The following is a 144,179-nucleotide window of genomic DNA, read 5'->3' as shown; positions in this document are numbered from 1 at the left end:
AATTTCAGAGCTAGATGCAGAAAAAAATTATTTTTAATTTGCAACCTGATGGAGGTCAGTATAGATGGACTAATAGACCAAGTCCCACACACTGCTAGAAGCCGAAATATTTTTTCAGAGCTAGATGAAGAAAAAAATTATTTTTAATTTGCAACCTGATGGAGGTCAGTATAGATGGACTAATAGACCAAGTCCCACACACTGCTAGAAGCCCAAATATTTTTTCAGAGCTAGATGCAGAAAAAAATTATATTCAGTTTGCAACCTGATGGAGGTCAGTATAGATGGACTAATAGAATGATGCTATGCCCAAAAGATTTTACTTCACTAGGTGCAGTAAAAAAATTGGTATTCTATACACAGGTGGTATATCTTGCAACACAGATAGGCTACTCCACTGACTAACACACTCTGCAATAGGCCAAAAAGGATTAGCTTTGCTAGATTCAGCCAAATGCTGTGAAAAAAACTTGCACAGCACTGGCACAGACCTGCCTGGCAAAAACTGATAGGAACTGATGTAACCTAGTCCTGAAAAGGACTCCAATTACAATTAGTCTTTACTCCCACAATCTATCTATTTAAGAGCACAGACCTGCCTGATAAAAGTCGTAGGAAATGCTGTAACCTAGTCCTTAAAAGGACTGCAATCACAACTATTCCCTACTCCCAAGCTATCTGTATATTTGTGCGAAAATTGGCTTGAAATTAACAAGGTATAGCGCACACAGCAACAGCGGTGCCGTCTAACACGCAGCTGCAGCAGTGAGAAAATGGTGGCGACGGGGAAAATGGCTTGGTCTTATAGGGCAAGGACATGTGACATACACTGCCAATCACACATGCCCTTGCTTGTGTGAAAAAAAGCACTTCGCTCCGTGTGTGCGCTGCTGATAGGCTGACAGATTGCACCTCCCCACTGCAAATGCGGGAAAGAGAAAAAAAAATGGAGATCTTCATTGTTCCTGCAGAGATCCATCCCCTGCCCCTCCCCCCACCCCGCTGTACACTCAAACTGCGTATTAACATTAATTTTCATCATTACTGAGAAAAAATCCAGTTATGATTTTGGTGCACGAACAGTTATCGAACATAACCTCGAACAGCCGAATTTTTCTCAAATTGTTCGTGTTCGCCGACCGGCTCGAACACCGCCCAAAACAGCTCGAATTTGAGATTGGCGAACAGTTCGAGTAGAACAACGCTCATCTCTACTAACTACTTACCTACAGGCCAGGTATTTAAAACTCTGTTTTATCCATCACACGGATCACATATAAGTTAGCTCCAAACTCAGTCATTTGTAGTGAGCGTGGAAGATACTTTCCTTCATTTAAAATGGGCAGGGCATGTGGCAAGGGACGAGGAACTGGACATGATGCTAATGGTGCATGCAGAGGCCGAGGACAAGGCCGTGGGCAAGCCAAAATTGTGCCACAACAAACACCCACATCTTCTCGCCTGACCTTCCTGTCCCAATTTCTAGGGGACCGCAGCATACCACTATTGAACCCAGAGCAGTGTCCAAAGGTTGTTGGTTGTATAGTGGATAATGCTTCCAGTCACAATATTTCAGCTTTTAGCAGTGTGTGGGACTTGTTCTATTAGTCCATCTATACTAACCTCCACCAGGTTGCAAATTCAATATAATTTTTTCCTGCATCTAGCTCTGAAAACTTATTTCGGCTTGTAGCAGTGTGTGGGACTTGTTCTATTAGTCCATCTATACTAACCTCCACCAGGTTGCAAATTCAATATAATTTTTTTCTGCATCTTGCTCTGAAAAAATATTTCGGCTTGTAGCAGTGTGTGGGACTTGTTCTATTAGTCCATCTATACTAACCTCCACCAGGTTGCAAATTCAATATAATTTTTTTCTTCATCTAGCTCTGAAAAAATATTTTGGCTTGTAGAAGTGTGTGGGACTTGTTCTATTAGTCCATCTATACTAACCTCCACCAGGTTGCAAATTCAATATCATTTTTATCTGCATCTAGCTCTGAAAAAATATTTGGGCTTCGGCTTGTAGCAGTGTGTGGGACTTGTTCTATTAGTCCATCTATACTAACCTCCACCAGGTTGCAAATTCAAAATAATTTTTATCTGCATCTAGCTCTGAAAAAATATTTCGGCTTGTAGCAGTGTGTGGGACTTGTTCTATTAGTCCATCTATACTAACCTCCACCAGGTTGCAAATTCAAAATAATTTTTATCTGCATCTAACCCAGCCAATACTTTTGGGCTAATACCACAGTTTGGCCAATCAGCTATGCTCGGTTCCCATTCATTGTTTTTTGTGCAAACAACTCCAGAGTTGTGAATTAGTTAACCACCAAAATGAGTGGAAAAAGGCCTGCTGCTGGTGGAAAGGGGAATAGGCGTGTTGGGAAGGGAAAAAAAGGTTGTGTCCGTGGGGTAGGTGTTAAAGCAACAGTAACATCTGCAGAAGAAAGACCATCTTCCAGCCAAACTAAGATGTCTACTTCTTTTAGCGGACACTGTGATAAGATCCCTTTCTTACGGCCACGCCAATCGCTACAAATTACAGATGAGGCACAAAAACAGCAGGTGCTTCAACGGATATCAAGTGTTCCTTTAAGTGGGCTCTCCTCCACCTCAACTTCAACATCACAAATACTCCAGTCCTCAGAGGTGTCACCCCAATCGCACTTGCTTCCTCACAGCTCCCAAATCTCCAGCTGCCCGTCTGAGTATGGGGTAGAACAGATGGTTGAGTCTGCAGAGCTGTTTACTCATACTAAAGCCTGGGAATCAGAGGTCGGCTCCAGAGCTTCTGTGAATCCAGACGAGGAAATGATTTGCACTGATGCCCAGAATCTTTATGAGTCGGATCCAGGACCAGACGCAGAAGGTTCTGACCATAATGTCGACCCAAGTTCCCAAACTGTAACTCCTGTTGGTGGAGACAATGAGGAAGACGATGATGAGACTCAAATACCTGATTGGAGCGACAACTTTAGTTTTTTGTCAGGGCAGGAAGAGGTTGGCTCTGAGGATGACGGGTGTGATAACACACAGGGTGATGATGACGAGGTTGGAGATCCCACTTACTGTCAACCCACAGTCAGCCAGTCGATGAGGTCAGCAGAGGAGGTGGAGGAGGATGCTAGTGACGACGAGGTCAGGTTGCGCCTTCCTGGACAGAGACGTAGTACTGGAAGCACGTCAACAACTGCATCCTCAAACACAACTCTGCCTCTGACCACAAGTCGTGGTGGCTCTTCAGGTCGCATGGGTGCTAAGCCTTGCATAGCCTGGGCATTTTTTCAGATCGATAAAGATGACCCAACTCGTGTTATCTGTAACATTTGTCAGCAAAAGCTAAGTAGAGGCCAAAAAATACATAGTTTGAGTACTTCATGCATGAACCGGCACATGAATATGAAGCATAAGTTGCAGTGGGAAGCTTACTGTGCTACAATGCGGCCTAGCCAGCCGGGCCAACCACCGTCTGCCACATTTTGTGCATCCGCGGCCTATTCATCCTCTGTGACTGGGTGGACAGCAGTCACACCTGTTTTGGGATGCAGACCTGCCACATCTTTACCCGCAACAGCCAGCGTGATTGGCAGGTCATCATTTTCTTTGGAGGTGGAAACACCTGCTGGTGTTCAGCGCTGTCCAACATCGATAGCACCACCTTTGGATCAAGGCAACCTAACATGTCCGCCTGCATCTTCCTCACAGACTGGCAGTTTGCCAGGGACACCCTTCTCAACCCCGTCTAAGCACAACAGCCAGCCCTCGGTCCCTCAGATGTGGACAAGTAAAAGACCATTTCCTCCTAGCCATGAGAAAGCTAAGAGGTTGAATTTCACCATCTGCAAGCTTTTGGCTACAGAAATGCTGCCTTTCCGCCTGGTGGACACAGAGGATTTTTGAGACCTTATGTCCGTCGCAGTGCCCCAGTACCAGATGCCCAGTCGGCACTACTTCTCAAAGAAAGGTGTGCCTGCTCTCCACCAGCATGTCGCACACAACATCACCACTTCTTTGAGAAACTCTGTGTGTGACAGGGTGCATTTCACCACAGACACTTGGACAAGTAGGCATGGACAGGGGCGTTACATGTCGCTGACTGGGCACTGGGTAACTATGGTGACAGCAGGACAAGGGGCTGCTGTCCAAGTCTTGCCATCCCCACGAGTTGTGCGTCAATCCTCTTTATCTCGAAGTTCCTCCACCTGCACCCAAAGCCTGTCTGGTCATGCCACAAGCTTTCTAACTGCACAGAAGGGATCCTGCACACCTCCTTACTATGCTGGCAGCAGGGCTCAACGTCATCAGGCAGTTTTTACTTTGAAATGTCTGGGAAATGTGAGTCACACAGCTGAGGAGTTGTGGTCAGCTCTGGAGAACCAGTTTCATGAATGGTTGTCTCCACTGGACCTGAAACCAGGGAAGGCCGTGTGCGAGAATGCTGCAAACCTGGGTGCGGCCCTTCGCCGGGGCAATGTCACACACGTGCCTTGTATGGCTCACGTGTTGAACCTGGTTGTCCAGCAATTTTTAGCCCACTATCCCGGACTAGATGGCCTTCTGCAGAGGGCACGGTCGCTGTGTGCTCACTTCCGCCGTTCGCATCCCGCAGCTCAGCGACTTACATCTCTACAGAAGTCGTTGGGCCTGCCACTTCACCGGCTAAAATGCGATGTGCCTACCCAGTGGAATTCAACTCTGCACATGTTGCAGCGACTGTGGCAGCACCGACAAGCCCTCGTGCAATATGTTCTGACGTATAGCCTGGGCCAACGAGATCCAGAGGTGGGGCAAATCACGCTGGAGGAGTGGTCTCAGATCAGGGACCTATGCACCCTTCTGCACAGTTTTGAAATGGCGACGAAGATGTTTAGTGCTGACGATGCCATTATCAGTATGACTATTCCTGTGATTTACATGCTGGAGCACATCTTAAACAGAATTTGGAGTCAGGTGGTGGCACAAGAGGAGGTGGAGGAAGTAGAGGAGGAGGAGTTGTATGCGGAAGGGCTAACATCTGCAAGGTCCAGACGGTCGGCAGCACCAAGGCGGCAGGCATGTGAGGGTGGGGGAGATGGTTTTACCAGGGCGCATGGTAGCAGCCAAACTAGTGAGGAAGATGCAGGAGCCCAGGAAGAAGTGGAGGACGAACTGATGGAAGACTCATCAGATGAGGGAGACCTTGATCACATTTCTGTTGTGCGAGGTTGGGGGGAGAGGGCAGAGAAAGGAAGCATGATTGTTACCTCGCCACCAACACAACAGGGACTTGGTGCTCCTGGATGCGCAAGACACATGAGTGCCTTCTTGCTGCACTACCTGCAACATGACCCTCGAATTGTGAGTATTAGAAATAATCCTGACTACTGGGTTGCCAAACTGTTAGATCCCCGGTACAAAAGTAAATTTGCAGAAATTATTCCTGCCATAGAAAGAGATGCACGCATGCAGGAGTATCAGCAGAGACTGTTGCAGAATCTTACATGTGCTTTTCCACAAAACACTAGTGGTGCACGTAGTGAATCTCACAGTTCCAACTTGCCAACCGTGGGACCGTCGAGTGTTCAGCACTCAAAACGTAACAGAAACACAGTATCTGCTGGTAACATCAATTTTGCGGAATCATTTCACCACTTTTTTAGCCCATCCTTTGCAATGCCACAGGAGACAAGAAGTCTAGAGACGATGGTACAGGAGTATCTCCAAGTAAACATTGAAGCCATGACTGTGTCACTGGACCCTTGCTCTTTTTGGGCTTCCAATCTGGATAAATGGCTGGAGCTCGCCACTTACGCCTTAGAGATCTTGTCATGCCCCACAGCCAGCATTCTTTCTGAACGTGTGTTCAGCGCTGCTGGTGGTGTGCTGACAGATAAGCGCACGCGGCTCTCCACTGATAATGTAGACAGACTCACGTTCATAAAGATGAACAAATCATGGTTCCGAAACGACTTTTCTACCCCTGTGTCATCCTGGGGAGAGTAAAAGCTTGATGATTTGTTAAAATCACCTCACCAACCTTTTTAAGCTTTCAAATTACTAATCATGTTTATCTGTATCTTGGCTGGAAAATAATTTGGGCCTTGTAGCAGTTTTGCAGTACTGATTCTATTAGGCCATCTATACTAAGCTCCACCAGATTTCAAATTAATAATAATTTTTAGCTGCATCTAGCCCGGCAAATAATTTTGGGGCTCCTAGATGCACAAGACACATGAGTGCCTTCTTGCTGCACTACCTGCAACATGACCCTCAGATTGTCAGAATTCGAAATATTCCTGAATACTGGGTTGCCACACTCTTAGATCCCCCACACTCTTCGATCAACCTTTTCATTTTAATAAAGAACAAAAAATGGTCATTTTTGAAATTATAAGCATTAGCAGGTTATTAGAAACTGAAATCAAACAGTTTTCAACTCAAAACTTTATTCTAGGTGATGTTACATTTGCACATAGGACCCCTTGTTCGAAAGGAGCTTCTGAGCACTCTCGTCCATTGAATTTGTCAGGTTTTGGATGGTTTCTGCTTCAATTGTTTTGCATGAGGACAGAATACCCTCCCAGAGCTGTTGCTTAGATGTGAACTGCCTCCTGCCATCATAGACACTCCTTTTGATGATGCTCCAGAGGTTCTCAATGAGGTTGAGGTCAGGGGAGCATGGGGGTCACACCATAAGTTTGTCCCCTTTTATGCCCATATCAGCCAGAGATGCAGATGTGTTATGTGCAGCATGAGATGGTGCATTATCATGCATGAAAATGATCTTGCTGCAGAATACACGGTTCTTGTTCTTGAACCATGGCAGGAAGTGCTGTTTGAGAAACTCCACATACATTATGGAGTTCATCTTTACCCCTTCAGGGATCCTAAAGGGGCCGACAATCTCTCTCCCCATGATTCCAGCCCAAAATATTACTCCACCTCCTCCTTGTTGGCGCCGTAGCCGTGTTTGCATGGGATGTCCATCAACCAGCCATCCTCCACTCCATCCATCTGGACCATCGAGCATTGCACGGCACTCATCGGTGAACAAAACAGTTTTGAAGTCAGTCTTCATGTATTGTTTGGCCCACTGGAGACGTTTCTGCTTGTGTACAGTGAATAGAGGAGGTCGACAGGATGGCTTACGCACAGCTGCAAACCTCTGAAGGACCCTGCATCTTGTTGTTCGGGGGACGTTGGAGGCACCAGCAGCTTCAAAAACTTGTCTGCTGCTATGACAAGGCTTTTTTGCCATTGCTCTTTTAACCTGACGAAATTGCCTGTAGGAAAGAGTCCTCAATTTTCCCTTATCAGCACGCACACGTGTGTACTGTGAATCAGCTACATACTTCTTGATTGTGCGATGATCAGGATGAAGTGTCTTGGCAATGTTGATTCTAGTCATGCCTTGACCTAAACACTGCACAATTTGTTGCTTCTCAGCAGCCGACACATCCTTTTTCTTTCCCATTTTGGCAGAAAATGTAGGCTGCTTAATAATGTGGGACAGCCTTCTTAAGTAGTCTTGCCTTTCATTGGACACACCATCCAAACTAATTAGCACAGGTGTCTGCAATTGCTTACAGTGATATAAAGAGCCCTGACACACATCACCATCAATGAGTTTAACTGACAAACAAACAAATTCTTCCCTTATCACTCCTAAACACTTTTTGCATAATAATTTGGAACACAGTGTACATGTGCTATTCCACAAAACACCAGTGGTTCACGTAGTGAATCTTACAGTTCTAACTTGCCAACCGTGGTCTGTATGGAGTTGTTCAATAAAGGGCCCAAAATTAAGATAACATAGACGGGAGAGGTCTCTATGAATAGGAATTCCTAAGTATTTGATACCCTGTGAGGGCCAGGCAAAGGGAAAGTTGGACTGGATGGAATCCTGTATGGATTTGGGGAGGGAGACATCGAGGGCCTCAGACTTCGCTGCATTGATTTTAAAATTTGACCATGTAACAAAGTGATCTATTTCAGCCATAACAGCAGGGATGGATATATGTGATTGAGTGATATATACTAGGACATCATCAGCAAATGCAGAGCACTTGTACTCGGTGCCTCCCACCTCAATCCACCTAATATTGGGGTTATGGCGAATTGATGAGAGCAGGTGCTCCGTCACTAGGATGTATAAGAGAGGGGACAGAGGACATCCCTGCCTTGTCCCATTGGTGATTATGAAAGGTGATGAAAATATTCCATTTATCTTCAGCCTAGGTGACGTATTGCGATACAGGGCCGTGATTTTGGCTATAAAAGAGTCCCCTAGAACCCTACCCCAAGCTTTTTAAGAGAATAATATATGGCGTGCCAGGGGACTCTATGGAATGCTTTCTCAGCATCCAACTAGAGTATCTAATTACAAATTTTTAACTGCATCTAGCCTAGGAAATACTTTGTGCCTAGTAGCAGTGTCTGCTAGTCAGCGGATTATCCCAGCTGTTAAGCAAGCTACACCACCTGTAGTTTGGACACTTAATTTTTTCAAAGGAAATGGTTCGGGCCCCCGGGACACTCAGTGAAGAGCATCGGGGAGGCACCCCAAGGCACAGGGGCTGGGACTGGTGGTAGAACGCCTTGCGGAGGACCGCCAAGCTCGATCCTTATAAAAGCTTTTTAACTGCAGCAGCTTTAGTGGACGCTACTGGAGCTGGAATTACCGCAGCTGCTGGCATGAGACGTGCCCTTCAATAGATCCTTGTAAAAGGATTTAAAGTGTACTCATTCAAATTAGAGAAACAATTTAAATTAAAAAGATTAGACCTGCCTCCACCGCAGGGGGGTTCGCTCGACCCACCAGCGGACAGGCACCAGTATTGGGAGAGGGGGGCTGGCCGTCAGGGTCCACCGCAGCTCTGGCACAAACCCGGCGACACGGAGGTCGCACGGGCAGGAACAGACTGGCCATGTCGGCTTCGCACTTTTTTGGTTTTAGAAGGGCATGACATGCCTATATCTGTGTCTCCCCCTCCTTTTACTCCTCCACCTGTTTTCTTTTCGCATGACTATATGTACTTGTCACTTTTCCATGTGTTAGTTGTGTCTTCTGAGCAGTTTGTCAGCTTTTGGACACCTTTGATTGTATTTTCTATGTGTTTCTATGTGTTTTTTTTGCCTGCCATTGGTTTTAACAGTGTTCGAAGGTGTTCGACGAACAGTTCAGCGAACATACGGGTGTTCGACGAACCGAACCGAACTCGAACACTACGGGGGTGGCTCAACACTACTCATCACTAACACTGACATCTGTAGCCTGCTTAGCAGCAGGTAATGGGGCGGTGTACTGGGATATCCTGCCCATTGATTTTGGTTTCCTTCTTTCAATCAATTGGCTAACATGCCATCATACTTGTCTGGTTGTACATAAATGGAGAAATTAGTTCCCTTGATGATCTGTCAATTTATAAAATCTGCTGTATTTAATATCACCCACTAGTTAATTTATGGCATACGTAAAATGTAAGATATCTGTCTAGTAATATAATAAGCAACTTATACATTTACAGTGCATTTCAGGCCTTCTGTCCTATTTAATAATGCCCAACAGTGCCCACAGAACTCTGCGGAGTGACATAGGATATGATTCTGTTTTCTATTTTTTGGGAGCATTTGACTCTATAAATAAAAGTATTAGCTTCCATTCAAATCATGTCTTGTCATCATCCTGCTAAATCCTGGCAAGTGCTGGTGGCATAACATGTCTCTAAGGCTGCACTAACAGATCCTTTGTACACGCCTGTTTGTTGTCGCTGTTTTTAACAACAGCACACCGACCCTTAGAGCTTCATTGATCCATACACACATTCATGTTAAAAATGGAGTTGTGTGTCTGATCCATGAGACTCGGAGCATGTCCTATTCTCATCCGTTTTGGGGATAAGGCTCTGCCATAAAAGTTCTTGGGGATCTGTTAAAATGGATGAAAAATGAAAAATATACTTTGTATATTGATTGATCTATTGATCCATTGCTTAGAGTGAATGGATGAAAATGTTCAGATAATGTATTGTAAGGAGATGGACATACTGCCAACGTTCCCCCTTGAACACACGTGTATTGTTATACTGTATTTTGATGTGTAATGTGTATTGTGACATGTGTTATTGGTGACAGTGTTATGTTCTGCCTGACATTAGGGAGTTAGAGTTAATAGATGAAACTAGCTCAGAGTAAGAGGAGCTAAAGTGAAGGGTTATAAACAGTTTCCTGTCAGGAGGTCAGATAGGGCCCAAGGTGCAACAGAAGCAGACCTAAGGTCTGGCTAGTCAGCAGAGCCGCATGACGTGGGTTTCCCTGATGTGGGTGGAGACCAAGGCAGTGGATAGCGAGATCCAAAGTAGAGAAAAGTGGATGAAAAATGGATGAAAATGTGATCCAGCACTCTGTATGCACACTTATACAAAGAAAGCTGTGAGTCACTGATAGGACCGCCCACTGAACCAAAAATCCCAGAAAGAGCAGAGGATTAAATGAGGAAAAATCTGATTTTACTGAATCTTATCTCACAAAATTATACATCAGTCTACTCAGCTACTGCTGATCTGTAAAATGGTGTTTGCAGATTAGAATTAACTTTTGTGATGACAGGTTTGGTTTTAGACCAGTTGACTCTTAATGAGGGACATGTTTGAATAAGATGTCCTAAATTCATTAAGAGGCCTCTGTACGCCTTGCCAGAAATGTTACTCCAGAATGAGACTAGAGTAAAATTTCTAGTTAGAAACGCTGTCATTTTCCATTAATTTGATCAGCAGGTGTAGCTACACCCTGTCCTGCCCTGGCTTCTCTCTAGCTGTAAACACCAGCATTATGCCAGTTTTCTGGTGTAAACACTTTGATATATCAGACCCTTTACATGCGCTGGGGGTTCATTCACACTTTGCTGTCAAATTGATTTTTTTTGCCACAGTTAGAGCAAAATGCAGCAATTTTGCATAGGAGCACAATAATTTCCTAGAATTTAGCATTTTGCAAAAAAATAGCATTTCTTGGTAATCGTGCTAAAAAAAAGTTTTGTTTGACGCCATTGTGTGAATGCACCATTAGGTTTTTTGTAATTACAGCTGCAATCCACAAGAATGTATGCAATTTTTCTGCCACTCAGTTCATCAAACCTTGTGTTTTTTTTGTCAGTCTTGATTAAGGATGAACGGACCCATGGATGTTCGGGTTCGTCGGGCTAGGCCAAACTGGAGTTCAAAGTTTGGTTCGGTATCCGAACTTGACCCCGAACCCAAACCCCATAGAAGTCAATGGCCATCTGAACTGCAGTGCTTTAAAATGGCTGTAAAATGGTCATAGTAAGGGCTAGGGGGGCTACAAAAAGCAGCAACATGGGGGTAAGAGCAGGACGAGGGTCCTACAATCCAATGTGTAGAGGGAAATGACTTAACATAAAATAGAATCCAAAAAAGGACCCCCTCAGCAGAGGCCGGTCTTTGCCTGACAGAGGAGCCACTTAGGCCCCCACGTCCTTGCCCCTCTCTCAAGGGACCCTGTGTGTTGCCTTGGATGTTGTGCGTCATGAGGTCAGGCAGCCATCGTGTCCTCTGGAGGTGATTCACCTCACTCTCCCTGCCTGCTGGTTCTGGACATGCCCGCACAGCGAACCGCTCTGTCTTTCGATCCCCCCCATTGCCATAAAGGCTCCTTTCCATGGTGACCACGGGTAACAGAGAATCAGGCTTCTATTCCAGAAAGGCAGCCTGACAAATGGGTATCACATCCAAGGAAGGCAGCAGTCAAGCAAATTAACCACTCCTCAACTGAGTCAGCAGTTGATGTTGCAAGACAAAATAGTCATCCATGACAATTTAGAGACTCTGTAATTGGAATGAGTAGCTAAATCCTTTAATGAGCATCTATTGGAAGGAAAATATGGTGACAGCAGCCATGGTAATTCTAGGTCCAGTAGCGTACACTAAAGTCTCCCACCACTACCTCGACCACACAGATGGTACAGTGAAACTATGAATGTTTGTATGTTCTCACTGTGTTTGCGTGAGCTTCCTCCGGGTACTCTGGTTTCCTCCCACACTCATAAGACATAATGAAAGTGAATATAGATTGTGAGCCCTAATGGGGACAGTGCTGATAATGTCTGTAAAGCACTGTGGAATTAATGGCGTTATGTAAGTGAGTAAAATAAATTTCTCACTACAGATCACTGTATAAAACATGATTCTGTCAAAGAATGTATGGAAGAAAGCTATCCAGATATGGACTGCGAAAGAGATGTATATGACCTGAATGAACACTCATTTCCAGCAGATGATACCAATATGACACAACAAGAAAGAAAACAAGCTGTGAAAAAGCAAGAATGTTACTTGTCCTATGAAAAACTTTGGGCAAATTTTAAAAGATTGTGAAGTAGATTTGAGTGAAAACATTTTGGAAGATGAGGCCTGTACCACGACTACCGTGCACACACAGTTAAATTGTGAATGGTCATTACTAGTGATGAGCGAGCACTAAAATGCTCGGGTACTCGTTGCTCGGGTCGAGCAAATTGGAATGCTCGAGTGCTCGGCTCGAGTAACGAGCCCAATCTAAGTCTATGGGAAACTCAAGCATTTTTCCTGCGGCCCCCACCCCGGCGGTCTTCAGAGGGCCAAAAAATTGCCCAAATCAATGGGAACAGTGCTCAAATGACATGGGAACAGCATCTCTGACTCCCAGGTCACTGCTGTCAACAATGTTGTCAGAGGTATTACGCCACTTTTACGGACTCACAATAAAACTTACAAAAACGAAACCAAAATGGATTTTCCTGGGAAAAATGTTAAAGAACATCCTTTCCAGGGTAATGACTTGTATATAAGGCAAAATAAATATACAAAAACAAAAATGCTCCTCCACACCTTGGGCTATGTTCAGAAGTAGCGTTTTTGAGGCATTTTTGCACTTTTGCATTGCTTTCAACGGTGAAAAATACATTCACCGTTAAATGTCATTTTAACATTTTACTACCTTATCTTGCCATGTGGTGTGTGAGACATGATTAGACACATCCTGTTTCATTTATGGAGGAGGGACTCTGAAAGTCACAAAGACTATTTTTATAGGGCCATCAGGCGGCCCTTACTATTCTTTAATGGCCAGCAGTCGACTATGCTTTGTTGTTCCCATTATTAAAGAGTGTGTGTCCTATACTGTTATTGCATTATAAAGGAGTGGGTCTCCTATAGTGTTAATGACTAGTGTTGAGCGATACCTTCCGATATCGGGAAATATCGGATCGGATTGGATCTGACCGATACCGAAAAAGTATCGGATATCGCCGATTCCGATACCGGAAACCAATGCAAGTCAATGGGACAGAAATATCGGAATGAAAATAAACCCTTTCTTTCCTTGTAGGTTAATTCTACATGAAGGAAAACAACTAAGAATAATGTAGAATGTATTGGGGGAGGTGGGGGAGACAATAAAGGCATAGAGGTTTAGCCCAATCAAATGGAATAGCAGGAATTAATTTTTTTTTTTAAGACGTTCTGAGTTACGGAAATATTGACTATGTTAAGTATTTTTATATATTTATGTTTCACTACTTCCATGCTCTTCACCTTCTTTTTTACTTCTCCCACACTTTCTCTTTCATCATCTTCAGCATCTTTTTCATCCACTTCTTCTTCACCTTCTTCAACTTCTTCTTCTTCACCTTCTTCGCATTATTCTTTTTTTTTACATTCTTCATATTCTACTTCTTCATCTTCTTCATCTTCTTCTTCTTCATCATATTCTTATTTGTGGCAGGCATTCCTGTAGTTGTTATCTATAAAAGGTTGGACATTACACCTTTCGTTCTGCCCGTCACAAAAGATTTACAACAGGATTTGTCCGCGTTCAGTTTGGCCTGCAGCAGCAGGTCTTTTCCAGGGGCACCACGAGGAGGAACGGACTCACCCCCATACACTGCTTAGTCATCTTCTGCTTATAATTTAGATATTATCTTTTGCTCTGATTTTTAGTCTTAAGCTTAATGTTCTTCCGCTTTTTGTTCTGCAGCTTCTTGTATTTCTGCTTCTTGGCTTTCTGTCTCTTGTTCTTCTGTATCCTGGTGCTTGTCTTCTCTTCTTTGTCCTCTTGGTCAACTTCTTCAGGGTCATCTTCTTGGTCTTCTTCGGGGTGGTCTTCAGGGTCGTCGTCTTCGGGGGTCCTCGTCTTCGGGGTCCTCGTCTTCTTCGGGTTGGTCTTCTGGGTCCTCGTCTTCGGGGTCCTCGTCTTCTTCGGGGTGGTCTTCAGGGTCCTCGTCTTCTTCGGGGTGGTCTTCAGGGTCCTCGTCTTCTTCGGGGTGGTCTTCAGGGTCCTCGTCTTCTTCGGGGTGGTCTTCAGGGTCCTCGTATTCAGGGTCGTCGTCTTCGGGGTCCTCGTCTTCTTAGGGTTGGTCTTCAGGGTCCTCGTATTCAGGGTCTTCGTCTTCGGGGGTCCTCGTCTTCGGGGTCCTCGTCTTCTTCGGGTTGGTCTTCTGGGTCCTCATCTTCGGGGTCCTCGTCTTCTTCGGGGTGGTCTTCAGGGTCCTCGTCTTCTTCGGGGTGGTCTTCAGGGTCCTCGTCTTCTTCGGGGTGGTCTTCAGGGTCCTCGTCTTCTTCGGGGTGGTCTTCAGGGTCCTCGTATTCAGGGTCGTCGTCTTCGGGGTCCTCGTCTTCTTAGGGTTGGTCTTCGGGGTCCTCGTCTTCAGGGTCCTCGTCAGGGAGATCTAGAGTGATTACCAAGAACCATTTCAAAAAGCTTGAACTTGGAAATGTAGCAGAAGGTACAAGAAAGCTGAGGAACTACCGAGAACCAGCTGACGGTACTGGAACCCGGATGGGTAGCAGAAGGTACAAGAGTCAATGGAACTGCCGAAGACCAGCTGACGGTACTGGAACTCGGTTACTAAGCAGGAGGTACCTGTGCCAGAAAGCACTACCAAGGACCAGCAGACGTTGGTGGAACTTGGATACCGAGAAGGAGGCACCTAATCCAAAGGCACTGCCGAGAACCAGCTGACGGTACTGGAACCCGGATGGGTAGCAGAAGGTACCCATGTAAAAAAAAGTTCAAGGCCGCGAGCCGGCCGCAGTTACCAAAACCCACAGTCCTACAGGGGGTGCTTGTCCTATTGGCACTATGGAACCAGCCTTCATTGCCAGATCCCGCAGCCCACATAGGAGTCACCTAAACTGCAGGCACCATAGAGTCGGCTAACCCGACCGCAACACGACAGGACAACGCATTGGAGGCAAAGTGACGTTGACACTACCCGGAAACAGCTGGCGTGCTGGAACCAGGCTGGGCAGGAGGGAATACCCATGCCAAAGTCACTGCCGAGAACCAGCTGACGGTACTGGAACCCGGATGGGTAGCAGAAGGTACAAGAGCCAATGGAACTGCCAAAGACCAGCTGACGGTACTGGAACTCGGTTACTAAGCAGGAGGTACCTGTGCCAGAAAGCACTACCAAGGACCAGCAGACGTTGGTGGAACTTGGATACCGAGAAGGAGGCACCTAATCCAAAGGCACTGCCGAGAACCAGCTGACGGTACTGGAACCCGGATGGGTAGCAGAAGGTACCCATGTAAAAAAAAGTTCAAGGCCGCGAGCTGGCCGCAGTTACCAAAACCCACAGTCCTACAGGGGGTGCTTGTCCTATTGGCACTATGGAACCAGCCTTCATTGCCAGATCCCGCAGCCCACATAGGAGTCACCTAAACTGCAGGCACCATAGAGTCGGCTAACCCGACCGCAACACGACAGGACAATGCATTGGAGGCAAAGTGACGTTGACACTACCCGGAAACAGCTGGCTTGCTGGAACCAGGCTGGGCAGGAGGGAGTACCCGTGCCAAAGTCACTGCCGAGAACCAGCTGACGGTACTGGAACCCGGATGGGTAGTAGAAGGTACAAGAGCAAATGGAACTACCGAGAACCAGCTGGCGGTGCTGGAACCCAGGGTAAATACTAAAAACAGAGTGGAGCCAGAGGTGTAATTGGAGCAAGTTTTAAATCCGTAGTACAGTGGATGTGGACAAAGCAGGAGAATTTGCCGGACACACAGCTGGGGATCAGCTGACGTTACTGAACCCCAATAACACTGGAGCAAGCGTTGACTGTGCAGACAGCACTTCTGAGCAGCAACTAGCGGTATTGGAGCCCAGGGTAAATACTAAAAACGGAGGAGCCAGAGGTGTATTTGGAGGAGGTTTTAAATCCGTAGTACAGTGGATGTGGACAAAGCAGGAGAATTTGCCGGACACACAGCTGGGGATCAGCTGACGTTACTGAACCCCAATAACACTGGAGCAAGCGTTGACTGTGCAGACAGCACTTCTGAGCAGCAACTAGCGGTATTGGAGCCCAGGGTAAATACTAAAAACGGAGGAGCCAGAGGTGTATTTGGAGGAGGTTTTAAATCCGTAGTACAGTGGATGTGGACAAGGCAGGAGAATTTGCCGGACACACAGCTGGGGATCAGCTGACGTTACTGAACCCCAATAACACTGGAGCAAGCGTTGACTGTGCAGACAGCACTTCTGAGCAGCAACTAGCGGTATTGGAGCCCAGGGTAAATACTAAAAACGGAGGAGGCAGAGGTGTATTTGGAGGAGGTTTTAAATCCGTAGTACAGTGGATGTGGACAAAGCAGGAGAATTTGCCGGACACACAGCTGGGGATCAGCTGACGTTACTGAACCCCAATAACACTGGAGCAAGCGTTGACTGTGCAGACAGCACTTCTGAGCAGCAACTAGCGGTATTGGAGCCCAGGGTAAATACTAAAAACGGAGGAGCCAGAGGTGTATTTGGAGGAGGTTTTAAATCCGTAGTACAGTGGATGTGGACAAAGCAGGAGAATTTGCCGGACACACAGCTGGGGATCAGCTGACGTTACTGAGCCCCAATAACACGGCAGCAAGCGTTGACTGTGCAGACGGCACTTCCGAGCGCCAACTGGCGGTGTTGGAGCTCAGGGATAATACTGAAAACAGAGGATCCAGAGGTGTAATTGGAGAAACTTTCAAATCTGTAGTAGTGAGAATGTGGACAGAGCAGGAGAAATTGCCGTCCGCACAGCAGGGGAACAGCTGACGTTACTGAACCCCAATAACACGGCAGCAAGTGTTGACTGTGCAGACGGCACTTCCGAGCGCCAACTGGCGGTGTTGGAGCTCAGGGATAATACTGAAAACAGAGGAGCCAGAGGTGTAATTGGAGAAACTTTCAAATCTGTAGTAGTGAGAATGTGGACAGAGCAGGAGAAATTGCCGTCCACACAGCAGGGGAACAGCTGACGTTACTGAACCCCAATAACACGGCAGCAAGTGTTGACTGTGCAGACGGCACTTCCGAGCGCCAACTGGCGGTGTTGGAGCTCAGGGATAATACTGAAAACAGAGGAGCCAGAGGTGTAATTGGAGAAACTTTCAAATCTGTAGTAGTGAGAATGTGGACAGAGCAGGAGAAATTGCCGTCCGCACAGCAGGGGAACAGCTGACGTTACTGAACCCCAATAACACGGCAGCAAGTGTTGACTGTGCAGACGGCACTTCTGAGCGCCAACTGGCGGTGTTGGAGCCCAGGGATTACAGTTCAGGTGGTAGAAACATGAACAGAACAGGAGACCTGGATACTGTTGCCAACCAATTATTTATTCTGGAAGAGGACTGGCAAATTCATGAGAGATCCAGGCCTTGTTCATTTTGAGAAAAGTAAGCCGGTCAACGTTATCGGAGGATAGTCGCATGCGACGGTCTGTTAGTACACCACCTACGGCACTAAAGACGCGTTCCGATAATACACTAGCAGCAGGGCAAGCTAGCACCTCCAATGCATACTGCCTAAGCTCTGGCCATGTATCCAGCTTACAGACCAAAAACTTGAAGGGAGAAGAGCCGTCTGGGAGTACACTAAGAGGGCAAGACATGTAGTCTGTCACCATCTGACGGAAACGTTGCCTCCTGCTGACTGGAGCCGTCTGTGATGGTGTAGACATTTGTGGCGGCGGGGACACAAAACTTTGCCACATTTCGGCGCTGCTTCTGCTCCCTCTTTGTGCAGAGCTTCCTCCACTGCCTCGACGCACTGAGCTGCTTTGTAAAGCACTAGCAGCACTGCTCTCGGTTGGAATGGAGAACATGATGGAATGCACCAGTGCGTCTTGGTACTCCCGCATTTTACGCTCCCGGTTCAACGGTGTTATGAGGCTTTGTAAGTTGTCCCGGTAGCGAGGATCTAGGAGGGTGGACACCCAATAATCAGCCGTGTTGAGAATGTGGGCGATGCGGGGGTCATTTCTCAGGCACTGCAGCATGAAATCAACCATGTGCTGCAGACTGCCAACTGGCCAAGAAACGCTGTCCCCTGCTTGAGGCGTGATCTCTGCCTGCTCTGCATCACCAGACCCTCGCTCTAGATACTGACTACTAGAGCATTGTGTACCTCCCTCCTCTGGACAGATGTCTTCCTCATCCATTGACTCCTCCTCATCCTCCTCACAAAGTGTCCCCTGCCTAGGCCTTTGTGAGGAACCACGTTGCGCAGACTGTAGAGAAGCAGATGGCATTTGTGACTCCTCATCCTCCACCTCTTCCAAAACCTCGTCCCTTAGTGCTTGCAGTGTTTTTTCAAGCAGGCAGATAAGAGGGATAGTCATGCTGACTAGTGCATCATCTGCACTCGCCATCCGCATGGAATAATCGAAGGCATGCAAAACGTGGCAAATGTCCTTCATAGAGGCCCACTCAGTGGTGGTGAAGTGTGAACGGCGCCCACTGCGACTTGTTTGCGCCTGCTGCAGCTGGTACTCCATTACTGCTGCCTGCTGCTCACACAACCTCTCCAACATATGTAACGTTGAATTCCACCTGGTGGGTAGGTCACATATGATGCGATGTTCCGGAAGACGTAATCGGCGCTGCAGAGCTGCAATGCGTTATCTTGCATTGCTGGAACGCCGCAAGTGAGCGCACTCTATGCGGACCTTGTGAAGCAGTGCATCAAGATCCGGATAGTCCCTCAAAAAACTCTGCATGACCAAGTTGAGCACATGTGCCAGACATGGGATGTGAGTGAGGTTGCCTAGGCCCAGAGCTGCCACCAGATTTCGGCCATTGTCACACACTACCATGCCTGGCTGGAGATTCGCTGGCACAAACCACACGTCGCTCTGCTGCTTGATGGCATTCCAGAGCTCCTGCGCTGTGTGGCTTCGATTCCCCAAAGAAATTAATTTTAATACGGCCTGTTGACGTTTGGCCACGGCTGTGCTCATATCGGTCATCATAACAGGTAACCGTTCACGGGTCGATGTGGAGGTAGACCGTGACGGCTCCTGCAGCGCTGATTCAGAGGAACTGGAGTATGAAGAGGAGTCAATGTGTACAGACTGGATTCCTGCAATCCTTGGAGTTGGCAGAACACGTACAGCGCCACTCTCAAGATTTGTACCCGGCTCCACAACATTTACCCAATGGGCAGTGAGGGAAAGGTATCGTCCCTGTCCATGCTTACTGGTCCACGCATCGGTGGTCAGGTGGACCTTGCTACTGACGGCGTTTTGTAGCGCATGTTTAATTTTTCCCTCCACATGATGTTGCAGGGCAGGGAAGGTTTGCCTGCTGAAATAAAAGCGGCTGGGCACGTTGTATTGTGGGACTGCCAATGCCATAAAGTTACGGAATGTGTCAGTCTCCACCAGCCTGAATGATAGCATTTCAAGGGCCAGTAGTTTAGCAATGCCAGCATTCAGAGCCTGTGCTCGGGGGTGGTTTGCCGAGTATGGGCGCCTTTTCTCCCATGCCTGTGCTAACGATGGCTGTAGACTGGCCTGGGAGTGTGAGGATGACTGGGAAAGTGGTGCTGTGGGTGGAATTACACTGTGTCTCTGTACAACAGTGCCAGAGATTCTTCCATGGCGATCCTGTGAGGAAGCCGAACCAGCTGTGTGTGAGCTGGAGGAAGAGGCTACAACACGAGCTGAAGAGATGGTAGGTGGCGCTGTAGGTTGGCCTAGGTCTTCAGTGTGTTTTTGTAACTCCACCATGTGCTTGGTCCGCACATGTTTCCACATATTTGTGGTATTGAGGTTGCTGACACTTTTCCCTCTTTTCACCTTCTGATTACACAGCTTGCATTTGACAAAGCAAATGTCATCTGCAACTGTGTCAAAAAAGGACCAGGCACTGCAAGTCTTGGGAGCGCCCGCTTTGGATTTTGGAAGAGCCATGCTCCTAATGGGTGCCGAAGTGGAGGCTACAGGCAACCAAGTCTGCCCCCTCCCTCTCCCTCCTTTTTGGGCCGTTCGGGGAATCTCTTCCTCAGAGCTGCTCCCACCACCTTCCTGTCCCTCACGCCATGATGGGTCAAGGACCTCATCATCTACACCACCCTCTTCAAACAACTGCTTCTCCTGGGTAGTCTCGACAGCACAGTATGCACCAGAAAGTGGCACCTGAGTCTCATTATCAGATGCGTACTGAGGTGTGCTGCTGACCATAGGCACTGGCCCACCCGCCTCTTCAGATTCAGAGAGACAAAACGGTTGCGCATCACTGCATACTACCTCTTCTTCAAATTCTAGAATTCTGCTTGGCTGGCCCCCTCTTTCCAAGCCAAGAGATTCAGAGAACAGAAGTAGAGATGACTCCTGTCCAGGGCTCTCTGACTGCCTGGGCAATTTGGCAGGTGGTGAAGAGACAGATGGGTGCTCTTCAGTGCTCAGGACCTGAGAGGATCTGGAACTAATTGAAGTTGATGATTTAGCTGCCATCCATCCGACAACGGCTTCAATTTGGTCCTCGCGCAGCAGTGGGGTACGGCTAGCTCCTACAAAGCTGCGCATAAAGGACTGTTCCCTGGTAAAACTGGGGGATGCTGAGTCACTGGTGCCCGCAGCAGGCACAGAATCCCCACGTCCTCTCCCTGCAGGCACAGAATCCTCACGTCCTCTCCCTGCAGAAACTCCACGCCCACGACCACATGCCTTACTCCCTGCCTTCTTCATCTTGGTAGACTGATAAAGATAGGCAGAAAAGTACTAAGGGCTTAGTGTGCTTATTCCTGAACAGCTGCTAACAGGTATAAGAAACACTAATTTTATAAAGTGTGGACTAGACTTTAATATGAGCTAATGTGGCCTACACAACTGTAAAGTGGAGTGTTTGGTGAACTTTATTTAGGTTTTTTTTGTCACAAAAAGACACTGGATGTGCCTAAAGATGTAATAATGATAGTATCACAAACTTTTTGTAGCTATTACAATGTAGGAAGGTAACCTACAATGCAATAGATGAGGCTGCAAAAAATAGGCTAATACTAATCTGGCTGGGGCTGCAGGGCCCAATGCTGCAGAAAGGCTCCTCTAACTACTCCTATATAGTGTGTTTGGAACCAATTTAGCTGAATACGGATGGAACCACCACACTAATAGGAGATATCAGGAAAAATTATGAATTGGCAATAAAGGACAATGTATGAGGCAGTGACACACACTGAGTGCACTACAACCAGACGGGGTTGAAGCACACACTACAGGGTGAGCTGCACTCACACACCAGACCTTGCAGACAGCGGTGAACAGTACAGATGCAGAGCACTGTGCACTAGCGCTGCAAGACCAAAAAAATTTCTCTATCTACTCCTATATAGTGTGTTTGGAACCAATTTAGTTGAATACGGATGGAACCACCACACTAATAGGAGATATCAGGAAAAATTATGAATTGGCAATAAAGGACAATGTATGAGGCAGTGACACACACTGAGTGCACTACAACCAGACGGGGTTGAAGCACACACTACAGGGTGAGCTGCACTCACACACCAGACCTTGCAGACAGCGGTGAACAGTACAGATGCAGAGCACTGTGCACTAGCGCTGCAAGACCCAAAAATTTTTTCTATCTACTCCTATATAGTGTGTTTGGAACCAATTTAGCTGAATACGGATGGAACCACCACACTAATAGGAGATATCAGGAAAAATTATGAATTGCCAAAAAAGGACAATGTATGAGGCAGTGACACACACTGAGTGCACTACAACCAGACGTGGTTGAAGCACACACTACAGGGTGAGCTGCACTCACACACAGAGACCTTGCAGAAAGCGGTGAACAGCACAGAGAACTGTGCACTAGCACTGCAAGGCACAGCGATTTATAAAGTAGCTTGGGTAAAGCAGAATAGACCAAATAGGTAGCTAAAACTGTCCCTCAGAACAACAGCGTCCTATCCCTAACTGAATTCACAGCAGAGTGAGCTCAAAATGGCGGCGGCGGCATTTATAGTGCATCATGACATCATTTCAGCAGCCAATCACAGCCATGCCATTAGTTAAGATGCCTACATGCCTAACAGGATGTGCCCACACTTCTTAGGATCCTCATTGGCTGAATAAAATGAAAATGGCTCATTGCATTATGGGAACTTCCGATTCCGGTATACGATATTGCAAAAGTATCGGAATTAAGTATCGGAATTCCGATACTGCGAATATCGGCCGATACCCGATATTTCAGTATCGGAATGCTCAACACTAGTAATGACCATTCAGTGACTGCAAGGGCTGCCAAAATTTGGTAAAAATCCTGATAACAATTTAAAGACACATAGAGGTGGGCCTCAGTAACGACATGTTCCCATTAGAAAGGAGCGGGTCTGCTATACAGTTATAGGGTATGCAGTGAGTCCAACGGCTGCCAAAATTTAGAAAAAATCCCAACAACAATTTAAAGACACATAGTGCTGGACCACAGTAACAACATGTTCCCATTAGAAAGGAGTGGGTCTCCTATACTGTTCTTGCGTATGCAGTGAACAGTATCGCTGCAAAAATTTTTGAGGAACTCCAATATCCCTTGCAAGAGACATAGAGGTTGGAGAGCCTCCTGAAAACAATGTTCATATTATTAGGAAGTGGGTCTCCCATACTGTTTGCCTATGCAGTGAATGCAACGGCTGCCAAAAATTTGGAGGAACACCAATGCCTCTTGCAAGAGGCGTAGAGGTCGGGGGGCCTCCTGAAAACAATGTTCCCATTATTATGAAGTGGGACTCCCATATTGTTTGCCTATGCAGTGAATGCAACAGCTGCCCAAAATTTGGAGGAACTCCAATGCCCCTTGCAAGAGACATAGATGTGGTGATATGGTAGATATGGTGGTGATATAGTGGTGGAGGATGAGGATGAGGAGAAGGAGGAGGACAGGAGCAAACAGACAAAATCAGGAAGCGTATACCCATGTCTGGGTGTGAAGACAGAGGTGCATGCGAATAGAGTTAGATCTCTAAAAAAAAAGACACTGTATTTGAGTTTATGTTATGCTGCTATCATTCGGTGGTGTTGAGAAGTCTGGCCCAATCCAGCCCTTGTTCATTTTTATAATAGTCAGCCTGTCAGCATTTGCAGTTGACAGGTGAATGCGCCTGTCGGTTATAATTCTACCAGCGGCACTAAAAACCCGCTCTGACAAAATGCTAGCAGCAGGGCAGGCCAGGACCTCCAGGCATAGAGAGCCAGTCAATGCCACATGTCCAGCATGGATACCCAATAATTATAAGGCACAGAGGAATCACAAAGGATTTTGGTACGGTTGGCAAGGTACTCCCTCAGCATCTTTCGAAATGTTTCCTCCTTGTGAGAGTACCCCGTGCCTCAGGGCCTGTGCGATGGGAGGGGCTGAGAAAACTATCCCAGAACTTTGACAGTGTTCCCCCGCCTCTGCTGGATTGCATTTGTGTCCCTCACCTGTACTCCTGTGACCTCTGCCTCCAGCGATTTCAGATGGAATTTTTTTTATTAATTCCGCAACAAGGGCCTTCTCGTACTGCCCCATTTTATTAGGCCTGTCCGGCACGGTAATAAGAGACAGAAAGTTCTCCTTGTAGCGTGGGTCTAGAAGTGTCACCAACCAATAATGATTGTCACCCAAAATTTGGACAACGCAAGGGTCACGGGAAAGGCAGCATAACATAAACTCAGCCATGTGTGCCAGACTGCTAACAGGCAAGACTTCTGTGTCCTCAACAAGAGGATGACTGACCATGCTCTCCTCCTCAGCCTCATCCTCCTCCCTGCCCTAAGCCATCCACTCTGAACAGACAGTATGACAGTTGTGCAGGTACTACCATCTATAGCGCAGGACACTAGCTTCTGTTCTTCCTCCTCCTCCTCTTCTTCATTTTCACCCAATCCACGTTGGGATGAGATGAGCCTGGGCTGTGTGTAATCACCTTGTCTGGTTCCTTGCTCCATCTCATCGTGCTCTGCTTGCAATGCATCCTCCTTAATTGTGAGCAGAGAGCATTTCAGAAGACAGAGAAGCGGGATGGTGATGCTAATTATGGCGTCATCGCCACTCTTGGTGGAGTCCTTGGTGGAGTCCTCAAAGTTTTGGAGGATGGTACAGATGTCTGACACCCATGTCCACTCCTGAGGTCTTATGTGTGGAGTATGACCTGAATACCGATGGCCTTGCTGATGCTGGTAGTCGACAACTGCCATCTTCTGCTCACAATCCTTCCCAACATCTGCAGTGTAGAGTTCCTGTCACGGGTGTGTTGCCACGAAGATCGTCACGAGTACACTGCCCGATGACCGAGGCCGCAGCCGAAAGTACAATTTGCATGCCTCCCGGAAAACAAAAAACTTGTCCCGCCCCCCAGTGAACCTGTCAGGGAGAGCTACTTTAGGTTCTGGTCCGGCTTGCTCCAGAGGATGCAAAACCTTGGACCTAACGTCCGCCAGCCCCATGGACAAACTCTGCAACTGCTGAGCTAGACCGGCTACTGGATCCATGGTAGCTGGAGAAAAAGTTATGACAATTCTTTGTGGATCCATTTGAGACGTTTCTTATCTGAGAGTTGAGACCATTGCTTTGCCAGGGCGTCCTTTACATCCTTGGTACTGGCATCAGGCTTTATTTTAAGGTAGACCTTCCTCTCGTGATTGTACCACAGCTGTTGAGGGGTCTTGGGTTTTTCAGGGACGTCAGATTTCTTGTTTGTCTGCATGAGGTCTGGATGCTCCTCTCTGAATTTTGCCAGGTTCCTCTCAAATTCTAGCTTCTCTCTTTGGAAATCCTGAACATACTTCATCTTCTTTTTCTCTGGTAATTCTTTATACTTTTTGGACAAAATTTTGGTTAGGTCTAGGTTGCTCATCTCTGGATGTAGCTTGGCATATTTGGCCCTCTTCTCCATGAAGAAGCGGAAATAGGGTGTGAGTGGCTTCTTGGGGAATTCGGGATGTTTCTTCAGCTTCTTTCCTTTGTATGGGTGCTTCACATGTTCCTCTGCATCTTGAATGACTTGTTGGTGCTTTGTGTTTTCTCGGCAGTGAAGGAGTTAATTCTCTCTCTCTCTGGGCTAGCTGAGGTCCAGCCTCGCCCAGCTGCAATCAATGCTTCGTTAGTGAGACTCCTTTATATTCCTGCAGGTCTGTTTGTGAGGTGTCGGTGAAAGCTTTTCATTCAGACTTACAGAGCGGATCGTGGTGTTTGGAGTTGCTGAGATAAGTGTATTTGAAAGTGTTATTTCCCTTTCCTCGCTTTATCATTTATCTCCTTTCCCGTTGGTGTTCCCTCTGTTGTAGTTTTGTTGAAGTTGTATGCAAGGTGGTTTTGGTTTTTCCCTTGTACTGTCTCGTTCGTTTAAATACTGTGTGTGGGCATATTATCGCTGGTTCCCAATTGTTGTGATCGGGGTCCTTCTCAGGACTAGATTACTGTGGTGCAGGGATCCTCAGGAGGTAGGGGTTACGCTGGCGGCCTGGACCTCTGTACCTTTAACAGTACCTCCAGGATGAGGGATTAGTCAGGGCCCCAGCTTAGGGTCAGCTTAGGCCCCCTACCTCCAGTATTCTGTGACAGTGTGACAGTTCCAATGCGTGGGGACATTACACACCAGTCGGTGAGCTGGAAGCTGCAAACGCTGCTCAAGCACAGCAAGGGTGGCAGAAGCTGTAGCTGACTTTCTAAAATGGCTACACACATGGCGTACTTTGACAAGCAGATCCAGCAGATCCGGGTAGGTTTTGAGAAACCGCTGAACCATGAGGTTAAGCTCGCCTCACCTCAGAGCCGCCACCAGGTTCTGGCAATTGTCACCCATGACCATGTCTGGCTGTAGGGTCAGCCGTGTCAGTCACAGATCCGCCTGCTCTTTCAGAGCTGTCCACAATTCTTTAGCGTTGTGCGGTTTGTCACCTAAGCATATTAGCTTCAGCACAGCCTGTTGGCGCTTGACCAAGGCAGTGCTGCAGTGCTTCCAGCTTCTGACTGATGTGATCATTTCAGAGATGGAGGCTGAAGAGAAGGAGGAGGAGGTTCAGGAGCTGTAGAATGTGGGGGTAACCCTGATTGACCCAGGGCCCGCAATCCTCGACGTCAGGAGGGCAACTTCTGTCCCAAAGTCCGACTGGGCCCTGGCTTCCATTATATTAACCCAGTGTGGCGTCAGCGAGATGCACCATTCCTGCCCACAAGCACTTGTCCACATGTCTGTGTTTAGGTGGACTTTCCCAGTAACTGCGTTGTTGAGGGCATGGCTAATGCTCTGGGACACGTGTTCGTGTAATGCGGGGACGGCACACCTGGAGAAATAGTGGCGGCTGAGGACAGAGTACCGAGGGACGGCCGCCGCCATCAGGTTGTGGAAAGTTTCTGTCTCAACGAATCTAAAAGGCAACATTTCGAGCGTAAGGATTCGCGAAATGTGTAAATTTAGTAGTGTGGCATGTGGGGCATTGGCTACGTATTTGCGCTTGTGTTCCAGAGACTGGGGTATGGACAACTGAACGCTGCACTGGAGCAAGGATGTAGATGTGCTTGCTGATGGTGCTAGTTTAGAGTGTGTAACAAAAGGTGCAGGGAGGGAGGCATCTTGGCATGCGCCATGGACAGGGGATTGGCGTGCACGCACAACAGCAAAAGAAGCAGTGGTGTCACCCGCAGACACTGTTTCTGGACCCTGTGGTTCAGCCCACTTAGTCGGGTGCTTTGCTGCCATGTGTCTGATCATGCTGGTGGTGGTCAGGCTGCTAGTTTTGCTACCCCTGCTGATGCTGGCCTGGCAGGTGGTGCAAATGGACTTTTTGGGGTTATCTGCAGAGTCTTTAAAAAACAACCAGACTCGGGAAGACCTAACAGTTGTACTGGCAACTTCCGTCATGCTGGCGTTACGTGAAATGCTTTCCCGCCTTGTGTCTGCGGCCATCACACTGCTTCTTCCTGCCTGTTGTGGTGCTACGCCTCCCTTCCCCTGTGTGCTGCTGTCCTCGCTCTGCATATCCACCTGACAGGTCGGATCAGTTACTATATCATCCACCACCTCGTCTTCAATTTCCGCACCCTGGTCCTCCTCCTGACTTTCTGGCAATTGTGTATCATCATCATCATCCACCTCTTGCGACAGTAATTGCACTTTCCCACTGTTGCCTTTGTGTGACCGTGGCTGCTTTAATATTTAGGCAACACTACACCCGTTCTCCTCTTGACTCGCTTGAAGCTGGCCTGGCGAGAGGCCCAAATCTATAAATGGAAAAGTGAACAGCTGTTCTGAGTGTCCAAGTGTGGGATTAGTTATCTCCAGGCACTTGGCATGGTGGGAGCAAGGAGGATCAGGGTGAGGAATATGTGGTCCAGACTCACGGCTGCTGGCACTTGACCATGTGGAAGACAGGCTGGTGGTGGTGGTGGCAAAGTGACTGGAAGCATTTTCTGCTATCCAACCAACAACCTTTTGACACTGCTCTGGGTTCAATAGTGGTGTTGTAAGGTCCCTTAGTAATTGGGACAGGAAGGTCGAGCTACAAGCTTTGGGTGTTTGCTGTGGCACAATTTCAGCTTGCCCACGGCCTCGGCCTCTGCATGCATTATCACCATCATGTGCACTTCCCTGTCCCTTGCCACGCACCTTGCCCATTTTAAATGGAGTACAATATTTTCCACGTTCACGAGAAATGGCTGATTTTGGAACGCAGTTATATGTGATACGTCTGATAGAGAACCATGTTTTTAAATAGCAGGCCTGTAGTTAACTAATACTATTCTTCACAGAGACCAAGTGTGAATAGCTTGACCGACACACTGCAACGAAATGAAAATAGAAGCCAGAAATGGCTGATTTTGGAATGCAGTTATACGTAATACGTCGACAGAGAACCACGATTTTAAATAGCAGGCCTGTGGTTTACTAATACTATTCTTCATAGATACCTTGTCTGAATAGTGAATAGCTTGACCGACACACTGCAACAAAATGGAAATGGAGGCCAATATTTTCCATGTTCAGTTCAAATTTCTGGATTTTTATTGCTGTAATATGAAAAAGTTATGGCTGTATTCTGCAGTGCTAACAAGCAAATGGAGCAGGAAAATGGTGTACTCTGGATTGCTTTTTAAGCAAATAATCAGGATTAAGATAAAAAAAGATATTTAGCCCTGGCCCCTGATATCTGGGGCTATGTCTACAAATATTTGTCATATCAGGATCAGTCAGAAGATGAACATGCAATGGACCCTCTTGTGCTGTATCATGCACTGCAGCCTGTCACATACCCTGACTGCATAACTCCTGCTATTACGTTCACCACTGAAAATATGCAGCTGGATTAGTACTCAGAAGGACTGTTAGTTCAGATGGATATATATATCATAGAATCATAGAATCATAGAATGGTAGAGTTGGAAGGGACCTCCTGGGTCATCTGGTCCAACCCCCTGCTCAAAGCAGGATTCACTAGATCATCTCAGACAGATGTCTGTCCAGCCTCTGTTTGAAGACGTCCATTGAAGGGGAACTCACCACCTCTCGTGGCAGCCTGTTCCACTCATTAATCACCCTAACTGTCAAAAAGTTTTTTCTAATATCTAATCTGTGTCTCCTCCCATTTAGTTTCATCCCATTGCTTCTAGTCTTTCCTTGTGCAAATGAGAATAAAGATGATCCTTCTACAATGTGACAGCCCTTGACATATTTGTAGACAGCTATTAAGTCTCCTCTCAGTCTTCTTTTTTGCAAGCTAAACATTCCCAAATCCTGCAACCGTTCCTCATAGGACATGGTTTGCAGACCAGTCACCATTCTGGTCGCTCTTCTCTGAACTTGCTCCAGTTTGTCTATGTCTTTTTTAAAATGTGGTGCCCAAAACTGTACACAGTATTCCAGATGAGGTCTGACCAAAGAGGAGTAAAGACCGATAATGACTTCACGTGATCTAGACTGTATGCTTCTGTTAATACATCCCAGAATTGTATTTGCCTTTTTTGCTGCTGCATCACACTGTTGACTCATGTTCAGTCTATGATCTATTAGTATACCTAAGTCTTTTTCACATGTACTGTTGCTTAGCTCTATTCCTCCCATTCTGTATATGCTTTTTTCATTTTTATTGCCCAGATGTAGTACTTTGCATTTTTCCCAGTTAAAAACCATTCTGTTGGTTGCTGCCCACTGCTCCAGTTTATTTAGGTCTTTTTTAATCCTCTCTCTCTCTTCTCTAGTATTAGCTATCCCTCCTAGCTTTGTGTCATCAGCAAATTTAATCAGTTTACCCTCAATTCCTTCATCTAAATCATTGATAAAGATGTTGAACAATACAGGTCCCAGGACGGAGCCCTGTGGTACCCCACTTGAGACATTCATCCAGCTGGATGTGAAGCCATTTACAACCACCCTTTGAGTCCGATCACTAAGCCAGTTATGAATCCACCTAACAGTTGCCTGGTCCATTGCATACTTGGACATTTTTTCAATAAGGATGATGTGAGATACTTTGTCAAATGCTTTGCTGAAGTCAAGATATACTATATCTACAGCATTTCCCTGATCCACCCAGTCAGTGATTCTGTCATAGAAGGAAATTAAGTTAGTCTGACATGACTTGTTAGTTACAAACCCATGCTGACTCTGGTTAATCACTTCATTCTTATCCATGTACTTACATACATGTTGTTTAATAATTTGTTCAAAGATCTTTCCTGGTATAGAAGTCAGACTCACCGGCCTATAGTTCCCTGGGTCCACCTTCTTCCCCTTTTTGAAGATAGGAACAACATTTGCTCTTCTCCAGTCTTCTGGGACTTCTCCTGTTCTCCAAGAATTTTCAAAGATTATGGAGAGTGGTTCTAAAATTTCTTCTACAATCTCCTTCAGTACTCTGGGGTGTAATTCATCTGGACCTGGAGACTTGAACTCATTTATGTTAGCTAAATATTCCCTCACAATCTCTCTGTTTACTGATAACTTGGATTCCTCTATTCCTTTAAAAGGACAGTGAAGATCAGTTGATGTTACATTTTCTTTCTGAGAGAAAACAGATGCAAAATAGGAATTAAAAAGTTCGGCCTTCTCAACATCCTCTCTTACCATTTCTCCATTTTCATCCTGTAAAAATCCTATAGCATCTTTGACTTTTCTTTTACTTTTGACATACCCCCAAAATCCTTTTTTATTGCTTATGACATCTCTTGCAAGCCTTAATTCATTGTCAGCTTTAGCTAACCTGATACGTGCCCTACAGGATCTGCAGACTGCATTATAATCTTCTTTAGATATGCCTCCCTCTTTCCATTTAATAAACATTTCTTTCTTTCTTTTTAGCATGTGTTTAAGTTCTGTGTTCATCCATCCTGGTTTCCTTAAATGCTTCCCATTTTTCCTACTTTTCGGGATTGTTAACGATATGCTGTGGAATACCTATACTAACTATAAACAAGTAAATATCTCCCTGACTCATTAACAGCTCTCCCTACTCTCCCTGTTTCCAGGGTAGACTGTGACGAGCATAGCGGCGCCAGGTCTTATATAGACCTGATGATGCTGTGTAGCCAGCCAATCACTGTAATGCCCACAACCAACATGGCTACGGCATTACAGTGATTGACAAGCAATCCCCTGCATGTTCATTGGATCTCTAAAGAGCGGCAAACATGCAGAGCGGGGACCCGAGTTCTCACCCAAGCAACCCAGAAATACTCGCCGAGCTTGTCGAGCACCGTGAGTTAATTTTGCCTGCTTTGATTAATGTCTCACTAAAGATCACTGTAAAAAACGAGAATGTGTCAAAAAATGTATGGAAGAAAGCTATCCAGATATGGATTGTGGAAGAGATCTAAGTGACCAGAATAAACACTCATTTTCTGCAGATGATACCGATATGAGACAAAAGAAACACAACAAGATCGCAAAAACAAGTGACCAGAATGAACACTCATTTCCTGCAGATGATACCAATATGAGGCAACAAGAAACACAACAAGATGGCAAAAACAAGACCTTGACTACCACGTCCATGTCCCTTATCTGATGCTCTCTTGATTTTTTTAAGTGATTTTTAGGCAAAGTACTTCCACAAACACTCTTGCAGATTATAAAAATGTGTCACTATCACAGACATGGATGCATAGGAGTAGAACAATTTGTTTTGACGCACATGACTCCCACAGACACGGTTGCAGATCAGAACATTTTTTGGATACACACAGTACAATCACAGTCACAGGTGCAGAGTACACATAAAGAGTCTTTTTGGAAAATTGTGCACACACAAAACCTAATACTGTCCCTCACTACCGCTGTATCCTGTCCCTACGCTAAGCAGAGCAGAAATAAAAAATAATAATCTTGAACCAGGAGGAAGAGGTCCAAGTGGAGGAGGAGGTGGAGTAGGTTGAAGAGGTGGGTGAGAAAATGGTGACAAAAGCAAATTTTTTTTTTTTTACAAATTTCTACATTTTTTTTCAGCGATTAAATACAATTATACATGTTTGGTATATGCATGCTCATATTGACTTGGAAAATTATATTGCCAGGTCAGTTTTACCATATAGTGAACATGGTAAATAAAAAACCCAAAAAACAATTGTGAAATTGCACATTTTTTCAATTTCAATGCACTTGGAAGTTTTTCCCCGTTTTCCATTGCACTATGTGGTAAAATAAATGGTGTCATTAAAAATTACAATTCATCCCAAAAAAAACAAGCCATCATACGGCTATAATGACAGAAAAATACAAAAGTTATGGCTCTTGAAAGAAGGAGAGAAAAAAAAATGAAAAAAAAAAAAAACGGAAAATCGCCATCTCGTGAAGGAGTTAAATATGGCCACAGCAAATGCTTCAGCCATGTAGAGATAAACCGTCCTTTTTCATCAATAAATTCACTAATAAAACATACAATATTCACAGATATATTAACTGTAATGATAGTAATGTGTTATATAAACTGACATGTACATTTTGCAAGTTGGAATATGAGGGCTGCAAGACATGTACAACATTTATCAGATACAGCGAATAAACAAGCAGTTAATAGGTCTGCAGTGTCTGGACATTTTAGCGAAATACATGAAAGGAATACCATTTATTTTTCAGTTCCTGTAATTGAAAGGGTGTTGAGCGAGCATGCTCACTACTGCTCGAGATGCTCGGCGCTCGCCGAGTATTTCCGGGGTTGCTCGGCGGGAGCACGGGTCCCCTCCCTGCCTATTTGGCGCTCGTTAGAGCGCCAATCAACATGCAGGGATTGCCTGCCACTCACTGTAATGCCGTAGCCATGTTGGTTGTGGCATTACAGTGATTAGCTGGCCGCACAACTTCATCAGGTCTATATAAGACCTGCCGCCGCTGTGCCCATCACAGTCACTCCAGAATCAGGCAGAGTAGGGAGAGGTGCTGCTGTGTCAGGGAGAGATTTGCTTTCGTATTATGTAGTGTAGGGAGAAAAAACGTACATTACCCATATCCATCTTAACAAACAGTCATTTTGAGGACTAACTAATCCATCTGCAGAGATATCAGGCAGGCAGTGTATATAGGCAGGCAGGCAGGGTATATAGCAGACTGCAGTGCACATAGGACAAGAGGCTCCATTCCAATTCTGTCTTCTGCTGCTGTTAGATATTTCTATATGAAAGCCCAGGTCTCAGGGGCCAGGAATACTTTTTTTTGGATCTTAATCCTCATTATTTGCTTAAAAAGCAATCCAGAGAACACCGTTTTTCTGCGCCATTTGCTTGTTGGCACTGCAGAATACATATTACAGCGGATCACATATAAGTTCACTCCAAACTCAGTCATTTGTAGTGAGCATGGAAGATACTGTCCTCCATTTAAAATTGGCAAGGCACGTGGCAAGGGACGGGGAACTAAACGTGATGGTGATGGTGCCTGCAGAGGTCGAGGACAAGGCCATGTGCAAGCTGAAATTGTGCCACAACAAACACCCACATCTTCTCTCCTGACCTTCCTGTCCCAATTCCTAGGGAACCGCAACACACTACTATTGAACCCAAAGCAGTGTCAAAAGGTTGTTGGTTGTATAGCGGATAATGCTTCCAGTCACTTAGCCACCACCACCACCACCACCACCCTGTCTTCCACACAGTCAAGTGTCTGTAGCCGTGAGTCTGGACCGCATATTCCTCACCCTGATCCTACTTCCTCCCACCATGCCGAGTGCCCGGAGACAACTGATCCCACACTTGGACACTCCGAAGAGCTGTTCACTTTTCCATTTATAGATTTGGGCCACTCGCCCGGTTCACTTGAAGCGGGGTGAGAGAAGATCGCGTGTAGCGATGCCCAAATATTTGAGCAGCCACGGTCACATGAAGGTGATGGTAGGAAAGTGTCACAAGAGGTGGACAATGATGAGACACAATTGACAGAAAGTCAGGAGGAGGACCAGGGTGCGCAAGTGGAAGACGAGGTGGTGGATGATATAGTAACTGACCCAACCTGGCAGGAGGACATGCAGAGCGAGGACATCAGCACACAGGGGGGGGAGGCAGAGCACCCCCAACAGGCAAGAAGAAGCAGTGTAGTTGCCGCAGACAGAAGGCAGGCAACCGTTCCCCGTAACACCAACACGAAGGAAGTTGCCAGTACAACAATTAGGTCTTCCCGAGTCTGGTTGTTTTTTAAAGACTCTGCCGATAACCCCAAAAAGGCCATTTGCACCACCTGCCAGGCCAGCATCAGCAGGGGTGGCAAAACGACCAGCCTGTCCACCACCAGCATGATCAGGCACATGGCAGCAAAGCACCCGACTTTGTGAGCCAAACCCCAGGGTCCTGGAACAGTGTCTGCAGGTGGCACCATTGCTTCTTCCGCTGTTGTGCATGCAAGCCAATCCCCTGTCTATGGTGCATATGAAGATGCCTCCTGCCCTGCACCTGTCGTTGTGCACTCTCAAGTAGCAGCATCAGGAAGCACGTGCATGTCTTTGTCCCAGCGCAGCATTCAGTTGTCCATACCCCAGTCCTTGGAACGCAAGAGCAAATATGCAGCCAACACCCCACAGGCCACACTACTAAATTCTCACATTTAACGATTGCTTGCCCTCGAAATGTTGCCTTTTAGGCTTGTGGAGACGGAAACATTCCGCAACCTGATGGCGGCGGTCGTCCCTCGGTACTCGGTCCCCAGCCGCCGCTATTTCTCTCGGTGTGCCGTCCCCGCATTACACAAGCACGTGTCCCAAAACATTAGCCGTGCCCTCAACAACGCAGCTACCGAGAAAGTCCACCTAACCATGGACACGTGGACAAGTGCTTGTGGGCAGGGACGGTACATATGGGTTAACATAGTGGAAGCTGGGACCCAGTCGGACCTTGGGACGGAACATGTCCTCCCGCCGCCAAGGATTGCGGGCCCTAGGTCAATCAGGGTTCCCCCCACGGTCTACAGCTCCTGCACCTCCTCCTCCTCAGCCTTCTCCTCTTCAGCCTCCATCTTCGAAATGACCACATCAGTCACAAGCTGGAAGCACTGCAGCACTGCCTCTGCCAAGCGGCAACAGGGTGTGCTGAAGCTAATATGCTTAGGTGACAAACCGCACAATGCTGAAGAGTTGTGGACAGCTCTGAAAGAGCAGGCAGATCTCCGCTGAACCTACAGCCAGGCATGGTCGTGTGTGACAATGGCCGGAACCTGGTGGCAGCTCTGAGGCGAGTCGTGCTCACACACGTACCATGCCTGGCCCATGTGCTTAACCTCGTGGTTCAGCGGTTACTCAAATCCTACCCAGAGCTGCCGGATCTGCTTGTTAAAGTACACCGCCTGTGTGTCCATTTTAGAAAATCAGCTACAGCTTCCGCCGTGCTTCAGCAGCGTTTGCAGCTTCCGGCTCACAGACTGGTGTGTGATGTCCCCACGCATTGGAACTCTACTCTGCAGATGTTGGGAAGGATTTGTGAGCAGAAGAGGGCAGTTGTTGAGTACCAGCATCAACAAGGCCGTCGGTATTCAGTTCAAACTCCACACATAAGACATCAGGAATGGACATGGATGTCAGGCATATGTACCATCCTCCAAAACTTTGAGGACTCCACCAAGATGGTGAGCAGCGATAGCGCCATATTTAGCATCACCATCCCGCTTCTCTGTCTTCTGAAACGCTCTCTGCTCACAATCAAAGAGGATGCATTGCAGGCGGAGCACGATGAGATCGAGCAAGGAACCATACAGGGTGATTACACACAGCCAAGCCTTATCTCATCCCAACGTGGATTGGGTGACAATGAGGAAGAGGAGGAGGAGGAAGGACAGGAGCTAGTTTCATGCACTATAGACGGTACTACCTGCACAGCTGTCATACCATCTGTTCAGCGGGGATGGCCAGAGGACAGAGAGGAGGAGGAGAGCATGGTCAGTCATCCTCTTGGTGAGGACACAGAAGTCTTGCCTGTTAGCAGTATGGCACGTGTGACACCCCAGGGGTCTGGTTGCCACAGTGATAGAGATGTTATGTCTGAGAGCAGGTGGGAGGTCCTTTGGTCAGGGATCCTGTGCATGCCACACCTCCTGCCCAGTCTTGGGAGGGGAAGAACTTCCCCTATATAAACCCGGGGCTGAAGCAGGGTTAGCAGTCAAGGAGAGTAGAGACAAGAAACAGCAGAAGCAATACTACTACGAGTCAGGGGCTGGCAGCTGCAGAGCTCGCCCTGACTGAGAAGCTTTCTTACCGGACCCGGCGTCCGAGGCTGTGGGGACTAACTCTTACCCAGCAGCAGAAGCCGACCGGCAGGGGATTTCAGGTCCTCAGGCCCAGAAACCCGAAGGCACGGTCACACGCGTGGGACCAGCACCGCCATCGTGGAGCGGAAGCCATTAGAAGGCCCCGAGTCACCGGCCATACGGGTGAGCACCACACGGTACACTCAGGGACGTGGGCTACTTATATCCGCTTCTAGCAAGGTAGCCAGAAGAGTACAGTCAGTTTGGGAGGCCTACAACTCCGCCTGGCCAGGGGAGATCCCATCTGCTCAAGGACTGACCAGGCCCCGTTCACTAGCAAGTACTCCGGGAGGGTCTATCGTTGTTACCAGTAAAGACCCTGAATTACACCGCACCGTCTCTGAGTGGTTCCTGCTACCCCCATCATCCACATCTGCTGCCCTGAGGCCATACCCCTCGGGTTGGGGGTTATACCATCTACGCTGCACCATCCATCCACCGGCCTCAGCGGACTGTCCTGCAGCGGCAGCTCCATAGCTGCATTCAACGGGTGGCGTAGTCGTCCTGCATCTACCGCTGTTACATCGCCGCTCAGTTTGACTCCCTGGGCACGGACCGGGTCACCGCCACGAGACTACAACCCTCAAGAGATCCGGCTCCGGGTAAGCTCCCGCGTGCGCAACGCAGCGCGACACAGGCCCAGGGGCGCGTCAACTTTGGCGTAGTCGGCAGGATTTCGTGCCCGCAACCACCGGGTACTGCGTGCCTGAAAAAGAGACTTTTCAAACTTACCTGTGGTGAAGATTCCCGCCATCCGGCGCCATCTTCTGCCTTCTTCCCGCCATCCGTGGAGTTTTCCCGCCATTGGACGCCATCTTGAGGACGCCGCGCGGGAAGAAGAGGGGCGTGGACTCCGAAAGCGCGCGAGAACTGAAGCCCCGCCTCACGTCCGGACGTTGCGTAAGGTCCTGGAAGGAGCCCAGCAGACGCCGACGTCACAGGAGCGCGACGGAAGGTCCTCAACCCTGACGATCCACTGCGGAGCCGCGGCCTACGGAAGAGGATCATCGCAAGGTAGGCCACGGTCCACTAGGGGGGAGGAAGATGTCGGATACGGAGGAGAGCTTCACTGCCTCAACCCCCGCCAGCGCTACCGCTGCTGCAGTTATGCCCTTCACCATGCCCTATATCCAGGGAGCAGCTTGGCTACCCCAGTACTCAGGGGAGTCACATACCCTGCATGACTTTAGAGAAAAGCTGGATAGCCTCTTCCAGGTGTACCCCCTCACAGAAGAGCAAAAAGTGAGCATGCTGGTGGCCCAACTAACCGGGGCAGCCAAAAGGGAAGTAAAATCCTGGCCACCTGGGAGGAAGACTGTCGCAGGGATACTAACCCGGCTGAAGGACACCTTTGATACCCGCACCTCAGCCGAGATTAAGCTTAGATTCTACGGGTGCAAGCAGCGAGCGCATGAGAGTATAAGGGACTATGCACTAAACCTACAAGAGGCCCTGAGGGCCATTAAGCAGACCGACCCTGATGGAGTGGGAAACGAGGACAGGCTGTTGACCGAACAGTTTATAGAGGGACTGTATTGTAATACCCACCGAACCCAGTTGCGGGCAATGGCCTTACAGGATCCCCATCTGGGCTTTGCACAGTTCAAGGACAGAGCCATCCGGGTGCTCCGAGAACCGGCACCGGGTGGCGTTGTGACCCACAAGCGCCCTGCTATCACTTACCACCAGGAGGCGGCGCCCTTGTCGGCAGGGCCTGTGGGAGCTGATGCGCAGGCTTTGGACAATGACCCGGCTCCAGACCTACACCATCAGGTCCAAGAGCTAGCTAAGAGCGTTGCTGCGCTAACCCGAACTGTGCAGTCTTTACAGGCTTCCACCCCAGGGAAGATCCATCTGGCATCCGGACCGGAGGACATCCCGTGGCGTCGACCAAGGAGGACCCCACCGGCCAGAGGGAGACCCAGTGACCGATACAGCGAGGACGGACGACCCATCTGCCGCCGCTGCAATCAACCTGGACATATGGCAAGGTACTGTTCTTTAAACGGGCACAACCTGGGGTAGAGGGCCAACCCCCAGGAAAAAGATCACCAGGCCCATCGAACTGGCGCGACAGATATGTGGGAGGACGTCCAGTCTTGCCTGTGGTACTGGATGGCATTCCCATGAGTGCCCTACTGGACACCAGGTCACAGGTCACCACCATCCCGTACGTGCTCTTTAAGCAGTACTGGAATGACTCGGATATTACCCGCTACCCTGACGACGACTTGAGTATCATCGCCAGCAATGGCCAGCCCGTGCCACAGATCGGATTTAAAGAGGTGACCATCAAAATCGGTAGAGTCGAACTGGCAGCACAGGGACTGATCATTGTAGATATTGACAAACATGAGAGTCACCCAAAAATAACTCTAGGAACTAATGTAATTGAAAATTGTCTTGCAGAGGTGATTTTCCTTTTACAGCAGGTTGCCAAGAACGCCAGCTCCGGCGAGCAGCGGGTGCTCCAGAAAGAGATCCGGGCACTGATGCGACGGCAACAGGTGGAACTCTCCGGCGGTGAGATTGGTAGCGTAAGAATGTGTGACCCTTTTCCTATTGCCATGCCCCCAAAAAGTGAAATGATGATTTGGTGCCGGGCAGCTATTGGTCTGAGAGGTAGAGATTACCAGGCAATGGTAGAACCAGTTTACTCGGACAGTAGGCCCACCATTTTGACAGCATGGGGGGTGGTTGATGTACGCCATGGGAGGGTGCCCGTTCGCATAATAAATATCGGGGAGAGGGAAGTGTACCTGCCCCGGTATGCCACGCTAGCCAAATTATATACCATTAACCAAAATTCTATACAATCTGTGGAACCCTTGCCTCCATCTCACCCGGAGGAAGGTAACGGCTCTAAGAAAAACATGGAGGACTGGTGTCAGCAACTACATCTGGGTACTGACTCCACTCCCGCCCACCAGAAACAAGGAGTCTATCGGGTGGTTCAGGAGTACGAGAGAGTGTTCAGTAAACACCCGTTAGACTTCGGGCGAGTCAAGGGGGTAGAACACCACATCCCCACGGGAGACCATCCTCCTATAAAAGAGAGGTATCGACCCGTACCCCCTGCCCACTACCAACACGCCAAGGGGATGCTTAGAGACATGAAGGAGGCTGGGGTGATCAGGGATAGCTGTAGCCCCTGGGCAGCTCCACTAGTCTTAGTCCGAAAGAAAGACAACACCATGAGGATGTATGTAGATTACCGGAAAATCAATCGTATCACACACAAGGATGCGTACCCCTTACCAAGGATAGAGGAGTCATTGGCTGCTTTAAGATCTGCTAACTTCTTCTCTACCTTGGATCTCACTAGCGGGTACTGGCAGGTTCCTGTAGCAGAGGCGGACCGGGAGAAGACCGCATTCACCACCCCGATGGGACTTAGCGAGTTCACCTGCATGCCGTTCGGACTCTGCAACGCACCGGGAACCTTCCAACGACTAATGGAGTGTTGTCTGGGCCACAGAAACTTCGAGACGGTCCTGTTGTACCTGGACGATGTCATCGTATATTCCAAGACGTATGAGGACCACCTGAAACACCTGGCGGAAGTGTTCGAAGCTCTGGCAAGTTACGGCCTAAAGGTGAAACCCTCCAAGTGTCACCTCCTGAAACCAAAGGTGCAGTACCTGGGACACGTGGTGAGCGCTGACGGAGTGGCTCCCGACCCTGATAAGATCACCGCAATTAAGGAATGGCCAAGCCCCTCCAGCGTAAAAGAAGTGCGGCAGTTCCTCGGGTTGGTAGGCTACTACCGAAGGTTTATTCCCGGTTTCACCAAAAAGGCAGCACCTATGCAGGACCTCCTGATAGGCCAGTCCCGGAAGGCCAAGAACCAGAAGCTGCCCTTCAAATGGGAGGAGCTGAAAGAAGAGTCCTTCCGCCAGCTGAAGATGGCCCTCACGGGGGACGAAATCCTGGCGTACCCGGATTATAGCCAGCCCTTTATCCTCTACACCGACGCCAGTAACATCGGGCTAGGAGCCGTACTGTCCCAGATCCAGCAGGGGAAGGAACGAGTAATCGCCTACGCCAGCCGAAAACTGCGACCCACCGAAAAGAACCCGAGAATTACAGCTCATTTAAGCTAGAGTTCCTGGCCGTAGTATGGGCAGTCACCGAGCGCTTTAAGCATTACCTCGCTTCTTCCCGGTTCACCGTGTACACGGATAACAACCCGTTGACACACCTGGACACGGCAAGACTCGGTGCCCTGGAGCAGAGGTGGATGGCCCGTCTGTCCAACTACGAGTTCACAATCAAATACCGGGCAGGACGCTCCAATACCAACGCGGACGCCCTGTCCAGGATGCCCAACCTGCCGGACGGAGGAGAAGATCCGGAGGGACTGGAAGAAGTTGAACTCCCTGCGTTCCACCGTCATGGGACTATCCAGTATTCCCACCGGGTAAGGAGTAAGCAGGCTGCTACGTTGAACCCCTTACCCCACTACAACTGGGCGGAAACGCAAGACAGCGACCCTGCCGTCCGACTGGTGAAGGAGATGCTGACTCGGCGGGAGGCTCGCCTTGAACCAGACGCTCCGGAGGAAGCCAAACAACTATGGGCAGAGAAGAGTCGACTGTTTCTTTACAAAGGGAAGTTGTGCCGCAGAATGGTTAACTCCCGGACGCATGAATTACTCTGGCAAGTAGTGGTGCCACGAAGAGACGCAGCCATGGTGATGGAGGCATACCACGACGGAGCTGGACACTTCGGGTGGAAGAAGCTGGAGTTCCTGCTGCGCGAGCGGTTCCACTGGGTAGGCATGAGGGGAACCATCGAGAAGTGGTGCAGAGACTGTGGCCCGTGCAACCTGAGAAGGAAGGACCGTGCCAGCCAGAAGACTCCCCTGCAGTCCATCGTCACCCGGCAACCGTTGGAACTGGTAGCCTTGGATCATGTAAAACTGACCCCAAGCAGAAGTGGCTACGTCTACGCGTTAACCATCGTGGATCATTACTCCCGGTTTCTGGTTGTCATCCCTGTCAAGGACTTAACGGCTCAAACAGCAGCTAGAGCCTTTCAGCAGCACTTTTGCCGTCCACACGGGTACCCGGACCAAGTGCTGACGGACCAGGGACCTGCCTTTGAAGCGGAGGTCTTCCAGGAATTCTGCAATCTGTATGGCTGCCGGAAGATAAGGACGACACCCTACCATCCGCAAACTAATGGACTTTGTGAGAAAATGAACCAGGTGGTAATGGATCTTCTAAAAACGTTGCCCCTGGAAGAACGCAGTCTGTGGCCTGAGAAGTTGCCCGATCTGGTGGACCTATACAACCACATCCCGGTAGGTTCCACCAACTGTACCCCGGCTTACCTAATGAGGGCAAGACCTGGTAAGTTACCTGTTGACCTGGAAATGGGAGTCCTGACACCCGAGGACACTTCACCAGAAACAGACTGGGACACAGAGAGGCAGCAGCAGTACCGGAGAGTACAGGAGAGCGTGGAGCGAAGTCTCTGTCAGGCTAGGGAAAGACAAGAGAAAACTTACAACCAGTATGCTCCCGCTGTTCCCCTGGTACACGGAGAGCAGGTCTTGAAGAGGAAGAGACGGCTCCACAAGTTGGACGACCAGTGGGAGAAGGACCCGTACACCGTACTGCCCTCAAGCCACGAGAACCCGAAGGTTTGTACCATCAGTAAAGACGGAGGGGAAACCACAGCCATTGTATCCCGGGACCACCTGAAGAAGTGTCCCGAACAACTGAGGAACCCTGAAGAGGAACAAGAAGACCATCGACCCGTAGAGGAAAGGGAAGATATGGTTAGTACTGTGCTCGGGGACTTCCCTCGGTCTTGGACTCAAGTCAATGGTGCAGTTGTGGTACCCGTACTCACCTTCCTCCAACCAGCATCCCAAGCACCTACGGAGCAACAGGTAGAGCTGGAAGAACAGCCGGTCCAGGAGGCAGAAGACTCCACACAAGCAGAACAGGAGGATTAACCCTCTGCTTATAGTGAGCCTGCCGTACCCCTAGTGAGACAAAGAGCCGGTAGACAGCTGCCCAGTTTACCCTTGACAGCTCCTACACCCTGTAGTTCAGGGCCAGACAGTCAGCTCCGTAGGTCCACTAGGGCCACTAGAGGCCAGTTACCCGCACGCTGGAGGATTTGAAGTGTATAAATTGTTTTATTTATGTTTATCTGTGTATTGTTGCTTGTGTATAATTTTGTGTTTCCAGTTATTTTTAGGAATCCTTGGTGGATTTACCGGGAATCCTTGTACATAGTTGGAGCGTAACCCAGGACGGACTAAAGACTGTTAAGGACTCGGGGTAGGACAAACCCCTACCTGGTTACGTCTCCCTGTTTTGGTGAAATGGACACCTTGCTTTTCTTCAAAGACTGCACCCGGTTACGGACATGCCGTAACCAACTTTATATGTTTTTCTTATTGTATTATTATTGTTTTTATCTTGTTATGTTTTTCTAAAATATGTTTAGTCCCGGAGTACTAAATTTCACTAGGGGGGAATGTGACACCCCAGGGGTCTGGTTGCCACAGTGATAGAGATGTTATGTCTGAGAGCAGGTGGGAGGTCCTTTGGTCAGGGATCCTGTGCATGCCACACCTCCTGCCCAGTCTTGGGAGGGGAAGAACTTCCCCTATATAAACCCGGGGCTGAAGCAGGGTTAGCAGTCAAGGAGAGTAGAGACAAGAAACAGCAGAAGCAATACTACTACGAGTCAGGGGCTGGCAGCTGCAGAGCTCGCCCTGACTGAGAAGCTTTCTTACCGGACCCGGCGTCCGAGGCTGTGGGGACTAACTCTTACCCAGCAGCAGAAGCCGACCGGCAGGGGATTTCAGGTCCTCAGGCCCAGAAACCCGAAGGCACGGTCACACGCGTGGGACCAGCACCGCCATCGTGGAGCGGAAGCCATTAGAAGGCCCCGAGTCACCGGCCATACGGGTGAGTACCACACGGTACACTCAGGGACGTGGGCTACTTATATCCGCTTCTAGCAAGGTAGCCAGAAGAGTACAGTCAGTTTGGGAGGCCTACAACTCCGCCTGGCCAGGGCAGATCCCATCTGCTCAAGGACTGACCAGGCCCCGTTCACTAGCAAGTACTCCGGGAGGGTCTATCGTTGTTACCAGTAAAGACCCTGAATTACACCGCACCGTCTCTGAGTGGTTCCTGCTACCCCCATCATCCACATCTGCTGCCCTGAGGCCATACCCCTCCCGTTGGGGGTTATACCATCTACGCTGCACCATCCATCCACCGGCCTCAGCGGACTGTCCTGCAGCGGCAGCTCCATAGCTGCATTCAACGGGTGGCGTAGTCGTCCTGCATCTACCGCTGTTACATCGCCGCTCAGTTTGACTCCCTGGGCACGGACCGGGTCACCGCCATGAGACTACAACCCTCAAGAGATCCGGCTCCGGGTAAGCTCCCGCGTGCGCAACGCAGCGCGACACAGGCTGAGTTTATGTTATGCTGCCTTGCTCATGACCCTCGCGTTCTCAAAATTTTGGGTGACAGTTGGTTGGTGACACTTCTAGACCCACGCTACAAGGAGAACTTTATATCTCTTATTCCTGAAGCGGACAGGTCTACAAAAATGGGGCTGTACCAGAAGGCCTTTTTTGCGGAACTATTAAAAAAATTCCCATCTGAAAATGCTGGCGGCAGAGGGCACACTTCGTTGGATAACCAATTAGTACAGGCGAGAGAGACACAACTTCAATCCAGCAGAGGCAGGTGAACACTGTCAAAGTTCTGGGAGAGTTTTCTCAGCCCCTCCCATCGCACAGGCCCTGAGTCGCGGGGTACTCTCACAAGGAGTGCAAAGTTTTGGAAGATGCTGACGGAGTACCTTGCCGACCGCACCAACGTCCTCCGTGATTCCTCTGTGCCTTATAATTATTGGGTATCCAAGCTGGATACGTGGAATGAACTAGCTCTCTATGCCTTGGAGGTCCTGGCCTGCCTTGCCGCCAGCGTTTTATCAGAGCAGGTTTTTAGTGCCGCTGGTGGAATTATAACTGATAAGCGCATCCGCCTGTCAACAGAAAATGCTGACAGGCTGACTCTTATAAAAATGAACAAGGGCTGGATTGGGCCAGACTTCTCAACACCACCGAATGATAGCAGCGTAACATAAACTCAAATCCAGTGTCTTTTCTTGGGAGGTGTATTCCCATGCACCTTTTCACACCCACACATGGGTATACGCTTCCTGATTTGGCTATTTGCTCAGGTCCTCCTCCTTCTCCTCATCCTCCACCACCATATCACCAGGGTGACCGTGGTCCATGATGCAACACCCACATAATTTTTTTAAAGGGTGTTTATGATGCCCGTAAAAAAAAAATTTTATACAGTATGTTCATGTATATCCCCCAGGGCTAAATGTTTGTCAGCCCATACTCTTGTGCATGGGCATTACAAGTATAGGAGGCCCGCTCCTTTCTAATGGGAACATTTTTTTATGAGGCCCTCCTCCACGTCTCTTCCAAGGGGCATTGAAGTGCCTCCAAATTTTTGGCAGCCCTTGCATTCACAGCATAAGCCAACAGTAAGGGAGACTCTCTCCTTTCTAATGGGAATTTGTCATTACTGTGGCCCTGCTGTATGCCTCTTTAAAATGTTAGTGGGGTTTTTCCTAAATTTGGTCAGCCGTTGGACTCACTGCATACCCTATAACTGTATAGCAGACTCTCCCCTTTCTAATGGGAACATGTCGTAGCTTGTTACTATGGCCCTGCTCTATGTGTCTTTAAATTCTTAGTGGGGTTTTTCCTAAAATTGGTCAGCCGTTGGACTCACTGCATACCCTATAACTGTATAGCAGACTCTCTACTTTATAATCGGAATTTGATGTACCTTGTTACTGTGGCCCTGCTCTATGTGTCTTTAAATTCTTAGTGGGGTTTTTCCTATAATTGGTCAGCCTTTAGACTCACTGCATACCCTATAACTGTATAGCAGACTCTCTCCTTTCTAATGGGAATTTGTTGTTACTGTGGCCCTGCTTTATGTGTCTTTAAATTGTTACTGGGGCTTTTCCTAAAATTGTTTAGCTGTTGGACTCACTGCATACCCTATAACTGTATAGCAGACTCTCTCCTTTCTTATGGGAATTTGTCGTTACTGTGGCCCTGCTCTATGTGTCTTTAAATTCTTAGTGGGGCTTTTCCTAAAATTGTTCAGCCATTGGACTCACTGCATACCCTATAACTGTATAGCAGACCCTCTCCTTTCTAATGGGAACATGTCGTACTTGTTACTGTGGCCCTGCTCTATGTGTCTTTAAATTCTTAGTGCAGTTTTTCCTAAAATTGGTCAGCCATTGCACTCACTGCATACCCTATAACTGTATAGCAGACCCTCTCCTTTCTAATGGTAACATGTCGTACTTGTTACTGTGGCCCTGCTCTATGTGTCTTTAAATTCTTAGTGGGGTTTTTCCTAAAATTGGTCAGCCCTTGGACTCACTACATACCCTATAACTGTATAGCAGACCCTCTCCTTTCTAATGGTAACATATCGTACTTGTTACTGTGGCCCTGCTCTATGAGTCTTTAAATTCTTAGTGGGGTTTTCACTAAAATTGGTCAGCCCTTGGACTCACTGCATACCCTATAACTGTATAGCAGACTCTGTCCTTTCTAATGGGAATTTGTCGCTACTGTTGCCCTGCTACATGTGTCTTTAAATTCTTAGTAGGGTTTTTCCTAAAATTGGTCAGCCGTTGGACTCACTGCATACCCTATAACTGTATAGCAGACCCTCTCCTTTCTAATGGAAGCAAGTCGTACTTGTTACTGTGGCCCTGCTCTATGTGTCTTTAAATTCTTAGTGGGGTTTTTCCTAAAATTGGTCAGCCGTTGGACTCACTGCATACCCTATAACTGTATAGCAGACTCTCTCCTTTCTAATAGGAATTTGTTGTTACTGTGGCCCTGCTCTATGTGTCTTTAAATTCCTAGTGGGGTTTTTCCCAAATTTTGGCAGCCCTTGCAGTCACAGCATGGGCATTACCACTATAGGAGACCCGCTCCTTTATAATGGGAACATTTTTTTTACTGAGACCCTTCTCTATGTCTCTTCAAAGGGTATTGGGTTGTGTCCAAATTTTTGGCAGCCCTTGCAGTCACTGGAGACCCACTTATTAATAATGGGAACAACAAAGCATAGGCGGCTGATGGCTCTCTAACAATAGCGAGGGCCAACTGCTGGCCTTTTAACAATAGTAAGGGCCGTCTGATGGCCCTATAAAAATAGGCTTTATGACTTTCAGAGTCCCTCCATCATAAATAAAACAAGATGTGTCTGATGATGTGTCACGCACCACATTGCCAGATAACTTTGTAAAATGTTAAAATGACATTTCCCGGTGAATGCATTTGTCTTAAAAAATAACGTAAAAAAAGCAAAACAATAGGATCTTTCTTTAGTATAAAAAACAGCGTCACCAATTTAACCTCAATGAAGTCACATTGTTCAGCTCCTGCACCTCCACCTCCATCTCCGAAATGACCACATCAGTCACAAGCTGACAGCACTGCAGCACTGCCTTGGCCAAGCGGCAACAGGCTGTGCTGAAGATAACATGCTTAATGCTTAATTGACAAACCGCCCAGAAGCTGCAGAGTTGTTGAAAGCTGTAACACAGCAGCCTGATCTGTGGCTCTCACCGCTGAACATGCAGCCTGGCATGGTCGTGTGTGACAATGGGCGGAACCTGGTGACGGAGAAATGACACCCAAAGTAGATACGGTTTCCCTCTATGCCTTTCCTTTCACTGAGCTAAATTCAACTCTCAGCAAAAAAAGCTGTGGACTGGCTCCGTACCTTCCCTGGCCACATTCACCTGTCCACGTGTTTGTGGTTAGGCGGTCCTTCCCAGTAAGTGCTCTGGGGAGGGCATGGGTAATGTTGTGGGACCCGTGCTTGTGGAAGGCGGAGACGACACCAGGAGAAACAGTGGCGGCTGGGGACCGAGTATGGACACCCGGCCGCCGCCGGCATGAGGTTATAAAAAGCTTCCGCCTCCACGAGCCTAAAAGGCCACATTTCAAGTGCAAGCAGCTGTCAAAAATTTGGCAGTATAGTATTGCAGCCTGTGGGTGGGTGGCTGGCTGGCTGCATACTTGCGCTTGCATTCCAAGGAATGGAGTAGGGACAACTGAACGCTGCACTAGGATAAGGACGTGGACGGTGATTGTTGCAAGTCTGCAACGACAGGTGCATGGCGGGAGGCATCTTCGCATGCGCCAAGGATCACTTATGATGGGCACACTTTTATGCAGTGACCTGGGAGTCAGAAATGCTTCCAGAGGTCTTCCCCATGCTGTTCCCATGTATTTTCAGCACTGTATGCATGTGTCTGATGATGTGTCACTCACCACATGGCCAGATAAGGTGGTTAAATGTTAAAATGACATGTCCCAGTGAATGCATTTGTCTTTGTTGAAAGCAATGCAAAAGTGCAAAAACGCATCAAAAACACTACGTGTGAACATAGCCCAAGGTGTGGAGGGGTATTTTTGGTTTTGGTTATTTATTTTGCCTTATATACAAATCATTACCCTGGAAAGGATGTTCCTTAAAATATTTTCCAGGAAAATCCATTTTGGTTTTGTTTTTGTATGTTTTATTGTGAGTCCGTAAAAGTGGAGTAATACTCTGACAACGCTGTTGACAGCAGTGACCTGGGAGTCAGAAATGCTTCCAGGGGTCTTCCCCATGCTGTTCCCATGTCATTTGAGCACTGTTTCCATCGATTTGGGCAATTTTTAGGCCCTCTGCGGACCGCCGGGGGAAAGCCGCCTGTAAAAATGCTCTAGTTTCCCATAGACTTACATTGGGCTCGTTGCTCGGGTCGAGCTCCCGAGTATTCCAATTTGCTTGACCCGAGCAACGAGTACCCAAGCATTTTAGTGCTCACTCATCACTAGAAATTACTAAATACAGGCTCGGTGCATCTATATGCTAAAAACACGTTCTCCGTTGGGATTCAAGATCAGGCAATATCTAATTTACCATTGTGAATAGTGACTGTATTTTCTTATAGCTTATAGAAGAAATACAGTTAATCCTAACCTACTGGTAATTAATTAAAATTCAGGTTGTGAGGGTTGTAACTAAGAACAAGTGAGCCCGGGAAAGGAAATTTAGAAATTTAAGCCTGCATTTTCACTCGACTTTGTGCCATGATTAATGAGGTTTCTATGAAACATGTTTGCTAGTTTTAATGTTTTTCTGTATGGTTTGCATTATGGTCGTTTTAGTGGTGTACAACAAATAAATCAGATTATATATCTATCGAAATTCAAATGCTGAATTTTTTCATAAATAGGCTGTTTTTCTTCGCCATAAATCTCCCATTTATGAAGGGCCCACAAGTTCTCAATAAGGTTTAGGTCAGGTGAGGAAGGGGGTCACTTCATTATTCTTTCATCTTTAAGGCCTTTACTGATGGAGCATTGTCCTGCAGAAATATCATAGTTTTATTGAAAGCTGCAAAATTTTTCCTGTACCACTTGTTGAAGAAAGTGTCTTCTTAAAAGTGGCAGTAGGTTTGGGAGTTGATTTTGAGTCCATCTTCAACTTAAAAAAAGGTCCAACTAGCTTATCTTTAATAATACCAGTCCATAGCAGTCCTCCAGCAACACGTTGCTGGCGTCTGAGTTGAAGTGGAGGTCTGTGCCTATTGCTGATCCCTCTGGTCCATCAAGAGTCATTCTCATCTTATCAGTCCATAAAACCTTTGAAAAATCTGTCATCAGATATTTCTTGTGTATAGAGAACCCTGCAAAAAAACTATTCTGCTCAATAAAGACTTTTTTTTTGCTATGAGAGATAGACCAGGTCCAGATGAACATATGCAAAGTTATCAATTTTTCATCCCGAAAAAGCAAATGATCTTTTGGTATATCCATTTTTTACATAAATATGCCATCTGTCTGTCCATTTTGTACATCCTTATGACAGACCGTTTTCAAATGAACGATTTCCTATTATTTCCTATGTTAACAATTGTAATGGATCCAAGAAAAATGCACGACACACGAATGGTATCCCCAACGTGAGATCCATTTTTTCCGCACCCATTGATATAATGGACATGTCTTATCTGAAAAACGCTGCAATTTTTACAAGCAGATCAATAGTCCATGGGTAAAAACGTTCATGTGAACAATGTTTTCCCAGTCTGCAAAGTTGTAATCAGACGCGAGATAAAAGTAGCCGGTTTACCATGTTGCCTGCATTACCTTTGCACACTTTTAAAGTCATCTACAATAAAAAAAGATGGCTTTTACTGCTGCGCACGTGCCTGCAGTCACTTTTCATTTAGACATTTATTGCATGAAACTACCAAAGTGACATGCATTGATCCTTGTGCTATCTGTACGCTTCCCATTTTGCATATGAACAGCTCACAGATGTTTAGTATGCTTGTCTGAATTAGCTCTTATGTCACATTCACACATTGAGTATTTTGTCAGTATTTTGCATCAGTATTGTAAGCCAAAACCAGTAGAGGAACAATCAGAGGAAAAGTATAATAGAAACACGTCTCCACTTCTGCAATTGTCACCCACTCCTGGTTTTGGCTTACAAATACTGATGTAAACTAACCAAATAATCAACGTGTGCACGTGGCCTTAGAGCGCAACATATGCAACTATGTAGTTTATGATTATATATGTCAGAGTGATATGTTCATTATATATACTGGTGCATTTCACTAAATTTAGAATATCATCAAAAAGTTAATTTATTTCAGTTCTTTAATACAAAAAGTGAAACTCATATTATATAGAATCATTACAAACAGAGTGATCTATTTCAGGTGTTTATTTCTGTTAATGTTGATGATTATGGCTTACAGCCAATGAAAACACAAAAGTCATTATCTCGGTAAATTAAAATAATTAACAAAAAACACCTGCAAAGGCTTCCTAAGCATTTAAAAAAGGTCTCTTAGTCTGTTTCAGTGGGCTCCACAATCATCGGGAAGACTGCTGACTTGAGAGATGTCCAGAAGGCAGTCATTGACACACTCCGCAAGGTCCCAGAGTTCCAATTTTCATTTGGAAATCAAGGTCCCAGAGTGTGGAGGAAGAGTGGAGACGCCACAATCCAAGCTGCTTGAGGTCTAGTGTGAAGTTTCCACAATCAGTGATGGTTTGGGGAGCCATGTCACCAGCTGGTGTAGGTCCACTGTGTTTTATCAAGATCAAAGTCTGCGCAGCCATCTACCAGGAAATTTTAGAGCACTTTATGCTTCCCTCCGCCGACAAGCTTTTTGGAGATGGAAATTTCATTCTCCAGCAGGACTTGCCACCTGTCCACACTTCCAAAAGTACCAATACCTGGTTTAAAAACAACAGTATCACTGTGCTTGTTTGGCCAGCAAACTCACCTGACCTTAACTCCATAGAGAATCTAAGGGGTATTGTTCACTTTTTGTATTGAAGAACTGAAATGAATTAAGTTTTTGAACTTTTTGATGATATTCTAATTTAGTGAGATGCACCTGTATATAGTGAGATATTTCCAGCGTATACCAAAAGATGAAAAGAGGCTTTTGTGTATTCAGTGTATTTATGTATTAAAATGTTGTGTGTGTTGAAATGCTATACTCTTGATCGGTGCCTAAACAACACGTAAAGCATCACGTACTTTATATTTGTATTCTGTCTACATTTCCATTGCTCATCCCCCAGTTTTCAGGATAAAAACGATGAGTATATTTCTCACTTCACATCATGCCAACAAGTGTGGAATAGATTGTGTGGGACTGAATTTTAAATTAAGGTGCTCTCTGGAATTAATGCCACTTGCTATAAATATGATCTTTTCTTTGACTCTTGATATTTTAGTCTATTTTACACACAAATAATTACTATTGCAAGTTATAAAGTTATATGTATTCAACTATTAAAGCATTTGAAATGTCACTCGTAGTACACTAAATTCATGGCTTACTTGAATGCTGAAATCCAGAAATTCTTTTCTACATTGATTATATCACTGATACATATTTTATATAGATTGCAAAAAGAACTTCGGCACTCCATACATGAAAATATAAGAAATATTGTATCTAGACTAATGTCACTTTGAAAAATGAAGGTTTTTTGCGCATAATTTGGCCAATTTATGTGTGCCCATCAACCACGACAAGGTCACCTTCGTATGATGGGAAACTACGCTACGCTACCACTGGATATGCCACTCTTGGGCTGTAAGCCTGTATGGACAATATGTCTTTGCTTGGGCTTTTAACCTACAATGTATGGGCTTGTAGAGCTAGTTAAAACCACCTGTGACTGAATGGGAGGGACACATGGTCAGAAAAAAGGCTGTCAAACTTCTAATAGTGTGAACACGTACCTGCTGCAATGCTCCAGGAGCGGGATCCCAAAAATGATTAATAGAAAAAAGAGAGGGGTCGCTCACTGGTCTATTCGGGTGCTCTGAAGAAAAGAGTAATCTCAATTGCAAAAAGAACTTCGGCACTCCATACATGAAAATATAAGAAATATTGTATCTAGACTAATGTCACTTTGAAAAATGAAGGTTTTTTGCGCATAATTTGGCCAATTTATGTGTGCCCATCAACCACGACAAGGTCACCTTCGTATGATGGGAAACTACGCTACCACTGGATATGCCACTCTTGGGCTGTAAGCCTGTATGGACAATATGTCTTTGCTTGGGCTTTTAACCTACAATGTATGGGCTGGTAGAGCTAGTTAAAACCACCTGTGACTGAATGGGAGGGACACATGGTCAGAAAAAAGGCTGTCAAACTTCTAATAGTGTGAACACGTACCTGCTGCAATGCTCCAGGAGCGGGATCCCAAAAATGATTAATAGAAAAAAAAGAGGGGTCGCTCACTGGTCTATTCGGGTGCTCTGAAGAAAAGAGTAATCTCAATTGCAAAAAGAACTTCGGCACTCCATACATGAAAATATAAGAAATATTGTATCTAGACTAATGTCACTTTGAAAAATGAAGGTTTTTTGCGCATAATTTGGCCAATTTATGTGTGCCCATCAACCACGACAAGGTCACCTTCGTATGATGGGAAACTACGCTACGCTACCACTGGATATGCCATTCTTGGGCTGTAAGCCTGTAAGCCTGTATAAATTGGCCAAATTATGCGCAAAAAACCTTCATTTTTCAAAGTGACATTAGTCTAGATACAATATTTCTTATATTTTCATGTATGGAGTGCCAAAGTTCTTTTTGCAATTGAGATTACTCTTTTCTTCAGAGCACCCGAATAGACCAGTGAGCGACCCCTCTCTTTTTTCTATTAATCATTTTTGGGATCCCGCTCCTGGAGCATTGCAGCAGGTACGTGTTCACACTATTAGAAGTTTGACAGCCTTTTTTCTGACCATGTGTCCCTCCCATTCAGTCACAGGTGGTTTTAACTAGCTCTACCAGCCCATACATTGTAGGTTAAAAGCCCAAGCAAAGACATATTGTCCATACAGGCTTACAGCCCAAGAGTGGCATATCCAGTGGTAGCGTAGCGTAGTTTCCCATCATACGAAGGTGACCTTGTCGTGGTTGATGGGCACACATAAATTGGCCAAATTATGCGCAAAAAACCTTCATTTTTCAAAGTGACATTAGTCTAGATACAATATTTCTTATATTTTCATGTATGGAGTGCCGAAGTTCTTTTTGCAATTGAGATTACTCTTTTCTTCAGAGCACCCGAATAGACCAGTGAGCGACCCCTCTCTTTTTTCTATTAATCATTTTTGGGATCCCGCTCCTGGAGCATTGCAGCAGGTACGTGTTCACACTATTAGAAGTTTGACAGCCTTTTTTCTGACCATGTGTCCCTCCCATTCAGTCACAGGTGGTTTTAACTAGCTCTACCAGCCCATACATTGTAGGTTAAAAGCCCAAGCAAAGACATATTGTCCATACAGGCTTACAGCCCAAGAGTGGCATATCCAGTGGTAGCGTAGCGTAGTTTCCCATCATACGAAGGTGACCTTGTCGTGGTTGATGGGCACACATAAATTGGCCAAATTATGCGCAAAAAACCTTCATTTTTCAAAGTGACATTAGTCTAGATACAATATTTCTTATATTTTCATGTATGGAGTGCCGAAGTTCTTTTTGCAATTGAGATTACTCTTTTCTTCAGAGCACCCGAATAGACCAGTGAGCGACCCCTCTCTTTTTTCTATTAAACATATTTTATATATTCATTATTACGGCCAGTGTCTGGGTTCAGGAAAAACTTAGACATTTGTCTTGGTGCATTTTCCCAAAGGAGGTAATTTCTGCTAAAACAATACATGGATTGTGAGCAAATTTAAAATTGACACGTTAGGAAAATGCACAAACTAATAGAGTTCAATGTCATATTAAGTGTCAATCCAGAGAAAGGCAGACTCATTGGTCTCAAGTGAAAGCGGTTCTGAAAAAAAGTGTGCCACAAAATCTAGATAGAACTTATTGTATTAATAACATCAATTTTCATTACAAACCCAATCTAACTAGAAGACGTTCTAGGGCACTGAAGACTATACTGGCTCAAGTCATCTAAAATGGTCTTCAAATATAGTTACTTTCCTATTTATTTTTTCTAAAATTATACGCTGCTTCAAGTGCAACAATAAATTGTGCAAGTGCTGCCAAAGTATTACCCAAAATAAAAAAAGACTTCATATCTCAATCCACTAAGCCAGAGGTCCCCGACCTTTCTGACCTTGAGAGCCACATACAGTTATGAAAGAGGGTCACGAGCCACATCCAGCTCCTGCTCCACTCACAGTAGTGACACCTAGAGCCCCCATCACCGGTATAATGAGAGCCAAAGCTTTTCCACTGAAATCACACCAAGGCAGCATGTCAAGCTCCAGGGTTTCCTATCTTACCCCCATTTAGATCTGCTCTTCTATCAGGGCAAGCCACAAAAGTCTCCAACTAGAGATCTACTCTCAATAGCTGTCTGCTACACCTGGTGCTAATGCACGAAGCTGGCAGACAGCATCGAGCCACAAATCACGCAACGCTGATATCAGAAATCAACAAATATCACACTGCTATGAAGATTATCATCTGTATGTATTGCACACTCTAAAACTATATTAAAAAGGAGATTATATTATTACTACTTTTTTTATTTACTTTTCAAAAATGTCTGTGTTAAAAGCTTTTTATATACTGCTACTTAACTCTTTAAAAACATATGGCATACCAGTATGTCATATCTTGTGGTTCCTTACTACAAATGGAAGTACAGTTACAGGATGGCGAATATGCAGGCACAGTTCGCACATATGATCGCATCGGGAGTTTTACTTAAGTGATAGCTGAGATTCAGCTGTAACAGCCAAGGCAAGAGCCCGCACTGCCTCTGGTTGTTAAACCCTCTAAATGCCATTATCAATAGCGATCACAACATTTAGAAAGCTAGGAGAGGGCAACCTCGAGACATAATTGAGGGCTGCTGATGGTACTCATGGCAACCAGTGGTGAAATAATGATATCACCTATATCACCTTTGGTGGCCTGTTAGACCATACCATGATCATGGTCTAAAAGGCATTCTGTTAGTGTCACACTGACAGCTCTAATGCATTGCAGTACATGTGTATTGCAATGCATTAGAACAATGATCAAAGAAATAAAAGTTGAAGTCCCATAGAGGAACTAAGTAAAAAAATTAAAAAAGTAAACAAAAACCTGTAAAATATATTTATAATTATATATATAATTTATACATATATATAAAAAACAAAAACAAAACAAAGAACAAAAAATATCTAAATAAAATCTTACGCCAATAAATACACATATTTATGTGAAAACAAAAATAAACAAAAAAGGAACACATATTTGGTATCGCTGCATCTGGAATGACCTGATCTACAAAATTGTCACATTATTTATTCTCTACAGTGAACACCTTTAAAAAATAAATAAAATATGTAGAAAAAACTATGTTCTTTCATCATATAGCTTATAAAAAAGTGAAATAAAATGCGATTAAAAAGTTGCATGTAAATAGAAATGGTATACCTGAAAACGTCATCTTGTCTCACAAAAAAAAAACATGCCCCCCATACAACTCAGTCAGCGGAGAAATAAAAAAACTATAACTCTCAGAATAAGGTCATGCAAAACATAAAAAATATAAATGTGGTATCACTTTTAAGACACAGTGTCAAGGAACCAGCCAGGAAATCACGCAGATATCCCCCCTTGGCAAAGAAGAAGTTGCGTTCCAGCTCCAGAAAAAAAATGGCGTTTTTTTGTATAAAAAGTTAGTTTGACAAATGCTAAAAACAGCATGGCACTGGGCATAATTCAATGAGAAAAAGTGACACGTTTCTAAATAAATGGAAAGAAATCATGTTCCATTATGGCTAAATACACAGACCTTGTATTTTTGTGCAATACATGTATTTATTGTTAATTATTGCATAAATTATTGTTTTGAGGCAGATTTCAATAGGTGTTACTGTTTAGTTTTCTTTTGTCAGGACATTTGTATTTTTAAACATGTTATTGTGATTAGCTTTTCCATTGGTCTAACTGGATGATGGTAGCTACCAGGACCTATAATGAATCTCACATCATGTGATTGTCATTCTTTGTTTTCATTGGTGTGTTAATGTATATAATCTATGTATGTTTGTTTGGAGATTAGCTCAGATTAACACCGCAGTGTGGGGTTGAAACGTGTCGCTTTTTTTCTCCTTGAATTATGCCTAGTGCCATGCTGTTTTTAGCATTTGTCAAATAAACTAACTTTTTATACGAATAACTGCCAATTTTTTTCTGGAGCTGGAATGCAACTTCTTCCTTGCCATTTGATGCGCTTGATCAGGACGGAGTTCCGTGCTACCAACTGATTCTGACTGGTGAGCTGACTTTTTCTCATATTTTGCAATCCCCCCACTGTTACCAAGTTGTCACGAACAGTACTCCTCCGCCTGCAATCATCAGGACAATTACACAATTGACTGATTGACTGACCATGGATGGATGAGGCCATGGCTGCTTTTGCTACTTGGCCAGTTATTGGGGAACTCCCAGTGAGTGTACAGTATATACACATCCGATTCCAACTCATGGAATATATATACATACTCCGGCACCGTCATTGCCAAGCTTCGCAATAACCAACTGTCACCTGTATAATGATTTATACAGGCCAGTTGGACATTACAGGTAGAGTATGGCTTCCGGGATGCAGTTTATAGAGCAAGAGGAAAAAAGCTATTATATTTTGTATATTTAATTTGAAAAGTAGGCAGTATTTATAAAAATATACAAATGATATTACAAAAAGGGACAAAAGAATACAGTATATACAATTACATAAAATAAAAAGGGATAACTAAAGAAAAGTACTAAACCTGTATCACAGAAATGATGCAGATCTTAGCAGAGGGAAGCTCTCCTTTTAGGAAAATGGTACAGAACTACAGTGAACTGTGTCTTCCAGGACTGACAATGATTATAATTCAAAATCTGTATCAGATAAAAGTCATGCCCACACACCTCCACTGGGTGACCTCAAATTGGGGCTGGTCAATGAGATCTGGCTAGGTCTCAAAAAAATATGGGATCCTTGATAATTATGGGAACCCCGATTTCCATTTTACCATTACATCTATGACACACAGTGAACAGCAGAAAGAAAATAAATTCCAGTATTGTTGTTTTTTGTTCTTCTGCCTCACAAAAAGTGGAGCAGAAAGCGATGAAAAAATATTGTTATGTGCCCAAAAATACAGAATAAAACGAATAAAAACTCCCAACTCATCCTGCTAAAAATAAGCCCTCACATGACTAGTGTCAGCAGAAAAATAAAGAAAACTATAGCCTTCAAAATAAGAAGATGCAAAAAAACCTTTATTTTGGAAAAAAGCATTTTTAGTGAATGATAGTAGCAAGACCTAATAAAACTATATAAATATGGTAATGCTGTAATCTGATCTTGGACTACTGTTAATTTGTTCATTCTGCCTCCGAAAGACGCAATAAGACTCACTTCACATTTATCTTGTGCTCTTCGCTGAGCTCTTACATCAGTGTTTATATGTAAATCTCTGAAAAACATGATTTAGACAAAACAACAAACAGAAAATTCACTGTAATGAGGCAGATGGAGTCACTTTGAACTCTCATCTGGCCTGTGATCCAGCGGTGTCCACCTTTTATGTGTCCTTTTACGCATGCACAAAAGCCCAGTCAACCACAGTTTTCTGCTTCTTTGAAAAGACAGAACAGAGGCCAAATAGAATCCAGAGTAATGCTGCTGCCTCATTATAGTGAATGCATCTTTTGGGGGATACATCTGAATCATGTATTTCGGAGATTTAGATGGAAATTCTGATGTAAGTGCTCAGCATAGAGCACAGGATAATTGTGAACTGATCCAAAATGTTTTGTACCCCAAAATGGTACCAATAAGAACTTCAACTCAACCGACAAAAAGACTAGGAGGCTTCCACATTACTGGTAGCACAAAGGCTCAGGAAAAGCGCCATGGTTCAATGGAAAAGAAATCCAGTGAGAACTGCACTCCCAAATCCAAATGTCCCCTCCATTCTGAGCCACACAGTTTGCCTAAATCACAGATAGCGTCCACATGTTTGGCATTACTGTGGAGAGCCCATTTAATTTACGGGCTCTATGTCTTGGGCACTACAATGGTATATTTTACATTTTCATTCTGCAACATTTACTGAATTTGATTCCATGGGTGTTTTCCAGAAACAAAATCATCACTACACTTGTAGTTGAATTCCTAGAGGGGTGTAATTTCTAAAATGGTCTTTTGAGCGTGTTTATGCTGTTCTGGCACTTAAGGGCTCTGCAAATGGAGTGAGTCCACGCACTACTCTAGGAAAATCTATGCTCCAAAAGTCAAATAGCGCTCCGTTCCTCCCAAGCCCTGCCGTGTGGCCAAACAGTACTGTACAGTCACATGTGGGGTATTGTCACTTTCAGGAGAAATTGTAAAACAAGTTATGGGGCCATTTTTACCTATTTTCCCTTGTGAAAATTGGAAATATGGGGCTAAAACAACATTTTAGTTGCAAAAATGTTATTATTTTTTCTTCACCACCCAATAATATAACATTTTGTGACACACCTATAGTGTCAATATGCTAACTGCACCCCAAGATAAATTCATTAAAGGGTGCAATTGGCAAACTTGTGGAGGATTTTTGCCGTTCTGTCACTTCAGGGGCACTGTGACATGGCACTAACAAACAATTCCAGCAAAATCTTAACTCCAATTTGGTGCTCTTTCCCTTCTAAGCTTTGCACTATGCCTCAAAAGTAGTTTTTGACTACATATGGGGCATTGTCGTGACAGGAGAAATTGTGTAACAAATTGTACTGTCCATTTTCTTCATATTAAAAACCCAATGTTACACAATTCCGTTAATGGTCTGTGGGTTAAAAATACTCACTACAACCTTAGATCAATTGCTAAAGAGGTGTAGGTTTAAAAATGGGGTCACGTATGGGGGTTTTCTACTGTTTTGGCATATCAGGGGCTCTTCAAATGTGTGCTTCTGCAATTTATTCCAGCCCAGATGGGTTTCCAAAATTCATGTAGCACTTCTTCCCTTCCAAGCTCTGCCATGTGCCCAAACATTAGTTTCTGACCACATATGGGGTATCATTGTACTCAGAAGAAATTGCATAAGAAATTATGTGGTTTCTGTGAAAATAAAATATTTTTGGCTAAAGCAACATTTTTATGGAAAAAAGAATAATTTTTCATTTTCAAATCCCAATATTATAAAATTCTGTGAAGCACTTGTGGGTCAAAGATGGTGACCACACTTTCTTGAATTCCTTAAGGGGTGTAGTTATCAAAATGGTGTCAGTTGTGGGAGGTTTCTCCTGTTTTGGTACCTTGAGGGCACGGCAGATGCGACACGGCATAAAATTGGAGCATGTGGTTTATGCATTTTTTGTAAAGTAAAAAATGGTCTTTATTTTTGGCTTCAGAGATTTTTGTGAAGTTTTAGAACCTTTACACATTTCATAAAATGGTGCCGAGCTGGTACTAAAATATCCAGCATACATAAAATCATGGACTTGAGTATGTTTCCAACAAATTTTTCAACTTTTTCAAAAATATAAAAATGAGTCAGGTAAAAACAGATGAAAACATAGGAAATAGAATTCAGAAAAGGCACAAATGGAAAAATGAATATGGTCTAAACAAAAAGAAGGAGCAAAACACCATAAACTCGACAAAAAGACAGGCGAAAATGGAATAATGAATTAAGCCCATGTTGAATTGCCAAGTTTGTTATATTCACTTGTATAACTGATTTATTCACGTTATTATAAAGGTTCCAGAAAATCATCCCTAGTTTTTAGTTTGCAGGCCTGTGTGCTATATGACAGCAAAAAAAAAATCAATCTAAACATTAAAAAAATAATATGGAGAACACGGAGTTTAAGGATATCGTTTAAAAAATATTGCTTTACTTGATAATATTAAAACATTGCATATACAATCGCATACATATAGAAATAACTATGCAGTCAAACAATATTGAAACCCAGTGTGTGGGCTAGTACAGGTGCACCAGGCATCAGTTGAAATATAACCATTACCCATTCTACAACCCCTGGCAAAAATTATGGAATCACCAGGCTCGGAGGATGTTCATTCAGTTGTTTAATGTTGTTGAAAAAAAGCAGATCACAAACATGGCACAAAACTATTTCAAATGGCAAAACTGATTTCAAATGGCAACTTTAGGGCTTTAAGAAACACTAAAAGAAATCAAGATTAAAAATGTGGTACTCAGTAAGGCTAATTTTTTTCAGACCAAGCAGAGGGAAAAAATTATGAAATCACTCAATTCTGAGGAAAAAATTATAGAATCATGAAAAACTAACACACAAAAGAACACTCCAATACATCACTAGTATTTTGTTGCACCACCTCTGGCTTTAATAACAGCTTGCAGTCTCTGAGGCATGGACTTAATGAGTGACAAACAGTACTCTTCATCAATCTGGCTCCAACTTTCTCTGATTGCTGTTGCCAGATCAGCTTTTCAGGTTGGAGCCTTGTCATGGACCATTTTCTTCAACTTCCACCAAAGATTTTCAATTGGATTGAGATCCGGACTATTTGCAGGCCATGACATTGACCTTATGTGTCTTCTTTCAAGGAATGTTTTCACAGTTTTTGCTCTATGGCAGGATGCATTATCATCTTGAAAAATTATGTCATCATCCCCAAACATCCTTTCAATTGTTGGGATAAGAATAGGGTTGAGCGAGCATGCTCGACACTGCTCGGTACTCGCCCGAGCATCACGCTACTCGGGATGTACAGCGAGCACCGAGCATTTCCGGGTTACTCGGGCGGGAGCTCGGGTCTTCGCCCTGCATGTTTGGCGCTCTTTACAGAGCCAATGAACATGCAGGGATTGCCAGCCAGTCACTGTAATGCCGCAGCCAAGTTGGTTGTGGGCATTACATTGATTGGCTGGCCACACAGCGTCACCTCAAGTATTTAAAACCGGGTGCCGCCATCTTGGACACAGACATCTAGGATCAGACAGTGTAGGGACAGCGCTGCTGATTTAGGGAGAGATATATACTGTGAAATAGTTAGTGTAGGGTCTGTAAAGGCTGCCAGATTAAACAAACAGTCCTTCTCAGGACTAATATCCATCCCAGATATCAGGCAGGCAGGCAGGTTGTATAGGAGACACAGTGGTTATACCAGCAAACCCTGCATTACAGTCCTGTGTGCTCCTGTTGCTGAAATTTCCGGACTTAGCTCCAGGTCTCGGGGGCCAGGAAAAATCCTTTTTTTTTTCATCTAAATTCTCTTTTTTTTTTCCTTCTTCACACTGTACAAATACCCGTCTTATTAACCTTTCGGTGTCCCTCCCCCCCCCCTAAAAAAAAAAAGTGTGTCTCTGATTTTTCAGACACAAATATATCTGTTGAAAATAGTCTGGTGTAGGCTAGAGAAGCAGAAATGTGGTTTTGCAGTTCCACGGTTCAAACCTCTGTATTATCCTGCTTTTGGGCCATTTGTATCTAAAAAAAACAGTTTGAGTGTGTCGCTCACTGTTCAGCCGCAAATATATATATTTAAAAAAGTCTGGTATACACCAATAAATTATAACTGTAGTTTTGCTGTTCCACGGTAAAAAATCTCTAATATCCTGCTTTTAGCATTTTTTGTCGTAAAAAAAAACCTAATAGTGTCTCCCGGATTTTTCAGACACAAATATATCTGTTGAAAATAGTCTGGTGTAGGCCAGAGAAACAGAAGTGTGGTTTTGCAGTTCCACGGTTCAAACCTCTGTATTATCCACTTTTGGGCCATTTGTATCTGAAAAAAAACAGTTTCAGTGTGTCGCTCACTGTTCAGCCGCAAATATATATATTGAAAAAAGTCTGGTATACACCAGTAAATTATAACTGTGGTTTTGCTGTTCCACTGTAAAAAATCTCTATTATCCTGCTTTTGGCATTTTTTACCGTTAAAAAAAAAAAAGTAACAGTGTCTCCCTGATTTTTCAGGCACAAATATATCTGTTGAAAATAGTCTGTTGTACGCCCGAGAAATAGAAGTGTGGCTTTGCAGTTCCACGGGTCAAATCTCTGTATTATCCTGCTTTTGGCATTTTTTTGCCGTAAAGAAAAACAGTAATAGTGTCTCCTGATTGTTCAGACACAAATATATCTGTTGAAAATAGTCTGGTGTAGGCCCGAGAAATAGAAGCGTGATTTTGCAGTTCCATGGGTCAAATCTCTGTATTATCCTGCTTTTACCATTTTTTGCCGTAAAAAAAAACTAATAGTGTCTCCCTGATTTTTCAGACACAAATATATCTGTTGAAAATAGTCTGGTGTAGGCCCGAGAAATAAAAGTGTGGTTTTGCAGTTCCACGGGTCAAATCTCTGTATTATACTGCTTTTGGCATTTTTTGCCGTAAAGAAAAAATAATAGTGTCTCCCTGATTTTTCAGACTCAAATATATCTGTTGAAAATAGTCTGGTGTAGGCCCGAGAAATAGAAGTGTGGTTTTGCAGTTCCACGGGTCAAATCTCTGTATTATCCTGCTTTTGGCATTTTTTGCCGTAAAGAAAAACTAATATTGTCTCCCTGATTTTTCAGACACAAATATATCTGTTGAAAATAGTCTGGTGTAGGCCCGAGAAATAGAAGTGTGGTTTTGCAGTTCCACGGGTCAAATCTCTGTATTATCCTGCTTTTGGCATTTTTTGCCGTAAAGAAAAACTAATAGTGTCTCCCTGATTTTTCAGAAACAAATGTATCTCTTGAAAATAGTCTGGTGTAGGCCCGAGAAATAGAAGTGTGGTTTTGCAGTTCCACAGGTCAAATCTCTGTATTATCCTGCTTTTGGCATTTTTTGCCGTAAAGAAAAACTAATAGTGTCTCCCTGATTTTTCAGACACAAATATATCTGTTGAAAATAGTCTGGTGTAGGCCCGAGAAATAAAAGTGTGGTTTTGCAGTTCCATGGGTCAAACCTCTGTATTATCCACTTTTGGGCCATTTGTATCTAAAAAAAAACAGTTTGAGTGTGTCACTCACTGTTCAGCCGCAAATATATCTATTTAAAATTGTCTGGTATACCCAGTAAACAATAACTGTGGTTTTGCCATTCCACAGTAAAAAATCTCTGTTATTCAGCTTTTGGTATTTTTTCCGTAAAGAAAAACAGTAATAGATTCTCCCTGATTGTTCAGATTGTTTAAAAGAGTCAGGTGTAGGCCAGAGAAATAGAACTGTGGTTTTCCTCTTCCACGGTTCTAATCTACTTTTTATTAGCCCTTTTCCATTGATAGTGCGAGTGTAAGCTATTTAACTTCCTTTACAATGGGCAAGGCGCATGGCAAGGGATGTGGAACTGGACATTCTGGTGATGGTGCATGCAGAGAACGGGGCAATTTGTCACAAGAGGTGGACGATGACGAGACACAATTGCCAGGAAGTGAGGAGGAGGATCGTGGTGCGCAAGTGGAAGAGGAGGAGGTGATGGATGATCTAGTAACTGACCCAACGTGGCAGGAGGACATGCAGAGTGAGGGAGGCAGAGTACCCCAACATGCAGGAAGAAGCAGTGTGGTGGCCGCACACAGAAGGCAGGCAACAGTTCCCCGCAACACCAACACGAGGGACGTTGCCAGTACAACCTGTAGGTCTTCCAGAGTCTGGAGTTTTTTTAAAGACTCTGCTGATAACCCCAAAAAGGCCATTTGTACCACCTGCCATGCCAGCATCAGCAGGGGTGACAAAACTACCAGCCTGACCACCACCAGCATGATCAGGCACATGGCAACAAAGCACGCGACTTTGTGGGGTGAACCCCAGGGTCCACGACCAGTATCAGCGGGTATCACCACTGCTTCTTCCGCTGCTGTGCGTGCAATAGAACCCCCTGTTGTGTGTGCAAGGAAATCCCCTGTCCATACTGCATGCAAAGATGCCCCCTCCTCTCAGTCTTCACTTGTTCTGGCAGTTTCTCAAGAAACAGCATCAATGTCCACGTCCCACCGCAGCGTTCAATTGTCCATATCCCAGACCTTTGAACGAAAGCGGAAATTCGCAGCCAACGCCCCACAGGCCACAGTCCTAAATTCGCACATTTCATGACTGCTTGCGTTGGAAATGCTGACTTTTAGGCTGGTGGAGACGGAATCCTTCCGCAACCTTATGGCGGTGGTCATCCCTCGGTACTCGGTCCCCAGCCGACACTATTTTGCCCGGTGTGCCATCCCCGCACTACACAAGCACGTGTCCCAAAACATCTGCCGTGCCCTCAACAACGCAGTTACTGGGAGAGTCCACCTGACAACGGACATGTGGACAAGTGCTTGTGGCCAAGGATGGTACATCTCCCTGTCGGCACACTGGGTAAACATAGTGGAAGCCGGGACCCAGTCGGACCTTGGGACGGAACACATCCTCCCCACACCGAGGATTGCGGGCCCTATGTCAGTCAGAGTTGCCCCCACAGTGTACAGCTCCTGCGCATCATCCTCCTCCTCCTCCTCATGTTCAGCCTCCATCTCAGATATCACCACATCAGTTACAAGCTGGAAGCACTGCAATACTGCCTCCGCCAAGCAGCAACAGGCTGTGCTGAAACTCATAAGCTTAGGTGAGAAACCTCACACTGCTTGTGAGTTGTGGACAGCTGTGAAAGAGCAGGCAGATCAGTGGCTGAGACCGCTGAACCTACATCCAGGCATGGTGGTTTGTGACAATGGCCGTAACCTGGTGGCGGCTCTGAGGCGAGGCGAGATCACACACGTACCATGTCTGGCTCATGTGCTTAACCTCGTGGTTCAGCGGTTTCTTAAATCGTACCCTGAGTTGCCAGATCTGCTCGTCAAAGTACGCCGCCTGTCAGCTCATTTTCACAAGTCGGCTACAGCTTCCGCCACCCTTGCTGTGTTGCAGCAGCGTTTGCAGCCGACTGGTGTGTGATGTCCCCACACGTTGGAACTCTACCCTCCACATGTTGCAAAGGATTTGTGAGCAGAAGAGAGCAGTTGTGGAGTACCAGCTGCAACAAGGCCGTCGATATTCAGGTCAGACTCCACACATAAGACCTCAGGAGTGGACCTGGATGTCTGACATATGTACCATCTTGCCAAACTTTGAGGAGTACACCAAAATGGTGAGTGGCGATGACGCCATCATTAGCGTCAGCATTCCACTTGTCTGTCTTTTGCAACGCTCTCTGCAGAGAATTAAAGAGGAGACATTGCAGTGGTCGATTACACACAGCCCAGCCTCATCTCATCCCAACGTGCATTGGGGGACAATGAGGGAAAGGAGGAGGAGGAGGAGGAGGAGGAAGAACAGGAGCTTGTATCATGCGCTGTAGATGGTAGTACCTGTACAACTGTCATTCCGTCGGTTCAGCGTGGGTGGCCTGAGGACAGGGGGAGGAGGAGGAGGAGGAGAGCATGGTCAGTCTTCATCTTGGTGAGGACACGGAAGTCTTGCCCGTTACCAATCTGGCACGCATGGCTGACTTTATGTTACGCTGCCTTAACCGTGACCCTGGCGTTGTCAAAATGTTGGGTGACAGGCATTACTGGTAAGTGACAATTTTAGACCCCCGCTACAAGGAGAACTATCACTCTCTTATTCCTGAGGTGGAGAGGTCTACAAAAATGGGGCAGTACCAGAAGGCCCTTCCTGCAGAACTGTTAAAAAAATTCACATCTAAAGACTCTAGCGGCAGAGGTCACAGTTCGTTGCCCAACCAAGGCGTACATGCGAGAGAGACGCAACTCCAATCCAGCAGAGGCAGGGGAACACTGAACACTGTCAATGTTCTGGGACAGTTTTCTCAGACCCTCCCTTCGGACAGACCCTGAGGCGCGGGGTACTCTCACAAGGAGTGGAAAGTTTCAAAAGATGGTGAGGGAGTACCTTGCCAACCGTACCAGCGTCCTCCGTGAATCCTCTGTGCCTTTAAATTATTGGGTATCCAAGCTGGACACTTGGAATGAACTCGCTCTGTACGCCTTGGAGGTCCTGGCCTGCCCTGCCGCTAGCGTGTTATCGGAGCGTGTTTTTAGTGCCGCTGGGGGAATTATAACTGATAAGCGCACTCGCCTGTCAACTGATAATGCTGACAAGCTGACCCTTATCAAAATGAACAAGGGCTGGATTGGGCCAGACTTCTCATCAAATGACAGCAGAGTAACATAAAGTCAAATCCACTGTGTTATTTCGGGAGGTGTATTCACATGCACCACTTCACACCCACACATGGGTATACGCTACCTCATTTCGGCTGTTTTATGTTCTTCTCCTTATCCTCAGCCTCCACCACCACTATACCACCAGGGTGACCGTGGTCCGTGTTGCCATTATTGAAAGTTTCTCCGTCCTTATTTTTGTCAGCCTTTGCTTGGAAGGCATAAGCAAAGACAGCGGGAGACCCACTCCCCAATAATGGGAATAATATTTTTAAGATGCTGTACTGTATGGCTCTTGTAAGGGGCATTCAAACTGTCTTGTTAAGCTACTGGGACCTCCACGTCTCTTCCAAGGGGGATTCAAACCGTCTTGTTACGCTACTGGGACCTCCACGTCTCTTCCAATGGACATTCAAACCGTCTTGTTAAGCTACTGGGACCTCCACGTCTCTTCCAATGGACATTCAAACCGTCTTGTTAAGCTACTGGGACCTCCACGTCTCTTCTGAGGGGCATTAAAACCATCTTGTTAAGCTACTGTGACCTCCACCACTTTTCCAAGGGGCATTAAAACAGTCTTGTTAAGCTACTGGGACCTCCACGTCTCTTCCGAGGGGCATTAAAATCGTCTTGTTAAGCTACTGTGACCACCACTTTTCCAAGGGACATTAAAACCGTCTTGTTAAGCTACTGGGACCTCCACGTCTCTTCTGAGGGGCATTAAAACCATCTTGTTAAGCTACTGTGACCTCCACCACTTTTCCAAGGGGCATTAAAACCAACTTGTTAAGCTACTGGGACCTCCACTTCTCTTCTGAGGGGCTTTAAAAGCATCTTGTTAAGCTACTGCGACCTACACCACTTTTCCGAGGGGCATTAAAACCGTCTTGTTAAGCTACTGTGACCTCCAACACTTTTCCAAGGGGCATTAAAACTAACTTGTTAAGCTACTGGGACCTCCACGTCTCTTCTGAGGGGCATTAAAAGCGTCTTGTTAAGCTACTGCGACCTCCACCACTCTTCCGAGGGGCATTAAAACCATCTTGTTAAGCTACTGTGACCGCCACCACTTTTCCAAGGGGCATTAAAACAGTCTTCTTAAGCTACTGGGACCTCCACCACTTTTCCAAGGGGCATTAAAACTGTTTTGTTAAGCTACTGGGACCTCCACGTTTCTTCTGAGGGGCATTAAATGCATCTTGTTAAGCTACTGGACCGCCACGTCTTTTCTGAGGGGCATTAAAAGCGTCTTGTTAAGCTACTGCGACCTCCACCACTTTTCCGAAGGGCATTAAAACCGTCTTGTTAAGCTACTGTGACCTCCACCACTTTTACAAGGGGCATTAAAACCATCTTGCTAAGCTACTGGGACCTCCACGTCTCTTCTGAGGGGCATTAAAAGCGCCTTGTTAAGCTACTGGGACCTCCACGTCTCTTCTGAGGGGCATTAAAACTGTCTTGCTAAGCTACTGCGACCTCAATCACTTTTCCGAGGGGCATTAAAACCGTCTTGTTAAGCTACTGTGACCTCCACCACTTTTCCAAGGGGCATTAAAACCGTCTTGTTAAGCTACTGGGACCTCCACGTCTCTTCTGAGGGGCATTAAAAGCGTCTTGTGAAGCTACTGCGACCTCCACCACTTTTCCGAGGGGCATTAAAACCGTCTTGTTAAGCTACTCGGACCTCTACGTCTCTTCCAAGGGGCATTCAAACCGTCTTGTTAAGCTACTGCGACCTCCACCACTTTTCCAAGGGGCATTCAAACCGCCTTGTTAAGCTACTGTGACCTCCACCACTATTCCAAGGGGCATTAAAACCATCTTGTTAAGCTACTGGGACCTCCACTTCTCTTCCGAGGGGCATTAAAACCGTCTTGTTAAGCTACTGTGACCTCCATGTCTCTTCAAAGGGGCATTAAAAGCGTCTTCTTAAGCCACTCTGAACTCCACAGCTCTTCCTAGGGGCATTGAAATGTTGTTTTTAATTACCTCTAACCTCCACGACTCTTCCAACGGGCATTGCATTTCCTCCTAATTTTAGTCAGCTTTTGCTTTTCAATGCAAAGGCGAAAACTAAGGGAGACCCACTCCCCAATAATGGGTAGAAGGTTTTTAGTACGCTGTAATCCACGTCTGTTTCAAGGGGCATTGCAGTTCCTCATAATTTTTGGAAAGCCTTCCATTCACTGCTTAGGCCAACAGTGTACAGGAAACCCAGTTTCTATAAATGGAAAAAATGGTTTAGTTAAGGCCCTCTGACCTCCATGTCATTTCCAAGGGGCATTGGAGTGCCTCGAAATTTTTGGTAGGCATTGCACTCACTGTATGCCCTATAACTGTGTAGCCGAATCGCTCCTTGTGTTACAGAAACATATCCTACAAGACATATGTGGTTGACTGGCCTGATATTGATATGAATGGTCAATGTTCCTCCTGCTCTTTCTCCTTTGCCACCACCTCATCCATCATTTATCACCTGAAGCTTTGTTTTAACGGGAGTCATAGAACTGGGATAGTAGCAGGAAAACATCCAGCAATCCTCGGAGGAGGTAGGATATGCGCCAAATCGCTGACCACCTGAGGCCTAGCCGCTACTACATACATGCGCTTGTGACTCGCCCCCTGGGCCGTGGGGCACCCGGAACCGGGCTTCTGTGCGATGCTGGGGGTAGTAGTGGCAACCCGATCCCGTGGCTCAGGGTGGTCAGACCAAATGCTGTGGCAGTCTATTTATAGATTCGGGAATGTCCGACAATGCAGACCGCTGAGGCTGGTGTTGGTGTGCAGCACAGGGATAGGATAACTCCCCACAGGAAGAGTGTAGCCTCAGGGCAATGTAGGTGGATGCTGGGGGTGATGGTGTAGGCGCAGCATAAATCACACAGAGTCCAATGGTGCAGTTCAGGCCTTTTACTCACAGTTGATGTCCAAGTCACTTCTGTCAGCAATGACTGCCCAAGCCGTGCTGCGTCCACCAGGTGAGGGGCTCGGTCAACCCCCTGGCAACTCAGGAGTGTGGCACAGGACCCCCTTCTATCCTTTCTCTGGCCTCTCGTGCCCCACCAGTGACCACGCTTCCGTCCGGCTGCCTCAGGCCTTCTCTGGTAAAACTTGGCGCCAGTTTCCCAGCCCTATGTGGTGCCTTCCAAGCGAGTGTAGCAAGGGGTCGCACCAATAAATGATCACGACCTCCGGTTTTAGCTGAGGGATGATTTTCCTCCACCAACTTGGGAATCCGGTACCCTTCCACGGCCTGACCCTTCACCCGATATAACGCGGGCTTGCAACGGTTGCTGTCCGTTCTGCTCTCTTAGGGTCCCTTCTGCCTTCTTGTTTCTGGAGCCTTTCTACTCCTCTGTCTCTTCTCTTTCCTTCCTTCTCCTTCTCCTCTTCTCCTCTCTGGCCCCGGCCTTCTCTCCAGGCCTGCCTCGTGGAGCCGAGCTCAGGCTGAGCCACTGCTCTCTGTCAGCTCTCTCTCCTTTCTCCACTCAACTGAACTCTCCCACTCTCCTCTCTTCTGACTTAAGTTGGCTCCCACCTTTTATCTACCTCTCTGTGTCTGAGCTCAGGTGACCTGCACCCAATGAGCTCCTTCCTATGGTCCAGAAACCGTCCCCTACTGCTCTTACATCACTGGGTTCTCTCCCCCCTCCCCACTCCAGCCAGGGACATGGTCAGTTGTGCCTGCATAAATGGGAGCACCGTCGAGCTGTCCGAGGACATAGTCAGTCATCCCTGCATAAATGGGAGCACCGTCGAGCTGTCCCCCGGAAATGGGGTGAGTGTGTGTATGCAGCTAACTGAGCCCTGGTCCACACTCCATCCTTACCTGGGAGTGGAATATCACACCTCTGGTTGAGTTGCAATACCCCTGTGGCAACCGAACCCTCGCGGCGCCACACTTGCATTCCAAGAAAACAAAGCAGATGCTAACTTCTATCATCATCATCATGCTCCTCACCTTGGCACTCTCAACTCCCCTGATGGAGAAGTCAGGGCCCACCGGAGGAGTCTGGTTCTCTGGTGGGCTCGTCCAATGCTGCCCTAAAGCAGGCCGGGCTAAGAAAAGTGTGTGGGGGGAAGTTGACAGGAGAAATAGGGGCGGCTGGGGACCGTTTACGGACACCTGGCTGCCCCCAGGGCGGCTGGGGATCGTGTGTGGACACCCGGCCGCGGGGCGGCTGGGGACCGAGTATGGAAACCCGGCCGCGGGGCGGCTGGGGACCGAGTATGGACTCCCGGCTGGGGACCGAGCGTGGACACCCGGCCGCCGGGCGGCTGGGGACTGAGTGTGGATACCAGGCCGCCAACGCAGCCATGACGTGGTGGCCAGATTCCGCCTCCACATGCCTAAAAGGCCCAATTTCAAGTGCAAGCAAGCAGTATGGTATTGCAGCCTGGGGGTTGGTGGGTGGCAGGCTGCATACTTGCGCTTGCATTGCAAGGAATGGGAGAGGTACAATTGAACACTGCCCTGGGACAAGGACTTGCAAGGGGATAGTTGCAAGTCTGCAATGACAGGTGCAGGGTGGGAGGCATCTTCGCATATACCATGAACAGGGGTTTGGCATGCACACACTACAGCGGAATAGGCTGTCCTTCTCACTAAATGCACTGGGGAGGGCACAGGTAATGTTTTGGTACACACGCTTAATCTTATGTATAAGGCACACCGGGACAAATAGGGGCTGCTGGGGTCTGAGTATGGATACCTCGCTGCCGAAGCAGCCATGAGGTAGTGGCCAGCTTCGGCCTCCTCCAAACTAAAAGGCCCCATTTCAAGGGCAAGCTAGCAGTATGGTATTGCAGCCTGGGGGTGGGTGTCAGGCTGCACACTTACGGTTGCATTCCAAGAAAACAAAGCAGATGCTAACTTCTATCATCATCATCATGCTCCTCACCTTGACACTCTCAACTCCCCTGATGGAGAAGCCAGGGCCTACCGGAGGAGTCTGGTTCTCTGGTGGGCTCGTCCAATGCTGCCCTAAAGCAGGCCGGGCTAAGAAAAGTGTGTGGGGGGAAGTTGACAGGAGAAATAGGGGCGGCTGGGGACCGTTTATGGACACCCAGCTGCCCCCAGGCGGCTGGGGACCGTGTGTGAACACCCAGCCGCGGGGCGGCTGTTGACCGAGTATGGGCACCCAGTCACCCCCTGGCAGCTGGGTACCGAGTGTGGACACCCGGCCGCCGGGCGGCTGGGGACTGAGTATGGATACCAGGCCGCCAACGCAGCCATGACGTGGTGGCCAGATTCCGCCTCTACATGCCTAAAAGGCCCAATTTCAAGTGCAAGCCACAGTATGGTATTGCAGCCTGGGGGTGGGTGGGTGGCAGGCTGCATACTTGCGCTTGCATTGCAAGGAATGGGAGAGGTACAATTGAACACTGCCCTGGGACAAGGACTTGAACGGGGATAGTTGCAAGTCTGCAATGACAGGTGCAGTGTGGGAGGCATCTTCGCATGTACCATGAACAGGGGTTTGGCATGCACACGCTACAGCGGAATAGGCTGTCCTTCCCACTAAATGCACTGGGGAGGGCACAGGTAATGTTTTGGTATGCGTGCTTAATCTTATGTATAAGGCACACCGGGACAAATAGGGGCAGCTGGGGACTGAGTATGGATACCTCGCTGCCGAAGCAGCCATGAGATAGTGGCCAGCTTTGGCCTCCTCCAAACTAAAAGGCCCCATTTCAAGTGCAAGCTAGCAGTATGGTATTGCAGCCTGGGGATGGGTGGGTGGCAGGCTGCACACTTACGCTTGCATTCCAAGAAAACAAAGCAGATGCTAACTTCTATCATCATCATCATGCTCCTCACCTTGTTACTTTCAAAACCCCTGATGGAGAAGCCGGGGCCTACCGGAGGAGTCTGGTTCTCTGGTGGACTCGTCCAATGTTGCCCTAAAGCAGGCCAGGCTAAGAAAAGTGTGTGGGAAGGTGACAGGAGAAATAGGGGTGGCTGGGGACCGTTTATTGACACCCAGCTGCCCCCAGGCGGCTGGGGACCGTGTGTGGGAAGGTGACAGGAGAAATAGGGGCGGCTGGAGACCGTTTATGGACACCCGGACGCCCCCAGGCGGCTGGGAACCGTGTGTGGACACCCGGCCGCGGGGTGGCTGGGGACCGAGTATGAACACCCGGCCGCCCCCTGGCGGCTGGGGACCGAGTGTGGACACCCGGCCGCCGGGCGGCTGGGGACTGAGTATGGATACCAGGCCGCCAACGCAGCCATGATGTGGTGGCCAGATTCCGCCTCCACATGCCTAAAAGGCCCAATTTCAAGTGCAAGCAAGCAATATGGTATTGCAGCCTGGGGGTGGGTGGGTGGCAGGCTGCATACTTGCACTTGCATTGCAAGGAATGGGGGAGGTACAATTGAACACTGCTCTGGGAGAAGGACTTGCACGGGAATAGTTGCAAGTCTGCATCTTCTGATGCGGCAAGGATGACTTCTGATGGGCACACTTTTAGGCAGTGACCTGGGTGTCAGAGATGCTTCCAGGGGTCTTCCCCATGCTGTTCCCATGTCTTTTCAGCACTATATGCATGTGTCACACAGCACATGGCCGGATAAGGTTGTAAAATGTTAAAATGACATTTCCCAGTGAATGCATTTGTCAAGGTTGAAAGCAATACAAAAGTGCAAAAACGCATAAAAAGTGCTACTAGTGAACATAGCCCAAGGTGTGGAGGAGTATTTTTTTGGGGTTATTTATTTTACCTTATACACAAATCTTTACCATGGAAAGGAACTTCCTTAACATATTTCACAGGAAAGCAGTTTCAGTTTCGTTTTTGAACCTTTTATTGTGAGCCCTTAAAAGTGGTTTAATACCTCTGACCACGTTGTTGACAGCAGTGACCTGGGGGTCAGAAATGCTTCCTGGGGCAATCCCCATGCTGTCCCCATGTCATTTGAGCACTGTCCCTATCGTTTTGGGCACTTGTTAGGCTTTTAAAAGACTGTCGGGGGTGCTGCCGCAAAAATGCTCGGGTCTCCCATAGACTAACATTGGGCTCGTTGCTCGGGTCGAGCACCCGAGTATCACGGCGAGCTCGGCCCGAGCTTCGAGCACCCGAGCAATTTAGTGCTCGCTCAATACTAGATAAGAAAACTGTCCAAAATATCAATGTAAACTTGGGCATTTATTGAAGATGTAATGACAGCTATCTCCCCAGTGCCTTTACCTGACATGCAGCCCCATATCACCAATGACTGTGGAAATTTGCATGTTCTCTTCATGCAGTCATCTTTATAAATCTCATTGGAATGGCACCAAACAAAAGTTCCAGCATCATCACCTTGCCCAATGCAGATTAGTGTTTCATCACTGAATATGACTTTCATCTAGTCATCCACAGTCCGCGATTGCTTTTCCTTAGCCCATTGTAACCTTGTTTTTTCTGTTTAGGTGTTATGTTTAGCTTTTCTGTATGTAAATCCCATTTCCTTTAGGCGGTTTCTTACAGTTCGGTCACAGACATTGACTCCTGTTTCATCCTATTCTTTCCTCATTTGTTTTGTTGTGCATTTCCTGTTTTGGAGACATATTGCTTTAAGTTTCCGGTCTTGACGCTTTGATGTCTTCCTTGGTCTACCAGTATGTTTGCCTTTAACAACCTTCCCATGTTGTTTGTATTTGGTCCAGATTTTAGACACAGCTGACTGTGAACAACCAACATCTTTTGCAACATTGCATGATGATTTACCTTCTTTTAAGAGTTTGATAATCCTCTCCATTGTTTCAATTGACATCTCTCATGTTGGAGCCATGATTCATGTCAGTCCACTTGGTGCAACAGCTCTCCAAGGTGTGATCACTCCTTTTTAGATGCAGACTAATGAGCAGATCTAATTTGATGCAGGTTTTAGTTTTGGAAATGAAAATTTACAGGGTGATTCCATAATTTTTTCTTCAGAATTGAGTGATTCCATAATTTTTTCCCTGTGCTTGGTCTGAAAAAAATTTGCCTTACTGAGTACCACATTTTTAATCTTGATTTCTTTTAGTGTTTCGTAAAGCCCTAAAGTTGCCATTTGAAATGAGTTAAGTTTTGTGCCATGTCTGTGATCTGTTTTTTTTCAGCAACATTATGTAACATCCCTGGCGGTGTGCTTGCATGGCTTACCACCTCCCACCATGCAAGACCGCAATCTTATCTATCAGGCCAGGCTGCACACTTTGCTCCAGTACCTGCTGTTTGTATGTCTCTTGTCTGCTGGCTTAGGGTGGCGGCACTGTTACTTTCTGATTCTTAAAGCTACAGTGTGCGCAGTCCTAATGTGTCCCCAGCCTATTGCTGTGAGTCACTGGATACTTAAACCCCCTCCACCCAGTAGTAGGTGTCTGAGCAACACTTTCCATCTGTTTGTTCCTTGCAACTGAGTTGCCAGGTCCTGTCCTGTATCTAGTCTGTTTCTGCCACCCTGAGGGCTGTATACCCAGACCTGTTACCTGTACCTGTGACTTCTAGTCAGTTTCCGCCACCCTGGGGGCTGAGTTCCCAGGCTCATTCCAGTATCTTGTTCCTGGTTCAGATCCTGTCTGAACAGTGTCCTAGTCCATTACCTGTTTGTCTCTATGTCTGTACCTTCCCCTTTTCCTGCAGTATCTGAACCTGCACCTAACACCATCTCGTTGTCTCTGTACTACTGTTTGTGAGTTTTGTGTCCACTCGCTACTTCATTGCAAGTACCTTGTGTGTATCTGGTTCTGCTCTTTCTGTTTCCCTGCCTCCGTATCTTACTCCTGTGTTCCAGCTATCTTCTTGTGTTTTCCAGTCTGTTCCATGTGAACAGAGCCCTGTTCTGTCTACCGCATCTGCCGGTTTTGCTCTGCTCTGCTTGTCTACCGCATCTGCAGGTTTTGCTCTGCTCTGCTTGTCTACCGCACCTGCGGGTTTTGCTATGCTCTGCTTGTCTACCGCACCTGCGGCTCCTGTGTCCCAGTCTGTACTGGTCCCTATCCTGCCTGCGTTCCTACCTGGCAGTACCCGCCTGTCTGCATGCCAGCCGTGCCTGCCAGTGCCCACCTGTCTGCATGCCAGCCGTGCCTGCCAGCGCCCACCTGTCTACATACCAGCCGTGCGTGCCAATACCCACCTGTCTGCATACCAGCCGTGCCTGCCAGTATCCACCTATCTGTATGCCAGCCTAACCTGCCTGTTCCTGCATTCCACGGTGTGGGTCAACAGCTGTGACCGGGGTCTGACCTGGAGTAGCACCTGGTCCCTCTGCTCGGTTCCTCCCTGGTTCACGGAGTCGACTGAGCCACCGTGTGACCTTGGTTGGACCGAGTTGATACTTAGTTACGCCCCTCCAGGCACTCCTCGGTTCATAGTCCAGTGGGATCACTAATCATGCTCACGCCAGTCAGTCCGGGCGTGTGCGTAACACATTAAACCACTGAATGAACATCCTCTGAGCCCGGTGATTCCATAATTTTTGCCAGGGGTTGTATAGTACAGAGAAACAAGTTGAAAGTAGAGCCAAATTATATAGTGGGGACTCTCATGTGCTACCTATGTGGCTATCTATGTCAGCAATGCAGGGTTAAGTGCACCCATTGTTAGGAGCTTGTGGTGTACCCTCTGCCCAGACCCTGAACGCGCGCTTTCGCTCCTGTGCTTCCTCAGGGGGTGTTATTCACGTTATGTTGAAACAACAGTGACCATATATACCATGAAAGATATTACTACATAGTCTTAGACATTTGTAGATATAAGAACTTCCAAGACTTTTGATAAAAATGTATGCTGTCTGTTGGAATGATATCTTTTTACAATTTTGTACTGACAGAATCAATAGGGAAGGAGGACAAGAACATCAAAGGCTGGAAGAAAGATGCCTTGAGTATAGCCTATTCCTGTCACCACACCTTGCAAATCGATAGCCATGACGCTGGATAATGGATAGGTAAGATAGTACAAGAAGTACTGTACATACAGTACAGACCAAAAGTTTGGACACACCTTCTCATTTAAAGATTTTTCTGTATTTTCATGACTATGAAAATTGTACATTCACACTGAAGGCATCAAAACTATGAATTAACACATGTGGAATTATATACTTAACAAAAAAGTGTGAAACAACTGAAAATATGTCTTATATTCTAGGTTCTTCAAAGTAGCCACCTTTTGCTTTGATGACTGCTTTGCACACCCTTGGCATTCTCTTGATGAGCTTGCAAGAGGTAGTCACCGGAAATGGTCTTCCAACAATCTTGAAGGAGTTCCCAGAGATGCTTAGCACTTGTTGGCCCTTTTGCCTTCACTCTGCGGTCCTGCTCACCCCAAACCATCTCGATTGGGTTCAGGTCTGGTGACTGTGAAGGCCAGGTCATCTGGTATAGCACCGCATCACTCTCATTCTTGGTCAAATAGCCCTTACACAGCCTGGAGGTGTGTTTGGGGTCATTGTCTTGTTGAAAAATAAATGATGGTCCAACTAAACGCAAACTGGATGGAATAGCATGCCGCTGCAAGATGCTGTGGTAGCCATGCTGGTTCAGTATGCCTTCAATTTTTAATAAATCCCCAACAATGTCACCAGCAAAGCACCCCCACACCATCACACCTCCTCCTCCATGCTTCACGGTGGGAACCAGGCATGTAGAGTCCATCCATTCACCTTTTCTGCGTCGCACAAAGACACGGTGGTTGGAACCAAAGATCGCAAATTTGGACTCATCAGACCAAAGCACAGATTTCCACTGGTCTAATGTCCATTCCTTGTGTTCTTTAGCCCAAACAAGTCTCTTCTTCTTGTTGCCTGTCCTTAGTAGAGATGAGCGGTGTTCGACTCGAACTGTTCGCCAATCTCAAATTCGAGCTGTTTTGGGCGGTGTTCGAGCCGTTCGGCGAACACGAACAATTTGAAAAAAAATCGGCTGTTCGAGGTTATGTTCAATAACTATTCGTGCACCAAAATCATAACTGGATTTTTTCTCAGTAATGCTGAAAATTAATGTTAATACGCAGTTTGAGTGTACAGCGGGGGGAGGGGCAGGGGATGGATCTCTGCAGAAACAATGAAGATCTCCATTTTTTTTTCTCTTTCCCGCATTTACAGTGGGGAGGTGCAATTTGTCAGCCTATCAGCAGCGCACACACGGAGCGAACTGCTTATTTTCACACAAGCAAGGGCATGTGTCATTGGCAGTGTATGTCACATGTCCTTGCCCTATAAGACCCAGCCATTTTCCCCGTCGCCACCATTTTCTCACTGCTAAAGCTGCATGTTAGACGGCACCGCTGTTGCTGTGTGCGCTATACTTTGTTAATTTCAAGCCAATTTTTGCACAAATCTACAGATAGCTTGGGAGTAGGGAATAGTTGTGATTGCAGTCCTTTTAAGGACTAGGTTACATCATTTCCTACAACTTTTATCAGGCAGGTCTGTACTCTTAAATAGATAGGTTAGGAGTAAAGACTAATTGTAATTGCAGTCCTTTTCAGGGCTAGGTTACATCAGTTCCTATCACTTTTATCAGGCAGGTCTGTGCTCTTAAATAGATAGGTTGGGAGTAAAGACTAATTGTAATTGCAGTCCTTTTGAGGGCTAGGTTACATCGGATCCTATCACCTTTTGCCATTCAGGTCTGTTTTAGTGCTGTGCAAGTTTTTTTCACAGCATTTGGCTAAATCTAGCAAAGCAAATCCTTTTTGGCCTCTTGCAGTGTGTGTTAGTCAGTGGAGTAGCCTATCTGTGTTGCAAGCTACACCACCTGTGTATAGAATACAAATTTTTTTACTGCACCTAGTGAAGTAAAACCTTTTGGGCATAGCATCATTCTATTAGTCCATCTAAACTAACCTCCACCAGGTTGCAAATTCAAAATAATTTTTAACTGCATCTAGCTCTGAAAAAATATTTTGTCTTGTAGCAGTGTGTGGGACTTGTTCTATTAGTCCATCTATACTAACCTCCACCAGGTTGCAAATTCAATATAATTTTTTCTGCATCTAGCTCGGAAAAAAAAATTTTGTCTTGTAGCAGTGTGTGGGACTTGTTCTATTAGTCCATCTATACTAACCTCCACCAGGTTGCAAATTCAAAATAATGTTTATCTGCATCTAGCTCTGAAAAAATATTTTGGCTTCGGCTTGTAGCAGTGTGTGAGACTTGTTCTATTAGTCCATCTATACTAACCTCCACCAGGTTGCAAATTCAAAATAATTTTTATCTGCATCTAGCTCTGAAAAAATATTTCGGCTTGTAGCAGTGTGTGGGACTTGTTCTATTAGTCCATCTATACTAACCTCCACCAGGTTGCAAATTCAATATAATTTTTTTCTGCATCTAGCTCTGAAAAAATATTTTGGCTTGTAGCAGTGTGTGGGACTTGTTCCATTAGTCCATCTATACTAACCTCCACCAGGTTGCAAATTCAATATAATTTTCAGCAGCAGAAGGGAAGGAAGGGAGACACAGATCCATATAGGATTCCATCCAGTCCAACTTTCCCTTTGCCTGGCCCTCACAGGGTATCAAATACTTAGGAATTCCTATTCATAGAGACCTCTCCCATCTATGTTATCTTAATTTTGGGCCCTTTATTGAACAACTCCATACAGACCACGGTTGGCAAGTTAGAACTGTAAGATTCACTACGTGAACCACTGGTGTTTTGTGGAAAAGCACATGTACACTGTGTTCCAAATTATTATGCAAAAAGTGTTTAGGAGTGATAAGGGAAGAATTTGTTTGTTTGTCAGTTAAACTCATTGATGGTGATGTGTGTCAGGGCTCTTTATATCACTGTAAGCAATTGCAGACACCTGTGCTAATTAGTTTGGCAGGTGTGTCCAATGAAAGGCAAGACTACTTAAGAAGGCTGTCTCACATTATTAAGCAGCCTACATTTTCTGCCAAAATGGGAAAGAAAAAGGATGTGTCGGCTGCTGAGAAGCAACAAATTGTGGAGTGTTTAGGTCAAGGCATGACTACAATCAACATTGTGCGATGATCAGGATGAAGTGTCTTGGCAATCAAGAAGTATGTAGCTGATTCACAGTACACACGTGTGCGTGCTGATAAGGGCAAATTGAGGACTCTTTCCTACAGGCAATTACGTCAGGTTGAAAGAGCAGCGGCAAAAAAGCCTTGTCATAGCAGCAGACAAGTTTTTGAAGCTGCTTGTGCCTCCAACGTCCCCCGAACAACAAGATGCAGGGTCCTTCAGAGGTTTGCAGCTGTGCATACGCCATCCTGTCGACCTCCTCTATCCACTTCACACAAGCAGAAACGGCTCCAGTGGGCCAAACATTACATGAAGACTGATTTCAAAACTGTTTTGTTCACGGATGAGTGCCGTGCAGCGCTCGATGGTCCAGATGGATGGAGTGGAGGATGGCTGGTTGATGGACACCCCACGCAAACACGGCTACAGCGCCAACAAGGAGGAGGTGGAGTAATGTTTTGGGCTGGAATCATGGGGAGAGAGATTGTCGGCCCCTTTAGGATCCCTGAAGGCGCTAAAGATGAACTCCATAATGTATGTGGATTTTCTCAAACAGCACTTCCTGCCATGGTTCAAGAAGAAGAACCGTGTATTTCACAACAAGATCATTTTTCTGCATGATAATGCACCATCTCATGCTGCACATAAAACATCTGCATCTCTGGCTGATATGGGCATAAAAGGGGACAAACTTATGGTGTGACCCCCATGCTCCCCTGACCTCTACCCCATTCAGAACCTTTGGAGCATCATTAAAAGGAGTGTCTATGATGGCGGGAGGCAGTTCACATCTAAGCAACAGCTCTGGGAGGGTATTCTGTCCTCATGCAAAACAATTGAAGCAGAAACCATCCAAAACCTGACAAATTCAATGGACGAGAGAGTTCAGAAGCTCCTTTCGAACAAGGGGTCCTATGTGAAAATGTAACATCACCTAGAATAAAGTTTTGAGTTGAAAACTGTTTGATTTCAGTTTCTAACAACCTGCTAATGCTTATAATTTCAAAAATGACCATTTTTTTGGTCTTTATTAAAATTAAAAGGTTGATCGAAAAGTTTGGGGGATCTAAGAGTGTGGCAACAAAGTAGTCATGATTACTTCGAATTCTGACAATATGAGGGTCATGCTGCAGGTAGTGCAGCAAGAAGGCACTTATGTGTCTTGCGCATCTCGGAGCCCCAAAATTATTTTCCGGGCTAGATGCAGCTAAAAATTATTATTAATTTTAAATCCGGTGAAGCTTTAGTATAGATGGCCTAATAGGATCAGTGCTGCACACTGCTACAAAGCCCAAATTATTTTCCAGTCAAGATACAGATAAACATGATTAGTAATTTTAAATCTGGTGGAGCTTATTATAGATGGCCTAATAGAATCAGTGCTGCACACTGCTACAAAGCCCAAATTATTTTCCAGCCAAGATACAGATAAACATGATTAGTAATTTGAAAGCTTAAAACGGTTGGTAGGGTGATTTTAACCAATCATCAAGCTTTTACTCTCCCCAGGATGACACAGGGGTAGAAAAGTCGTTTCGGATCCATGATTTGTTAATCTTTATAAACGTGAGTCTGTCTACATTATCAGTGGAGAGCCGCGTGCGCTTATCTGTCAGCACACCACCAGCAGCGCTGAACACACGTTCAGACAGAACGCTGGCTGCGGGGCATGACAAGATCTCCAAGGCGTAAGTGGCTAGCTCCGGCCATTTATCCAGATTGGAAGCCCAAAAAGAGCAAGGGTCCAGTGACACAGTCGTGGCTTCAATGTTTACTTGGAAATACTCCTGTACCATCGTCTCTAGGCGTTGACTATGTGTCAGACTTCTTGTCTCCTGTGGCCTTGCAAAGGATGGGCTAAAAAAGTGGTGAAATGATTCCGCAAAATTGATGTTACCAGCAGATACTGTGGTTCTGTTACGGTTTGAGTGCTGAACACTTGACGGTCCCACGGTGGGCAAGTTGGAACTGTGAGATTCACTACGTGCACCACTGGTATTTTGTGGAAAAGCACATGTAAGATTCTGCAACAGTCTCTGCTGATACTCCTGCATGCGTGCATCCCTTTCTATGGCAGGAATAATTTCTGCAAATTTACTTTTGTACCGGGGATCTAACAGTGTGGCAACCCAGTAGTCAGAATTATTTCTAATTCTCACAATTCGAGGGTCATGTTGCAGGTAATGCAGCAAGAAGGCACTCATGTGTGTTGCGCATCCAGGAGCACCAAGTCCCTGTTGTGTTGGTGGCGAGGTAACAATCATGCTTCCTTCCTCTGTCCTCTCCCCCCAACCTCGCACAACAGAAATGTGATCAAGGTCTCCCTCATCTGATGAGTCTTCCATCAGTTCGTCCTCCACTTCTTCCTGGGCTCCTGCACCTTCCTCACTAGTTTGGCTGCTACCATGCGCCCTGGTAAAACCATCTCCCCCACCCTCACATGCCTGCCGCCTTGGTGCTGCCGACCGTCTGGACCTTGCAGATGTTAGCCCTTCCGCATACAACTCCTCCTCCTCTACTTCCTCCACCTCCTCTTGTGCCACCACCTGACTCCGAATTCTGTTTAACATGTGCTCCAGCATGTAAATCACCGGAATAGTCATGCTGATAATGGCATCGTCAGCACTAAACATCTTCGTCGCCATTTCAAAACTGTGCAGAAGGGTGCATAGGTCCCTGATCTGAGACCACTCCTCCAGCGTGATTTGCCCCACCTCTGGATCTCGTTGGCCCAGGCTATACGTCAGAACGTATTGCACCAGGGCTTGTCGGTGCTGCCACAGTCGCTGCAACATGTGCAGAGTTGAATTCCACCGGGTAGGCACATCGCATTTTAACCGGTGAAGTGGCAGGCCCAACGACTTCTGTAGAGATGTAAGTCGCTGAGCTGCGGGATGCGAACGGCGAAAGTGAGCACACAGCGACCGTGCCCTCTGCAGAAGGCCATCTAGTCTGGGATAGTGGGCTAAAAATTGCTGGACAACCAGGTTCAACACGTGAGCCATACAAGGCACGTGTGTGACATTGCCCCGGCGAAGGGCCGCACCCAGGTTTGCAGCATTGTCGCACACGGCCTTCCCTGGTTTCATGTCCAGTGGAGACAACCATTCATGAAATTGGTTCTCCAGAGCTGACCACAACTCCTCAGCTGTGTGACTCACATTTCCCAGATATTTCAAAGTAAACACTGATGCCGTTGAGCCCTGCTGCCAGCATAGTAAGGAGGTGTGCAGGATCCCTTCTGCGCAGTTAGAAAGCTTGTGGCATGACCAGACAGGCTTTGGGTGCAGGTGGAAGACCGTGAGGAGGTTGAGGAGGCAGAAGCAGTGGAGGAACTTTGACATAAAGAGGATTGACGCACAACTCGTGGGGACGACAAGACTTGGACAGCAGCCCCTTGTCCTGCTGTCACCATAGTTACCCAGTGCCCAGTCAGCGACATGTAACGCCCCTGTCCATGCCTACTCGTCCAAGTGTCTGTGGTGAAATGCACCCTGTCACACACAGAGCTTCTCAAAGAAGCGGTGATGTTGTGTGCGACATGCTGGTGGAGCGCAGGCACACCTTTCTTTGAGAAGTAGTGCCGACTGGGCATCTGGTACTGGGGCACTGCGACGGACATAAGGTCTCGAAAATCCTCTGTGTCCACCAGGCGGAAAGGCAGCATTTCTGTAGCCAAGAACTTGCAGATGGTGAAATTCAACCTCTTAGCTTTCTCATGGCTAGGAGGAAATGGTCTTTTACTTGTCCACATCTGAGGGACCGAGGGCTGGCTATTGTGCTTAGACGGGGTTGATAAGGGTGTCCCCGGCAAACTGCCGGTCTGTGAGGAAGATGCAGGCGGACATGTTAGGTTGCCTTGATCCAAAGGTGGTGCTATCGATGTCGGACAGCGCTCAACACCAGCTGGTGTTACCACCTCCAAAGAAAATGATGACCTGCCAATCACGCTGGCTGTTGCGGGTAAAGAGGTGGCAGGTCTGCGCCCCAAAACAGGTGTGACTGCTGTCCCCCCAGTCACAGAGGATGAAGAGGCCGCGGATGCACAAGATATGGCAGACGGTGGTTGGCCCGGCCGGCTAGGCCGCATTGTAGCACACTGAGCTTCCCACTGCAACTTATGCTTCATGTCCATGTGCCGGTTCATGCATGAAGTACTCAAACTATGTATTTTTTTGCCTCTACTTAGCTTTTGCTGACAAATGTTACAGATAACACGAGTTGGGTCATCTTTATCGATCTGAAAAAATGCCCAGGCTATGCAAGGCTTAGCAACCATGCGACCTGAAGAGCCACCACGACTTGTGGTGAGAGGCAGAGTTGTGTTTGAGGATGCAGTTGTTGACGTGCTTCCAGTACTACGTCTCTGTCCAGGAAGGCGCAACCTGACCTCGTCGTCACTAGCATCTTCCTCCACCTCCTCTGCTGACCTCATCTCTTGGCTGACTGTGGGTTGACAGTAAGTGGGATCTCCAACCTCATCATCATCACACTGTGCGTTATCACACCCGTCGTCCTCAGAGCCAACCTGTTCCTGCCCTGACAAAAAACTAAAGTTGTCGCTCCAATCAGGTATTTGAGTCTTATCATCGTCTTCCTCATTGTCTCCACCAACAGGAGTTACAGTTTGGGAATGAGGGTCTACATTATGGTCAGAACCTTCTGCGTCTGGTCCTGGATCCGACTCATAAAGATTCTGGGCATCAGTGCAGATCATTTCCTCGTCTGGATTCACAGAAGCGCTGGAGTCGACCTCTGATTCCCAGGCTATAGTATGAGTAAACAGCTCTGCAGACTCAACCATCTGTTCTACCTCATACTCAGACGGGCAGCTGGAGATTTGGGAGCTGTGAGGAAGCAAGTGCGATTGGGGTGACACCTTTGAGGACTGGAGTATTTGTGATGTTGAAGTTGATGTGGAGGAGAGCCCACTTAAAGGAGCACTTGATATCCGTTGAAGCACCTGCTGTTTTTGTGCCTCATCTGGAATTTGTAGCGATTGGCGTGGCCGTAAGAAAGGGATCTTATCACATTGTCCGCTAAAAGAAGTAGACATTTTAGTTTGGCTGGAAGATGGTCTTTCTTCTGCAGATGTTACTGTTGCTTTAACACCTACCCCACGGACACAACCTTTTTTCCCCTTCCCAACACGCCTATTCCCCTTTCCACCAGCAGCAGGCCTTTTTCCACTCATTTTGGTGGTTAACTAATTAACAACTCTGGAGTTGTTTGCACAAAAAAACAATGGATGGGAACCGAGCAGAGCTGAGTGGCCAAACTGTGGTATTAGGCCAAAACTATTGGCTGGGTTAGATGCAGAAAAAAATTATATTCAATTTGCAACCTGATGGAGGTCAGTATAGATGGACTAATAGAGAAAGTCCCACACACTGCTAGAAGGCCAAATATTTTTTCAGAGCTAGATGCAGAAAAAAATATATTCAGTTTGCAACCTGATGGAGGTCTGTATAGATGGATTAATAGAACAAGTCCCACACACAGCTAGAAGCCCAATATTTTTTCAGAGGTAGATGCAGAAAAAAATATATTCAGTTTGCAACCTGATGGAGGTCAGTATAGATGGACTAATACAACAAGTACCACACACAGCTAGAAGCCCAATATTTTTTCAGAGGTAGATGCAGAAAAAATATATTCAGTTTGCAACCTGATGGAGGTCTGTATAGATGGATTAATAGAACAAGTCCCACACACAGCTAGAAGCCCAATATTTTTTCAGAGGTAGATGCAGAAAAAAATATATTCAGTTTGCAACCTGATGGAGGTCAGTATAGATGGACTAATACAACAAGTCCCACACACAGCTAGAAGCCCAATATTTTTTCAGAGGTAGATGCAGAAAAAAATATATGCAGTTTGCAACCTGATGGAGGTCAGTATAGATGGACTAATACAACAAGTCCCACACACAGCTAGAAGCCCAATATTTTTTCAGAGGTAGATGCAGAAAAAAATATATTCAGTTTGCAACCTGATGGAGGTCAGTATAGATGGACTAATACAATAAGTCCCACACACAGCTAGAAGCCCAATATTTTTTCAGAGGTAGATGCAGAAAAAAATATATTCAGTTTGCAACCTGATGGAGGTCTGTATAGATGGATTAATAGAACAAGTCCCACACACAGCTAGAAGCCCAATATTTTTTCAGAGGTAGATGAAGAAAAAAATATATGCAGTTTGCAACCTGATGGAGGTCAGTATAGATGGACTAGTACAACAAGTCCCACACACAGCTAGAAGCCCAATATTTTTTCAGAGCTAGATGCAGAAAAAAATTATATTCAATTTGCAACCTGATGGAGGTCAGTATAGATGGACTAATAGAATGATGCTATGCCCAAAAGATTTTACTTCACTAGGTGCAGTAAAAAAATTGGTATTCTATACACAGGTGGTATATTTTGCAACGCAGATAGGCTACTCCACTGACTAACACACTCTGCAATAGGCCAAAAAGGATTAGCTTTGCTAGATTCAGCCAAATGCTGTGAAAAAAACTTGCACAGCACTGGCACAGACCTGCCTGGCAAAAACTGATAGGAACTGATGTAACCTCGTCCTGAAAAGGACTCCAATTACAATTCGTCTTTACTCCCACAATCTATCTATTTAAGAGCACAGACCTGCCTGATAAAAGTCGTAGGAAATGCTGTAACCTAGTCCTTAAAAGGACTGCAATCACAACTATTCCCTACTCCCAAGCTATCTGTAGATTTGTGCGAAAATTGGCTTGAAATTAACAAGGTATAGCGCACACAGCAACAGAGGTGCCGTCTAACACGCAGCTGCAGCAGTGAGAAAATGGTGGCAACGGGGAAAATGGCTTGGTCTTATAGGGCAAGGACATGTGACATACACTGCCAATGACACATGCCCTTGCTTGTGTGAAAAAAAGCACTTCGCTCCGTGTGTGCGCTGCTGATAGGCTGACAGATTGCACCTCCCCACTGTAAATGCGGGAAAGAGAAAAAAAAAATGGAGATCTTCATTGTTCCTGCAGAGATCCATCCCCTGCCCCTCCCTCCACCCCGCTGTACACTCAAACTGCATATTAACATTAATTTTCATCATTACTGAGAAAAAATCCAGTTATGATTTTGGTGCACGAACAGTTATCGAACATAACCTCGAACAGCCGAATTTTTCTCAAATTGTTTGTGTTCGCCGAACGGCTCGAACACCGCCCAAAACAGCTCGAATTTGAGATTGGCGAACAGTTCGAGTAGAACAGCGCTCATCTCTACTGGTGAGGCTTCTCTGCGGTGGTTGGATCAGCTGCGGATGGCGTGGCAAGATGGGACTCCGCTGTCTCAGGTGGAAAGGCTTTTCCAGCTGTTGGAAGAGGTGGCAGGATATGGCAGGGACACAGTGCTGGATACTACTTCGGTTCTGTCTAGGGCTCAATCCTCGGCCGTTACAGTCAGGAGAGCACTGTGGCTTAAACAGTGGACTGGAGACGCGGTATCCAAACAAGGTTTGCTGAGTCTCCAGCGCTTCTTGCGTTTCGCCATAGGTCAGGCCCATTAGCAGTTTGTGGCCCTACCATTCAGGTTGGCCTCGGCGCCCAGGGTTTTTACAAAAATTCTGGCGCCGCTCATGGCGCTCCTTCGAAGGCAAGGAGTTACGATTCTCCCCTACCTGGACGACCTGTTAATTGTGTCGCCCACAGCGGAGGAGGCGGTGACAGCTCGCGATCTCTCCCTTCAGCACCTGGAGGACTTCGGGTGGCTGGTCAATTGGAAGAAGTCGTCATTGGAGCCGTCGCAGTCAATCCTGTTCTTGGGGATGCATTTCAACATGGTACGAGCAGTGGTGTCCCTGCCTCCGGACAAACAAGCGAACCTTCGTCACCATGTCCAGGATATGAGGTCGGCGATGGCGATGTCCCTTCGGAAGTGTATGCGCCTTCTGGGTCTGATGGTGGCAGCAATGGAAGCGGTACCGTTTGCACAATTTAATTCTCGGGGGTCTCCAAAATCTTATTCTGACCCGTTGGGACCCATCGCCGGCTTCGTTAGATCGCTGTGTCGGTATCTCCCGCAGGGTGCGAGAGTCTCTTGGATGGTGGTTACGTCCGGAGGCTTTATCCCTGGGGAAATCCTTCCTCCTCCCACGGTGGTCGGTCATTACCACCGATGCCAGCCTGACTGGCTGGGGGGGGGGTTTGGAACGATCTCTGGGTTCAGGGGGTCTGGTCGTCAGAGGAGTCGTCTCTGCCGATCAACATCCTGGAGTTGAGAGCGATATTTCTCTGCCTCCGACATTGGACGGTCCCCTTGAGCGGTCTGCCGGTCCGGATTCAGACGGACAATGCGACAGCGGTTGCGTATATCAACCATCAGGGCGGGACGAGGAGTTCCAGACTCATGATGGAGGTCTCTCGGATCCTGGTATGGGCCGAGTCCAGGGTTCACATCCCAGGAGTGCTGAATATCACGGCGGACTTCCTCAGTTGCGAGCAGGTGGATCCCGGAGAATGGAGTCTTCATCCGGAGCTGTGCTCCCATTGGGGGACTCCCCAGGTGGACTTGATGGCATCCAGGCAGAACGCCAGGATTCCGACGTTCATGTCCAGGTACAGGAACCCGGAGGCTGTGGCGGTAGATGCTCTAGTGGCCCCGTGGGACCAGTTCGAGCTGATCTACGTGTTTCCGCCGGTATCTTTACTTCCTCTGGTGATCCGGCGGATCAAACTCGAATGAATTCCGGCGATTTTGGTGGCGCCGGATTGGCCGCGGAGGGCGTGGTATTCAACGTTGGTATCTCTTCTGGCGGCGCCTCCGTTTCCACTGCCTCTTCGCACGGATCTGTTAACCCAAGGGCCCATTCACCATCCGGACCTGAAGTCGCTTCGTTTGACGGCGTGGCACTTGAGACCGAGATCTTGACCCGTCATGGGTTTTCGGCCGAGGTCATTGCCACCTTGCGGGCGGCCAGAGGTCCAGCTACGACTAGGATTAATCACAGAACTTGGGAGGCCTTCTATTCATGGTGTTCTGGATCGTCAAGGAACCCGAGGGTTTTTTCCATTCCCAACTTCTTGGCTTTTCTGCAATGTGGTTTGGCTAAGGGTCTGGCGGTTGGTACCTTGCGGGGTCAAGTATCTGCACTATCCGTGCTTTTTCGGAAGGCTATTGCCTCGCGCAGGGATGTGCGTTCGTTTTTTCGTGGGGTTGCACGTCAGTTTCCGCCTCAGAGAGCGTTTGTGGCTCCTTGGCGGCTCAATCTAGTCTTGGAGGCTCTTCAGCATGGGCCGTTTGAACCTATGGATTCAGCTACGCTCTACTTGCTTTCTTGGAGGGTGGCTTTCTTGGTGGCGGTCACCTCTTTGAGAAGGGTTTCTGAGTGGCGATTTTCTGCCTAAAGTGGTGTCGCGTTTCCACGTCAATCAGGACATCATGTTGCCCTCTCTCTGTCCGAATCTGAAGAATCCAAAGGAGTGAGCCTTGCACTCGTTGGATTTGGTGCGGGCATTGAAGTTCTATCTTACTATCACACAAGGGTTTCGGAAGTCGGACTCTCTTTTTGTGATTCCTGCTGGTCGTCGGCGTGGTCAGCAGGCTTCCAAGGATACTATAGCTCGGTGGATACGTTCGGCTATCCTGGAGGCGTACCGGCTCAAGGGTGAACCTTGTCCGGTTAAGGTTCGAGCTCATTCCACGAGAGCTGTTGGTTCGTCGTGGGCTCTTCGTCAGGGGGCCTCGGCAGTGCAGCTCTGCCGGGCGGCTACCTGGCGCTCTGTTCACACTTTTACTAAATTTTATAAAGTGGACGTGAGTGCTTCCGCCGATGCGGCCTTGGGACTCAGGGTCCTGCAGGCGGCGGTGGTTTAGGTTATCTCTTTATCTAGTTTTGGCGCTTGTTGCGCGCTTGCCTAAGTTGTTGGGGTGTTGGCGATTCTGCCACTGTTTCCCACCCTTGAGTTCTGGACTGCTTTGGGACGTCCCACTAGTAATGGATCTGTGTCTCCCTTCCTTCCCTTCTGCTGCTGAAAGACGGATTTTGGTAAGACCTTACCTGTAAAATCCTTTTCAGCGAAGGAAGGAAGGGAGACACAGCACCCTCCCATGGCAGAAGTGTATTATTGCCTTTCCAGATGCTGCGCGACTCCTCTCTGATGGCGGTCATCTGGGCGGGGGTCGGCGCACTAGGGTTCTGTTCCAGCATTTGCCAGCTCATCGCAGTTGTCAGGTCCAGTGAGTAAGTGCCTGGGACTGTGTGTTTTTTCTGTTATATGCATAACCTGTTCTCTCGCATTTCTGAATTTTCGGAAGGGGTTGTGTTGTTCCGCTGGTGTTGTCTGCTCCTCCTTAGCTTGTGTACGGACTGAAGGACATGGGACTAGGAGGAGCCTAAGCTGGAGGGGCCGGTCATCACTCTTTCTAATCTGAGGTGAACTATCCTGTGGGGCTCCGCCTACACACTAGTAATGGATCTGTGTCTCCCTTCCTTCCTTCGCTGGAAAGGATTTTACAGGTAAGGTCTTACCAAAATCCGTCTTTTATCTGCATCTAGCTCTGAAAAAATATTTTGGCTTCGGCTTGTAGCAGTGTGTGGGACTTGTTCTATTAGTCCATCTATACTAACCTCCACCAGGTTGCAAATTCAAAATAATTTTTATCTGCATCTAGCTCTGAAAGAATATTTCGGCTTGTAGCAGTGTGTGGGACTTGTTCTATTAGTCCATCTATACTAAGCTCCACCAGGTTGCAAATTCAATATAATTTTTATCTGCATCTAGCTCTGAAAAAATATTTCGGCTTCGGCTTTTAGCAGTGTGTGGGACTTGTTCTATTAGTCCATCTATACTAACCTCCACCAGGTTGCAAATTCAATATCATTTTTTTCTGCATCTAGCTCTGAAAAAATATTTTGGCTTGTAGCAGTGTGTGGGACTTGTTCTATTAGTCCATCTATACTAACCTCCACCAGGTTGCAAATTCAAAATAATTTTTATCTGCATCTAGCTCTGAAAAAATATTTTGGCTTCGGCTTATAGCAGTGTGTGGGACTTGTTATATTAGTCCATCTATACTAACCTCCACCAGGTTGCAAATTCAAAATAATTTTTATCTGCATCTAGCTCTGAAAAAATATTTCGGCTTGTAGCAGTGTGTGGGACTTGTTCTATTAGTCCATCTATACTAACCTCCACCAGGTTGCAAATTCAATATAATTTTTATCTGCATCTAGCTCTGAAAAAATATTTCGGCTTGTAGCAGTGTGTGGGACTTGTTCTATTAGTCCATCTATACTAACCTCCACCAGGTTGCAAATTCAATATAATTTTTATCTGCATCTAGCTCTGAAAAAATATTTCGGCTTCGGCTTGTAGCACTGTGTGGGACTTGTTCTATTAGTCCATCTATACTAACCTCCACCAGGTTGCAAATTCAAAATAATTTTTATCTGCATCTAACCCAGCCAATACTTTTGGGCTAATACCACAGTTTGGCCACTCAGCTCTGCTCGGTTCCCATCCATTGTTTTTTGTGCAAACAACTCCAGAGTTGTCAATTAGTTAACCACCAAAATGAGTGGAAAAAGGCCTGCAGCTGGTGGAAGGGGAATAGGCGTGTTGGGAAGGGAAAAAAAGGTTGTGTCCGAGGTGTAGGTGATAAAGCAACAGTAACATCTGCAGAAGAAAGACCATCTTCCAGCCAAACTAAGATGTCTACTTCTTTTAGCGGACAATGTGATAAGATCCCTTTCTTACGGCCACGCCAATCGCTACAAATTCCAGATGAGGCACAAAAACAGCAGGTGCTTCAACGGATATCAAGTGCTCCTTTAAGTGGGCTCTCCTCCACCTCAACTTCAACATCACAAATACTCCAGTCCTCAGAGGTGTCACCCCAATCGCACTTGCTTCCTCACAGCTCCCAAGTCTCAAGCTGCCCGTCTGAGTATGGGGTAGAACAGATGGTTGAGTCTGCAGAGCTGTTTACTCATACTATAGCCTGGAAATCAGAGGTCGGCTTCAGAGCTTCTGTGAATCCAGACGAGGAAATGATCTGCACTGATGCCCAGAATCTTTATGAGTCGGATCCAGGACCAGACGCAGAAGGTTCTGACCATAATGTAGACCCTCGTTCCCAAACTGTAACTCCTGTTGGTGGAGACAATGAGGAAGATGATGATTAGACTCAAATACCTGATTGGAGCGACAACTTTAGTTTTTTGTCAGGGCAGGAAGAGGTTGGCTCTGAGGACGACGGGTGTGATAACACACAGGGTGATGATGATGAGGTTGGAGATCCCACTTACTGTCAACTAGTGTTGAGCCACCCCCGTAGTGTTCGAGTTCGGTTCGGTTCGTCGAACACCCGTGTGTTCGCCGAACTGTTCGTCGAACTGTTCGGCGAACACCTTCGAACACCGTTAAAACCAATGGCAGGCAAACAAAAACACATAGAAACACATAGAAAACACCTTCAAAGGTGTCCAAAAGCTGACAAACTGCTCAGAAGACACAACTAACACATGGAAAAGTGACAAGTACATATAGTCATGCGAAAAGAAAAGAGGTGGAGGAGTAAAAGGAGGGGGAGACACAGATATAGGCATGTCATGCCCTTCTAAAATCCAAAAAGTGAGAAGCCGACACGGCCAGTCCGTTCCTGCCCGTGCCACCTCTGTGTCGCCGGGTTTGTGCCAGAGCCGCGGTGGACCCTGACGGCCAGCCCCCCTATCCCAATACTGGTGCCTGTCCGCCGGTGGGTCGAGGCCCCCCACGGTGGGGGGGGAGTAACATCTGCAGAAGAAAGACCATCTTCCAGCCAAACTAAGATGTCGACTTCTTTTCGTGGACAATGTGATACGATCCCATTCTTACGGACACGCCCATCGCTACAAATTCTAAATGAGGCACAAAAACAGCAGGTGCTTCAACGGATATCAAGTGCTCCTTCAAGTGGGCTCTCCATCACCTCAATTTCAACATCATAAATACTCCAGTCCTCAGAGGTGTCACCCCAATCGCACTTGCTTCCTCACAGCTCCCAAATCTCCAGCTGCCCGTCTGAGTATGAGGTAGAACAGATGGTTGAGTCTGCAGAGCTGTTTACTCATACTATAGCCTGGGAATCAGAGGTCGACTCCAGCGCTTCTGTGAATCCAGACGAGGAAATGATCTGATCTGATGCCCAGAATCTTTATTAGTCGGATCCAGGACCAGATGAAGAAGGTTCTGAGCATAATGTAGACCCTTGTTCCCAAACTGTAACTCCTGTTGGTGGAGACAATGATGAAGACGATGATGAGACTCAAATACCTGATTGGAGCGACAACTTGACTTTTCGGTCAGGGCAGGAAGAGGTTGGCTCTGAGGACGACGGGTGTGATAACACACAGGGTGATGATGACGAGGTTGGAGATCCCACTTACTGTCAACCCACAGTCAGCCAGTCGATGAGGTCAGCAGAGGAGGTGGAGGAGGATGTGACTAGCCCTGGGGATGGGGATGACTCGGTACCCGGGCATTTGCATGGCCTTGGGGATGTTGCGGTGGTCGGCTCCCTGGCCCGTACCCTGGGGTCTCTCTTTAAAAGGGTGGATAATTGTTAATTTTATAAGAGTTCATGACGCCACCTGTGGTATCTGGTGACAAGCACCAGCGCTGCAGCAGTCCACTGAGGCCGGTGATAAGGCAGCTCGATGGTATAGCTCCCCACAGGTGGACCTAGGTCTAAGGGCAGCGTATGCAGGGGGAATGCAGGACAGGCGAGACCCAGCTGGGTCAGAGCAAGAACGGGAACGGACACGGTAGTCACTTCAGTACCTTTTACTGATGGAAATTCAGGCACATCCCGGAGCACTGTAGGGTGAAGGGTGCATATCAGGATCCTCCCCAATGAGCGGGTGTAGGGCCTCCTGTTTCTTGCCTCTGCGTAGTAAGTTTCTGACCTGCCTGGAGCTAGGCCTAACTTTGTCTCTGTCCTGCGCTGGCTGACCTTGTGGTAGGGCCTTCTCTTGGAGTTCACGCTCCCAGTATGCGGGGCCTAAGCGTCTCCTGGCTCTGTTACATATCAGCACCTTAGCGATCCTGGGACTTGTAGTTCTCCAGGGATTCCGGTTATGCCTTAGTAGGTCATAGAGATACCGGTAAGCTCGGATCCTGTGTCCGATAAATGCTTCGGGGTGAGCTGGTTAAGCTCCTCTGCCCCTTATGTACTAACTTGCCACTCGCCTTCGGCCTACTCGGGCCCTCACTAGGCTATACACACTAACGGCAGCTTGCCGCGCTTCACTGATCTTACGGCACCGGCACACCTTAAGCTCTATCTGGGCTCCCTGAATCTAGCAAGCAGGAGCCTCGTGCTCCACTGCTGAACTATTAACTGCGTTCTCTAGACTAGACTGAGCTCCACTGCAGACTGACCTCTCTTAGGCTTCTCTACTGCAGGAACTCTTCAGAGGAACTGAACTGCCTAGCTCCACCTTCCCTATTTATATCCCTAACGGGCTCCCTCTGCTGGTCTGAGGTGGAAGGTGGAGATGTGTGAATGTTTATGGGGGCCTCTTGTGGAGGATTCCATCAATGCACTCTTCTAGGATCTGTGATACCAAGCGCAGCGGGGCATCACAGATGCTATTGACGACGAGGTTAGGTTGCGCCTTCCTGAACAGAGACGGAGTACTGGAAGCACGTCAACAACTGCATCCTCAACCACAACTCTGCCTTTGACCACAAGTCGTAGTGGCTCTTCAGGTCACATGGGCTCTAAGCCTTGCATAGCCTGGGCATTTATTCAGATCGATAAGGATGACTGTAACATACCTGGCGGCGTCCTTGCATAGTGGTCCATCTCCCACTGTGCAAGAGCGCGCACTTGATCTCCTGTCCAGAATGTCTCTCTGGCTTTCCTCCTTGCTGTCTGTTTGTCTGTTTTGGCTGCATAGGGCGACGCCCGCTGAACTTCCTGTTTCTTGTACCTGCTGCGGACACGCCCCTGTTGCACCTTCAGCCTATTGCTGTCCATCTTTGGGTATTTATACCACCTTCTTCCTCAAGATGGCGCCTGAGCATAGTGTTTCTTTCAGTGTGTGCTTGCACTCTGAAGGTGCCAGGTCCCGTTCTGTGTTCTCTTGTCTGCCTATCCTGGAGGCTGTATTTCCAGGCCTGTCTGAACACGCTCCTAGCCTGTTCCTCCTGCCTTCTAGGGGCCGATTACCTAGACCTGTTCCTGTATCTTGTCTGACCTGTCTGAACACGCTCCTAGCCTGTTCCTCTCGCCTTCTAGGGGCTGATTACCTAGACCCGCTCCTGTATCTTGTCTGTCCTGTCTGAACACGCTCCTTGCCTGTTCGTCCTGCCTCTCTGGGGGCCTTATTCCCAGACCCGCTCCTGTATCCCGCTGCAGTGTCGGTCTCCTCCGTACACTCAGTTCCAGTCTGAACTCTCTCCTATCCTTTACCTGTTTTGCCTCTATGTCCGTTCCCTTCCTTTTTCTGCAGAGTCTGAACTCGTACCTAACTCCTGCTTGTTGTCTCTGTACTCCCGTTTGTGAGTTTGTGGTCCACTCGCTACTTCACTGCAAGTACCCTGTGGGTGTCTGGCTCTGCCTTTCCCTTCCTGTCTGTTCCGTGTGAACAGAGGCCTGTCCCCCCTACTCAGCCTAGCCTGCTCTGACTCCTTTGCTCACCGCTCTGGCGGTTCTAGCCTGCTCTGACTCCTTTGCTCACCGCTCCGGCGGTTCTAGTCTGCTCTGACTCCTTTGCTTACCGCTCCGGCGGTTCTAGCCTGCTCTGACTCCTTGCTCACTGCTCCGGCAGTCCTGTCCTGCCCTGCTTCTGCCCGCTGCTCCGGCAGTCCTGTCCTGCCCTGCTTCTGCCCGCTGCTCCGGCAGTCCTGTCCTGCCCTGCTTCTGCCCGCTGCTCCGGCAGTCCTGTCCTGCCCTGCTTCTGCCCGCTGCTCCGGCAGTCCTGTCCTGCCCTGCTTCTGCCCGCTGCTCCGGCAGTCCTGTCCTGCCCTGCTTCTGCCCGCTGCTCCGGCAGTCCTGTCCTGCCCTGCTTCTGCCCGCTGCTCCGGCAGTCCTGTCCTGCCCTGCTTCTGCCCGCTGCTCCGGCAGTCCTGTCCTGCCCTGCTTCTGCCCGCTGCTCCGGCAGTCCTGTCCTGCCCTGCTTGTGCTCGCTGCTCCTGCAGCCCTGTCCTGCTCTGTTCTTGCCCACCGCTTCGGGCGTTCCCTCTCTGCTGTGGTTGTCTACCGCATCTGCGGTTCAGTGACCCAGTCTGTACTGGGTCTTAACCTTTCTGTGCTCCAGCCCGTCCTTTCGGCCAGTACCTCCCTGCCTGCATACTCGCCTGTATCCACCCATCTGCATACCTGCCGTGTTTGCTTATATCCACCAGTCTGTGCCTGCCTAACCTGCCTGTTCCTGAGTCCCAGTGTGTACTGGGTCCTATCCCGCCTGTGTTCCTACCTGCTAGTGCCTCCCTGTCTGCACTCTAGCTGCGCTTGCCTTTACCCGCCTGCCTGCATACCAGTCGTGCCTGCCTATACCCTCCAGTCTGTGCGCCAGCCTAACCAGCCTGATCCAGTAATCCCTGTGTGGGTCAACCCCCGTGTCCGGAGTTTGACCTGGAGTAGCACCTGGTCCCTCTGCCCGGTTTCTCCCTGGTGCACTGGCGTCGTATGCCGTCGTGCCATCTTGGTCGGATCGGCCAGATACTTAGTCACGCCCCTCCAGGCACTCTCCGGTTCATGGTCCAGTGGAATCACTACAATCACACGCACACGCCGCTCAGCCCGGGCGTGTGCATAACAGCATGCTCAGGCCATGGTTCCCGTTGAGCCCCACGGCCTTCGCTCTCTGAGAAGTTTTCCAGCGACTACATGCATTAAAATAAATAAATAAAATTTTTTTTTTCCTTTAGCTGAGTTCCAGGCGAATTACACACCCGTCCAGATGGATCTATCTGCTCTCGTTCCTGCGGATCCGCTACGTTATTATGGGGATCCAAGACAAAGTCGTGCATTTGTGGAGCAATGCATGCTACACTTCAAGTTCTACCCTCTATGTTTTCCCACCGATCGGGTTAAGGTGGCATTCATTATGTCTTACCTGGCGGGTGATGCCTTGGAATGGATCAACCCCCTATATGAAACACAGGATCCGATCCTCCTGGACCTAATGGCCTTCCTGGTGGCCTTTCTAATGGTCTTCGATGATCCTAACCCGGAGGCTCCTGCTGAAGCTTCACTTCCCAATATCCCGGAGCAGCCCCAATGGGTAATGTGTGTGGGTAGCGCAATAGTCCTCCAGCCCAATGAGACTACTGCCCACCCAGAATCCTCACAGGGTGACTACGCTTTCCGGAATACTTCTCCCAACCTCAAGAGGCAGTCCAGACGTGCTAGACGTAGAGGCAAGCCGTCACGCCAGGGTCTGTCCTCCCTGAGACCTCCTGACCCCAACCTTGAAGTCCCTACTGAAGCTTCATCTCCCTGTATCCCGGAGAAGCCCCAACGGGTAATGTGCGTGGGTAGTGCACCAGTTCTCCTGCCCGAAGAGACTTCTGCCCATCCAGACTCCACACAGGAGAACTTCCTGCACCCGGCATCAGATGCTTCACCCACTTTAACCGGTGTGCATGTCCAAGGATGCTCCAAAGCTGTGGTTACCTCAGAGTCTGTGCACCTCTACTACCTGGCGGAGGACCCCCTGTTGCCTCCTGAATCCTCCGGGATACCACTCGATGACAAATGGAGAGAGACTTCTCTACACCCAGTACTCGATACTTTGTCCGCTTCGTCCTGTGAGCCTGACAATGGGTACCCCAAAGTGGTAGTTACCCCCGAGTCTCTACACCCCTCCGACCAGGCGGAGGACCTCCAGTTGTCTCCAGAACCCTTCGGGGTGCCACCTGGTGGTGAATGGACAGAGACTTTCCTATATCCTGGATCTGATACCTCGCTTGCTTCGTCCAGTGAGTCCGACCTAGTGTACTCTGAAGCAGAGGTTACTCGTGAGTCTCTACACCCCTCTGACCAGGTGGAGGACCTCCAGTTGTCTCCAGAACCCTTCGGGGTGCCACCTGGTGGTGAATGGACAGAGACTTTCCTATACTCGGTACCCGATACCTCGCCTGCTTCGTCCAGTGAGTCCGACCTAGTGTACTCTGAAGCAGATGTTTTCTCTGAGCCTCGGCACTCTTCTGACCCGGCGGAGGACCTCCAGTTGTTTCCTGAATCCTCCGGGGTACCACCAGATAACAAAGAGACAGTGACTTTTCCTCATTATGTACCTGATAACCCGTCTATTTCTTCCTGTGAGCTTGACAAGATGTACCTCGAAGCAGAGATTACCCCCAAGTCTCTGTCCCCCTCCAACCCGGTGGAGGACTTCCAGTTGTCTCCTGTACCCTCTGGGGTGCCACCTGAAAATATGTGGAGAGAGACTTCCTTGTGTGCTGTTCCTGGTACTCCACCCGTTTCGTCTGTTGCTAAGGGTGGCTGGATGGGAGGTAGCATCCTAGCTAACCAGAGGAGACCAGTTTTTCCGGTGGACAGTGGAAGTGACCTCTTCGAAGTGAAGAATTGGCCCTCGAATTCCCTGCGGAAGATTCTGGCAGGCCTGAAGAAGAGGGGGCGTAAGGGGGGGGGTACTGTAACATACCTGGCGGCGTCCTTGCATAGTGGTCCATCTCCCACTGTGCAAGAGCGCGCACTTGATCTCCTGTCCAGAATGTCTCTCTGGCTTTCCTCCTTGCTGTCTGTTTGTCTGTTTTGGCTGCATAGGGCGACGCCCGCTGAACTTCCTGTTTCTTGTACCTGCTGCGGACACGCCCCTGTTGCACCTTCAGCCTATTGCTGTCCATCTTTGGGTATTTATACCACCTTCTTCCTCAAGATGGCGCCTGAGCATAGTGTTTCTTTCAGTGTGTGCTTGCACTCTGAAGGTGCCAGGTCCCGTTCTGTGTTCTCTTGTCTGCCTATCCTGGAGGCTGTATTTCCAGGCCTGTCTGAACACGCTCCTAGCCTGTTCCTCCTGCCTTCTAGGGGCCGATTACCTAGACCTGTTCCTGTATCTTGTCTGACCTGTCTGAACACGCTCCTAGCCTGTTCCTCTCGCCTTCTAGGGGCTGATTACCTAGACCCGCTCCTGTATCTTGTCTGTCCTGTCTGAACACGCTCCTTGCCTGTTCGTCCTGCCTCTCTGGGGGCCTTATTCCCAGACCCGCTCCTGTATCCCGCTGCAGTGTCGGTCTCCTCCGTACACTCAGTTCCAGTCTGAACTCTCTCCTATCCTTTACCTGTTTTGCCTCTATGTCCGTTCCCTTCCTTTTTCTGCAGAGTCTGAACTCGTACCTAACTCCTGCTTGTTGTCTCTGTACTCCCGTTTGTGAGTTTGTGGTCCACTCGCTACTTCACTGCAAGTACCCTGTGGGTGTCTGGCTCTGCCTTTCCCTTCCTGTCTGTTCCGTGTGAACAGAGGCCTGTCCCCCCTACTCAGCCTAGCCTGCTCTGACTCCTTTGCTCACCGCTCTGGCGGTTCTAGCCTGCTCTGACTCCTTTGCTCACCGCTCCGGCGGTTCTAGTCTGCTCTGACTCCTTTGCTTACCGCTCCGGCGGTTCTAGCCTGCTCTGACTCCTTGCTCACTGCTCCGGCAGTCCTGTCCTGCCCTGCTTCTGCCCGCTGCTCCGGCAGTCCTGTCCTGCCCTGCTTCTGCCCGCTGCTCCGGCAGTCCTGTCCTGCCCTGCTTCTGCCCGCTGCTCCGGCAGTCCTGTCCTGCCCTGCTTCTGCCCGCTGCTCCGGCAGTCCTGTCCTGCCCTGCTTCTGCCCGCTGCTCCGGCAGTCCTGTCCTGCCCTGCTTCTGCCCGCTGCTCCGGCAGTCCTGTCCTGCCCTGCTTCTGCCCGCTGCTCCGGCAGTCCTGTCCTGCCCTGCTTCTGCCCGCTGCTCCGGCAGTCCTGTCCTGCCCTGCTTCTGCCCGCTGCTCCGGCAGTCCTGTCCTGCCCTGCTTCTGCCCGCTGCTCCGGCAGTCCTGTCCTGCCCTGCTTGTGCTCGCTGCTCCTGCAGCCCTGTCCTGCTCTGTTCTTGCCCACCGCTTCGGGCGTTCCCTCTCTGCTGTGGTTGTCTACCGCATCTGCGGTTCAGTGACCCAGTCTGTACTGGGTCTTAACCTTTCTGTGCTCCAGCCCGTCCTTTCGGCCAGTACCTCCCTGCCTGCATACTCGCCTGTATCCACCCATCTGCATACCTGCCGTGTTTGCTTATATCCACCAGTCTGTGCCTGCCTAACCTGCCTGTTCCTGAGTCCCAGTGTGTACTGGGTCCTATCCCGCCTGTGTTCCTACCTGCTAGTGCCTCCCTGTCTGCACTCTAGCTGCGCTTGCCTTTACCCGCCTGCCTGCATACCAGTCGTGCCTGCCTATACCCTCCAGTCTGTGCGCCAGCCTAACCAGCCTGATCCAGTAATCCCTGTGTGGGTCAACCCCCGTGTCCGGAGTTTGACCTGGAGTAGCACCTGGTCCCTCTGCCCGGTTTCTCCCTGGTGCACTGGCGTCGTATGCCGTCGTGCCATCTTGGTCGGATCGGCCAGATACTTAGTCACGCCCCTACAGGCACTCTCCGGTTCATGGTCCAGTGGAATCACTACAATCACACGCACACGCCGCTCAGCCCGGGCGTGTGCATAACAATGACCCAACTCGTGTTATCTGTAATATTTGTCAGCAAAAGCTAAGTAGAGGCCAAAAAATCCATAGTTTGAGTACTTCATGCATGTACCGTCACATGGATATGAAGCATAAGTTGCAGTGGGAAGCTCACTGTGCTACAATGCGGCCTAGCCGGCCAGGCCAACCACCGTCTGCCCCATCTTGTGCATCCGCAGCCTCTTCATCCTCTGTGACTGGGGGGACAGCAGTCACACATGTTTTTGGACGCAGACCTGCCACCTCTTTACCCGCAACAGCCAGTGTGATTGGCAGGTCGTCAGTTCATTGGGAAGTGGAAACACCTTCTAGTGTTGAGCGCTCTCCGACATCGAGAGCACCACCTTTGGATCAAGGCAACCTAACATGTCCGCCTGCATCTTCCTCACAGACCGGCAGTTTGCCGGGGACACCCTACTCAACACCGTCTAAGCACAACAGCCAGCCCTCGGTCCCTCAGATGTGGAAAAGTAAAAGACCATTTCCTCCTAGCCATGAGAAAGCTAAGAGGTTGAATTTCACCATCTGCAAGCTGTTGGCTACAGAAATGCTGCCTTTCCACCTGGAGGACACAGAGGATTTTCAAGACCTTATGTCCGTCACAGTGCCCCAGTACCAGATGCCCAGTCGGCACTACTTCTCAAAGAAAGGTGTGCCTGCGCTCCACTAGCATGTCGCACACAACATCACCGCTTCTTTGAGAAACTCTGTGTGTGACAGGGTGCACTTCACCACAGACACTTGGACGAGAAGGCATGGACAGGGGCGTTACATGTCACTGACTGGGCACTGGGTAACTATGGTGACAGCAGGACAAGGGGCTGCTGTCCAAGTCTTACTGTCCCCACGAGTTGTGCGTCAATCCTCTTTATCTCGAAGTTCCTCCACTGCTTCTGCCTCCTCAACCTCCTCTCGGTCCTCCACCTGCACCCAAAGCCTGTCTGGTAATGCCACCTGCTTTCTAACTGCGCAGAAGGAATCCTGCACACCTCCTTACTATGCTGGCAGCAGGGCTCAACGGCATCAGTGTTTACTTTGAAATGTCTGGGAAATGTGAGTCACACAGCTGAGGAGTTGTGGTCAGCTCTGGAGACCCAGTTTCATGAAAGGTTGTCTCCACTGGACCTGCAACCAGGGAAGGCCATGTGCGACAATGCTGCAAACCTGGGTGCGGCACTTCGCCGGGGCAATGTCACACACGTGCCTTGTATGGCTCACGTGTTGAACCTGGTTGTCCAGCAATTTTTAGCCCACTATCCCGGACTAGATGGCCTTCTGCAGAGGGCACGGTCGCTGTGTGCTCACTTCCGCCGTTCGCATCCCGCAGTTCAACGACTTACATCTCTACAGAAGTCGTTGGGCCTGCCAGTTCACCGGCTGAAATGCGATGTGCCGACACGGTGGAATTCAACTCTGCACATGTTGCAGCGACTGTGGCAGCACCGACAAGCCCTGGTGCAATACGTTCTGACGTATAGCCTGGGCCAACGAGATCCAGAGTTGGGGCAAATCACGCTGCAGGAGTGGTCTCAGATCAGGGACCTATGAAGTTGACGCGCCCCCTGGGCCATGGGGTACCCTGAGCCGGGCCGGTAGACGCTGGGGGTTGTAGTCACTGTGGCGGTGACCCAGTCCGTGACCCAGGGCGGTCAATCCAAGGGTAATTTGTATATATGGATTTTATAATGTCTGACTACGCCACCTGTGGAGTGCGGCCAAAGGGGCCGTCGCTGCGGAACAGTCCTCTGAAGCTGGTGGTTTTGCAGCAACGGTATTATTACTCACCACAGGAAGAGTGTAGCTTCAGGGCAGTGTGGGTGGATGATGGTGGTTGTAGTGCAGGGAGTCAGTAATGAACACAGAGTCCGTGTGATGCCGTCTCAAGATATTACTCACAGTTGTTGTAGTCCAGATTACAGGTACCAGAGCAATCTCCCCCTTCGTGCTGTGCATACTCAGTGAGGGGCTCAGTCCACCCCCAGATAGCTCCGGAGTACTTAGCAGGACCCCCTTCTGTGTGTCCTTTCTCTGGCCTTCTCCCTGCACCTCACACCCAGTGACACTTCTATCCGGTATCCTCGGGCCTTGGCGGGTGACGTGTGTTCCGTCCCCTGGGTCCTATGTCGCTACCTTCTTAGTGAGACTGGTGTGGACTTTGGCCTGCAGTACATGAAATGCAGCAGCCTCCGGTTTCTAGTTGAGCCTTGCTGTTTCTCCGCTAGTTGAGGGACCGGTTCCCCTTATCTGGCCTGACCCCTCTACCTCCTGGTAGCAGCGGGAGTACGGGTGGCCTTCTGCACGGCCCGTAGCCGTAGGGTCCCTTCGGTTCCTGGAGCCTTCCAGCTCCCACTCCTCTCTTCTCTCCTTCAGTCCTGGGCCTCCCAGGCTAGGCCCGCCTCCGGAGCAGAGCTCATGCCTAGTCTCTGCTCCTGTCACTTCTCCTCCTCTGTCTGGCTTGCTCTTTCTAAGATGGCTTCCTATTTATACTCTCCTTGTCATGTGCTCCCCTAAGCTGCTCCCCTAAGCACCCACTACATAGGACCCTCAAACCAGCTAGGGACCTGGGACTGTGCTCTCCCTTAGGAGCAATCTCGCCCTACCCCCACTGCGGGTATGTGTTGGATGCAGGAGTCAGGGTCCCGAGCCATACGCCTTCCTTACCTGAGGGTGAGATACCACACCTCTGGGTGAGATGCAGTAACTCTGTGGCGACTGAACCCTCAGGGGCGCCACACACCCTTCTGCACAGTTTTGAAATGGCGACGAAGATGTTTAGTGCTGACGACGATGCCATTATCAGCATGACTATTCCGGTGATTTACATGCTGGAGCACACATTAAACAGAATTCAGAGTCAGGTGGTGGGACAAGAGGAGGTGGAGGAAGTAGAGGAGGAGTCGTATGCGGAAGGGATAACATCTCCAAGGTCCAGACGGTTGGCAGCACCAAGGCGGCAGGCATGGGAGGGTGGGGGAGAGGGATTAACCAGGGCGCATGGTAGCAGCCAAACTGTTGAGGAAGGTGCAGGAGCCGAGGAAGAAGTGGAGGACGAACTGGCGATGGGCATGGAAGACTCATCAGATGAGGGAGACCTTGATCACATTTCTGTTGTGCGAGGTTGGAGGCAGAGGGCAGAGGAAGGAAGCATGATTCTTACCTCGCTACCAACACAACAAGGACTTGGTACTTCTGGATGCGCAAGACACATGAGTGCCTTCTTGCTGCACTAGCTGCAACATGACCCCCGGATTGTCAGAATTCGAAGTAATCCTGACTACTGGGTTGCCACACTCTTAGATCCCCGGTACAAAAGTATATTTGCCGAAATAATTCCTGCCATAAAAAGGTATTGACGAATGCAGGAGTATCTGCAGACGCTGTTGCAGAATCTTACATGTGCTTTTCCACAAAACACCAGTGGTGCACGTAGTGAATCTCACAGTTCTAACTTGCCAACGGTGGGACTGTCGAGTCTTCATCACTCAAACAGTAACAGTAACACAGTATCTGCTGGTAACAGCAATTTTGTGGAATCGTTTCACCACTTTTTTAGACCATCCTTTGCAAGGCCACAGGAGACAAGAAGTCTGACACATAGTCAATGCCTAGAGAGGATGGTACAGGAGTATCTCCAAGTGAACATCGAAGCCATGACTGTGTCACTGGACCCTTGCTCATTTTGGTATTCCAATCTGGAATAATCGCCGGAGCTCGCCACTCACGCCTTGGAGATCTTGTCATGCCATGCAGCCAGCGTTCTCTCTGAATGTGTGTTCAGCGCTGCTGGTGGTGTGCTGACAGATAAGTGCACGCGGCTGTCCACTGAGAATGTAGACAGACTCACGTTCATAAAGATGAACAAATCATGGATTCGCAAGGACATTTCTACCCGTGTGTCATCCTTGGGAGACTAAAAGCTTGGGGATTTGGTAAAATCACCTCACCAACCGTTTTAAGCAACAGTGGGGCAATTGATGCCACTTAACCCTAGAATGCATGACCATAAAAATCTACACTTTCACATACCTGGGGCCCTTTAGGCCCGTGTGCAAATAACATGGAATAACTCAAACTCAAATGACAAACAACTATATACATGAAGAATACCTAGAGTTTCAAAATTCTAACTAAAGTAATCTTGCAGAAAATAGAAAACAATTAACTGGGCGGGCCTGCAAGGCCACAGGTATGCGTTCTAGGGTTAAGTGGTGTCTGTGCCACAATTTTGGGAGTCCCCTTGCTGTGTCTTACGTGACGTTGGCATCGTCAATTCCAGGTGGGTTGGGTCGCACCCCCCCCCTTTTAACTGTAAGAAACTACATACACTATGGCTTGGGGTAACACAGATGGTTGAGTCTGAAGAGCTGTTTACTCAGAGGTCTGCTCCAAATCTTCAGTGTCTGCTAGTCAGCGTAGAATTTTTAACTGCATCTAGCCTAGGCAATACTTTGGGCGTAGTAGCCCAGCTGCGAAGCAAGCTGCACCGACTGTGTATCTAATAAGAATTTTTAAATGAATCTAGCCTAGGCAGACTGTGGGGACCCCCAACCAAACCCAGACGCTCAGCCCCCCTACCGCCCCCCTTTCATGGACAATACAATAATGTAATTCTTACAACTGGATGGGTGAGGATCAGTCACAGCTTTATTAACTCTTTATACTCATTCCATTAGAAAGGCATTTTATTTCTAAAATAATTCAGCTTGTTGCAGCATGCCCTGGGTCCCCACTCCGGCAAGTTGGCCAACAAGTGTAACTCTCCAACATGTCCTTTCTATTTCCAGGCCACGGATGATCCAGCGTACTCGTATGCAGGACTCTGACCCCCACCCATCACTCTTAACGCTTGTTCCACTCTGTCCTGGAGTCCTGACAGGAATATGTCCAGTCCAATATCTATTAAGTGAACACCGTCGGGCCGTATGAGGCCTGCTTTATCTCCTTCCAGTTGTCGGTGTCGTATCACTACACCGCCTCTGTCTCTTCTAAATTTTGCCATCCGAATATTTATTACCCGCCTTGTCCATTCGATGGCCGTGATGTCTCGCGCACCTTGCCATACCGCTATCGGCACAATCTCTGACCATACTATAGCTAATTTTGTGAAAAATTCTCTGAAGCGCTCAGTGTCTAGTTTCATTATTGCCATTAGTTATGCGCTCTTGTGATGACCTAGGTTGTTTCCCCCGGCCTGTATAACTAAGATGACCGGACCTCTTGCCTCTCTCCCTACCTTGATTACCTCCATTAGTACCTGTGGCCATAGCAGGCCTCTAATACCTCTCCAGTTGAAATATGTGTTATGAAACTCTAATTTCCTCCCGCCTGGGCGGACTTTCGCCCTTTTTTGTGCCCAATATATATACAAGTGGCCTATCACTCACACTGTTGGCTTAGCGTCACCTGTAAAAGAAACAAACCACGTTAGGATAACAAGTCCGGTCTTATGTATCTCGCCAAACACATGGATCGCCATCTCCCTATCCTCTGAACTTCCGTTTCTGACAGTCCTGCTCTTGCTGCTTCCATGGCCGCACCTATGCGGAATGAGTGTGTCCCGTAATCTATGGGGTGGTTCCCTGCCGATGTTATGCATTTATTAAATATAGCTTGGAACAGGTATCTTGATAATGGCGTTCCATCAATGTGTGATAGGAAGAAATTACTTTGTGATCTGATGGTTAGATATGTTTTTACTATTCTTACCCGACTCAGTGTACTGTTTGTGGGTTGTAGAAGTACCCAAGTACCCCTGCCCGCTGGAACCGTTTTCGATTGGTGTATGCGTAGACGTATTGCATTATTGGCTATGACTACGTCCTGGTGTAATAAGCCTCCACTGGTGGTAATTTTGGATTGAGGGACTAATTCGCTTATACATAGCGCCCCGAAGAAGGCGATCACAAATGCAGTAGACATTAGTGTTGCTTCAAATTGTGAGTGTCATGTTAATGGTGTTAGGGATATGATGTGAGAAATCAGTTTTAGTGACACGGAACGGGACGTCTACATTCCTGACTTGGCTGACCCCTTTTCCACCCTTTTATGGATTGTCGGATGATGAATCTTTGTCACATCTCCCCAATTCAGTAGTTGGAAGTGAAATGCTACTCCGGTCAGACACCGCTGCGCTGACGCTCCTGATATGCCCCTCATCATTAGCTGGTGGAGAAATTCTATGGTGACTTGTGATCTGGCTTGTTCACATTGGTCAACCCGTCTGCCTGCTACTAGTCGTGTCCACTCTTCCCATGCCTTACCGTATGCTTGCCACGTTGACGGGGCAACTGACGCTCTGATTAATGGCATCAACTATTCGCCACTAGATCCCATAGGGAGGGTGGGCAACTGTTGCCCGATGGGTGGGCGTTGTGGAAGAGCTCTGTGAAAATCTGCCAATTGAATTGTTATAAAGCGTTAGCAGCAGCTTTATACCCCTCAGCATAGTGGCTAGCGCGGACCCATACATTGTGTTTTAGGCACAGGAATGCTAGCCTGCGTAGTAGGCCTAGCACTGGGAGAGACGATGATGCCATCTTATTAATGCAGTGCGCTAGGCTGGTGTTTTGTGTTATGAAGCGTATATTTTTGTTAGCCAGGCGCGCGCCCCATATTTCTATTGCTACCACTATTGGGAAAAATTATTTTCAGGGCTAGATGCAGCTAAAAATTATTATTAATTTCAAAGCTGGTGGAGCTTGGTATAGATGGCCTAATACAATGAGTCCCACACACTGCTAGAAGCCCAAATATTTTTTCAGAGTTAGATGCAGATAAAAATTATTTTTAATTTGCAACCTGATGGAGGTCAGTATAGATAAACTAATAGACCCAGTCCCACACACTGCTAGAAGCCCAAATATTTTTTCAGAGCTAGATGCAGAAAAAAATTATATTCAAATTGCTGCCTGATGGAGGTCAGTATAGATGGACTAATAGAACAAGTCCCACTCACTGCTAGAAGCCCAAATATTTTTTCAGAGCTAGATGCAGAAAAAAATGATATTCAATTTGCAACCTGATGGAGGTCAGTATAGATGGACTAATAGACCAAGTCCCACACACTGCTAGAAGCCCAAATACTTTTTCAGAGCTAGATGCAGATAAAAATTATTTTTAATTTGCAACCTGATGGAGATCAGTATAGATGGACTAATAGACCAAGTCCCACACACTGCTAGCAGCCCAAATATTTTTTCAGAGCTAAATGCAGATAAAAATTATTTTTAATTTGCAACCTGATGGAGGTCAGTGTAGATGGACTAATAGACCAAGTCCCACACACTGCTAGAAGCCCAAATATTTTTTCAGAAGTAGATGCAGAAAAAAATTATATTCAATTTGCAACCTGATGGAGGTCAGTATAGATGGACTAATAGAACAAGTCCCACACACTGCTAGAAGCCCAAATTTTTTTTCTGAGGTAGATGCAGAAAAAAATGATATTCAGTTTGCAACCTGATGGAGGTCAGTATAGATGGACTAATAGAACAAGTCCCACACACAGCTAGAAGCCCAAATATTTTTTCAGAGCTAGATGCAGATAAAAATTATTTTTACTTTGCAACCTGATGGAGATCAGTATAGATGGACTAATAGACCAAGTCCCACACACTGCTAGAAGCCCAAACATTTTTTCAGAAGTAGATGCAGAAAAAAATGATATTCAATTTGCAACCTGATGGAGGTCAGTATATATGGACTAATAGAACAAGTCCCACACACTGCTAGAAGCCCAAATATTTTTTCAGAGCTAGATGCAGAATAAAATTATATTGAATTTGCAACCTGGTGTAGGTTAGTATAGATGGACTAATAGAACAAGTCCCACACACTGCTAGAAGCCCAAATATTTTTTCAGAGCTAGATGCAGAAAAAAATGATATTCAATTTGCAACCTGATGAAGGTCAGTATAGATGGACTAATAGACCAAGTCCCACACACTGCTAGAAGCCCAAATACTTTTTCAGAGCTAGATGCAGATAAAAATTATTTTTAATTTGCAACCTGATGGAGGTCAGTATAGATGGACTAATAGACCAAGTCCCACACACTGCTAGAAGCCCAAATATTTTTTCAGAGCTAGATGCAGATAAAAATTATTTTTAATTTGCAACCTGATGGAGGTCAGTGTAGATGGACTAAAAGACCAAGTCCCACACACTGCTAGAAGCCCAAATATTTTTTCAGAAGTAGATGCAGAAAAAAATTATATTCAATTTGCAACCTGATGGAGGTCAGTATAGCTGGACTAATAGAACAAGTCCCACACACTGCTAGAAGCCCAAATTTTTTTTCTGAGGTAGATGCAGAAAAAAATGATATTCAGTTTGGAACCTGATGGAGGTCAGTATAGATGGACTAATAGAACAAGTCCCACACACAGCTAGAAGCCCAAATATTTTTTCAGAGCTAGATGCAGAAAAAAATGATATTAAATTTGCAACCTGATGGAGGTCAGTATAGATGGATTAATAGACCAAGTCCCACACACTGCTAGAAGCCCAAATACTTTTTCAGAGCTAGATGCAGATAAAAATTATTTTTAATTTGCAACCTGATGGAGATCAGTATAGATCGACTAATAGACCAAGTCCCACACACTGCTAGAAGCCCAAATATTTTTTCAGAGCTAGATGCAGATAAAAATTATTTTTAATTTGCAACCTGATGGAGGTCAGTGTAGATGGACTAATAGACCAAGTCCCACACACTGCTAGAAGCCCAAATATTTTTTCAGAAGTAGATGCAGAAAAAAATTATATTCAATTTGCAACCTGATGGAGGTCAGTATAGATGGACTAATAGAACAAGTCCCACACACTGCTAGAAGCCCAAATTTTTTTTCTGAGGTAGATGCAGAAAAAAATGATATTCAGTTTGCAAAATGATGGAGGTCAGTATAGATGGGCTAATAGAACAAGTCCCACACACAGCTAGAAGCCCAAATATTTTTTCAGAGCTAGATGCAGATAAAAATTATTTTTAATTTGCAACCTGATGGAGGTCAGTATAGATGGACTAATAGAACAAGTACCACACACAGCTAGAAGCCCAAATATTTTTTCAGAGCAAGATGCAGATAAAAATTATTTTTAATTTGCAACCTGATGGAGGTCAGTGTAGATGGACTAATAGACCAAGTCCCACACACTGCTAGAAGCCCAAATATTTTTTCAGAAGTAGATGCAGAAAAAAATTATATTCAATTTGCAACCTGATGGAGGTTAGTATAGATGGACTAATAGAACAAGTCCCACACACTGCTAGAAGCCCAAATTTTTTTTCTGAGGTAGATGCAGAAAAAAATGATATTCAGTTTGCAACCTGATGGAGGTCAGTATAGATGGACTAATAGAACAAGTCCCACACACAGCTAGAAGCCCAAATATTTTTTCAGAGCTAGATGCAGATAAAAATTATTTTTAATTTGCAACCTGATGGAGATCAGTATAGATGGACTAATAGACCAAGTCCCACACACTGCTAGAAGCCCAAACATTTTTTCAGAAGTAGATGCAGAAAAAAATGATATTCAATTTGCAACCTGATGGAGGTCAGTATAGATGGACTTATAGAACAAGTCCCACACACTGCTAGAAGGCCAAATATTTTTTCAGAGCTAGATGCAGATAAAAATTATTTTTAATTTGCAACCTGATGGAGATCTGTATAGATGGACTAATAGACCAAGTCCCACACACTGCTAGAAGCCCAAACATTTTTTCAGAAGTAGATGCAGAAAAAAATGATATTCAATTTGCAACCTGATGGAGGTCAGTATAGATGGACTAATAGAACAAGTCCCACACACTGCTAGAAGGCCAAATATTTTTTCAGAGGTAGATGCAGATAAAAATTATTTTTAATTTGCAGCCTGATGGAGGTCAGTATAGATGGACTAATAGAGAAAGTCCCACACACTGCTAGAAGGCCAAATACTTTTTCAGAGCTAGATGCAGACAAAAAATTATTTTTAATTTGCAACCTGATGGAGGTCAGTATAGATGGACTAATAGAGAAAGTCCCACACACTGCTAGAAGGCCAAATATTTTTTCAGAGCTAGATGCAGATATAAATTATTTTTAATTTGCAACCTGATGGAGGTCAGTATAGATGGACTAATAGAGAAAGTCCCACACACTGCTAGAAGGCCAAATATTTTTTCAGAGCTAGATGCAGAAAAAAATTATATTCAGTTTGCAACCTGATGGAGGTCAGTATAGATGGACTAATAGAAGAAGTCCCACACACAGCTAGAAGCCCAAATATTTTTTCAGAGCTAGATGCAGATAAAAATTATTTTTAATTTGCAACCTGATGGAGATCAGTATAAATGGACTAATAGACCAAGTCCCACACACTGCTAGAAGCCCAAACATTTTTTCAGAAGTAGATGCAGAAAAAAATGATATTCAATTTGCAACCTGATGGAGGTCAGTATAGATGGACTAATAGAACAAGTCCCACACACTGCTAGAAGGCCAAATATTTTTTCAGAGGTAGATGCAGATAAAAATTATTTTTAAATTGCAGCCTGATGGAGGTCAGTATAGATGGACTAATAGAGAAAGTCCCACACACTGCTAGAAGGCCAAATATTTTTTCAGAGCTAGATGCAGACAAAAAATTATTTTTAATTTGCAACCTGATGGAGGTCAGTATAGATGGACTAATAGAGAAAGTCCCATACACTGCTAGAAGGCCAAATATTTTTTCAGAGGTAGATGCAGATAAAAATTATTTTTAATTTGCAGCCTGATGGAGGTCAGTATAGATGGACTAATAGAACAAGTCCCACACACTGCTAGAAGCCCAAATATTTTTTCAGAGCTAGATGCAGAAAAAAATTATATTCAATTTGCAACCTGATGGAGGTCAGTATAGATGGACTAATAGAATGATGCTATGCCCAAAAGATTTTACTTCACTAGGTGCAGTAAAAAAATTGGTATTCTATACACAGGTGGTATGTCTTGCAACACAGATAGGCTACTCCACTGACTAACACACTCTGCAATAGGCCAAAAAGGATTAGCTTTGCTAGATTCAGCCAAATGCTGTGAAAAAAACTTGCACAGCACTGGCACAGACCTGCCTGGCAAAAACTGATAGGAACTGATGTAACCTAGTCCTGAAAAGGACTGCAATTACAATTAGTCTTTACTCCCACAATCTATCTATTTAAGAGCACAGACCTGCCTGATAAAAGTCGTAGGAAATGCTGTAACCTAGTCCTTAAAAGGACTGCAATCACAACTATTCCCTACTCCCAAGCTATCTGTAGATTTGTGCGAAAATTGGCTTGAAATTAACAAGGTATAGCGCACACAGCAACAGCGGTGCCGTCTAACACGCAGCTGCAGCAGTGAGAAAATGGTGGCGACAGGGAAAATGGCTGGGTCTTATAGGGCAAGGACATGTGACATACACTGCCAATGACACATGCCCTTGCTTGTGTGAAAAAAAGCACTTCGCTCCGTGTGTGCGCTGCTGATAGGCTGACAGATTGCACCTCCCCACTGTAAATGCGGGAAAGAGAAAAAAAAATGGAGTTCTTCATTATTTCTGCAGAGATCCATCCCCTGCCCCTCCCCCCACCCCGCTGTAAACTCAAACTGCGTATTAACATTAATTTTCATCATTACTGAGAAAAAATCCAGTTATGATTTTGGTGCACGAACAGTTATCGAACATAACCTCGAACAGCCGAATTTTTCTCAAATCGTTCGTGTTCGCCGAACGGCTCGAACACCGCCCAAAACAGCTCGAATTTGAGATTGGCGAACAGTTCGAGTAGAACAACGCTCATCTCTACTGTCAACCCACAGTCAGCCAGTCCATGAGGTCAGCAGAGGAGGTGGAGGAGGATGCTAGTGACGACGAGGTCAGGTTGCGCCTTCCTGGACAGAGACATAGTACTGGAAGCACGTCAACAACTGCATCTTCAAACACAACTCTGCCTCTGACCACAAGTCGTGGTGGCTCTTCAGGTCGCATGGGTGCTAAGCCTTGCATAGCCTGGGCATTTTTTCACATCGATAAAGATGACCCAACTCGTGTTATCTGTAACATTTGTCAGCAAAAGCTAAGTAGAGGCCAAAAAATACATAGTTTGAGTACTTCATGCATGAACCGGCACATGGATATGAAGCATAAGTTGCAGTGGGAAGCTCACTGTGCTATAATGCGGCCTAGCCGGCCAGGCCAACCACCGTCTGCCACATCTTGTGCATCCGCGGCCTCTTCATCCTCTGTGACTGGGGGGACAGCAGTCACACCTGTTTTGGGACGCAGACCTGCCACCTCTTTACCCGCAACAGCCAGCGTGATTGGCAGGTCATCATTTTCTTTGGAGTTGGAAACACCAGCTGGTGTTCAGCGCTGTCCGACATCGATAGCACCACCTTTTGATCAAGGCAACCTAACATGTCTGCCTGCATCTTCATCACAAACTGGCAGTTTGCCGGGGACACCCTTCTCAACTCCGTCTAAGCACAACAGCCAGCCCTCGGTCCCTCAGATGTGGACAAGTAAAAGACTATTTCCTCCTAGCCATGAGAAAGCTAAGAGGTTGAATTTCACCATCTGCAAGCTCTTGGCTACAGAAATGCTGCCTTTCCGCCTGGTGGACACAGAGGATTTTCAAGACCTTATGTCCGTCGCAGTGCCCCAGTACCAGATGCCCAGTCGGCACTACTTCTCAAAGAAAGGTGTGCCTGCGCTCCACCAGCATGTCGCACACAACATCACCGCTTCTTTGAGAAACTCTTTGTGTGACAGGGTGCATTTCACCACAGACACTTGGACAAGTAGGCATGGACAGGGGCGTTACATGTCGCTGACTGGGCACTGGGTAACTATGGTGACAGCAGGACAAGGGGCTGCTGTCCAAGTCTTGCCGTCCCCACGAGTTGTGTGTCAATCCTCTTTATCTCGAAGTTCCTCCACTGCTTCTGCCTCCTCAACCTCCTCTCAGTCCTCCACCTGCACCCAAAGCCTGTCTGGTCATGCCACAAGCTTTCTAACTGCGCAGAAGGGATGCTGCACACCTCCTTACTATGCTGGCAGCAGGGCTCAACGTCATCAGGCAGTTTTTTCTTTGAAATGTCTGGGAAATGTGAGTCACACAGCTGAGGAGTTGTGGTTAGCTCTGGAGAACCAGTTTCATGAATGGTTGTCTCCACTGGACCTGAAACCAGGGAAGGCCGTGTGCGACGATGCTGCAAACCTGGGTGCGTCCCTTTGCCAGGGCAATGTCACACACGTGCCTTGTATGGCTCACGTGTTGAACCTGGTTGTCCAGCAATTTTTAGCCCACTATCCCGGACTAGATGGCCTCTGCAGAGGGCACGGTCGCTGTGTGCTCACTTCCGCCATTCGCATCCCGCAGCTCAGCGACTTACATCTCTACAGAAGTCATTGGGCCTGCCACTTCACTGGCTAAAATGCAATGTGCCTACCCGGTGGAATTCAACTCTGCACATGTTGCAGCGACTGTGGCAGCACCGACAAGCACTGGTGCAATACGTTGTGACGTATAGCCTGGGCCCCAGAGGTGGGGCAAATCACGCTGGAGGAGTGGTCTCAGATCAGGGACCTATGCACCCTTCTGCACAGTTTTGAAATGGCGACGAAGATGTTTAGTGCTGACAATGCCATTATCAGCATGACTATTCCGGTGATTTACATGCTGGAGCACATGTTAAACAGAATTCGGAGTCAGGTGGTGGCACAAGAGGAGGTGCAGGAAGTAGAGGAGGAGGAGTTGTATGCGGAAGGGCTAACATCTGCAAGGTCCAGACGGTCGGCAGCACCAAGGCGGCAGGCATGTGAGGGTGGGGGAGATGGTTTTACCAGGGCGCATGATAGCAGCCAAACTAGTGAGGAAGGTGCAGGAGCCCAGGAAGAAGTGGAGGACGAACTGATGGAAGACTCATCAGATGAGGGAGACCTTGATCACATTTCTGTTGTGCGAGGTTGGGGGGAGAGGGCAGAGGAAGGAAGCATGATTGTTACCTCGCCACCAACACAACAGGGACTTGGTGCTCCTGGATGCACAAGACACATGAGTGCCTTCTTGCTGCACTACCTGCAACATGACCCTCGAATTGTGAGAATTAGAAATAATCCTGACTACTGGGTTGCCACACTGTTAGATCCCCGGTACAAAAGTAAATTTGCCGAAATTATTCCTGCCATAGAAAGAGATGCACGCATGCAGGAGTATCAGCAGAGACTGTTGCAGAATCTTACATGTGCTTTTCCACAAAACACTAGTGGTGCACGTAGTGAATCTCACAGTTCCAACTTGCCCACCATGGGACCGTCGAGTGTTCAGCACTCAAAACGTAACAGAAACACAGTATCTGCTGGTAACATCAATTTTGCGGAATCATTTCACCACTTTTTTAGCCCATCCTTTGCAAGGCCACAGGAGACAAGAAGTCTGACACATAGTCAACGCCTAGAGACGATGGTACAGGAGTATCTCCAAGTAAACATTGAAGCCATGACTGTGTCACTGGACCCTTGCTCTTTTTGGGCTTCCAATCTGGATAAATGGCCGGAGCTCGCCACTGACGCCTTGGAGATCTTGTCATGCCCCGCAGCCAGCGTTCTGTCTGAACGTGTGTTCAGCGCTGCTGGTGGTGTGCTGACAGATAAGCGCACGTGGCTCTCCACTGATAATGTAGACAGACTCACGTTCATAAAGATGTACAAATCATGGTTCCAAAATGACTTTTTTACCCCTGTGTCATCCTGGGGAGAGTAAAAGATTGATGATTTGTTAAAATTACCTCACCAACCTTTTTAAGCTTTCAAATTACTAATCATGTTTATCTGTATCTTGGCTGGAAAATAATTTGGGCCTTGTAGCAGTGTGCAGTACTGATTCTATTAGGCCATCTATGCTAAACTCCACCAGATATAAAATTACTAATCATGTTTATCTGTATCTTGGCTGGAAAATAATTTGGGCCTTGTAGCAGTGTGCAGTACTGATTCTATTAGGCCACCTATACTAAACTCCACCAGATTTAAAATTACTAATCATGTTTTTCTGTATCTTGGCTGGAAAATAATTTGGGCCTTGTAGCAGTTTGCAGTACTGATTCTATTAGGCCATCTATACTAAACTCCACCAGATTTAAAATTACTAATCATGTTTATCTTTATCTTGGCTGGAAAATAATTTGGGCCTTGTAGCAGTTTGCAGTACTGATTCTATTAGGCCATCTATACTAAGCTCCACCAGCTTTCAAATTAATAATAATTTTTAGCTGCATCTAGCCCGGAAAATAATTTTGGGTTTCCTAGATGCACAAGACACATGAGTGCCTTCTTGCTGCACTACCTGCAACATGACCCTCAGATTGTCAGAATTCTAAATAATCCTGACTACTGGGTTGCCACACTCTTAGATCCCCCACACTCTTCGATCAACCTTTTCATTTTAATAAAGAACAAAAAAATGGTCATTTTTGAAATTATAAGCATTAGCAGGTTATTAGAAACTGAAATCAAACAGTTTTCAACTCAAAACTTTATTCTAGGTGATGTTACATTTGCACATAGGACCCCTTGTTCGAAAGGAGCTTCTGAACTCTCTCGTCCATTGAATTTGTCAGGTTTTGGATGGTTTCTGCTTCAATTGTTTTGCATGAGGACAGAATAACCTCCCAGAGCTGTTGCTTAGATGTGAACTGCCTCCCGCCATCATAGACACTCCTTTTGATGATGCTCCAGAGGTTCTCAATGGGGTTGAGGTCAGGGGAGCATGGGGGTCACACCATAAGTTTGTCCCCTTTTATGTCCATATCAGCCAGAGATGCAGATGTGTTATGTGCAGCATGAGACGGTGCAATATCATGCATGAAAATGATCTTGCTGCGGAATACACGGTTCTTCTTCTTGAACCATTGCAGGAAGTGCTGTTTGCGAAACTCCACATACATTATGGAGTTCATCTTTACCCCTTCAGGGATCCTAAAGGGGCCGACAATCTCTCTCCCCATGATTCCAGCCCAAAACATTACTCCACCTCCTCCTTGTTGGCGCCGTAGCCGTGTTTGCATGGGGTGTCCATCAACCAGCCATCCTCCACTCCATCCATCTGGACCATCGAGCGTTGCACGGCACTCATCGGTGAGCAAAACAGTTTTGAAGTCAGTCTTCATGTATTGTTTGGCCCACTGGAACCGTTTATGCTTGTGTACAGTGGATAGAGGAGGTCGACAGGATGGCTTATGCACAGCTGCAAACCTCTGAAGGACCCTGCATCTTGTTGTTCGGGGGACGTTGGAGGCACCTGCAGCTTCAAAAACGTGTCTGCTGCTATGACAAGGCTTTTTTGCCGCTGCTCTTTTAACCTGACGTAATTGCCTGTAGGAAAGAGTCCTCAATTTTCCCTTATCAGCACGCACACATGTGTACTGTGAATCAGCTACATACTTCTTGATTGTGCGATGATCAGGATGAAGTGTCTTGGCAATGTTGATTATAGTCATGCCTTGACCTAAACACTCCACAATTTGTTGCTTCTCAGCAGCCGACACATCCTTTTTCTTTCCCATTTTGGCAGAAAGTGTAGGCTGCTTAATAATGTGGGACACCCTTCTTAAGTAGTCTTGCCTTTCATTGGACACACCTGCCAAACTAGTTAGCACAGGTGACTGCAATTGCTTACAGTGATATAAAGAGCCCTGACACACATCACCATCAATGAGTTTAACTGACAAACAAAAAAATTCTTACCTTATCACTCCTAAACACTTTTTGCATAATAATTAGGACCACAGTGTACATGTGCTTTTCCACAAAACACCTGTGGTTCACGTAGTGAATCTTACAGTTCTAACTTGCCAACCGTGGTCTGTATGGAGTTGTTCAATAAAGGGCCCAAAATTAAGATAACATAGACGGGAGAGGTCTCTATGAATAGGAATTCCTAAGTATTTGATACCCTGTGAGGGCCAGGCAAAGGGAAAGTTGGACTGGATGGAATCCTGTATGGATTTGGGGAGGGAAACATCGAGGGCCTCAGACTTCGCTGCATTGATTTTAAAATTTGACCATGTAACAAAGTGATCTATTTCAGCCATAACAGCAGGGATGGATATATGTGATTGAGTGATATATACTAGGACATCATCAGCAAATGCAGAGCACTTGTACTCGGTGCCTCCCTCCTCAATCCACCTAATATTGGGGTTATGGCGAATTGATGAGAGCAGGTGCTCCGTCACTAGGATGTATAAGAGAGGGGACAGAGGACATCCCTGCCTTGTCCCATTGGTGATTATGAAAGGTGATGAAAATGTTCTGACGCGCCCCCTGGGCCTTGGGACTCCCAGAGCCGGACCCTTTTTGGTGGATGCTGGGGGTTGTAGTCTCCGTGGCGGCGACCCGGTTCCGTGGCTCAGGGCGGTCAAACCAGTGGCGGAACTATTTATGTGGTTTTGATGTTTAAATGTCCGACTACGCCACCCGTGGATTGCGGTCAGAGTGAACCGCCGCTGCAGGGCAGACCGCTGAGGCTGGTGTTGTGGGTGCAGCCGAGCGTAGTATAACTCCCCACGGGAGGAGTATAGCCTCAGGGCAGTGTATGCGGAGGATGGGGGTGATGGTGCAGGGCAGCAGCAGTAACGACACGGAGTCAGTGATGCAGTCCAGGGCCTTTACTCACAGTTCTTATTATCCAGACCACTTCTGCAGGTAACGGCTGCCCATGTCGTACTGTGCTCACCAGATGAGGGGCTCGGCCAACTCCCAGATAACTTTGGAGCGCTTCACAGGACCCCCTTTGTGTGTCCTTTCTCTGGCCTTTCTTACCCCACCAGTGACCACGCTTCTGTCCGGCTGCCTCGGGCCTCCTCTTGGTAAACTTGGCGCCAGTTTCCCTGACCCTATGTGGTGCCTTCCAAGCGGGTGTAGCGAGGGGCTGCGCCACATAAAATGTCACAGCCTCTGGTTTCTAGCTGAGGGTCGTTTCCCGCCTCCACTAGTTTTGGGGACCGGTCTCCCCCTTTGGCCTGACCCCTCCACGCAGGTGGATTCGGGCGTGCGGTGGCGACTCGCCCGTCCGCACCCCTGGGATCCCTTCGTTCCTCATTCCTGGAGCATTCTCCGCTCCTCTTCCTTCCTTCTCCCTCTTCCAGGCCTGGGCCTCTGTTACTAGGCCCGCCTCCGGAGCAGAGCTCATGCAGAGCCCCTGCTCCCTGTCACTTCTGCTCAGACTTCTCTGCACTGAACTAAGATGGTACCTTCTCAATGCACCCAGGAACTGCTTCCTCCCTGCTCCTGCACTACAGGGTTCCCCTTCCTCGGTGTTCCCTCCCCCCACTCCAGCCGGGGACAGGGACTGTCGTGCCCATCTCAGGGGCATATTGGTCGTCCTGCCCCACGGCAATGTTGTGTAATGCATGCAGGAGTCGGGGTCCTGATCCACACTCCATCCTTACCTGAGAGTGAGATATCACACCTCTGGGTGAGGTGCAATACCTCTGTAGCAACCGAGCCCTCGGGGTGCTACAGTTCCATTTATCTTCAGCCTAGGTGACGTATTGCGATACAGGCCCGTGATTTTGGCTATAAAAGGGTCCCCTAGACCCCTACCCCAAGCTTTTTAAGAGAATAATATATGGCGTGCCAGGAGACTCTATGGAATGCTTTCTCAGCATCCAGCGAGAGTATCTAATTACAAATTTTTAACTGCATCTAGCCCAGGAAATACTTTGTGCCTAGTAGCAGTGTCTGCTAGTCAGCGGATTATCCCAGCTGTTAAGCAAGCTACACCACCTGTAGTTTGGACACTTAATTTTTTCAAAGCAAATGCTTCGGGCCCCCGGGATACTCAGTGAAGAGCATCGGGAGGCACCCCAAGGCACAGGGGCTGGGACTGGCGGTAGGACGCCTTGCGGTGGACCGCCAAGCTCGATCCTTATAAAAGCTTTTTAACTGCTGCAGCTTTAGTGGACGCTACTGGAGCTGGAATTCCCGCAGCTGCTGGCATCAGACTTGCCCTCCAATAGATCCTTGTAAAAGGATTTATAGTGTACTCATTCAAATTAGAGAGACAATTTAAATGAAAAAGCTTAGACCTGCCTCCACTGCAGGGGGGCTCGTTCGACCCACCAGCGGACAGGCACCAGTATTGGGAGAGGGGGGCTGGCCGTCAGGGTCCACTGCAATTCTGGCACAAACCCGGCGACACGGAGGTCGCACGGGCGGGAACGGACTGGCCGTGTCGGCTTCGCACTTTTTTGGTTTTAGAAGGGCATGACATGCCTATATCTGTATCTCCCCCTCCTTTTACTCCTCCACCTCTTTTCTTTTCGCATGACTATATATACTTGTCACTTTTCCATGTGTTAGTTGTGTCTTCTGAGCAGTTTGTCAGCTTTTGGACACCTTTGAAGTGTTTTCTATGTGTTTTCTATGTGTTGCTATGTGTTTTTGCTTGCCTGCCATTGGTTTTAACGGTGTTCGAAGGTGTTCGACGAACAGTTTGAAGAACAGTTCGTCGAACATACGGGTGTTCGACGAACCGAACCGAAGTCGAACACTACGGGGGTGGCTCAACACTAGTCCTTAGCAGTGGTTTCCTAGCAGCTATTTTATCATGAAGGCCTGCTGCACAAAGTCTCCTCTTAACAGTTGTAGAGATGTGTCTGCTGCTAGAACTCTGTGTGGCATTGACCTGGTCTCTAATCTGAGCTGCTGTTAACCTGCGATTTCTGAGGCTGGTGACTCGGATAAACTTATCCTCAGAAGCTGAGGTGACTCTTGGTCTTCCTTTCCTGGGGTGATCCTCATGTGAGCCAGTATCTTTGTAGCACTTGATAGTTTTTGCAACTGCACTTGGGGACACTTTCAAAGTTTGCCCAATTTTTCGCACTGACTGACCTTCATTTCTTAAAGTAATGATAGCCACTCGTTTTTCTTTACTTATCTGCTTTTTTCTTGCCATAATACAAATTCTAACAGTCTATTCAGTAGGACTATCAGCTGTGTATCCACCAGACTTCTGCACAACACAACTGATGGTCCCAACGACATTTATAAGGCAAGAAATCCCACTTATTAAACCTGACAGGGCACACCTGTGAAGTGAAAACCATTTCCGGTGACTAGCTCTTGAAGCTCATCAAGAGAATGCCAAGAGTGTGCAAAGCCGTCATCAAAGCAAAAGGTAGTTACTTTGAAGAACCTAGAATATAAGACATATTTTCAGTTGTTTCACACTTTTTTGTTAAGTATATAATTCCACATGTGTTAATTCATAGTTTTGATGCTTTCAGTATGAATGTACAATTTTCATAGTCATGAAAATACAGAAAAATCTTTAAATGAGAAGGTGTGTCCAAACTTTTGGTCTGTACTGTATGTCCTTGATTTATTGTGTTATTCATGCCTTCTTCTTAGATAATTCTTTGTATTTTCAGGAGTTGCTCAGCTTCTTTAAGAATGAAAGCCAGGAGTTTCCAGAATACAAATAATAGCAGGGCAGCATCTGTGATTGCCAGAGCATTAATTACAGTCAATGGTGTCAGAAAGAAGAGATTGCTAATTAAGGACATAATGTTTCACACCAAGTTTTCTGCCTACTGACATTGCCCTCAGTATAGGAAATATTCACCCTCAGGTACAGTACATTTGCAAAGACGTGCCAAACTTCCAGCTAATCATATAAATATCCCTATCATTCATGGCCTTGTAAGAAATATAAAAACAGTATCAAATATAAGTTATGATGATAACGTCAACGCAATAATGTGCTGTTACCAAAGTGGAAACCTTTGAATATACTATATTTGATCTCTTTTATTACATGGCATTCCTCCCTTTAATTTTTTAGATATTTATCTGGAGCGAGTACCAATACATGACAGATGTGAGCATATATATAATCTATGTGATAAAGAAAAAGAAAATGAGAAAATAAAGAACAATAGAAAATAGTCGTAGGCTATTATGTAGTTTTATTTGTTCTGCGATAATTTATATTATTCTTTCTGATGCAGAATTTTATAATATGTGGTTATTTGGATGTCATAATAGTATTTGTGAATCAAGCATTTAGGTGAGATAAAACACTAACTAGAAAGCAGCACCCCCTGTGAATGTTACGCTCACTCTGCTCCTGCCTCATCCTCCCTCCGCCATAAAACTTCTATAGCAATATAGCTAAAAAAAGTATTAAAAAAAATGTTAAAAAGAGTTCTGGTGAAATAAAGAATAATTTTTCGACTTTTCACCACTTTTCGATCACCAAAATCAACATCATACCAATGTCTATCTCAGATTGATCAGCGCTTGTAACCAGAAGATTATCCTTTCAAAAAAAAGAAAAAACTATTGGGATTTCAACTAAAACCGCTATTGTCATATTATCCATAGAGATGAACAAATATATTGGAGTGGAATTGAATTCTACTTCGTATTTGTTAAAAAGGGGACTTTTTGTAATTCGCTTCTGTGTGGATTCAGCAAAATGGTAGCTGCTGGCTGCCATTTTTGTCAACCGTAGAGAGACATCAAATTTTTTTTTAAAAAAAGGGGCCGGAGAAGTGAGCAGTAAGGTAAATAATAAAAAAATTCTTACATTCACATTTTATGTTTATTATGCTCTGGTGTCAGGAGATACCCAAAGAATAATAAGGGGCATTAAATTAACATTAATTAAGGACATTAAATGGCCCTAATGCAGAGCTGCTGTCAGTCAGTGCCGGGGGCTGCAGTTACAGCCTCTGCTCTCTATACACAAAACAGTGACTGAAACCATGTCAGCACCACCCCTGTGACTGGAAACCAAATGCTGTCAAGGGGGGATAAAGTTAATTTCCTCTGTCCTGATAGCAATGCTCTCAGTGCCAGCGTTGCATGATGTCAGAGTGCTATTAACCTTCAAATTAAAGATTAATAAATACAAAAACTATTGTGACATTATCACAAGACAAGCAGTATTGTCATCACAATGAAGGAAAGCCTGGTAATACAGACAAATACTACGGAGTCATTGAAGGTAGGGGTCATGGCCAACATGCTGTTGAACAGAACTGAGTTCTCATTGTCCTGAAACTTCTCTTCTAAACAGGAATGAGAGTGGAGTGTGCTGTGTCGTGGAGTTTGTTCTTTACTCACTTTCGAGAGTCCTTGCTACCTCCCCGTCCTTGGGACCGGTTCCAGCTACAAACAAGACAGGAGACCTTGGGTCCAGGTTAACAGGTTCGGCTTTAATATGCAATTTATTTACACATGGCTGTGTGGCACCTCAGGGGTCCGGTTGCCACAGTGGCATTGCCTTCCTCAAAAGAGGTAATGCCATGCCTGGAAGCAAGCAGGGATCCCCTAGTCAGGTATACTAAACATGCAACACTTTCCTGGCTCCAGACCAGCAAGGGGAGCCACTCCCCTTGGCAACTGAGATCTGGGGGCAGTGTTAGTGAGTCTTAGTGCGAGGAGTTGAAGCGAGGACGTTGAGGAGAGAGGAGCTGGAGACTGGAGCTGCGCGGCAGCTCACCCTAGAAGAACCAGCACAGAAGAACCGGACACCGGAGTCCGAGGCTGTGGGGCACTGAAGGCCCAGCCGCAGAAACCGGAGGGCAGGGGACTGCAGGTCTCCTGGCCCCATCAGACGCCCGGAGGCTCAGCAGCACCGCAGGGTCCAGCACCGCCACGAGGGAGCGATGCGCCAGCAAGGCCCGAGCTACCTGCCATACGGGTGAGCACAGAAACGCCGCACTCAGGGACGATGGTCACCGCACCACTACAAGCAGCAGGGCCAAAGAGTTTAGTGGAAAGGGAAGGCCTCCAACTTCACCTGGCAAGGAGGATTCTTTACTTGCTTCCAGGCTGCCCGGACATCTACTTCTAGCCAGTACTCTAGTCCCAGCTTGTTTAATCAGCACCAGTAAAGACCCTGGGACTGCACTTCCTTGTCTCTGTGTTTCTTGCTGCGCCATCAACCCCTGCACTACAACGCCCAGCACAACCTGCAATATCTACACTGCCCTGGAGCTAGCTCTTCCTGTGGAGAGCCACACCATCCCAGCTGCAGTAACATCAGCTCCAGAGGACTGCTCCGCAGCGGCGGCTCCCTTTAGCCGCATTCCACACGTGGCGTCACGAACTCTATAAAAACACTATAAATCCCCTATCCATAACCCCTTTTATTGACCGCCCTGGGTCACGGACCAGGTCACCGCCACTGTGACATTCCCCCGCATCTACCGACCCAGCGACCCGGGCCGGTACCCCACAGCCCAGGGGGCGCGTCTGCTGCAGCATACAGATTAAGACAGAGTCTCTTTTTAGTGATGGTTCATTGGTTCTGTGTCCTAACACTTCTTGTCCCCATCCTGTCCTGAGACCCATCATCATCTTCTCTCCCTGCAACCCGGCCGACATCTTGCTCATCAGGTAGACAGAGGTCTGCTTCTCAGTACCGCTTCCGGACCATAGGCCCAAGACTGTCCCGGCGTCCAGATGGAACTTTAGATGTGTTCTCATTCTATTAGGAAACTTGCACTGCCAGAACACTTTTCTCTCTGCTGCATCTACAAACACCTACAAGAAGCAAAATGAAAATAAACCCTGCTGTAAATAAATAAAAAGCAAGTGCATTTAAATAAAATAGGGTTCTTAGTAACACTGTTTTTGATCAAAAATAGTATGAAAGCTATCCCACCAGCAACAAGGTGAACCCATTCGGGATAGAACCTACTCTGTCTAATATTAAAAACCTTACCATGTGTCAAAGTTGACCTCTGTGTGAATAAGGGCAGACTGAGGCTCCGGTCCGAAAGTGGGAACACCAGCCAAGGGAAGCTTTTAAATGTGGTATCCAGCTCTAGGAAGGGAGGCCACACCCAGGTTTGCACAGAATGCAAAATATACAAAGAAAAAAACACAAAATTTGAGCTTGGTTTAAGATGGTATACATGCAGCACATAAGTGCATGTTTCACAATGGCCATGAATCAGAAAAACCTACAAGAAGCAAAATGAAAATAAACCCTGCTGTAAATAAATAAAAAGCAAGTGCATTTAAATAAAATAGGGTTCTTTCTAGAACCTATTTCCCTGTCTTGTCTAGCCTTCCTTCTCTCCACTCTCCTTCACTGACTAGACTCCAACTTGAACTTGAACTTGAACTGACCGAGTCACTGACTCTTCACTCCCTCCAGCCAATCTGGAAAACCTTTTTCTATAAATAAAAACTACACTATCCCCTCCCAAACTATGGGCAAATCCCAACTGTTTAGCTATCTATTCCCTGAGTAATGAAACTGTACCCTATCTGCTCTATGGTTCCTCTAGTGGACAGACCTCCAGCATTCCAAGGGACAGCCTTGAGCCAAAGCTTAGAGGAGAACCAAAATACAACAACAGCCATAGGGATAAAATATAACATTCTTTTTTATCACACTAATTAATAAAACATAACATAGTATCACACCATATATATATATATATATATATATATATATATATATATACAGTACAGACCAAAAGTTTGGACACACCTTCTCATTTAAAGAAGGCATCAAAACTATGAATTAACACATGTGGAATTATATACTTAACAAAAAAGTGCGAAACAACTGAAAATATGTCTTATATTCTAGGTTCTTCAAAGTAGCCACCTTTTGCTTTGATGACTGCTTTGCACACTCTTGGCATTCTCTTGATGAGCTTCAAGAGGTAGTCACCAGAAATGATTTTCACTTCATAGGTGTGCCCTGTCAGGTTTAATAAGTGGGATTTCTTGCCTTATAAATGGGTCTGGGACAATCAGTTGTGTTGTGCAGAAGTCTGGTGGATACACAGCTGATAGTCCTACAGAACAGACTGTTAGAATTTGTATTATGGTAAGAAAAAAGCAGCTAAGTAAAGTAAAATGAGTGGCCATCATTACTTTAAGAAATTAAGGTCAGTCAGTGTGAAAAATTGGGAAAACTTTGAAAGTGTCCCTAAGTGCACTTGCAAAAACCATCAAGCGCTACAAAGAAACAGGCTCACATAAGGACCGCGCCAGGAAAGGAAGACCAAGGGTCACCTCTGCTTCTGAGGATAAGTTTATCCGAGTCACCAGCCTCAGAAATCGCAGGTTAACAGCAGCTCAGATTAGAGACCAGGTCAATGCCACACAGAGTTATAGCAGCAGACACATCTCTTCAACAACTGTTAAGAGGAGACTTTGTGCAGCAGGCCTTCATGGTAAAATAGCTGCTAGGAAACCACTGTTAAGGACAGGCAACAAGCAGAAGAGACTAGTTTGGGCTAAAGAACACAAGGAATGGACATTAGACCAGTGGAAATCTGTGCTTTGGTCTGATGAGTCCAAATTTGAAATCTTTGGTTCCAACCACCGTGTCTTTGTGCGCCGCAGAAAAGGTGAACGGATGGACTCTACATGCCTGGTTCCCACCGTGAAGCATGGAGGAGGAGGTGTGATGGTGTGGGGGTGCTTTGCTGGTGACACTGTTGGGGATTTATTCAAAATTGAAGGCATACTGAACCAGCATGGCTACCACAGCATCTTGCAGCGGCATGCTATTCCATCCGGTTTGTGTTTAGTTGGACCATCATCAACAGGACAATGACCCAAAACACACCTCCAGGCTGTGTAAGGGCTGTTTGACCAAGAAGGAGAGTGATGGTGTGCTACGCCAGATGACCTGGCCTCCACAGTTACCAGACCTGTACCCAATCGAGATGGTTTGGGGTGAGCTGGACCCCAGAGTGAAGGCAAAAGGGCCAAAAAGTGCTAAGCATCTCTGGGAACTCCTTCAAGATTGTTGGAAGACCATTTCAGGTGACTACCTCTTGAAGCTCATCAAGAGAATGCCAAGAGTGTGCAAAGCAGTCGTAAAAGCAAAAGGTGGCTACTTTGAAGAACCTAGAATATAAGACATATTTTCAGTTGTTTCACACTTTTTTGTTAAGTATATAATTCCACATGTGTTAATTCATAGTTTTGATGCCTTCAGTGTGAATGTACAATTTTCATAGTCATGAAAATACAGAAATTTTTTTTAAATGAGAAGGTGTGTCCAAACTTTTGGTCTGTACTGTATATATATATATATATATATATATATATAACCCTTCTGTTGCCACGGCGACTTCACATCTTGTCTTCTCTATCACCCCCCCTTACATCATCATCATGATACAACTGTGACACTGAGTCACTACTCATGGGCAAGCCATGAGGCAAAGTAGTCAGGAGGTCAAAGGTCAGATACCAGGAGGACTCGAAGTACAGAGGGGAGAGTCAAAGGCGTGGTCAGGAAACAATCCAGGGTCAAACAATCCGAGGGTACGTCCAAACCAGGGAATACAATAAATGGATAGTCAGGGGACAAAACCGGGGTCAGATGCCAGGAGGGTACACCAAAAGCAGAAGGGGAAATCCACAAGAGTAGTCACGACAAATCCTAGGTTGAACAACACGGTCAGAGGACAGAGACATAGAGCTAAGCAACCACATCCAGCTAAGCAGAGTTACAACTAACACAGACTCCTATAAACTAGCTAGTTAGCTTCCAAATGATTAAAGGATGGGAAACACCCACAGACTTAACCAGATAGGACAGCAGGGCTATCAATCAAAATGCTGACAGCCCAGCACCTTCCAGATTCCATAGGGCAGCTGAGCTGTCACTCACAGCGTCCCTAGGCCACAGTCAGTAAGGAAACAGTGACAGCACCCCCTCTTCTAGGGGGGGTACTGAACCCCCAGGCTTCCCAGGAAACATAGCATGAAAGGCCCTGACCAGTCAATCGGCCAACTCGGATCGGCTCGAATCCAGGATCTTTCCTGTGGTCCGTATCCCTTCCAATGTATGAGGTTCTGAAGGGAATTTTGGACCTTCCTGGAATCCACAACCCTTTGTACCTCATACTCTAGACTGTCATCGACAACAACTGGAGGAGGTGGGGACGAGGGTGACACCACTGAGGGAACAAATTCCTTTAACAGGGATTTATGGAAGACATTAGGGATGCGAAGAGATGGAGGAAGCTTCAACCTAAATGCCACCGGATTGACCACTTCCAGGATCTCATAGGGACCGATAAATTTTGGACCTAACTTTGCCGATGGTCCCTTCATTTAATGTTTTTGGATGATAGCTAGACGCTATCACCCACCTTAAAAACAGGAACCTCCGAACATGTTCTATCAGTTTCCCGTTTTTGGCGAACTTGAGCAACCCCAGTATTCCTTTCAACCTCATTCCAAACATCCCCAAGCTTCTGTATAGCGACCTACACCCCAGGACACTCAGAACTTATCCAGGAAAACTCACCAAAATGGGGAAAAAAAACGTAATTACAGAAAAATGGCAATGTCCCTGTGGATTGATTGACCCGACTATTAACCACTTCGCGCCAGAGCCTGTTTTTGCCTTCGTGACCGGGCCAAATTTTTCAATTCTGACCACTGTCATTTTATGAAGTAATTACTCTGGAACGCTTCAACGGATCCCGCTGATTTTGAGAATGTTTTTTCGTGACATATTGTACTTCATGATAGTGGTAAAATTTCTTCGATATCACTTGCGTTTATTTGTGAAAAAATCAGAAATTTGGCGAAAATTTTGAAAATTTAGCAATTTTCAAACTTTGAATTTTCATGCCCTTAAATCAGAGAGATATTTCACACAAAATAGTTAACAAATAACATTTCCCACATGTCTACTTTACATCAGCACAATTTTGGAACCAAAATTTTTTTTTGTTAGGGAGCTATAAGGGTTAAAAGTTGACCAGCGATTTCTCATTTTTACAACAAAATTTACAAAAACATTTTTTTAGGGACCACATCATATTTTAAGTCACTTTGAGGGGTTTTTATGACAGAAAATACCCAAAAGTGACACCATTCTAAAAACTGCACCCCTCAAGGTGCTCAAAACCACATTCAAGAACTTTATTAACCCTTCAGGTGCTTCACAGGAATTTTTGGAATGTAGAAGAAAAAAAATTAACATTTAACTTTTTTCACAAAAATGTTACTTTAGACCCAATTTTTTTTATTTTCGCAGGGGTAACAGGAAAAAATGGACCCCAAAATTTTTTGTGCAATTTCTCTTGAGCGTGCTGATACCCCATATATGAGGGAAGACCACTGTTTGGGCGCACTGCAGGGTTCGGAAGGGAAGGAGCGCCATTAGACTTTTTGAATGTAAAATTTGTTTGAATAATTAGCAGACGCCATGTTGGAGAGCCCCTGATGTGTCTAAACAGTGGAAACCCCCCACAAGTGACACCATTTTGGAAACTAGACCCCTTAGGGAACTTACCTAGATGTGTGGTGAGCACCTTGAACCCCCAGGTGCTTCACAGAAGCTTACAATATTGAGCTGTAAAAATAAAATTTTCACATTTTTTCCACAAAAATGTTTTTCATCCCCTAATTTTGCATTATCATAAGGGTAACAGGAGAAATTGCAACATGAAATTTGTTGTGCAATTTCTCCTGAACACGCCGATACCCCATATGTGGAGGCAAACCACTGTTTGGGCGCACAGCAGGGTTTGGAAGGGAAGGAGCTCCATTTGACTTTTTGAATGTAAAATTTGCTTGAATAATTATCGGACGCCATGTTGCATTTGGGGAGCCCCTGATGTGCCTAAACAGTGGAAACCCCCCACAAGTGCCACCATTTTGTAAACTAGACCCCTTACGGAACTTATCTAGATGTGTGGTGAGCACATTGGGAGACATAATAAACAAATCAGTAGCAGGTGAAGAATTGGTTTTATTTATTTTTTACGCCGTTCCTCGTGCGGTATAAGTGATTAGACGACCTTATTCTTCGAGTCGGTGCGATTACAGAGATACCAGATTTATATCGGGTTTTTATGATTGACAGCTGTCACACACTAAAAGACGCTTTTTTTGCAAAATCTAGTTTTTGCATCGCCATATTTTGAGAGCTATAATTTTTCCATATTTCGGCCGACAGCATCATGTGACAGCTTGTTTTTTGCGGGACGAGTTGATATTTTTATTGGTACCATTTTTGGGTGCGTGACATTTTTTGATCGCTTTCTATTCCGTTTTTTGGGAGGTAAAATTAACAAAAACTAACAATTCAGGAATTGTTTTTTGAGGGTTTTTTTTATGCCGTTCTGCGTGTGGTAAAAGTGATCAGGCAGCATTATTCTTCGGGTCAGTACATTTACAGCAATACTACACTTACTGTATATTTTTTTATGTTTTACACAATAAAACAATTTTATACAAAAAATATTTTTTTTGCATTGCTTTATTCTGAGCGCTATAACTTTTTTATTTTTCGGCTGATGGAGCTGTAAGGTGGCTTGTTTTTTGCGGAACAAGATGATGTTTTCAGTGGTACCATTTTTATTTCCATTTTGTTTTTTGATCGCATTTTTTTCCACTGTTTGTTTGGCGATATGAGGAAAAAGCATAGTTTTTTGCTCCGTTTTTTATTTATTTTTATTATGGTGGGCACAGAAGGAGTTAATTAGTGTGACAGTTTTATAGCTCGGGTTGTTTCGGACGACGATACCAAATGTGTGTACTTTTTTTATTTTTGCTTAAATATTCGGATTTATCGGTTTAATATTTTATTTATTTATTTTTATTTATTTTGTAATTTTTTTTTAACAGTTTCAAAACATGTTTTTTACTTTTTTTTTTACATTTTTACTTAGTCCCTGTATGTGACATTAATTTTTATTTTTCTGATCACTGATCTCATGTAATGTAATAGACATATATTACATTACATGAGATCTTCGCTGACTGTTTCACAGTCAGTCTCCTGCCTGGCTTCAGCTGCAGGCTGAGCCAGGCAGGACACCATATATGGCAGATCTGGAGGCGGTCATGTGACCTCCAGCTGCCATAGCAACGTCAGGTCCTGGAAGGTATAAGGGGGCCGTCGGAGAGGTGAGTGGACGACCCCCTCTCCTCCTGCTGTCTTCTATATGCCGCGATCACTATAGATCGCGGCATATAGAAGACAGCAAAGGGTTAACATCACTGGGACCTGATCCAATCAGGTCCCGATGATGTTCCCTGTCAGAGCTATCGCTCTGCACCGCACCCGCAGCGCTTGCAGGACCCTGGGGGTCCTGAGCGCTGCGGGACCACCCACCGTTTTTAAACGTCCGCGCTGCACAGAGCCCAGGCAGCGCGGACGTTTATCTATAGTGGGCGGTCGGGAAGCGGTTAAAGGTGAACTCTGCAAGAGGTAGGAATGAGGACCAGTCCTCCTGTTGAGCCGTAACAAAACACCTCAAAATCTGCTCCATAGATTGATTTGTCCTCTCCATCTGACCATTGGTTTCAGGGTGATAGGCAGAAGAAAAAGACAAGTCAATTTCCAGTTTCTTACAAAAAGCTCTCCAGAACTAGAAGATAAATTGCACTCCCCTATCACACACAATATTAAGAGGAATTCCATGCAACCTCACCACATGACGAATCAACAATCTCGAGAGTGTTTCTGCATTAGGTAACCCGGATAACGGAACAAAATAAGCTTTTTTAGTGAAGTGGTCAACTACAACCCAGATAACAGTTTTCCCATCTGACATAGGCAAATCAGTTATGAAATCCATGGACAGCTGAGTCCATGGTCTTTCCAGAATTTGCAATGGAACCAATTCCCTTGCCAGCTGGTTATGACAAACTTTGGCATATGCGCAGACTTCACAGGCAGATACAAATTCTTTAATATCATTACTCATAGATGGCCACCAAAAGAGTACGGAAATGGCTTTTTGAGTAGCTGTGACCCCAGGGTGATCACTCAAGACGGAATCATGAAACTCTTGTAGCAGACGTAATCTTAAGTACACGGGTACAAATAGCTTGGATACTGGAGTGGCAGACGGGGCCAACGACTGAGTTTTACGGATCTCCGCTTCCAACCCCAAGGATAACACAGAAACCACATTACCCTTAGGAAGAATGGAGGTTCTGGAGGTGAAACTGAATCAAGACTACTTGACAATGTGTCAGCCTTCACATTCTTAGACCCCGGCCTAAACGTAATCGAGAACTTGCATCTAGAGAAAAATAAGGACCATCTGGCCTGTCTAGGAGTTAACCGTTTAGCTGATTCAATGTAGGCTACATTTTTATGATCAAGGACTATAGTGATTTGATGAACTGCCCCCTCCAAAAAATGCCTTCTTTCTTCAAAAGCTAATTTAACAGCGTGTAACTCACGATTCCCGACGTCATCATTTCTTTCAGCAGAGGACAATTTCTTTGAGAAAAATGCAGATGGCCGCAAATTAGTCAGCATTTTTGGCCCCTGAGATAAAATGGCCCCTACCCCGACCTCTGAACCATCCACCTCTACAATGAATGGCTCCTGAAGATTGGGTTGGATTATAACAGGAGCAGACATAAAATGCTTTTTCAATTTTTCAAAAGCCCCAATAGCATCTGGTGACCAACCCTTGAGGTCCGCCCCTGTATGTGTGAGGTCAGTAAGAAGTTTAACAATCTGAGAAAACCCCTTAATGAATTTCCTATAAGGGTATGTGCACACGATGCAGAAATGAAGCAGAAAATTTCTGCATCATTTCTGCATCTCCCTGGCAGAAAAAACGCATGCAGATTGTGCATGCGTTTTTCCTGCAGAATACATGCGGATCCACATGCAGATTCACATGCGTTTCCGCATGCAGATTGACAAGCGCTTTCCAGGCGATTTTAGCATCACCTGGAAAGTGCTTGACAACTAGGTCACACTATATAAATCCATGCAAACAGCATGGATTTATATAGTGTGACCCGAGAGAGTGTATATACTTACCTCCGATGGCCCGCGCTGTCCTGCTCACTCCGTTCTCCCTCGCCGGCAACTTTTAATTGAAAGACCTGCCGACGTCAGCGTCACGTGACCCGTCACATGACTCTGACGTCACCGCAGGTCCTACAACTCACTGCAAGTGCCGGGAACCAAGCGGGAGCGCTGCGTGGGCCGACAGATGGTAAGAATACATTTATTTTTTATTTTATTCTTTTTTTTACAGCTTTTTTAATGGTACCTGGGTGTGGATGAGACTCTCCTCTCCTCCACACCCGGGTACCATCCGCACATTAGAACGCGCCAATAACGCAAGTACAAATGCTGTCTTGCGGAATTGGCGCGTTCTAATGCAAGTCAATGGCGGCGAAATCGCCGCGTTTCCGCAAAATTAATTGACATGCTGCGGATTTTTGACCGCAGCGTTAACGCTGCAGAAAAATCCGCATCATGGGCACAGCACATGCGAATTTCCATTGGGGAACATTGCTTCCCTTCTACCATGCATTTTTCATGCGTTTCCGCGGCGTTTACGCAACTGCAAAAACGCCGCGGAAACGCATGAAATACGCATCGTGTGAACTCAGCCTAATAGTTGGCAAATGCTAGAAAACGGTGCAACGCTTTCAGGTCCCTAGGTTGAACCTAATCTAATATGGCTTTCACCTTCCCAGGATCCATTTTAAAACCATCAGCCGACAGACTGTATCCCAGAAATGAAACCTCCTGAACAGAAAAAATACATTTCTCAAGTTTTGCAAACAAAGAATTCTCCCTCAATCTCTGTAATACACACGTGGTCAAAATTGTTGGTATCGCTCGTTTAATGAAATAAAAACCCACAATGGTCACAGAAATAACTTGAATCTGACAAAAATAATAATAAATTAAAAATCTATGAAAATGAACAAATGAAAGTCAGACATTGCTTTTCAACCCTGCTTCTACAGAATTTTTTAAAAAAATTAAACTTGTGAAATAGGCCTGGACCGAAATAATGGTACTCTTAACTTAATATTTTGTTGAACAACCTTTTGAGGCAATCACTGCAATCAAACGATTCCTGTAACTGTCAATAAGACTTCTGCACCTCTCGACAGGTATTTTGGCCCACTTCTCATGAGTAAACTGCTCCAGTTGTCTCGTGTTTGAAGGTTGCCTTTTCCAGACGGCATGTTTCAGCTCTTTCCAAAGATGCTCAATAGGATTTAGGTCAGGGCTCATAGAAGGCCACTTCAGAATAGTCCAATGTTTTCCTCCTAGCCATTCTTGGGTGTTTTTAGCTGTGTGTTTTGGGTTATTATCCTGTTGCAAGACCAATGACCTGTGACTAAGACCAAGCTTTCTGACACTGGGCAGCATGTTTGTCTCTAGAATCCCTTGATAGTCTTGAGATTTCATTGCACCCTGCACAGATTCAAGACACCCTGTGCCAGATGCAGCAAAGCAGCCCAATGTGAGGTTCTGAGACTTTCTATCATGGTTTTTATGTCATGTTGTGCTTGGATCTTGTTTTTTTTCCCTGCAGCCATCTTGCTTTCTGTTTTGTGCATTCATTTTGCCCTCAGTTGTAATGGAGTCTTCAGCCTCTACGTCTTCACCCTGTTTTCCTGCCATTTGCATTTAAGCAGCCTCAGCTGTTAGTTCAGTGCTTCTGAATCCTGTCTGCAGCCAGTCTGTAACATTGCTTCCTGAAGCCTCTGGACTAAGCTCTTCAAGTCAGCTTTACTCTGAGGAATCCTCCTTGTTAACCTGCCTGTCTGAGGTTTCTGTTTATGGATCTGAGTCCTCTTCCCTGCTGGATCACTGGCCTATTGGTCAGCTCAAAGAACTCCTCAGCACTCGTAAGAAAGACTTTGCTTAAAGACTGTCTTTTTCGTTGTGCCCTTCGTAACCCCGGGGAGTCCGGGGTTAACCCAGTTACACCAGGAGGTGCTCTCTTTGCTCAGAGACTTGTATTTTACTGTGCATCTGCTTGTATGACATAATACAAGAATATTACTTTATCAAGATCTGTGTTTCTCCTACTTCCTTTGCACTCATGCTTAGACTCCATATACACTGAATTCTACACATAACAAGATTCAAAAGCCACAAGATGGAGTCAGCTGGGTCTGGGAGTATTGATTCCCGCATCAAGAAACTGTATGAGGTGACTAATTCAATTCTCACTGATTTGCAGACTTTAAAGGTGAACTTTGCTGGTCTGCAGGATCGTAGCGATCACAGCCTACAGGTGCTTGGTCAAAATTTTTGAGATTTTTGCACCCGGACTGAAGCTCTGGAGGCATTAGTTTGTGCACCGGTTGCTTCCCCGGTTTTGGGCCTTCCCAAGTTACCACTTTTCACTTTGGCTGAAAAATTCAGGCGATTTCTCAATCAATGCAAACTGTTTTTTGCCACCCAGGCATCACAATACCCTACTGACTGATCTAAGGGACTAACAATAATCATGCTTCTCACTGACAAGGCCCTAGTGTGGGCAAATCCTTTGATTGAGACTGATGATTCATGTCTGGACGATCTAAATGCTTTCATGTTGGCCCTGGGGCAAATGTTTGATCCCAAATGCAGTGCTATGGCAGAAGCTGCCATGCTGGCCTTGCGCCAAGGTAAACGCTCAGTAGCAGAATATGCGCTGGATTTTAGGAGATGGGCCCTCGACACTACTTGGAATAGCACCGCCAAGAAATCCATTTTCCGGAAGGGATTGTCTTCTGAAATTAAAGATGAACTCGCTCGTGCTGACCCTCCCACTGCTTTAGGAGATTTCATCAATTTCTGCATCCAGATTGGTGCCCGTCTTACAGAACATAGACAGGAGAGATGGTCCACAATTAATCGGGCTAACAGATACCTTCCTTCCTCTCCAACTAGAGACCTTTTTCCTCGGACTCCTCGAGAAGCTGAACCTGGACCCATGCAAGTGGACTCTCTACAGAAACGGGTCAGTGACGCACGCAAGGAGCATTGGTTGAAGGAGAATCTATGTTCCTACTGCGGTAAGTCCAGGCACTTCATTATAAACTGTCCCAGCCATTCCCGTAAGGCTACTGCTGCAGTTATACACTGTGAATGCTGTGAAAAGAGGTCTGTGATGGCGGCGCGGGAACTCTTGTCCGACCCGGCTGCACCTATAGATATTGACTATTCAGACTTAAACTCTGTAACATCTGAGCCCAATTCACATGTCAATGCTGCAATTTTTCCGGTTTCCTCTGCTGTGTCTCGTCCGAGCTGCAACAAGAACAGTTCTCATTGTCTTCTTTCTATTAAACTTTGGATTAACGCTGTTTGGGTGTCCACCTCAGCTATGATTGATTCTGGAGCTAGGGGCAATTTTATGGACATTTCCTTTGCCCAAAGACACGGAATACGTTCTGTGAAGAGGATGACCCCTGTACAGATGGAGACAGTGGATGGCTCTCTGTTAAGCTCAGGACCCGTGGATCAGGAGACGGGTCCCCTCAAGGTTCTCATGGGAAATGGTCATCTAGAGAGACTGTCTATTATGTTCATCACTTCTCCACATTTCCCCATTATTTTAGGATTACCTTGGTTGCTGATTCAGAACCCTACAATAAATTGGGAAACCAAGGAGTAGCATTTCCCGGAGAAGAAGACAATTTCCGAGTTTATGGTTTGCTTCACTCCGGTAAATTCCACACCATCAGTCTTCAAGCTGCCTCCCATGTATAGTGAGTATACTGACATCTGTGATAAGAAGAATGCTGACCAGCTTCCTCCCCACCGTCCCTATGATTGCCCAATTGAACTATTGCCAGGTGCAGCAATACCCTTTGGCAATATTTACCCTTTGGCAGGTCCAGAACTAAAGGCTTTGAAAGACTATATCGATGAAAATCTAGCTAAGGGCTTTATACGTCCCTCTTCTTCCCCTGCAGGTGCACCCATCTTTTTTGTAAAAAAATAGGACGGATCTCTTAGACCTTGCATAGATTATCGAGAGCTTAATAAGGTCACCATCAGGAACCGCTACCCACTACCCTTAATCCCTGAATTGTTGGAGAGGGTACGACAGGCTAAGATTTTTACTAAATTAGATCTTCTTGGGGCCTACAATCTGGTCCGCATTAGGCCAGGTGATGAGCGGAAGACAGCTTTCAGGTCACGTTACGGACATTTTGAATATCAAGTCATGCCGTTCGGCTTATGCAATGCGCCAGCAACTTTTCAGCATTTAGCCAATGACATCTTCAGGGATCTTTTGGATACATTTGTGGTGATTTATTTGGATGATATTTTAATTTTCTCTAATTCCGTAAATGAACATCATGAACATGTGAGGACGGTCCTGGGATGTCTAAGAAGGCACCACCTCTATATCAAGTCTGAGAAATGCGAGTTTCATGTAACTGAGATTCAATTTTTGGGGTACGTAATTTATTCACAGGGAATAACCATGGATGTGAGGAAGACTCAGGCTATTCAGGACTGGCCAGTGCCCAGGAATGTGAAAGAGGTTCAGTGCTTCATCGGGTTTGCAAATTTTTACAGGCGTTTTATCAGGAACTTTTCTGAAATAGTGTCACCCATCACACAGCTGACTCGTAAGAAGTCTACCTTTGCCTGGACCTCTCAAGCCCAAGAAGTGTTCTCCCATCTTAAGACCAGATTCACGACGGCACCCATCTTAGTGCATCCAGATCCTGAACTCGCTTTCATAATAGAGGTGGATTCTTCAGACTGTGCCATTGGAGCTATACTCTCCCAGAGGACAGGTGAGAACAGTATCTTACATCCCTGTGCTTTCTTTTCTCAACGATTGTCATCAGTAGAAAGGAACTATGACGTAGAGAACAGAGAACTGCTGGCCATTATCGCCGCCTTCAAAGAATGGAGACATCATCTTCAGTGAGTATCACAGCAGATAGTTGTACTGACGGACCACCGCAATCTGGAATTCATTAGATCGGCCAAGTGCCTGACCCCTCGTCAGGCCCGCTGGAGTCTTTTTCTAAATCAATTTAATTTTGCAATTTCCTATAGGTCTGGTTCCCGCAATGGAAAGGCCGATGCATTATCTAGGATCCACTCAATTGAGACCACTCCAATCATGACACCTAAGACCATTCTTCCTGATTCCAAGGTCCTGGGGGTGATCCATAATCAAGATTTACTAAACGACATTAAGAAAGCTTATCAACTGGATTCCTTGTTAGAACAACCTTCTAACGAGGTAAGTCTGACATATAAGAATGGTATGTGGATGCAGGGGCAATACCCTGATACCCTGCATACCTGAAGCTGTCAGATTCAGAGTACTGCACCTAGTTCATGATTCTAAGATGGTGGGTCATACAGGAAGTCTAAAGACTCAGGAGTTTTTATCCCATTTCTTTTGGTGCCCCACCTACAGGAAGGATGTCCTAAATTATGTTGCTTCGTGTGAAGTCTGCACCAGATTCAAGACACCACGTTCCTCACATACAGGTCTATTGCAGCCCTTGCCCATCCCATCCCGGCCTTAGGGCTCAATTTCTATGGATTTCATTGTGGAGTTGCCAACCTCTCAGGGGAAAAATGCCATTATGGTGGTGGTGGATCGTTTGACAAAGGCAGCTCACTTTATTGCCTGTACCGGTTTACCTTCTGCCAAACAGACATCAGACTTAATCGTTCAAAATGTGTTTCGCTTACATGGAGTACCAGATGAGGTCATTTCTGATCGGGGGGTGCAATTCACTTCAAAATTTTGGCAGAGTTTCTGCGCTGCTTTAGACATTAAAGTTAATCTTTCTTCTGCATTTCACCGCCAGACGAATGGACAGACCGAACGCACCAATCAGACCTTGGAGCAATATCTCCGCTGCTTTATTTGCCATCTGCAGGATGATTGGGTGGATCTTCTCCCATTTGCTGAGTTTTCATATAATAACTCACAGAGCGCATCCACAAAGCAGTCTCCGTTTTTTGCCAATTTAGGCTATCATCCTAACATTCTTCCTCGGTTTCCCATAGATACGCCTCTACCAGCTGTGGCCGACAGAATTTCTTCCCTGCAACTGAATCTGGAGGTGTTAAAGGAGAATCTGGAATCAGCTCGGGAAAGGTATAAAAAAGCAGCCGATAAATTTCGAAAGCCAGCACCAGCCTTCAAGGTAAGAGATTTGGTCTGGTTGTCAACCAAGAATTTGAATTTAAGAATTCCATCATCTAAACTTGGACAAAAGTACGTGGGTCCTTATAAGATTAACAAGAATATAAGTGCAGTGGCTTACCGTCTTCAACTTCCTAAATCTATGAGAATTTACCCAGTGTTTCACGTGTCTTTACTTAAGGCAGCCATTCCTAATATGTTTTTTGGACGGTCTTCTTCCCCTCCTGATCCAGTGTTGATCGATGGACAAGAAGAATTTGTGGTGGAAAAGATTCTGGACTCTAGGCTGCACAGAAATGGTCTCCAATACTTGATCAAATGGCAGGGCTACTCAGTGGAAGATAACTCTTGGGAAACGGTTGACAACATCAATGCCCCCCGTTTACTCCGCCAGTTCCATCAGAGGTACCCAAACAAACCTGGTTCGGAGCCGTCCGGAGGCCGTCCTCAAGGGGGGAGTAATGTGAAGTTCTGAGACTTTCTATCATGGTTTTTATGTCATGTTGTGCTTGGATCTTGTTTTTTTTTTCCTGCAGCCATCTTGCTTTCTGTTTTGTGCATTCATTTTGCCCTCAGTTGTAATGGAGTCTTCAGCCTCTACATCTCCACCCTGTTTTCCTGCCATTTGCATTTAAGCAGTCTCAGCTGTTAGTTCAGTGCTTCTGAATCCTGTCTGCAGCCAGTCTGTAACACTGCTTCCTGAAGCCTCTGGACTAAGCGCTTCAAGTCAGCTTTACTCTCTGAGGAATCCTCCTTGTTAACCTGCCTGTCTGAGGTTTCCGTTTATGGATCTGAGTCCTCTTACCTGCTGGATCACTGGACTATTGGTCAGCTCAAAGAACTCCTCAGCACTCGTAAGAAAGACTTTGCTTATTGCTTAAAGACTGTCTTTTTCGTGGTGCCTTTCGTAACCCCAGGGAGTCCGGGGTTAACCCAGTTACACCAGGAGGTGTTCTCTTTGCTCAGAGACTTGTATTTTACTGTGCATCTGCTTGTATAACGTAATACAAGAATATTACTTTATCAAGATCTGTGTTTCTCATACATCCTTTGCACTCATGCTTAGACTCCATATACACTGAATTCTACACATAACACCCAAGAACATAACAGAGCCTCCTCCATGTTTCACAGTAGGGACAGTGTTCTTTTTTTGATATGCATTATTTTTCCATCTGTGAACATAAAGCTGATGTGCCTTGCCAAAAACTTCCATTTTTGTCTCATCTGTCCATAGGACATTTTCCCAGAAGCTGTGTGGCTTGTCAACATGTAGTTTGGCAAATTCCAGTCTGGCTTTTTTATGATTTTTTTCAACAATGGTGTTCTCCTTGGTCATCTCCCATGAAGTCCACTTTGGATCAAACAGCAACGGATGGTGCGATCTGACGCTGATATTCCTTGAGCTTGAAGTCCACCTTTAATCTCTTTAGTTGTTATCCTGGGCTTTTTTGTTACCATTCGTATTATCAGTCTGTTTGACGACAAATCAATTTACCTCCTGCGGCCACATCCAAGGAGGTTGGCTACAGTCCCATGGATCTTAAATTTCTGAATAATATGTGCAACTGTAGTCACAGGAACATCAAGCTGCTTGGAGATGGTCTTATAATGTTTAGGCTGTGTGCCCACGATGCGTTTTTTAAGCGTTTCCGCAGCGGCAAAAATGCTGAAAAAATGCTTAAAAAACGCATGGTAGAAGGCCTGCCATGTCCCCCAATGATAATCCGCATGTGCTGTGCACATGCTGCGGAAATTTCCGCTGCGGATTATCATTGTGGAAAAAAACGCAGCTCTACCAATTATTTGCGGAAATGCTGCGTTTTCGCCGCCATTGATAAATATATACTTACCTTGTAGCGGCCCGTGGTGTGCTCCTCCGGCACTTCGCGATGGAATGAAGGACCTGCGCTGACGTCAGAGTCATGTGACGGGTCACGCGACGCTGACGTCGGCAGGTCCTTCAATCCACCGCTGCCGGCAGCTGGGACGGTGAAGCAAGACAGCGCAGGCCATCGGAGGGTAAGTATATATTTTTTTATTTTTTGACATTCTCTTGTCACACTATATAAATATATGCTGTTTGCATGGATTTATATAGTGTGACGAAGTTGACAAGCACTTTCCAAGTGATGCTAAAATCGCTTGGAAAGCGCTTGTCAACCCGCATGCGGAAATGCAAGTGAAGAAAGCTTCACTTCCGCATGTCCCTGGCAGAAAAAACGCATGTACAATCCGCATGCGTTTTTTTCTGCCAGGGAGATGCAGAAACCCTCAGGAAAAAATCCTGAGCATTTCTGCATCGTGGGCACATAGCCTTACCTTTAACTTGCTTGTCTATAATTTTCTTTCTAATCTCCTGAGACAACTCTTTCCTTTGCTTCCTCTGGTCCATGCTGAGTGTGGTACACACCATGTTACCAAACAGCACAGTGAGTATCTGTAGCCCTATATACAGGCCCACTGACTGATTACAAGATTGTAGACACCTGTGATGCTAATTATTGGACACAACTTAATTAATCATGTCCCTTTTGTCACATTATTTTCAGGGGTACCATCATTTCTGTCCAGGCCTATTTCATGAGTTTAATTTTTTTTTAAATTCTGTGGAAGCAGGGTTGAAAAGCAATGACTGACTTTCACTTGTTCATTTTCATAGATTTTTAATTTATTATTACTTTTGTCAGATTCAAGTTATTTCTGTGACCATTGTGGGTTTTTTTTACTCAAGATTTACAAGCATGCTCGAGTACTCACCGAGTATTTACTGTTATGTTCTGCAACTTAGCACTAAGGAATAGGAGGGAAAAGCTGTCCCTGCACTGAGACTCAGCTTTACCCTACGCTGGGGTGGGTGCCCTATTCCTCATGAATAGCCCCACCGAAACTCCTGCACTGAACTGAAACGAAGACCTGTAGGAAGGGGAAAGGTGTCCCGAAAAGATCTAAGGACTGGGAGCAAAAGCAGGAGACCTCCTAAAAGAAAAGTTAGTTGCAAAAACGAAAATTAAAGGAAACAAAACTGGTGGAACAAGAAGTCCCAGGATAACAATAGTCCAAAGCAAGAAGAACTAAACAAGGCTACTTAGCCACAGCATGAGCGTTACAACACTGATGTCCAGCAGGGAATGGGAGCCAGGGGCTGGGACCAAAAAACCCAGCACCAGAGGAAAAGACTAGAAGCCAGCAAACCACAACAAGATGGCCGATAATAAAACAACATAGATTCTAACATTTACAGCGTGCTCGGTGTTATGTTTGAATCACTCCCGTGTGCATGATTTGCGACTGTTTGACAGCTTTATTACATGTGAGGAATGCCTAAGAAACAGAAACATAGTCCACAATGTTTTAAACTTCTATAGAATAAAGAATATACCTTTTAAATGACAAAAAAACATGTGCTGAATGTTCCAAATATATAAGAAGTCTCTAATTATCCAGGGCAGATGTAGATTTCTTTTTTACCTATGTGATGAGTTGGCAAGCACCACACTTCAATCCCAAAAGGGTTTGTCTTCGTGAGACAAACCCTTTATTTAATGCATCTAATTTTAAATACAGGGAAGGCAGATTGTTTTCTATTAGGTTTTCTGCACATTTGCAGAATAAAGAAACCTATAATTATTGCACCCATAGATATACATACTAATACCTTTTGATACACAATAGTGTGGACTGTGTTTAAGTCATGGGATTTTATGGCAGACTGTCACCTTTATTATCAATAATATATTCTGTTTTTCCTGTCATCTCCCTGTCATCTCCCTGTTGTAAATTGTATTATTACATTAAGCATATTTCAGGGTTGGAAACAAGACTGTTATGATATATGGTGAGAATTTACTTCTTGTCTGTATAACTCAATAAGTTTGTGCCCAGGAGACCCTTACCTTTATTTCTGTAATACAGTACATTTCACACATATGTTTTTTATGGGACTGCAACCTATATATATATTGTAATCTTTTTCTAGCAGTTTCAGTTCCATCAATCAGAATTATCACACTCTGTAAAACTATACATAAATATATATAATGTAAGGCAGCGCCATTGACACTTTATGAGCATGTTGTTATTTCCTTGTATGCTGTGTATTTATTTATTGATAAGGAGAAATTAGAGCAAAAATAATTCTATGGCACATTTTCTTTAAATACTCACGTATAGAATCTTGTTAATCACGATGTAACTTCCTTCTTTACCACATCCTCATAGAGCCCGTCCTTTCCCTCTGATATTACTCATCAAGGTCCATAATTCATGCAAAGCCCTTTCGTCTTGAGATCTGTCTCTTTTCATTTTAAGCAAACTTGAAATACCAGTAAGAAAAAAGATAAGGGAATTCCAAATGCAGAGCACATTGCAAAGAAGAAAGGTTGAATAGAAAGGGGCCAGTGCAATTCTATTTTTCTTAAAAGAGCCAGGGTTTCTTAAAACGGCATATCACATAAGAACAACATGGGTCAAGCGTCAACAAGTCACTAAGGCAGCAGTCATCATGGGTACTGGAGGTCAAAATTTGGTTAAATGTCATTTACATGTTTACCTACAAATCTGAGTACTGGTCCTGAGACATCCAGAAGCATGCCTTAGCATAATATAGATATAAACATATGCAGGTACAGTTTTTTAAAAAAAATCAAGTTCCCTAATTGAATCAAATTATATGTTAAATTAAATAAAGTTATTTAAATGAGACTATAAATGAAAGAAATACTAAAAGTCTAGGCACTTTTTAAATAAATAGACTCAATAAACAAAAATAAAACATATGTGGAACCCCAGGGGTCTGGTTACCACAGTAATAGCAATATTACGTCTGTGAGCAGGTGGGAGGTCTCCTGGTCAGGAATCCTAAGCATGCCACACCTCCTGCCCAGTCCTGGGAGGGGAAGAACTTCCCCTATATAAACTGGGGCTGAGGTGGGGTTAAAAGAAGAACACAGACAGAGACACAGTCTGGTCTGGTGTGGAGCAGTTGCAGGGAAAGTGACAGCAGGAGCTCTGTGGGAGCAGTGATAAAAGGAGTCCAGGACTGGAAGCTGTAGAGCTCGTCCGGACTGGAGAGATCTCACCGGACACGGAGTCCGAGGCTGTGGGGACTGTTCCATACCCAGCAGCAGAAACCGACCGGCAGGGGATTTCAGGTCCTCTGGCCAAGAAACCCGAAGGCACGGTCACACGCAAGGGACCAGCACCGCCGTCGTGGAGCGGAGGCTACCAGAAGGCCCCGAGTCACCGGCCATACGGGTGAGCACCACACGGTACACTCAGGGACGTGGGCTACTTTTACCCGCTTCTAGCAAGGTAGCCAAGAAGAGTACAGTTAGTTGGGGAGGCCTACAACTCCGCCTGGCCAGGGGAGATCCTGTCTGCTCACGGACTGACCAGACCCCGACCGCTAGCCAGTACTCCCGGGAGGGTCTATCTTTGTCACCAGTAAAGACCCTGAACTACACCGCACCGTCTCTGAGTGGTTCCTGGTGCCTGCGTGCAATTCTACCATCCCCATCATCCACGTCCGCTGCCCTGAGGCCATACCCCTCCCGTTGGGGGTTATACTACCCACGCTGCACAACTGTACCACCGGCCTCAGCGGTCTGCCCTGCAGCGGCGGTTTCGTAACCGCATTCAACGGGTGGCGTAGTCGAACAATATCACATCTGCCACTAAAAACATCGCCACTTAGTTTGACACCCTGGGCACGGACCGGGTCACCGCCACGAGGACTACTATCCCCAACAGATCCGGCTCCGGGTATTCCCTGAACATGGCCCAGGGGGCACGTCACATACAATAAATCATACTGTAATGCAATTGTCAAGCAAGTTTCTTTAGTCGAATTTGAGCACGTCACTCTGTTTTACCAGACTTTAAGGAGGGGCCTTCATACTGTGCAGGGATTGTGGGGGTATCAAACAGTGTGAGGGCCAAGAATACTGTGTGAGGGGCTGTGGGAGCTATCATAGAGTGGATGGGCAAAGCTGCCATCTGTATAGAAGGATTCAATTAGAAGCCTGCCATCTGAAGATGAGGTGGTGGGAAGCCTGCTACAGTGATGCTCACCATTATTGGCACCTCTTTGTTTTTTCATACACTGTACAATATCTTCATAAATAAATGGAAATTAACCAAAGTTATATCCTCAGGATTTTTTAATTAGTGGTCCAAAGTAATACAACAATAAAACATCGCTTTTCAACTTCCATGCTGCAATTTCAAAGAAGAAACAGAATAAACAGCATGTGCAACAATAAAGGTGACGCACCCCCTGGGGCCGTGGGGTACTCGGTAGCCGGGCCGGTCGGTTCTATTTGGGGTAGTCACGGCGACAATGACCGGTCTGTGGCCCAGGGCGGTCAATAAAATAAAGAAAAGGAGTGGAATAAAGTTTTGGGGATAAAGTTTTGTGACGCCACCCGTGGTATTCGGCTATAGGTGGCTGCCGCTGCTGTTCAGATCCACTGGGGCCGTTGGTGACGCAGCAGAGATGGTTCAGCTCTCCTCGGGTAGAACTGGGCCCCAGAGCAGTTAAATAGAAGATATTGATGTTGGTGTTGTAGTACAAGGCAGGTGACGCAGCTATTAAGACAAGGACACAGCGGGGGGCAGTCTTCAAATGTTTACTAACAGTTTTTACAGTGTTCCAGATTACAACTGCCTGCAGGTTATAACAGCCCACCGAGTCCTGTGTCCTTCGGGGAAGTGATCCAGCCAACTCTCAGATAACTTGGGTGCCCTTGATCGGGACCCCTTTCTTATGTACCTTCCCAGGTCGTCTCTCTGTGCTGGCTCTCGCCCTCATGCCCTGTGCCTCAAGCACAGTGTCCCGAGCCAGTGGCCCCGGGCCTTGTCG

General features: G+C 46.5%; 1 protein-coding gene across 1 annotated transcript; it reads right to left on the bottom strand.

The window, feature by feature from the left end:
• Window positions 1–24,805: 24,805 nt before the first annotated feature.
• On the bottom strand, window positions 24,806–126,642 carry LOC141245057 (nucleolar transcription factor 1-A-like). Its single transcript, XM_073669043.1, has 3 exons — window positions 126,490–126,642; window positions 126,294–126,368; window positions 24,806–25,309 (listed from the first exon to the last, which is right to left on the bottom strand). The coding sequence occupies exons 1-3, from the start codon at window positions 126,640–126,642 to the stop codon at window positions 24,806–24,808; spliced, it is 732 nt and encodes a 243-aa protein (XP_073525144.1).
• Window positions 126,643–144,179: the final 17,537 nt, after the last annotated feature.

The sequence above is a fragment of the Phyllobates terribilis genome, unplaced genomic scaffold, assembly GCF_046119375.1.
Source record: "Phyllobates terribilis strain yellow unplaced genomic scaffold, ASM4611937v1 Scaffold_2__4_contigs__length_985480577, whole genome shotgun sequence".
Lineage (NCBI taxonomy): Eukaryota > Metazoa > Chordata > Amphibia > Anura > Dendrobatidae > Phyllobates > Phyllobates terribilis.
Note: the sequence above shows the minus strand (reverse complement) of the source record. Positions and strands in the feature narration are given on the sequence as shown.

Coding starts and splice junctions, on each gene's coding strand:
- LOC141245057 (XM_073669043.1), bottom strand. CDS start 126,642: ATGTTTGGAATGAGGTTGAAAGGAATACTGGGGTTGCTCAAGTTCGCC. Junction 126,369..126,489: donor ATGAAGGGACCATCGGCAAA/GTTAGGTCCAAA, acceptor TCCCTGTTAAAG/GAATTTGTTCCCTCAGTGGT. Junction 25,310..126,293: donor ATGACAGTCTAGAGTATGAG/GTACAAAGGGTT, acceptor GAAAACACAAAG/CACCAACAAGTCATTCAAGA.